Raw genomic sequence first — 144,179 nt, 5'->3', positions numbered from 1 at the left:
AAACTTCAATTTACATGAAAGTAAAACAGTTAAAGGTTGAACTAATATAAAAGACAAATATCAACATGTTTTATGTGAACCATATAATACAACATAATAATTAATAATAATAATTCTTTGCATTTATATAGTGCTTTTCTCACTACTCAAAGCGCTCAACATAAGCTTAAAGTATTGGTAACATGGGCATTGTAGCTTTGTTTCTCTCAGGCCAGATCTAAAAATGTTAGACTGAAAAAAGTGGCACAGGAGCTGATGCCATGCTGCTATTAAGAGTGAAGTTATACAGACTCTGAAATTAAAAAAATTACAAATACAGTACTACAATAGCGATGGGCCATGAAATTCGTGACACAAGAACAAAGGTATTGAATCTCTGTCTGGAATTGTTTTCCTGAACTTATTAAGTAACATTAAGCATTACTTACAACAAAAATCTAGTAAAAGTGAAAGCAATTTAAAGGACAAAATGTGCAATATTCATATATAAAGGAGTAGATCCTGAACCTGTTGTGTGAGGACAGAAAAATAAATAAATAAACATGGAAATGGCTTCACAATGGACCACAAATACAGCTAAGTAAAGAAACACAATAAATGGTAATTTAAAAACAACACTACAAGAGGAAAAACAAAAATCACTATTAGGTAAGGATGTTATAGGAAGTATATTATCGGAAATTAGAATATTGTTGATAATCAAAGGTTAATTTCAGATTTCAGTGTTCTACAAAATGTCAGAATAAGAAGAATTGAAACCAATACCCCTAACCTGCATGTTTTTGGACTTTGGAGGAAACCCACGTAGACACAGGGAGAACATACAAACTTCACGCAGGGAGGACCCGGGAAGCGAACCCAGGTCTCCTAACTGCGAGGCAGCAGCGCTACCCCACTGCGCCACCGTGCCACCCAATTCATTATAGTCTCTTATGTTTTTTTTGTTTTTTTTTGGATAGATCTTTGTCCCTTTGCTCCCAGCATGTTACACTTCAGTTTTTTTCAAAAAACACATATTTGCTGCTGTCTGGAATTCTTCAATATTTGTTATTGTAAAATTTTCCGGGATCTTTTATTGTGTCATCAAGAAATCTTGACTCAATCTTTTAAGGTCTAGCCAAATTATCACAAATTACCAAGACCTATGTATATGTATTTAATTGTAAATGTTTATTTGTGAAGTGAAAGTGACTGAATACAGTAATAGTGATCTAATACTTTTTTTGACTTTATATGTAATTATACATAAGGTATTTATTATAAAACTAAAAATATGCACCTCTACCAAAGTAATATTTTCATCTTACCAATTGTTTCTGTATTATAATATTGTGAATATTTTGTCAGGGCACCTTGATTTTTATTTAGATTTTTTTAATTATTCCCTCTTGAATGGGATCGCTGTTGTTTCTTCTTCAAAAGAGCCAGCTTTCCAGTAATCAGTGTTACCATGGCAGCCAGGCTACAAGGAATTAACGAATGTCAGGCTCACTGTTGCTAGGATTTAGTCTGCTGTTTTATGTTGCTTCTTTTGTTTTATTTCTTCTCAACAGGTGCTTTAGTTGAAATGCATGCAAAAGCAAATTTGAAAAGCAGAGCTCTGTACCTTTGCATGTTATCAGTTGCAGACAAGCCGGTACTGTAAGGCTGTACAGATAATAACTGAGTAATCTTTACAAAAAAACTCATCATGGTAATGCTAAGAAAGCAGCATTTAGGCAGGTATTACAGTTACTTTATAATACATTAATGTTGTGGAAATACTAGAATTTCTTTATAGGTTAATACAAAGAAAGCTATACAAATTTCCCTTATTTTCCATTATCTACTATGCTCTTTCTCAACTGATTTTTCAAAAGTGGTAAAAATGTTATGATGCATTATCTTGATAAGTATCCAATTATCTAATAATCTCGGGCAATTTTGAATTCAATTAGATGATCTTTAAGTCTACTGAATGAGATTTGGTTATCGGTTCCCTTTTTGCTGATAAAATCTTTTAAACCTAACAGGAGAAGTTGCTCCTGACCTTTTCAAAACTGGGAGTTAATCTGAGCAAGTGGGAGACTATTACATTTTTGCAGCTAATTGATCCATTTGCTTCTTACAGTATGTCCAGTCTAATCCGCCACATATTATTAATGTGGTGCAGGATATGTTGTCTGTGTTTCTAGTTGTTGTGCATCTTTGATATTGTGATATTGCCAGTAAAATTAATTGTTTTTGTGTACTTTGTCATTTCTGATTCCTTTTTCACATTATTCTTTGATTGTTCTAATGGTTTATTTATTTTATTAATATGGTGAAATCATCATGTTGTCGTGTTTGTTTCAGTTTATATTGCTAGAAACACCACTTGGCATGTAATTTTCCCTCTTGTGTATTATGATGACCTCTGCTACTACCACGTATTCGTTGGCATCATAACACGTGAGATCTTCTCCTGACTAGCAATAAAGATAGTACCACAGTAAGCTTGACATACTGTATATATAGAACAAGGAAAATAAGAATATGTTTTAAGGGCATTTTCATCAACTCCTAGTAATGCAATGCTAGTAGAAGCACAAGAAATGCAGTTATATTTTAATTTTTTTTATCTGAACTACTGGGGGGTGGCATGGTGGCACAGTGGTAGCACTGCTGCCTCACAGTTAGGAGATCTGGGTTCGCTTCCCTGGTCCTCCCTGCATTGAGTTTGCATGTTCTCCCCTAGGGTGTTTAATTTTCTAAGGCAAAAAATAAAATGTAAAATTTTTGCAGGCTTTGCTTACACCCTGAGTCTCAGTGATATAAAAGATATACCTGTATATGCCAAATTTCAAGAAGATCGGATAATATTTAGAGGTTGCACACTTTGATCAGTTTTGTAAAAGTAGGCAAAAAATATGATTTTTCAATGTTAATTACTTTTATTGGGAAATCTAGAAATCACAAACTTAAAATAACATTAAAACTAGACACTAAGATTAATAGGTAGTATGCAAAACATGTGTTATATTAATCAACTTTGAATGATGCAATCCCTTCTTTTGTTCGCATGGTGATGACTTTTCTGTGATGCTTGACTACCCTCAACAAGAATTGTTTTTGTTGTTCGTCCCTGACCGATTCATTAAACTTTTTTATCAGAGCAATTCCTCTTTCTGTATCATTGACCAACTTAAGAGCGTTCACATGGCTTCTTAGAGAACAAGTAAGCCCGCGATTCGCTAGCGAATCGGAAATCCAAGAATGGCAATCAGTTTCTGTTCCGTCCGATATCTGGATGGATGACATATCATGGAGGGTGGGTGCGTCTGGGGAAATGTAATTTAATTCAATACGCATATCTGTACTAATGTGGTTTCGTTTTGTGGAGACGTGATTCTGTTGCCTTTGCTGACACCGACTGCTGGCAGAGTGGAGCACAACAAGTTTAGTTTACAGGTTATGGTGTTCGTGTGTCAGCCACTGAGTCGGGGAAGCCGCTGGGTTTGAGTCTGTGACCGTGATGTGATCTATATTACTGACACAGTGGATTAGAGCAAGTGTAGTGAACAGGTTGTGTTGTTTGGGCGCCACCTACTGCCTCTGGGAAGCCGCTGCGTTTGACTCTGGGGCGTGCGTCACAGCGCAATATGCGCCTTGGTGGGAAACTGCCGTGTGATGAAAGATCATGGAGGGTATATGCAGTGGTGTGGGCGGTCCGGGCGGCTATACAACCTGGCGTGCACGCTTTACCTCAGGTGTAGTTCACAGGTCGTAGGCATGGTAAAGTTTCCATTTCATTCAATAACCCTATTTGAACTAAAGCGGTTTCTTTGTGTGGGCGCCTTTGTTCATTGTTTGTATCCATGACTATACAGGTTGTGTTGTTTGGGCGCTCACAGGTTGTGTTGTCTGGGCACCACCTACTGACTCTGGGAAGCCACCGCGTTTTGGGAAGCCGCTGCGTTTGACTCTGGGGCAGGCGCCACGGCGCAGCACGTTGTGTTATTTGGGCGCCACCTACTGACTCTGGGAAGCCGCTGCGTTTGACTCTGGGGCGGGTGCCGCCGTGTTTTGGGATGCCGCTGCGTTAGACTCTGGACTCTGGGGTGGGCGCCAAGGCCGCAGTGTGCATGTGCCTCGGTGCGTCCGCTGTGCATAAATTAACAGTGGTTTAGTAAGATAGATCACTGCAGTATTCTGTCATGTCTTGGATCCCAAACAATTCAAAGAACGTCTTTGTTTTATTAGTAACGAAATGGCTCAGGGCTTTTCCTTCAAAAACTAGGTTTTTACCCTCTAATCGTTTCATTTCCTTTTTCTTTGCAGGTTTGGTTTCTAAATTTTTAGTCATATTTTCCTTTTCAGCCTCAGTAATACGTTCGTCCAAAAAAGCCAACCCTACGTTTGTTTCTGACAGATACCAAAGGTGTCTCTTAGCAACTGTGAGAGCACTTTTTTTGACGTCTGCATCTGGGTAAGTGCTCAGAAGCTGTAGTATATCCAAATCATTCTTTGGAGCCCATCGACTTACAATTGCCTCGTGCCAAAAGCGAACATATATGAGGCTGACAAAATGTGCAACCCATTTCATTTCTTTCAATTCTCGTTGAGGAATATTCAACTGTTTAGTGAAGAGGACAATTTTAAGTGCATATATTGCCTTTGCCATCCACCTTGCTTGATGCAGAGCCCCTGGGATCCTGAAACTGAAGTCGTTTTTAGACCAACCTCCTAGGTACAGGAGTGAGAGTTGTAATAAAAGTGATCAATGTGTGCAACCCCTAAATATTATCCAATCTTCTTGAAATTTGGCATATATATTTTTTACATCACTGAGACTCTGGGCGTAAGCAAAGTCATATGAAAATCACATCTTTGGAAAAATGAAACACCCTATTCTCCCCGTGTCTGCGTGGGTTTCCTCCGGTACTCCAGTTTCCTCCCACAGTCCAAAGACATGCAGGTTAGGTATTGGCCATCCTAAATTGTCCCTAGTGTGTGCTTGGTGTGTGTGTGTGTCCTGCGGTGGGCTGGCGCCCTGCCCGGGATTTGTTCCCTGCCTTATGCCCTATGTTGGCTGGGATTGGCTCCAGCAGACCCCCGTGACCCTGTAGTTAGGATATAGCGGGTTGGATAATGGATGAACTACTGGGCCCATTTAAGCCAAGATGATCATCATTCATGTGAGAATTTTGAAAGAATCTCAATACAAGAAGATGAAACACGACTCTTATGGGAAAAAAAGTAGCAACTTGGTATCAGATTTAGAATTAAATGAATTTTCAGTAGCAACACAATTTCAGCATGGCCACCATGGCAGCTAGTTAGGTCGGACACTAATTTTAGTTTAAGTCAGGAAGTAAAAGAATTTAATAATGTATCAAAGGTATATGGTAATCAGATATCCAGATAGGAAATAGGCACCATGATGTCCCTACATTGATGGATTAAAGGCCAGAAGTCATCATCAACTTCTTCCATGTGAAGCCTGAAAACCACGAGGACTGATTGAGGTCATTTATGTTAGGTAGAACGCCTAGAGGGAGCTGGGTGGTCTCGTGGCCTCTGCAGATTTTTTTGTTTTCTCCAGCATTCTGGAGGGTTTTTTTTTGTTTTTTCTGTCCTCCCTGGCCAGAGTTACTGTATTTTCATTTGTATGAAAATGTGCTATAGAAAAAAATGTTGTTGCTGTTGTTGTTGTATATTCAAATATACACAAATGGATCAGAGGAGCCAGCTAACAATTGAGTGGCAGAAGCATTTTATATCAAACATTTTGAGAAGGAACTTTCCATCATGGTATTGTATTGTTAGTATTTTTCGCTGAAATGTTGTCAGTTTCTTTGGCTCTTGAATGATCTCAACTGAAACAAAGTTTCATTCTCTCTTTCTCATGGGTGGGAGCTGATTTGAATTTAGTTTTGTTAAGATTGACTTGATTGTATGGAATGTTATATGCTTTCAATAAACTCAATTAAAGATAAAAAGTAAATAAAGTTTTATAAAGTTCCTGTTGTAAAAAAGATTAGAAAATTAGCTAGTAGAGAAAAATAGATATTAGAAGTACAATGCAGACTAACAAGATTATACACAAGTAATGTGTTAGTGAAACGAATATGGACTCCAGGACATAAAGGTATACTGGGTAATGGGACTGCAGAACAATTGGTACAAAAGGCATTGTATAAAGAAGAAATTAATTTAAAAATCAAGTCAGGACACATTTCTTTACGCAAAGAGTGGTGGGACTCTGGAACAAACTACCGAGACATGGAATTGCAGCAGAAACCTCAACAACCTTTAAGAAAAATCTGGATGAGATATTGGGGACAGCTTAGCTATTAACTAAACCAATGGGCTTGATGGACTGAATGGTCTCCTCTCATTTGTCAAATTTCTTATGTTCTAAGTAGATTTTGAATTTTGAATGTGATTAAAATTGTATTATAAATGAGTGACAAATAGTTTTGCAATATGGCAGTAAGGGAAGACACCTAAAGTTAAAACCTACAGTCCAAGGTAAAGCTAAACTTTAGTCAGTCATGGAGATCAGAAGTGGTCATTGAAAGGTTAGGTCATTGTGAATTTAATTCATAATTATATTATATTGGTAAATGTTAAGATAGGCTCTGAATACAATGTAGAGAAAAAAATAAACATCACAGCACTTTTTATGAAGGACGTTCAAAACGTTTTCACACTTTTATATTTTCGTTGGAAACGGTAAAGGTGGGAGGAGTTGTAATTGGGTATTAAAAAGTTGGTACAATGTTGGGAAAATTGCATCGCAAACAAAGGTGCCAATGTAGAAAAGTGATGTCATTTGCTTTTGAAATTCATAATAAATAGAGTTAAAAAAAAGTGCAGAAACTTTTTCATTAATTTCAGTGATATTATCAAGGTGATTGTAGAGAGAACATTTTTATTAAGATAATTTAAAAGATATTTAAACAATACAGGGAAAAACAGTAGTTTTTGAGATCTACACCTTCACTTTTAAGTCAGCTGCTCACTCCTTACCTGATCAGATCAGAACAAACCACCATGTTCTGGGTGAGGACCTTGAAATTATATTTTTTCAATGTGACTGTCATTCTAACTGCATCACACTCAGCTCCATACCATTTTAGTAGTTACCAGAGATCACAGTTTCGTAAAACCCAGAGAATAACATCATCTGCAACCTGCAGAGGTGCAATCCCTTGATGCCAATTGCTACACTGAACAAACTCTGGAAGTGCGACTCTAGCTCTGCAAATACAGAAACAGAATGACATGCAGCAGTGGCTCCAGAACCCGATACTCTTGAAGCCCCTTCCTCAAGATACTAAGAGGTTTATGGTAGTAAGCCTTTCCTAAATCTTTAAAGCTCATGCAGATAACATCAAGCAATTTCCATGACCCCTCAAAACTTTGTGCACTAATAAAGAATTCCCCACTCTTCTTACAACCAGCAAGGAATGCACATTATTCTTCCCGAATATCTGGTTCAGCTATTGAACTGATTCTTCATTCCAGTACCCTAACACACTCCAGGCTTTCCCACAGAGACTGAGGTGTGCAATTTCTCAGTAACTGAAACACCCTCTCTTAGCTTTCTTTATAAAACTCCTTCCAATATTTAGTGTTAAAAGCATTTCCATTCAAAACTAATCCATCTCTCAAACTTACAGCAACAATGACAACTATAGGAAGAGATCTGACCCTAAGTAATACTTAAGTCACCACCTGCGCCAAGTAGGGCACATCCATAAGGTTTAGGAGTTCTGCCGCATTCTCCATTCACCTCTTGATAATATTCACAATTAATGTCAACATTTTCTCACTTTTGGGGAGAACAGCCTGAGTGACATCCCACCTACCCAAACTTTCTTTGAAATGCATCTGAAAATCATTCTTCATTAACCCACTGAATTCTACCCGCACACAGGATTTTACTTTAGCTACTACCATAGGTGCTATCTTTTATATCTTAGACAGGGTTCCTCCCCTGGCTGGAGTTGAAATCGATGTTTTATGTCATCTTTGTTCATTTTTGATTCTTTTATATGAATTCATTTTTCTTTTTTTATTTTGGTGCTCTTAGTTTATGGCACTATCTTGTTGGACTGCTGCTGTCTACTAGCCAAATTTTAAAGATAGATAGATAGATAGATAGATAGATAGATAGATAGATAGATAGATAGATAGATAGATAGATAGATAGATACTTTATTAATCCCAAGGGGAAATTCACATACTCCAGCAGCACCTTACTGATACAAAAAACAATATTAAATTAAAGATTTTAATAATGCAGGTAAAAACAGACAATAACTTTGTATAATGATAACGTTTACCCCCCCCGGGTGGAATTGAAGAGTCGCATAGTTTGGGGGAAGAACGATCTCCTCAATCTGTCAGTGGAGCAGGACAGTGACAGCAAGTCTGTCGCTGAAGCTGCTCCTCTGTCTAGAGATGACACTGTTTAGTGGATGCAATTGATTTTCCATAATTGATAGGAGCCTGCTGAGTGCCCGTCGCTCTACCACAGATGTCAAACTGTCCAGCTCCATGCCAACAATAGAACCTGCCTTCCTCACCAGTTTGTCCAGGCGTGAGGCGTCTTTCTTCTTAATGCTACCTCCCCAGCACACCACCACGTAGAAGAGGGCGCTCGCCAGAACTGTCTGATAGAACATCTGCAGCATCTTTTTGCAGATGTTGAAGGACGCCAGCCTTCTAAGGAAGTATAACTGGCTCTGTCCTTTCTTACACAGAGCATCAGTATTGGCAGTCCAGTCTAATTTATCATCCATTTGCACTCCCAGGTATTTATAGGTCTGCACCATCTGCACACAGTCACCTCTGATGATCATGGGGTCCAGGAGGGGTCTGGGCCTCCTAAAATCCACCACCAGCTCCTTGGTTTTGCTGGTGTTCAGGTGTAGGTGGTTTGAGTTGCACCATTTAACAAAGTCATTGATTAGGTCCCTATACTCCTCCTCCTGCCCACTCCTGATGCAGCCCACGATAGCAGTGTCATCAGCGAACTTTTGCATGTGGCAGGACTCCGAGTTGTGTTGGAAGTCCGATGTATATAGGCTGAACAGGACCGGAGAAAGTACAGTCCCTTGTGGCGCTCCTGTGTTGCTGAACACAATGTCAGACGTGCAGTTCACAAGACACACATACTGAGGTCTGTTTTTAAGATAGTCCACGATCCATGCCACCAGGTATGAATCTACTCCCATCTCTGTCAGCTTGTCCCTAAGGAGCAGAGGTTGGATTGTGTTGAAGGTGCTAGAGAAGTCTTGAAACATAATTCTTACAGCACCACTGCCTCTGTCCAAAGACTTACTTCATCCATTGCAAAGAAAGCTTGTTCAGCTTAACAACTTCCCTTACCACCAAAGTCAACAACCAGGCCTTAGGGTTTGCAAAACTGCCACCAACAACCTTCTGCCTACAGCTTCTTGAACACTGGGGTTTTTAACACAACCAATTCTATGTCTGTGATCTCTGCCAAAACACAGGAGATGCTCTTTGGAGGATAAGAATTGATATTATCCTGAACAAAGGCTTCTGCTAGTCATTCCCAGCGAACATCACTACCAATTTGTTTTTTCCAGATCTGTTCAGAGGGCACTGTAATATTTGAAGCCACCTCACTAGACAGCTTTCTGTCTCTTTTTAGCAGAGTGTCAAGAACGTACAGCTTAAGATTCAGACCAGCTATAAAGTTGATAATGGACTTTTTCCTCTCTGATAAACTTACTCTGGTGCAAGGTACAATTAAGCAAATCCTTGTGTTTGAACATAGTGTTCATAATGTACAATCCATATCTAGAACAGAAACTCAATAATAAGCATTGAATCTAAGGTCTCTACTGCAAACCATAGCTAAACATATCCTCTCAATAACTTGAAATGACATTAAAATGATCCTGATTGTGAGTATCTAGCACTCACCCGGGGTCTCTCGTGTGGTGTAGGTCCAAAGTGAGACAAAGAGAAGATGAATAGGATTATATATATATATATATATATATATATATATATAATATATATATTGTGACAGATGGCTGGGACCCATGCCTGGCTGGAACACCCCTGCAACATATGTACCAGGGGGGCAAGGATTGGAAACCCAGTATCTCCCCCTGGACACTAGAAGGCAGCCTCCCTGGGTTGCAGCGGTGCCTTGGACTCCCTCAGGGCTTCATGGGGGTTAGAGTTCTGTGCAGCTCTGTTGGGTTCCGCAGGTGCCACCAGGGGGTTCTGCAGCAGTAGCTGCTGGCCCATTTTGGGCACTGGTCTTGCCACACCCGGAAGTGCAGCCGGATGTTGGCAATCAGGCACCTGGAGCACTTCCGGGTACCCAATAAAAGGAGCCAACGACCACCACTCAGTGGCCAGAGTCAGGTGGAGAAGGACAAGGTTGCCTGGGAGGATTGGTGGTGAAAAGGAAGTGTTTTGGTGTGTTTGTTAGTGCTTAGGGACTGTGTTGTGTCTGTGGGGATTATGGGGAAGACGTGCCCCACAGGTGTGCTAGATGGCAGCCCCTCTGGATTGCAGCAGTGCCTGGGATACCAGTAGGGCTTCATGGTAGTTGGAGTTTGGTGCAGCCATGTTGGGATCTGTTGGTGCTGCCAGAGGGTGCTACATCTGTTCCTAGCTTGTATGGACAATTCTTTCATCATACCCAGAAGTGCTGCCGGCAATAGGTCATCAAACACCTGGAGCATTTCCAGGTAATGTATAAAAGGAGCCAGCAGACACTATTCGAGGAGCCAGAGTCAGGTGGAAGAGGACAAAACCTGCTGAGGAGGAGTGAAGGAATATAATAAGAATAAGAGAAAAATATTGTAAAGTATTTGTGCTTTGGGACTGTGTTTGACCTGTGAGAAATGGGGAAGGTGTTTCCCACGAGGAGAAGAAAACTAAAAACACCCGTGTTTTTATCAGTGTGCCTCCTATGTCTGTCTGTGTAGGGTTGGTGGCTGGTACGCCCCCTAGAGTTGTCACAATATATATGTGTATATATATATTTATATATACTGTATATATATATATATAATATAGAGAGAGAGAGATAAAGATATGTATATACGGTATATACTGTACATACGTATAAATAATATTTATTTATGTATATATATATGTGTACTTCACCCAAAAATTATGTTTTTACGTCTTACTTACCTTATGTAGTGATGGCCGAGAAAACTTTTAATCTCAAGTTTGTTATATAATAAAAGCCAAGAGTGACCAATTCTGTAAATGGAAAATAATGAAAACAAAATAAACAAAATAAAAATACTCTTATTACTTGTGCTGCATAATTTACCTCCCATTTATCCAGTCATATGCGCTAAATGTATAAAACACTTTTATTGCTAAATGTTGTTAAATATGCACCTTCTGAATATTCAGTAAACATCATTAATATGAAACTGAAACTCAGACTCATGGGATCGACTTTTTAGCTGGCATGATTTATGCTGAGGCTTTACAATGCACTAGTGAGCTCTCATCTGGAATACTGTGTACAGTTTTGGTCTCCAGGCTACAAAAAAGACACAAAAGCACTAGAAAAGGATCATAGAAGAGCAACTAGGCTGATTCCAGGGCTGCAGGGGATGGAGGAAAAGATTATAGGAGCTGAGTCGTTTCAGTTTAAGCAAAAGATGATTAAGATGAGACATGAATGAAGTGTTTAAAATTATGAAGGGAATTAGTCTGGTGGATTGAGACTGTGAGTTTAAAATGAGTTCAGCAAGGACACAGTTGGAACTTGTTAAGGGAAACTTTTGCGCAAACAGGATGTTTTTCTTCATACAGAGAACTACAGACATATGGAATAAGTGATCACGTAGTGCGGTAGACAGTAGGCTTTTAGGGACCTTTAAAGGTAGACTTGGCAATATTTTGGAAGAATTCAGTGGATAGGACTGGCAGGTCTTGTTGGTTTGAATGGGCTGTTCTTGTCAAAAAAATTTTAATGTTCTAATATAGAGTATGCAACACAAGTAACATGAGATTTTGTTTCTTTTTTCCATGGATGTTTTTTACATTGTTTGTCATTTTACAGCATTGGTAACCATCATACACTTTTTTCTGTCAGTTCTGCATAAAAACATGAGAGAATTTTCTCAGCCACCCCTACAAAGTACATGGGGTAAGTGACTTATAAAAAACATTTTTGGGTGAAGTATTCCTTTAAGATGGTCAAAAAACTCCTTGGTGACAGGGCCCCGGGGGTGGATGAGATACACCCAGAGTTCCTCAAGGCTCTGGATGTTGTAGGGCTGTCTTGGTTGACACGTCTCTGCAACATCGCATGGACATCAGGGACAGTGCCTCTGGATTGGCAGACCGGGGTGGTGGTCCCACTCTTTAAGAAGGGGGACCGGAGGGTGTGTTCCAACTACAGAGGAATCACACTCCTCAGCCTCCCTGGAAAAGTCTATTCGGGGGTTCTGGAGAGGAGGGTCCGTCGGATAGTCGAACCTCGGATTCAGGAGAAACAGTGTGGTTTTCGTCTGGTCGTGGAACAGTGGACCAGCTCTACACCCTTAGCAGGGTCCTGGAGGGTGCATGGGAGTTCGCCCAACCCAGTCTACATGTGTTTTGTGGACTTGGAAAAGGCGTTCGGACCGTGTCCCTCGGGGAATCCTGTGGGGGGTACTCCGAGAGTATGGGGTACCGGACCCTCTGATAAGAGCTGTTCGGTCCCTGTACGATCGGTATCAGAGCTTGGTCCGCATTGCCGGCAGTAAGTCGAACCCATTTTCCAGTGAGAGTTGGACTCCGCCAGGGCTGCCCTTTGTCACTGATTCTGTTCATAACTTTTATGGACAGAATTTCTAGGCGCAGCCAGGGTGTTGAGGGGGTCCGGGCTTGGTGGACTCAGGATTGGGTCACTGCTTTTTACAGATGATGTTGTCTGTTTGCTTCATCAGGCCGTGATCTTCAGCTCTCTCTGGATCGGTTCGCAGCTGAGTGTGAAGCGGCTGGGATGGGAATCAGCACCTCTAAATCCGAGACCATGGTCCTCAGCCGGAAAAGGGTGGAGTGCCCTCTCAGGGTTGGGAGCGAGAACCTGCCCCAAGTGGAGGAGTTCAAGTATCTCAGGGTCTTGTTCACGAGTGAGGGAAGAATGGAGCGTGAGATCGATAGGCGGATCGGTGCGGCGGTCCGCAGTGATGTGGGCTCTGCATCTGCCTGTCGTGGTGAAAAAGGAGCTGAGCCGTAAGGCAAAGCTCTCAATTTACCAGTCGATCTATGTTCCTACCCTCACCTATGGTCATAAGCTATGGGTAGTGACCGAAAGAACAAGATCGCGAATACAAGCGGCTGAAATGAGTTTCCTCCGCAGGATGTCTGGGCTTTCCCTTAAAGATAGGGTGAGAAGCTCAGTCATCCGAGAGGGGCTCAGAGTAGAGACGCTGCTCCTCCGCATGGAGAGATGTCAGATGAGGTGGCTCGGCATCTGATCAGGATGCCTCCTGGACGCCTCCCTGGTGAGGTGTTCCGGGCACATCCAACCGGAGGAGGCCCTGGGGAAGACCCAGGGCACGCTGGAGGGACTATATCTCCCAGCTGGCCTGGGAATGGCCTCGGGATTCTCCCGGAAGAGCTAGAAGTGTTCGGGGAGAGGGAAGTCTGGGCATCTCTGCTCAAGCTGCTGCCCCCACGACCCGACCTCGGATAAGCGAAAGAGGATGGATGGATGGTATTCCTTTAAGATTGTTTCTTTAGAAATAAGATATAAAATAATACCAACACCTCTGAATAATCCAACTGGTTGATTGCCGGACGCTATACCTATGAGCTTAAAAAAGTACAGAAAATGTTCTTAATAAACGAACCATTCATGGCACATGGATGGCCACAAAATGATACGAGGATTGCATTAGAGCCACTCAAGCCTTCCTCAAACATACACTGTATTACAAAAATGCAGTATTTCTCAGCAAGAAACCTTTTATATTACCACCTGTAAAGATATTAATAGGCAGAGGCTTCACTTTCCATTATGGTAATGATCTGTAATATGTACTATCAGCAGTAAGGAGTTATTTATCTAACAAAGAAGCAGGGGTCCTGAAATTAATCAACTGTGTTGAATTTCACTGAGAATGAATTCATAGGCGTCACAAAGAATCACTGTAAATGCTCATTAGACTGTGATTTAAAATATTATCGCACAATATGTCTTTTAAGAACACTAAAATAATATTAATGAACATGTTATTGAATGACACTTAAAACACTGTTGATCGTGTGTACTTTGTAGAAGTAAAGTTTGATGTTATCTAGTATATTTGTAAGAGATTTTGATGAGTCAATTTACTTATTTTCCTCATTTCTTTTCATTGAAGGAAATGATAAGATAACATTATTGGAGTAAAAATGCTATGGATTTATTTCAAAATACAGGTTTAGTGTCCCTAATCAGAAGTACCTGGGACCAGAAGTGTTTTAGATTTTGGATATTGTTGATCTGGTTATGGATGTATTGAGTCATGGGATGAACAATCAGTCCCCATGGAGCAGGCATTTCGCTGATGACATTTTATTGTGTAGCAACAGAAATGAGGAAGTGGAGAGGAAGCTGGAAGAATGGAGAAGGGCTTTGGAAAATAGAGGGTTGAAGATAAATAGGAAGAAGACAGATGTGAGGTCTAATGAAGATCAGAATTCAGAAGTTAGCCTGCAGAGTGAGCTATTGAACAAACTGGACAGATTTAAATATCTACAGTAGGATCAGTGGTAGCCCAAGATGGAGAATTAGATGCAGAAATAACCCCTAGAGTGCAGTGGAGATGAACAATTGGAAGAAAAGTACCAGGGGTACTGTATCATCAATGAATAAGCCAAAGGTTAAAAAGATTAGGTTTTTGAAACCGTGGTAAGAGCAGCAATGATATATGGAGCTGAGACATGGGGAAGTAAAGGGAGGGCAGGAGAAGAAGTTAGATCTTGCAGAATGAGAATGTTTGAGATGTATATGTGGAGTTACAAAAAAAAAAAGGATAGAATAAGAAATGAGATAACTAGAGGTACAACAAAAGATGAAGAGATATCTAAGAAAGTACAGGAAAGTATGTTGAAATGGTATGGACATTGTGATAAGGCAAGACAATGAATAGATGGGCAAAAGAGTGATAAGAATGGATGTAAAGGGGGGGACAAAGTAGGGGTGGGTTTATAAAGGAAAAGAAGATCTCAAGAAAAAGGGCTTGACTGGCGAGGGTGGTCTAGGACTGAGCTGTTTGGAAAAGTTGATCAAGCATGTCGACCCCAGAGAGAAGTTAGAAAAGATGAAGAGGATATTTTTAATTTTGAAATATTTGCATATATACAGTATATAATACAGTATCTTGGGACACCCTTGAGCAAGTAGAGAAAATGCAGTCAAACTAGCTAAATGATTAATCATGTATATAATAATTCATGTTATCAAGTCGTTATTATAATGTGTATTGACGTGACAAACATAATTACAGCTCAAAAGTGAGTGAATGTGATTCACAGGACTCTTAATTCCTTTAAGAGAGCTTTTGATCCAGAAGAGAAGTGGCTGCTCTACTTTGTACGTTATACTCTTATAAAGTGCATAGTGCACTTATAAAAAAACAAAGCAAACAGTGTCCATAGTGTGGGTGCAGTTCCAATCTCCAATAAATAATTCATAAAATAATTCTGTGAAGATAAAACCAATAAATAAATTTTACTAGTTAAAACCAGTAATAAAATCAAAGCAAGGATGTCTCCTCCCTTTCATTCCCCTCAGTCCTCTCCCTCTCTCGTCTCCTCTGCTAACCCTCTGGTTCACACGGTAGGGCGGAGGACACCAGTGAACACTGTCAACTTCTGGCTCTCCCATCCCGGCCATCTTCTGTCAGTACCCGATGGGATTTTAACTGCTGCATACTTCCATATCTACAGGTCTCTCGAATAAATTTGAAAACCATCAAATTATACCAAATCAGCTACAGGTATATAAAGATACAAATTAAGGAACAGCCAGGGTCATTTATCAAAATCTTCTTCTAGGTCTCTTGAACCCATAATCACTCCTGGCTCCTGAGCTTAGCGTACATAGGCAATCTGCCCCTGGAGTGTAGTTCCCATTGCTCTGCCTCTTTTACACAGTTACCAGCTTGACCACCCAGTCCACTCTCTCATTCTCTCTTTGTTCCTAGCTTTATCTACAATCTCTTTTTCTTTGTCCTCCCTTTCGAACTACTCGACTCTCTATGTAACCACTACAAGTGTAGGTTCTATACTCTGTTTACCACAAGACTATCATTGAGGGTGGCTGTTCATATGGAAACTGAATATAGCACCTTGTCAGTCATTTATTGGTTCCAGCACAGTGGACATGATGGAGCTGATGCTTGGCTAAGATATTCCTGACATGTTGGTCAGTTCCTTCTGGTAGGCTTCTACTGCCACAAAGCCAATTGTAGTTGAAACCTGCATATGAACAGCTACCTCCCGATTTCAGGGCATTTTGTTTTTCTAATTCTGTGGCCTACTCAGAACATAGTTCCAAGAGAGTGGCTTTTGAAAGTCTAAGTAGACTCATAAGCCAGTCATCATCATGGGCAGAAAAAATCTGACCGGTCCCTCAAAGTTCTCCCTTTCCTATATGACTGTTTGTATAGTCTTTAAGAAGTGCCAAACAAGCCATGTTGTGTCAAACCTTCAAGCTATAAATAGGCCGTAGGGCATGAGATTTACAGATTTCCGTAAACAGGGAGTGAGGATTTACTGAGGATTGGTTTCTGTTCCTTAGATGTGAGAACAGGTAGCTTAAACAGACAAAAAAACACAAAACATTTCTTCAGTGCAAATACGCAGCATTGGCTCCCTATATATGGAACTAAAATTGTGGCTATATGTTGTATTAATTACTTTTGAGGTTTAATATGTGTATCACTTCAACACACATTATAATAGTAGCTTAGTGACATGAATTATTGCATGTAGGAGTCGTCATTTAACCAGTTTGGCTGACTTTTCATTTGTTATCAAGAGGTCATCATTTCCCAGTTTCCCTAAAATGTTGCGTATGCATGGGTCAGAGATGCCATAAATATATGCAGGCTTTCTTGTCAAGTTTTCTTTTATAAATCCTGACGTTTTTCATGGAAAGCTATGTATGCACATTTCAGGCCTCCTTTTGGTTCTTGTTTCTGTAAGTTTTAGAAATCCCCAATTCTAGATAATAAAAGTATTTATCTGCTTAACAAAGGTACCATTTCTTTACATTTCCTGAATATATCTGAGAGGCACGTGTGTGTGTGTGAATACATTTAACCAAACCCTTTCATGACAATTCCATCCATATCTACTGGTAAAATTGTCATTACCATGCACTGCAAATGTTTGGGACTTCAGAAAAAAAAAGTGTGTTATGCCTGTGTGTGTTGAAGTTTTGACCAATTCACCTTAGTATAACACAACACATCGTACTTTGATGCTGTCTTTTTTCATTTCCTCCAGTCTTCTTTACATTTGTCATATTCTGCTCTATCATTAATCCCTTCATAATCCTGAGGATTGCTAATCTGTTTTATGCAGAAAGTATTCAGATCCCTTCATTTATTTCACAGTTTTTAATGTTGCTGTCTTATGATAAAATAATTTAAATTCAATGTTTTTACCCCATCACACATAGGATCACCTTGACATGTCAGAGGGAGACACTTTTACATTTTTTTGTGCACTGGATGGTTCCATTAGGCACCCACTGTTGGGACTGGGGGGTGAGAAGTTAAAAGGCTGTCTGTACTTATTAATGGTATTTGCTGTCTTGCAAGGGAGTCACTGCTTTGAAGTTTGGCCTTAGAAGAATGTTTGTATTTACCTGGCCTGGAAATATTGGTTTCTAATCAGCATATCTGTACTTATTAATGTTTGGTAACCATACATTTTGTTAACTTGTGTTTTTATTAATTGTTAAACCCAGGCAATTTAGATGTGCCATTGATTAAACTGTTTGTCCAGGACTGACAACAGAGTGGCTGAAGTAAATATAAACTGCTGGCCAGCAGAAGGCAGGAGGGAGAGTCCACAGGAAACGCCACCAAGACACTCGGACAGGGCACAGGGGCTCGCAGGCAGACAAGGGTACCTGGCTGGCACAACGTGAGGCACAAGGACAGCAACATTTACTTCCAGGGAGGAAGAGACAGCTCCACAAGGAGACGCCAGTTGTGGGTCCAGCGAAAGAGGGAAGCCGCATGAGAGGACCAAGCGAAGCTGACAGACGAGAAATGAGGCGTGCCTAGGTCCCCCACACAAGGAGCCCAGAGTGGAAGAAAAAGGAACAACGAAGAGACGCTGACAGGGAGTCAATAATTTGACACAACTTCTGCCGGGGAACAGAGTGCAATTAAGTGTTGGGGTAACACAGTGCCCAAACTGGACTCTGCACCACTAAATGTTGTATCCTCCTATTCTTGTTTTTACGGACGTTTAGAGTGTGGACTGTGTATTTTCCTTTTAAAAAAAGGAAATTAATTCCTGATATGTTTAGGTTCTGTTATGTTCGTTTATCTTTTTAATGTACCTTATATTGTCTTGTGTAATAGAACTTACTGTTGTTTTTTTCTAAAATTACTGTTGTGTTTTTCATTGTGTGTTTACTCACTGCCCAATTTAAAGAAACCTGGATGCTATTATTGATAAATTTCAGGAGTTCCCAATCTCTTAATAAAACTGGGTGGCGTAGTCGGATATTTTAATGGTGTCTAAGTTAGATTACCTATAAGTGTGACCAGACACCTGTGACATAATTTTGGCGTAGTCGGCAGGATTGGGCTTGTGAGTAACACACTTGGAAGTACTAGGCATTTTTTTTTTCCATTTTTTATTTAGTTATTGACTTTGTGGGGTAGTTTTATTGTGTTTTTTTTATTTTCATCATGATGATGCCTATTTTTGCCGGTGCACCTTGGATTGCCAAGTTTAGTGGGGAAAAAGGTGATTTGAAATATGTTGAGTGGAAAGAACAGATGCAGGGGTTATTAGAAGCAGCTGAATATGGGGAATCTCAAAAGGTCAGTATTGTGATGGGAGCATTGACTGGGGATGCCAAACGGGAAGTCAGTGTGTTGATGTGGAAGAAAGAGATAGGGTTACAAAGATTTTTTCTTGTTCTAGATGGATTATATGGTGACCAAGTCCCGTTAGCTACTCTGATGTCCCAATTTTACAGTTGTGCACAAAGGACTAATGAACCTTTCAGGGCTTTTGTCCTTAAATTGAGAGAACTTCATTGCAGGTTACAACAGCGTAGCCCAGCCAAGCCCCCTCCGATATACAGCTGCGAGATCAGCTCTTGTTGGGCCTCCATGACAGTGGACTGCGACAAGCACTACGGACATTTGTGCACCACAATCCAGATAAAACTTTTGGGGAAGTGCATCAAGAGGCTGTGCTGCTGGAAGGGGAATGTAATTATACGGGACACAGGGAAGCAACTTGCGGAGCTATTGGTGAGTTGTCCGCAACTAACTCTCATTCACAGGCAGACTGGAGACTAGCATTCAAGGTCGAGATTCTGGGGACCTGAAAACACAGATGAAGGAATGGACTCAGGAGCTGCTGAAGGAACTGAGGCCAGCAGTTCCACAGGTTGATGCTGCCAGCCATTAGTACACTCTCAGCCAGATAGGAGGCCTCGCACTAACAGCCGTTATGCCTGGGATTCACAAGGTAGGCCATTTATAATCAGTGAGACAAGCAGGTCATTTGGCATGGAACTGTCCATCATCTAGTGGGCGCCCTACTTTTGAACTTGTGAACCCTGCAGCTGTGGGCCAGATAGCAGGGTTGGACAGTGAAACCCGAAAGGCTATATCCCCTCTTATTGGTGAGTGTCCCGTGGTACAGGTCACCATTGAAGGCAAAACATTAAATGGACTGTTAGACACTGGATCCCAGGTGACACTCATGCAAGAGAGCTTTTAAAAGCAGCATTTTGCAGATAACATAGAAGTTGGGCAGGCCCCGTTTCTTCTAACCCTAAAAGCTGCCAATGGGTTGGATATCCCCTATACAGGGTAACGCCACAATGGATTTTGAGGTGGCTACAGTAAAGTTACCTGCAAGAGGGTTGTGATTGTGCGAGATTAGGTCCAGACAAGCCCATTGCTGATTGGAAGAATGTAATCTCTGCTTGTTGGCATGCTGTTTTTCAGGCTCCAGAGTCACCAGTTGAACTGTCTCGAGCAGCCCCAGTACGCAGGAAGCGGGTCTAACAGCTCAGCTGTGTGTCGACATGCCAAGGCACACCGGAAAAAATGATGGATTCAGCAGATACAAACAACCAGCCTTCTGCCATAGTGTGAGGGTTCCTGCCAGAGGGGGCACGAGGGAAGAATGGGTGAAGGGACGTCTGCAGAATCTCCCCAATACAAGTCAAACTGCTAAGGGGAGGATGGATAAGGCAGTACAACATAATACAGCTTGGCATAAGAAAGCTCAGGCTATTACATTGCTTCCTGGAGAAAGGGTATAGCTGAGAAATAGAGGTAGACAAGGAGAAGGGAAGCTGACAGGTTGGGGGAACAAGAACCCTATGTGGTGCTGGGCCAGGTAGGGGATTCTGGGGTGGTGTATAAGGTGAGACCAGAAGGGGGAGGTAGAATAGAAAAATGTGCACCGTAATGCTTTAAAGCCTTGTTGTTTGTCTCCACTAAGTGCTTCAGCGACCCCAACAGCCAAAACCATCTCCACCTGGACTTCCCATATATGGGTTTTGGACAATGGGAAACCCAGCCTCGAGAGAAAATAGTGATGTCCCAGAGAGGGGAGCTGTGGAGTTGCGCCGATCGAGGAGGGAAAATTTGGGGAGACCCCCAGCCCGTTATAGAGAATAAGAAGATTAAACTGATTGTCCGGGACTGACAATGGTTAAGTCTGGGGGGATGTCAGAGGGGGACACTTTTACATTTTTTTGTGCACTGGGTGGTTCCATTAGGCACCCACTGTTGGGACTGGGGGGTGAGAAGTTAAAAGGCTGTCTGTACTTATTAATGGTATTTGCTGTCTTGCAATGGAGTCACTGCTTTGAAGTTTGGCCTTAGAAGAATGTTTGTATTTACCTGGCCTGGAAATATTGGTTCCTAATCAGCATATCTGTACTATATTAATGTTTGGTAACCATACATTTGTTAACTTGAGTTTTTATTAATTGTTAAACCCAGGCAATTTAGATGTGCCATTGATTAAACTGTTTGTCCAGGACTGACAACAGAGGGGCTGAAGTAAATATAAACTGCTGGCCAGCAAAGCAGGAGGGAGAGTCCACAGGAAAACGCTGCCAAGACACTCGGACAGGGCACAGGGGCTCGCAGGCAGACAAGGGTACCTGGCTGGCACGACGTGAGGCACAAGGACAGCAACATTTACTTCCAGGGAGGAAGAGACAGCTCCACAAGGAGACGCCAGTTGTGGGTCCAGCAAAAGAGGGAAGCCGCATGAGAGGACCAAGCGAAGCTGACAGACGAGAAATGAGACGTGCCTAGGTCCCAGCCACACAAGGAGCCCAGAGTGGAAGAAAAAGGAACAACGAAGAGACGCTGACAGGGAGTCAACAATTTGACACAACTTCTGCCGGGGAACAGAGTGCATCCATGAACAATTTAGTGTTGGGGTAACACAGTGCCGAAAATGGACTCTGCACCACTAAAGGGTGTATCCTCCAATTCTTGTTTTTACGGACTTTTAGTGTGTGGACTGTGTATTTTCCTTTTACAGAAAAGGAAATTAATTCCTGATATGTTTAGGTTCTGTTATGTTCGTTTATCTTTTTAATGTACCTTATATTGTCTTGTACAATAGAACTTACTGTTGCCTTTTTCTGAAATTACTGTTGTGTCTTTCATTGTGTGTTTACTCACCGCCCAATTTAAAGAAACCTGGGTGCTATTATTGATAAATTTCAGGAGTTCCCAGTCTCTTAATAAAACTGGGTGGCGTAGTCGGATATTTTAATGGTGTCTAAGTTAGATTACCTATAAGTGTGACCAGACGCCTGTGACAGACACACCCCCATGCATAACAAATTGTGATGCACTGTGTGTTCTGACACCTTTCTCTCATGGCTAGCATTAGGGTTTTAGCAATTTGTGCTACGGTAGCTCTTCTGTGGGATGAGACCAGCTGAATTAGCATTCACTCCCCATGTAAATCAATGAGCCTTAGGCACCCATCACCCTGTTGCCAGTTCACCAGTTGTCTTTCCATGCACTAGTTTTGGTAGGCACTAACCACTGCACAATGGGAACACTCCACAAGACCTGCCATTTTGGAGATACCCTGGTCCAGTCATTTAGCCATCATGATTTGGCCCTTATCGAAATCTCTCAGATACTGACGCATGTCTATTTTCCTGCTTCCACACATCACCTTCAAGAACTGACTGTTCACTTGCTGCTTAATATATCCCACTCTATGACAGGTGCCATTGTAACGAGGTAATCAATGATATTATTGAGCTACCTGTCAGTAGTTTTAAGGTTGTGGCTGATAGGTGTTTATATTTCTGTATACTTGTTATTATTTTTCCTGAGTAGAGATGAAGAGTTTTTATTTCCAAAAAAATGAGTCCAAGTTCCAAAGAAAAGGGCTAATGTCATGATTACCAGCTTCATAAGAAGACAAAATAGCCTTTATTTCCATGTTAGTCCTCAAAGTTCCACAAAGACATACCATCATATGAAGCTTTACCCCAAAATCTAGAAGCAGGCTTTTTGACTGCATGGGCCCAGCAGAAAGAGGTAAACGTCTTTTGATTCAAGTAATCTAGAAAGGAAGAGAGGAACCATCCAAAACCTCCGTACCACAATAATAAAAACAATGTTCCTTTATATTTTAGAGATCTATTGAACAAATAAATGTTAAAAATATAAATATCCCAAGCAACAGTGAAGAATAATACTACATTTCCAAAAAGAAGAGGAAGGAAAAGCAAAATGTCAAAATGATGTATTCTAAAATAGGAAAAACAAGAGAATACAACCAAAATATTTTATGCAAAAATGAAAAACTAGAAATTAAGCAAAAATCATCCGTAAAACAAGAAATCTAAATGAACAGTCAAATGATCAACGAAACTGTAGGCCTTGCTGTAGCGGATTATCAAAGTCAGTCAATGGTACATTGCCGCTTATGATCTCATGTGTTATAGAAATTTAAAAAATACGTTAGGTAGATAGATAGATAGATAGATAGATAGATAGATAGATAGATAGATAGATAGATAGATAGATAGATAGATAGATAGATAGATACTTTTAAACAAAACAGTCCTGATGAACATATTATGGTTTATTACAACAAAATGTATATGAAAATGAAGCAAAATAGTTTCCCCTCACAGAATCCTCTCAAATAGATTATTTAAAATGTAGCTGCATTCGTCTAATTTCCAAAACTTTTGTAGCTTCTACTTTCCAATGGAGTTCAGGAAATGAGTGTGACTTGTCGATGTGTATACAAATAATTCCACAGTTCATGTGTCTTCATTATAAAAGTTTTAGGAAAAATTCTTTACACAAAAATAAAGAGAAAAATTGATATTACAAAAGAAAAGTTCTTAAATAAGATGTTTCTGTTCAAGTCTTATATATCTTATGTTTCTTATGAGTTTCACTTAAAAATTCTCTATATAACACACAATAGTAGGTTCATACTTCCAACTTGCAGATGTAATGAATGGTCAGAAAACAATGTTGTCCTTACTCCATTGAAGACAAGGCACATCAAACAGTTCTGTTTCTAGCTAACTACAGACTGACTAAAATTCTATTACTGGAGTTAAGATAAAGCTGAGCAATAAGGAAGTTCCATTCAAGTTAGCTTTAGGGGTCAAATAGAATCGTTTATTATCTATGTAGCTATGAGAAACTCACATTCTAAACCAATAAAGCAATCATTCTGAGACCGGCTCTTACAATAAGATTTAACACTTTGCAAAAGTCTTGGGCCACCCAAGAAAATGATTTTTAAACCCACTTGTCTGGGCAGTAACCATTTATCTGCTTCTGAAAACACAGCTTGACGTTAGAACAAACACAAATAATCATTAATATTTCAACAATGTAACAAGATGTTATGATTTTGTGTCTTTGTAAGTTTTTCTCTGAACATTACACATTTTTCCCTGGGATATCTTTATTCTTTTCCTAGGTTTAGAAAAGTATAGAGCTCTGTTTTACTTTCATTATCTTCTTTGGGATTACTTATTTGACTTTTTTATTATGTTTTGTAAGTGAATAAACACTTACTGTCCAGATAACTTTGAAAAGTATATTTTTAAGTATGATTAAGTGTGTGTTTAATGCAAATTAGCATATAAATATTTAAAACTATATAAAGGAGACTAATGGAAATAGAAATGAAAAAGTCATATAGTCTGAACAAGTCTTGAATGTTTTAAGTACTTGATTTTCTCAACTGGATTGGAGCAAAATACGCCATTTACTTCTGCCATTTGTTGATCCCATGAATCATTGAATATAACACCGCTGCTTTTTACACTTATTGTTATATTCATTCATCTGAATCAAAAAAGTATTCATGTAGAAAATTTGTACTGTGTGAAGGCTCTGCTCTAGCAGGCTTATGTTATTATAACTTTAGATGCATCATGTAACAATTGACTGAAAGATGACATTCTGCGCTCAACATAAAGATGCAATGAGGCGTTATTGCAATGAAACTAATAATCCTCATAACATCTTGCTTGATGGTGGTGCTTGATCTGTTGTGGAGTGGCTGCATTGTCACAAATGATGGACTTATTTTCAGACGCCTTCAATACAAATGAAACTGTCATAGTTGAAATTATCCTTTCTTGAATGTGGCTGACCTAGAATGGTTGAAGTTAACCCCCCATACCCTTATATTTTTTTTACATATGCTTATGCACCTCATGGAAATTGTCAGCTCTTTCAGCATATTTGTACAAGTACTTTAAATCTTTGTGCAAACAGTGCCTAGAGGTAAATGTGATATACTGGAATCAAAACACAATGAAAATGCATTCAGCACAAATATCAATAGATATAATTATCTACTGAGGATAAAGTAAGTTCACCCTTGGCTTCAGAAGCTAGTATTGCCACCTTTAGCAGAAATAAATTCTTACAGACGTTTTGCATAATTTGCCCACTAGTCTCCGACATCAACTCAGTGAAATTTTTGACCACTCCGCCTAGCAAAATTAATTCACTTGTAAGTTTTTGGGAGTTTTCCTGCATGTACTTTCATATCACCCTCCATTTGTTCTTTTTGGGACATTTCTTGATGGATATGCTATTGTGCTTTGGATCATTATCGTGTTGAAAGGTCCTTTTACAGTTTAACACTAGAATCCCTGAAGCCTACGAAAAAAGTTGTAATGCCGGTCAACCTTAAAGCAGGCTGCTTGCTGCTTGTGCTGATCGACACATTTGCAAAACAAAGACGCTGATGAGGAGGTGCAAAGGAATTTAAGGTTGGCTGGCATTATGACTTTTTTTGTAGGCTTCAGGGATTCTAGTGTTAACATCAACTTTCAAACAGATGGCCTAGCAATCTCCTCAAGCATGATTTAATATAATGTACAATTTATTCTTGACTCAATAACAGCAAGCTGCCAAGCCTTGAGACAGCAAGGCAAACCCATACCAGAACATTTCTATCACCATGCTTCACAGTTGGTATGTGGTTTGTCACACATGCGCATCAGAGGGTCACCTTTTGGGCTCTTCCCAAGTGTGTAATACCACTGGTGGCCAAGAGGGGGTGCTGCAGCTAACTGCATTCACTTCCTTCACCTTCATAGTGCAGAGAAACTGCCGAGTGAGGGCAATTGACTCTACTCCTTCCAGTCCCAGGACCATACAAATCCTAGAAGGAGGTGTCACTCATTGATAGGCAGCAGTTTATTTGTTATTATGCCAAAGGGCAACACTTTTAGATATTATTCACGCCATTGAGTGATTTTTAACAGGGAAACCCAGGTTGGCAGACTAATATTTATTGTGGTTTTTCAACCTATCATTTTCTCCGACGAATACAGGTTCTTATCCTGAAATGCTGTCTTTGGTTTGCACAAACCACGTCTACTGTTGCTGTGGCCAGACAACTCTATCTTTGATTCATCTGTCCAGAGCAAATTGCTCCACAAAGCTGAAAGTTTGCAGACAACACCACAGTAATAGGCCTGATCTCCAATAATGATGAAGCAGCCTATAGAGAAGTGGTTGAGAATCTTGAGAGTCCACACTACAACAAAAACCTTGCACTCAGCTCCAAAAAAAGCAATTGAACTGATTCTGGACTTTAGGAGACTGACCTACAGTGGTCACCATGCCATAAGCATTAATGGAGAGAGGGTGGAGACAGTCCAGAGTTTCAGAATCTTGGGAGTCCACATCAGCCAGGACCTGTCATGGACAACAAACACGACAGCAATGGCCAGGAAAGGTCATTCCTTAGGTCAAAGAGCTAAGCCTTTCAAGTTTAAACAAAAGAAGATTAAGGGAAGACATGATTGAAGTGTTTAAAATTGTGAAGGGAATTAGAGCTGTGGATTGTGACTGTTAGTTTAAAATGTGTTCATCAAGAATACAGACACCGTTGAAAACTTTTTAAGGGTAAATTTCGCTTGAAGATCGGGAAGTTTTTCTTAAGACAGAGAGCCACAGATTCATGGAATAAGTTACCATGTAATGCGGTACATAGCAGAAATTTAGGGACTTTCAAAACTCGACTTGGCATTTTTTTAGAAGAATTTAGTGAATAGGACTGGAGAGCATTGTTGGGTTGAATGGCCTGTTCTCGTCCAGATTGTTTTAATGTTCTAAAAGAAGTGGTGAGGCAGCTTTTTTCTGTTATGCACCAGAAATCTGGAATACTTTACCAACAGAGATATGTCAAGCTAAGGCTGTGGAACAGTTTCAAAAATTGCTAAAAATCCACTTCTTTAATTTAGCTTTTTCGTAACTCCATTTTAGTTGTACTCTTAATAGACTATAAAGGTATAGAATTACCATATTGTTCAGAGATTAACTAATCTTTACCTTTCTCTACTTTCGTTTCCAGTTCTTCTGTGGTGGTGTTTTGCACCACCATCACTTGACTGAGGCACACTGCAGCCACTGCTGATGCTGGAATTGAGGTGGGTGCCCCACTTGTTCATGACACCCACTACAGTGAATCCTCTCAGGTGAAGCTTGGAAACAATGAGGAATGATTTAAGCACATTTATGTCAGGTAGAATACACAGTGGGAGCTCTTTAGTCTTTTGGTTTATGAACCCCTGCAGATTTTGTTATTTTCTCCAGCTTAACTGAAGTTTTTTTGCATTTTTTTCTGTCGTCCTAGCCATCTGATTTTATCTCCTGACTTCTCTTTAGAAATTTACAAAATTATACTGTAGATAAGAAACTTACTCTACTATATACGTATCTACAGTTTTGTAAAATTGGACAGAACAAAGAAAAAGATTTGGGGAGACCATGCAACACTGTAAAGGCAAAACACAATGAAGCTTTTCAGTCAAAAAAATAAAAAAGGACACAAGTCTCAGTTTGGACTATTAAAGATGGCAACACTTCAGGTTAAATGCAGGCCAGGTGAATGAACACCGGAACTGACGTCAGAAGTGGTGAGGTTGTCAGTCATGCAGGCTGCAGAGGGAGGAGAAGAAGAGGGATTAGAATAAAGCGCCACCCTGTGGATTACCACAGAATTACCAAAGCCTTTAAACTGTCCTCAAGGCGCATGTCTTTTATAAGAGCGTATGAATTTATTTATTTTTTTATTTGTTACATATTCATTAGTATTTTTTCCTTATTTGTTTTTTCTTTTCTTGAAACCTTCTCTTGTAAAGCACTTTGAAGTGCATTCCTTTTATGAAAATGCACTATAGAAATAAATGTTGTGTTTGCTCTTTTAATATCAAGCAGTCATGTCTTGGAATGAATTTGTTGGGCCAGCTAGTCCTTGTCAAATTAGCAGTTGTTTGAAATCTACAGCACTTGTAAATGATATTCCTTACAGTCGAATGATTGATTCCAAATATTCTGGCCATCTTTCTAAATCCCTTGCCAGGCTCATAGACACCCAAAACCTTCTTTATGGGGGGCCTTAGGGAGCTTTTTTAGGTCTTGGTACAATGACACCATACACAAAAGCAAAGAGAACACCAGACCCTCAGTTTTGGCACGTTAAATAAGACAAGGTCTAGCTGCATACTCAGTATAGAGGTTTTAATCATTGGCACCTAAACTAGAACACCTGCTTCTAATTTGATAGATCTGAAGTGGTGATAACTGTAGAGGTGGATTTAATTTTTCCATGTGACAAATCTGTATTTTCGTTAATTTAGGTTATGAGAATGAATACACGCTGTTAATTTTATGTGTTATTTGTTCAGGTATATCACCTTTATCTGTAGGCACTGTTTGCATGAAGATCACCCTGCTCAAACAAGTAGAAAACGTCAACAGTTTCCATGGGGTGTACTTACTCTTTCACATGACTGTAAAAGCACTTTTAAAATACCTGTCGATTAGTGATGGGTGAATAGAAAACATAATAAAAGGTTAATTTCAAGGGAATTTTAATTTGAATAACTTTTAGAGATGTGGACACAAGCAGTCCCATGAGTTATTTCCATGGGTGTCATCATGTTTTTGTCATTAATTACACTTGTTGTTGATCAGATAAGCTGACAGCAATGTGATGCACAATATTATGTCTCAATTGTATAACATGGAATTAAAAACAAAATATTGTTGGAGTTTGGTTGGTTTTTCACTTTGGAAAGAAGTGTTTCACTACATACTTTGATTAAAGTATTTTCTTCCATTGTTAAAAGGAAAATTCAGCCAAAAATCCGAGTGGGTTTGCTTGTTACGTAAATTTTGGTGAACTGCTTTCAATAAATTAGAGATACAGTATAATTGTTAGTGTGATTTTTGATTTTGTCTTTTCTGCGATGTGAATGTCACACTGAGATGCTGAGATGTATTAAAGCACAGTACGATTTTAATGCGTAGTGATGTGCAATGTCAAGACTGTAGTCTATCAATTTGCAGAGGCAAGCAATTTCTCAGTGACTAACACACATCACATTAAGAAATGCAGTCATTTATCAAAAAAATAACATTTAAACATTGTAAAACAAAATATTATCTTTCAAAGGAAACCATGGCATGTTGGAGGACTTGTTTTTATTGACATTATCTCTGTTTTAGGACTCTTTTTAGGAGACATTGAGGAGGATGTCATCGAATCCTGCCTGCTTCGAGGAAGCATTCTATGCTTTGGAGTGCCAGTTTGAACTGCTTCTCTGATGCAGTATTATTTCTGTTTTCCTGAACATCAAAGTTTCTTCTGGCTTCTTGTTCCTCTTGAGTGGTTGAAGTGGGCTGGTACTTACCGGTATGAAGTGTCGGCATTTGCCAGTACAGAGTCCCGGAACTTCTCGATTTTGATGATGAGAGTACCGGGAGTTTTTCATGTATCCCAGTAGTTTTTGTAGTCAGCCGGTGGCCACAATATGCAGTAATGACCCTCCAAAACCCCTGATCTGCAAGGATAATGCAGTTGATTCAGAAAGTCCTCGGATCCCATCACTTTTTGCACACTTTATCATGTTGCAGAGTTAATTCTAAATAGATACATTCGCCATTTTTGCCCATCAATTTGTACTTAAATCTATCTACTATATAATAAAACATTTTCTATGTGTTTGTGGGTATGTGTTTATGTGTGCAGTCCATTCAAGCAATCTGATTTGTTAATTTGGCTTTGTTCTAATTGGTCGGTTTCGTTTTGGTTGCTCAGTCATACATGAGTGACGCAGGCAAGAGAGGATGAGACAAAGGAAGAAACCAAGGAAAGGTAGTAGAAACACTGAGAGCTGCCTTCAAAGATGGGAATTATTTACAAGAATCCAATCAATGTTTTAACCTAGTGTGATAGGGCCCATCTACCTTTGGTGGTAGTGAAAAAGTGGAGAGTAGGTGAGTAAGACTTCTCAGAACAACAAGAAGAAGGCTTTACAGAAATTCAATCGACAGAGGAAGCTCCTGGCAAAACAGGTTGAGGCACATGAAAATACCAAAAGAAGGCGATGGAGGAACCCTTGAGGGTACACATAAAGGAAGAGACATCAGACCTCATATATCTTAAAATGTGTTTCGTTGCTGTTTTCAATAGGTAACACAGCTAGTAGCCCATAATCACAAAGTGAAGATGTGTTTTTGGAAAAGTCAAAAACTGAAATCTCTCATTCGTAAAAGTATTCAGACTCTTTGCTGTTGAGCTGCAATTTGTGGCCAGGTGTGTTCTGTTTGCTTTAATTCTCATTTAGATGTGTCTAGAAATTGAATTGAGTCTACTTGTGGCAAACTGAATTGATTGAACATTGTTGGGAAAGGAACATCTGTCTATAAAGGTGCATGTCAGGACAAAAACCAAGCCATGAAGTTCTAAGAATTTTCTGTAAACCTTTGTGATCAAATTGTGGTAAGGCACAGATGAGGGCAAGGGGATAAAACCATTTCTAAAGCTTTGAGTGTTCCCAGGAACACAATGTCGTCAATAATTGTGAAATAGACGATATTTGGAAGAAGCGTCTTTACAGGGTTCTTCCTAGAGGCAAGGCAAGATTGGCTTTGGAGGTGACCAAGCAACCAATGATCACTTCAGAAATCCTCTGCTGAGCTGGGAAAACCTGTTGGAAGGATGGCCATCTCATCAAACAGCACTTAACAGACTCTGAGAACATGAAGGAAAAAGATTCTCTGGTCTGATGAAACAAAAACTGGACTCTCCGGGCAGAACTCCAAGCGTAAAGTTAGGGGAAGACCAAGCACTGCTCACCACCTGCCTAGTATTATTCCTGTGATTTAACCATTGTGGTGGCAGCATCATGCTATGGGGGTGCTTTTCAGTGGCAGGGACTGGTCAGAATTGAGGATGAATGCAGCCAAATACAGAGAGGCCCTTGAAGAGAACATGGTCCAGAGTGCACACGAACTCAGACTGGGACAACAATTCACATTTCAGCATGACAGTGACATGGGGCAGGGGGCTAAGATAACACTAAAGCGGCTTCAGAAAAAGACTCTGACAGTCCTTGAGTGTCCCTTCCAAAGCACAAATTCAAACCCTATAGAGCATTCATGGAGAGACCTGAAAATGGCAGATTACAGATGTTTCCCATCCTATCTAATGGAGGTTAAGAGGGTCCGCCAGGAAGAATGGGATAACTACTGAAATGCTGGTGTGCAAAGCCTGTAGAACTTATGATTGCTGCCAAAGGGACTTCTACAATATGCTGAAGTAATGGTCTGGATACTTATATGAATGAGAGGTTTTAGTTTTTGATTTTGAATAAATTTGCTAATCTTCCTGAAAGCAAGTTTTGACATTGTCATTATATTTTATTGGATGTGGATTGATTGTCAAAAATAGCCAATTTATCCATTGAAAATGAAATCTAGAACACAATCTAGTGTACAGAAAGTGTACATACACAGGCTTGGTCTGCAATAGAAGTAAAATCCTGTAGTACTTCTTTATATTCCCTGCTCTGCTCTCCAATAAATGAAAGTTATCGCAAATATACTAATAACCCAATTGTGCTTTACTCACTCAGAATATGGAACCAAATTAGGAAGCATTTTAAGATGGAAAACCTTTTATCAGTGGCACCTCTGCAAGGGAACCACCTCTTTCAACCTTCGCAAGTATATCCAGTTTTTAATACCTGGAAAAGTTTTGGGATTAAAATGCTCAGAGATCTTTATATAGACAACATATTTACATCTTTTGAACAATTACGTTCAAAATTTAACCTCCCAGCTACACATTTCTTTTACTATCTTCAAATTAGAAATTTTGTTAAACAGAAATTGCCTGATTTCCCCCACCTTGCACCCTCCACAATGCTGGAAAAAATACTGCTCAATTTCCGAGGAAACAAACACTATTTCCGCAATATATAAAATCTTATTAGAGTCCCTACCTTTCAAAGATCCAAGAGGACATTGGGAAGAAGATCTCTTAATCAATATATCAGAAAAGGAGTGGAAGGTAGCAAAGCAGAGAATTCACTCGAGTTCTATATGCGCAAAGCATAGAATTATTCAACTAAAAATTATATATCGAGCTCATCTGTCTCGCTTAAAACTGTCCAAAATGTTTCCAGGCCAGGATCCAACCTGCGAGCGCTGCAACCAAGCTCCTGCCTCACTGGGTCACATGTTCTGGGCCTGCACCAAACTAACATCATTTTGGACAAAAATTTTTAAGTGCCTCTCAGACAGCCTTAGTATCACAATCCCTCTTAACCCACTAACAGCTGTGTTTGGTGTCCTTCCAGATGGACTTGAATTGGAGAAGGACAAACAAACGGTGATTGCATTCACTACACTCTTGGCACGCAGACTTATTTTGTTAAATTGGAAGAATCCTAATTCTCCTCTTATAAGTCAGTGGGAAACTGATGTTTTATATTATTTGAAATTGGAAAAAATCAAATTTTCAGTTAGAGGATCTGTACAAAATTTTTTCAAAACTTGGCAGGATTTAATCAATATTATTTTAGAATAAGAGAATTAACTATTATTGCATTTAACTCCCTTCTCCATCTCTTATTTATATAGATATTTACTTCTCCCCTTCTTTTGTCTAATGTTGCCTTATTAAAAAGCTTAAAGCAATTTTCCTTTAGCTAAGCTCTCCTTCTCAGGGGTGGGGTTTGATTTGTCTTCAAATTTGTTGGGTTATAAATTGATCTGTTTGTATGGAATGATTACAATGAAAATTAATAAAATAAAAATTAAAAAAAAAAAAAAAAAAAAGAAAGTGTAGGGGACTGAATACTTTCTATATCCTCTGTGTGTGTTTTGATGATCAGGTGGGCCATAATATACACTTGAGAAAGTAATAATGATCCAGGACCCTGAGATAGTGTGGGATGAAGGGAACCTAAAGGGGACAGTTTGCCCTGAGGCAACAGTTAAAGAAGACTGAATTGGCAGGAGAAGGGAGATGCTTTCTTGGGACATTAGAAGGCAGGCAACTCAGCAGAGAGGGAGGGAAAGAAGGAAATGAAGCCATGAAGAAGATGCTGGAATTGAACTCCCAGTTAGAAATCAGTTGAAAGAGAAATGACAAGCAGCCACACTCATTCATTCGAGAGCTTCTGAATTATCAGTTATACCATTTTTAGGAGCCATGGTGCTTCTGTAGCTCAATACCCCAATTCAGACAAAACTATCACACTAATAGTACCGGTTTGGAAGGACTAATCACCATCTTCAATGGAATATAATTTGCACAGGGAGCAGGAAAATTGCTTATTGATGTCAGGGCTGCTTCTTGACAGCTGGATTTCTATTATACATTTTATTTCATTGGCGCTCAGCAAGCTAAATTTACAAATCCTTCCTGGAGTCATTGCCTCTCATAAATACAGAGAAATCTGTTCACTTAACTTTATTTCTAAATCAACAGAGTGAAGACAGAGGCAGACTATCAAATGAAATTTGGCCTTTAATTAGTCTTCAGGTTTAATTATATGTAATAATTAGGCTTTGATTATGAAATTTGTTGGCATAGGAAATGCAAACTTAATTAATATCTCAGATATAAGAAGTGGAATTTGGTTATTTATAACGTACATTCTTCTTCATTCTGTGTAAAATATGGTGTAATTCATCTGACAACTGTGTATCATACACCTCTTTCAAAATTAAAACAAACTAAAATCAATCAGGCACAGATTCCTAACTGTGAATGGCCTCTTCATACACCAACTTCAGTAGGCTATATGCTCTAATCTACAATTATTTTTGGGGAAAATATTTGCTTGTTTTTTAGATAGCATTGGATTTACAATTACTCTTAATCCCCTAATAACATTTTTTGGATTAAAACCAGATGTGGTAAGATTATGTAACAACAAATCGTCTTTGACCTCCTATACTACATTGCACACACATTTACTAATCTGTTTTAACTGGAAGAATCCTAACCCACCGTCCAAAACTCAGTGGGAAAGCAAAGTCTTATATTATTTCAAGTTAGAAAGAAATCAGTACATGTGGTGATACTACTGCCATTATACCTGTCAGTACATGTGACAAAACTACTGCTGTTAGGTGTGTCTTATTACATTGTATGTTGTTGCACACTTGCACTTGGGAGAAAATCTGAGGGCTCATTGACCAGTAATTCCACCCTGAGTTTGGATTGGCATTGTTGTCTAAAACTCCTTTTGTTCTGCATCAGGACATTGCTTCTGGGTGCCAGTCCCCAGAGCTCGGTCCATTCGTCTTTGCTTCCTCTTAAGGGATTCAGCCACCATCTTGAGTCAATCTGATTTGGGACTCACATCTAGAAAGACATCTTGAACAAGAATTAAATTCATTTTTTTTTATTTTCATCAGATACACACGGTTTGCTTTCTGCATCCCAACTGTTTATCATCACTTCTTATACTTATTTCTTATAATTTACACTTTAACTCTGTTCTTAAGTCCTTACACTGACTTCCAGTTAAGTTTAGAGCAAATTTCAAAATCCTCCTTTTAACCTATAAAGCTTTAAATGGCCAAGGCCTGCTTATCATTACTTACAAATTCAATTAAGATCTCAAGATTCCAGCCTGCTTATTATTCAAAGAATTAATAAAATATAAGTGGGAAATTACAGGGCCCAGCAGCCTTGGAATGGTCTGCCTACTACTGGAAGATGTGCCCCTTTAGTCTCAGTTTTTAAATCCTGGCTGAAGACTCGTTACTTCATTTTAGCATACCCTGACTAGAGCTGCTGATGAACTATGTATACTGCATTTCTGTTGTTAGTCATTAGTACTAAAATATAAATAATACGATATTTATAAACTGTTACTAACCCTCCCTTATTTTGTTTCTCTTCTTGGTATCCTCATGTGACACTTGGTGCCTACGGCTCTACTACCAAGTTGTTTATCTGCCTATGGAAAGGTTACCTCAGGTAAAGGAGCACTAGAATCATGGGGTAGCAGGGTGCTTTCATCAGATTGTCCAGCCAGGAGTGGGGGATGGCAGCCGAGGTCCCCAGAACTCTTACTGTGTCTGGCTTGTCTGATTACTTTTCTACAATCTAACCATAGTTTTTCAGTTAGCTGACTGACAGATATTGTTGTTTTTCATCTATATTAATTGGTTTCTACCTTGTTTTTGATATATTTTAGTAAATCTGTAACCTTATAAGTGACACTTCTGTATTTAGTGAGTGGTATAAAGAAGGAAAGATTTGCCGAAATGCATCAGTCAACCTGCTTGGCAGACTAGTTCTAATGGGCATCATTCTATTGTCTGGACATCACACTCCGACCGTGAAATTCTGCTGTAAGACTTGAGGCACATGGCCTTTGAATTGGCTGTTTAAGTCTGGAGAATGTTTTAATGGTATTAATTCATATCTTTATATACTCTCTCACTGGTGGTTATACTAATACAAGAAGCAGTCTTACCACAGTTTGGTTGAAATATAGTATATAACCCATGTGAAACAATGACCTGCTTTGTTAATCACTGCATATAAATAAGCTACTAGGAGCCAAACTGAGAGCAGGGGAGCAGCACAGAGTTCAGACAGCCAAGAACAGCCAGAACTGAATCAGATGCTAAAGTATCTTCTGCTAGATGGAAATGGGATAAGAGTCTGTGGGAGGGGTGGGAGCAATGAATTTTGGGAAATTTGATGGTGAGATCAGAATATAGCTCACAAGCTGACTGATATTTTTAACAAACAGAGACTCTTCCAATCATATAACAGCCCAATCGTAAGATGCAATCGGGCATCATGACCCATCTCATATTCCACGTAAAACGATGGTCGATGAAGCTAAAATTCAGGCCTACTCAGAAAATCATTTGACGACTGCAATTTGAGACCTCTCTAAGGAGGATTTGACTACCAGGAGAAGCTGGCATAAAAGCAGCTCTATGATCTCTGTTTTGTGACATGCAGCACTTAGAGTGCATTGTAGCAGCCAGGAGACATGTCACGTGGCCAGCTGCCAGGGAGTGTGTTCGCCAGAGACTCTCACAGAGCTGAGGGACAGTGGACATATGAGTGCTCATTAAGTGCTGTGTCTGCGAGCACCAATCTCCAAACTGATTTGGTTGACAGTGTCTCCGGTAGTCAATACCTAAAGTGACTCACTTCATCAGCCTGTTCGACTGTAATTGTATAAAGTTTGTATTTTTAAACCTCTTTAATACTCCTTGACATGTAAAGTACAGTGTAAACTTGGAACCATCTTTAATGGAGTGCTAGTCAACTTCATTTTAAACAAATGTGCAGCACTGCATTCACTTATACTGTATAAGTCAGGAATTCTATAATCTTTGGCCATTTGGTTATAGGTCATTTTCACGTTGTTTATGCTTAGAGGTTTACCTTCTCCAGTACAGTTGTTAATTAACTTGTTACTTTCTAACCCTTCGCTGTCAATTGGCGAGATCTTCTGCAGTCTTGATTATCATATTTTTAGCCAAATATTATTCAGTTCTCTTGTATTATTCATTTAATTAGATACTGTATGCATGCTTATGACTGGAAATGTAGCATAGTTATGTACTTCAACGTTTTTTTTCTGTGCATGCAGATCCTTGTATTTGCTAGTTTTAAGACAAGTGAAGAATATTGGAGTAGAGTACCCTGGGAGCCTTGGTCTAGAAAGCTCCCAGGTGGAGCTTTCTTTGGTGGAGAGAATGTAATATTTGTCTTGAATATCCACTTTCAGTTTGGCAGGATACAAGAGGCTGTATCTGATTTCAGCTTTCTGTAACCGCTGTTTAATGTTGTAAAAAGCTGCATGTTTAGCATCTGTTGAGGGTGAGAAATCAGGGAAAATACGAATGTGGTTATTTTCGAGTATAATCTCTTGTTTCTGTCTGAGAAGTACCATTACATTAAGCTTAAATTGTAATCTCTCGAAGTGGACAATTAGAGTCCTAGGTTTAGAGGTATTTGATCCACGTATGCGATAAGCGGACGCTATCTCGGTATCTGATTTAAAGTCCTCTAATTATTTTTGAAAATAGTTCGGCTACGAGTTTCACTGGGTTTGGACTTTCATGATTCTCAGGTAGACCTTCGATTCTAATATTATTCCTTCTGCATCCATTTTCCAGTGCCACAAGTCTGTCTCCGAGTTTTTTGCATTCGGAATTCGTAGCTGTAGCTTTTCCATCAGCGGTAGATGCAAAATGTTCCGCTGTTTCAATTCGAGTCGTGGATGTCTGCTAACGCCTTCCAGCTGATCAGCAAGTTCTCCCAGTTTAGATGCATTTTCCTGAATGTGTTCCTTTATTTTTCCCTGCATACTTTTAAAGGTTGCATCAAAACGATTATATATACAGTATGTTTTTCCAAGTCTTTATTATCCTGCCGCATCTCTTGCATCTCCAGCCGCAGTTTCTCATTCATCTTGAGCAAGCCATTTATTTCTTTCTTCATATTTTTCAGAATATCTTTCTTGAGCTCACTTATGGCCGTGGCCAATGCTGCAATCATTTCCTTCATTCTGGACAAATTGTTTCGGCTTTCGTGCTCCACAGGTGAGGTGGCAACCCCAGTTACAGCTGATGACTCTGGCTCGTGAGGAGTAGATGAAAGCCTGGACTGCAAGGCCATTACTAGTTTCAAGTGATCTTCTGGAATCGGCGAGCTATCGTGACATGCATCACTTCGCTCCCATTTTTGCTCTCGACTGGAGATGATGCCGTGGAGCGGTGTCCTGGGAAGTCTGCGCTTTCGCCTGCCTGTTCCAGGTCAGTCTCTGAAAGGCCATACCTTGCACTTTGGCTTGATACCTGTCTAGACTTGGGTGTAGCTTTAAGTTTCTTTTCCATTTCTTTCTGACCCCCTTTCTTGTTACTCATGTTTAAATACTGTAGTAGAAACTCCTTGGGTTGGGTAAATACAGGATACTTCGGGATAATAAGAAATAAGAGAAAAGATAAAGCTGCTGCAATGGAGCTCCGCTTCAGACATCCGTTTCCTGTAACGGACAAAACCAAACGACAGAATTCTATAATCTTGTGAAAACCATGAGGACTGATTGAGATAATTTATGTTAGGCAGAATGCCCATTAGGGACTGGGTGGTCTCGTGGCCTCGGAACCCCTGCAGATTTTTTGTTTTATTTTCTCCAGCCCTCTGGAGTATTTTTTTGTTTTTTCTGCCCTCCTGGCCGGACATTGCTTTATTCTTCGTTACTTAGCATTGCCTAATCTTATTTTTATATTTTTAGCACTTTGAGCTACATCATTTGTGTCAAAACGTCCTATATAAATAAATGTTGTTGTGATTTGTAAGTTGCTTTGGATGAAGATATCAGCTAAAAATATACAAAGGGTATTTCTGTCTGTTTTCTTTTTATCTTACCAAAAAGATTTAATACTTTAAGCACTAGCATTTGCCATTTCAGTTCATTCTTTTAATATTTATAAGCAATACTTTTACTGCTCAGGTATACATTTTTTATTCCACACAACATTTTCAGTTATGCAGAACACATTTCCATATCAATGGGTTGAAATCTGTTTGTTATGCTACCAAGCAAAATGTACATTGTGCTTAACACATTTGTAATGGTTGAGAAAACTATGTTTGAGCTGATATGAATTTTTTTTGAGAATGCATAATTTTGAAAGGTAATGTGACCTCTGCTGAAGTGAAAAAGATGCCATTCTAGTGGAGGGGCACACAGTTTAAGTGCTTTATCTATAAAGTAATACACTTCAGTGGCTAGGCTGGAAAAGTACATTAAATGAGTGCCAGAGGTTCAGTGAAGGGTCCCAGGAAAGCAATAAATAACAATGAGTTGCCATCTAATATATAACTAACAACACCCATTTACATGGCAGAATAAATGAACGAGCCTGAAACAGATAACGTTTATACAAAGGGTAAGTGTCACAAGAAAGTTTCTACTCAGCATCCTACAAATGATAGTAAGTGTGTTAAAGTCAGGAATCATTAAATATACCATAAATTAATCATGCTGCTGACAAGTGCTGAAATGGTATCAACAAAGAAGTGTCTTTTAAACAAAGAAAGGATTGAGACTTTTGAATCATTGAAGAGAAACCAGCTCAAGGGCATATAATTTACTGAGCTGAACAAATGTTTACTAAGGAACAGCGACTTTAGATTTGGAGTGACAATGAGGATTTTATTGCATATCGCATCAGTCCATCACCTCAGCCATTTTCTACACAGGAAGACTGAGGTGCCGGTCAAGTCAGTCGGCTTCACCTCTGGTTGTAAGAGTAAAAGTACTGATTTGCTTTTTGCACTGTTTTGATTAAGTTCAAATAAATTTTTTTTAAAAGATTCTTAGTGGAATCAAGCCAAAGGTTTCAAGGTTTTCCTTTCTCTTAGCAGGTACCTTGGTATATATTTTGGGGCATTTAAAATATTTTGAACATTGAAAAGTCTGTTCCTCATGTTTGGTGACTGGACAGGCCAAAGCCTGCCTGTTGAATTTGGAGTGAGGCCCATTTTTGGGTTCTGGACCAGAGGAGCATTGGTTTGGTTTTGGGTACTATGAGTCTTGCACACCTTTTTGGAATTTTGTGTGCAGTACCTAGATAAAGTTAACGGGGGGGTCATTCTTTTTATGAGTGGCCACCAAACCATGGTCGTCTATAACTTTACAGGGATGTGGGCTTGTGATGGTGCATGTTGGCTCCACACACTCCCAGTTGCTCTAGGAAGCCTCTTGGACCCGCTACAGATGATAAAGTACCCGAGGGATGAACCACCAGATGAGGACACAACACACAAAGCAAAGGGGTAAGTGAAACAGCACCAGTGCTTTTACTGTTAACAGTCAAAACAAACAGTGTTCACAACAAAGTGCAGTACAAAAATTCAATAAATAAATAATCCATAAAGAGAATGAGGTTAAAAATCCCAATAAATAAATCTGTTAAAAACGAGGTTAAAAACACAGGCAGGAAACTATCCTTTACTATTCTGAGCACTGGTGCCTTCCTTTTAAAACTGCTGTCCATCCAACAGGCGCAGACAACCTTTTATTCAGGCCTGTGCCCCTACCGCCAATCTCACAACGTTCCACGGGGAGCATCCGAGCACCGCTGCCAATACCTGGCTCTTCCCGGTGAGGTCTTGCTGTCCTCCCACCACAGCTAATCGCTGGCTGCTACTGGCGAGAGTACACTCTGAGCACAATGGTGGCTCCTCCTTCATGTTCACTCCACAGAAGCGATCCCACAGCCACCTCCTAAGCGTCGCGATAAGCTCCTTCTTGAGGCTCCATTCCTGTCCACCTGCTTCCTCCTGTCTTGCACCGGCTTTCGCCCACTCCTGCCTCTTTCCCTCTGTTCCTCTCTTTAACCTCCCTTTTTCCTCATTTATTTCATTTCATTTCCCCCCTTCTGTCTCTTGCCAAGAGCCATACCCTCTGTGGCATCACTTAGGTGGCTGACAGATCCATCCGGCTCCACATGTGTATGTGGTTCCGTCAGCCAGTTCCCCAAACAACCGTGGAGCAAAATGCACTCACGCACACCTACAACCAATTGGAGGCTGCACACTTGACACAATTATTTTTTAAAAAGTGGCCACCATTTTCTGAGCAACGGACCCACCATACCATTGGGCTATAACGTTTGTGTTAAATTTTATAGGACTAGTAAAGGTAAGATATTTAAAAATTGTAATTGACTTTACTGCTTTAATTGAATTATTATGAACTTGTCAAAGTACCTGCCTTTATTGTTTTAAATAAATGGGGAAAACATTCTTTTGGAATTTTAATATGGCTAAACACAACCCATGATGAAACGAAAATACGTACGCTTATATAAAAGCTGTAATCCAGCGAAACAATGAAACAGTTATCTAGATTGATTAAGCAGAAAATACTGTACTTATGTACATGTGTTCTTTTAAACCGTGCTTTGGCAATTAGCCATAGTGCACTTCTGCTGCCTGATGGGATTTGTAGTCCATGTGTCGGCTCTGTTTTTTTTGTTGCTTCTACCCTGTTATAACCCCACTCCCTGATATGACAAATAGTTTATATTTTAAGTCGGACCAATGGCAGAAATTTTGTGAAAAGTGGTTTTAAGCCATTTTTGTGTGATTAGTGAACAAAGAGACATCCAAACAGCTTATGATTTTGTTTATATAGATTTCCCACATGTTGAGCAAGTAAGTATTCTGATTTTCGGAGTTCTCAAGCAACAAAAAAGGCCTTAATTTCCAAAACTAGGCACGACCATTCCAATGAGGCCTAGGAATAAAATACACCTGTCCTAAACTGGAGAAGCATGCTTTGCGGCCTCCACAATCCAAAACAAGCTAAAAGTTTAACTCTTAATAGAAAGGGAAAAGGAAACTGTTAAATTAAAACCCATGACCAAAATATCAAAAATAAAGTTCCTTTATTTTGAAATATTCTGTTAATAAAATATTAAAAAAGGAACTTAGATGGTTATCAAAAGAGGTAAACCAAAAGACACAAAACCAAAAAATAAGTCTGCAAGCCAAAGACAGAATCCAATGTCCAAAGCAGCGTTCATAAACAAGACTGTCAAAAAATACTCACTATTACAAAGGAGAGGTCAAAATCAAAATTATATTTGTTTTCTTCAAAGTCAGATTCAATGTGTCATCTCCTGTTCCTGCTGGTCAAGGTATGATGAAGAAGACACGTTATATAGGCATGAGCTTTGCTTCCAGAGCTCAGTTAACCTGGCCTCCAAGCTCTCTGTCCACACAATGAGTTTTTTCTCTGTCATGCTTATTGTTATTATTGTTGCTACATACACGGACTCACTGCAGTCGCTGCACAATTAATTTTTTGAAATTTGATGGCAACACCAGAAAATTGTCTTGTGACACTGCAAACTCGACAAGGCAGCCAAATGAAATTTTTTCCTTCCAATCGCAGTGCAGCCCAGTTGTAAAAAATATAACAGTACATGCAACCCCTCTCATACTGCACGTGAAATGACAGCATATGAAGCTGATTTTTTTTTAAAATTTTGATTTGATTTAATATACTTTATTAATCCCTGAGGGGAAATAATCTTTTCGCATGACCTTTGAGGGTCAGAGCACAGGGCCAGCCATTGTACAGCGCCCCAGGATCAATTGTCAGGTTAAGTGCCTTGCTCAATGGCCCAACAAAGTAGGATCCCTTCTGGCAGTAACAAGATTTGAACCAGCAGCCACACAGATACCAGTGCAGATCTACAGATCCATTGAGCCAAATAAAAAAACAAAAGCTGGCAATTGCACACTTACCGTATATACTCGCTTGATTTTATAGTATAATTTCCCATATTTTATAATGTCTATCATATAAGTCAAATGCAGAAAACTCACACTATTGGTTCAAGAGATTGTGCTATGCTATGAGAGTAACCACAGAGCACACTGCCCTTTTTTTTCTATGCATTGTGCCTATGTGACCACACGGTAAAACCCCATATTTCCAAAGAAACATTTCCACTGTTTAGTGATTTTTGTATCTCACACCCTCATACACCTTTTAGTAAGAGCATCCCTTATCTACGATGGAGTGTTCGATCAAAAGAACATGTGAAGCTGGTTTTAAATTAAAAGTCGTTGAAGTGGTGAAAGAAATTGGTAACTGCGCTGCTACAACAAAATTTGATGTGTCAGAGAAACTGATACGAGATTGGAGGAAGCAAAAAGATATAAAAAAAAATTAAGTGTCGCATTTTTGAATGGGCGTATAAGTCAGGGTCTGATTTTATGATCGATTTTTTTGGGTTTTAAGACCAGACTTATACACGAGTATATATGGTATATGAATGAGAGATTTTGATTTTGAAATCTTTCTTTAAACATTTTTTCCCTTTGTCATTATGGTGTTATTAAGTGTAGATTGATGGGCAATAATGGAAAATTTATATATTTAAAATAAAATCTGCTACACAATAAAGGGTTGCAGAAAATTAATCAACCATATATAGTGTGTCGCACACATGTGTGTGCATGGGAGACGGTTAAAGAGCTTTGGTGACAGTAATTACCCACCAAACCAGAGGTTGGCACTATGTTCTAATGCCTTCTCTTCTCCTCCCTCTGCAGATCTGTAGATTGATAGCCACTCAATGATGACATCAATTGTCTGGACACTCCCCTTCCTGTCACATGACTATACAAACCGGAGACCAGCCATCTTGTTTCCAGTTCTGTTCTGAACTCACTTCTGAGAAGATGTCTCCACAATTATTGTGTGATTTTTTTTTGTTTGTTTTTCAAATCCTTCAACTACATGAGGTCAGAAAGAGGTTGCCCCAACTCTTCATCCTTCTCTGTCTCCTCTTTAAAAGTGAAATGTGTTGGTAGTACTCTGCTATTAAGCTATAAAGTTAGATATGGTGTCCCTCAAGGGTCAGTATTTGGAACATTACAGACTTTACTTTATATGCTACCAATGGGAAGTTTTGTTACAAATCCTAATACTAATAAATTATAAATTATACTTATTAATAATAATAAAATGTGAATTTCCCCTTGGGATTAATAAATTATCTATCTATCTATCTATCTATCTATCTATCTATCTATCTATCTATCTATCTATCTATCTATCTATCTATCTATCTATAAAATATAGAAAATCTATTCTTATAATTTGTAATTTATACATATTAATAAAGTATTAAAAAACAAATGAGAAAAGTAGACAATATATTTTGTTACGTATTAAGATGTAAGACTTAGGAGTTAAAAAGCTCATGCCTATATGTTTTTATTACCCTGTATAAGCCACAGACCCCCATTATCTCTCAAGGTAAAGTCTGGATGTGCAGGAGAGTTCAGAAGAGATTGGCCCCCTGATGAGAAGGGGAATGTAAATTCTTGGGTTATAAATAAATGGTGAGTGCTGGGAAAGAAGGGAGTGCAGGTAGGGGTTGTCAGACAGATGTGATGGACAGCGAAGAGTTTGACACCCACCCAGCCGAGAGATAATGGTAGATCTATCTATCTATCTATCTATCTATCTATCTATCTATCTATCTATCTATCTATCTATCTATCTATCTATCTATCTATCTATCTATCTATCTATCTATCTATCTAATACCTTATTTAATTTCCATTGTATGCTGGTGACACTCTGCTTTATTTTTCCATCAGTTCAAATAAGAATTTTCCCATCATGTTTTTAACTCTGTCCACAAGAAAACATCCCAGTGTCTTACTGGCCCTGCTGGTCCCTGTTTCTTGACACTGGTGTTGTCCGCTGAGCAGTAAGGGCTCCTCAGTTCATCTTCTGCCCACATGTCGTCCCATGTTCTCATTACCTACCATTCCATAACTAAGGTTCCTCTTCAGATATTTTGGAGCACACTAATTGATGGTGGAGTTCTGGTCTTGGGAAATGCACCTCTATATATGTCACTGAAATCTTTCACTTCAGACCAGAAACATCACTAGGGTATGAATCCCCTCTCTCTACAAGGTTAAAATCAAACCACAAGAGTGACTAGAACAGATTTATGTTTTTGACATATTACTTAATGGAAATTCTGAACATCAAAATAAAAATAAAGCAAGATTTTATCTACAGGTGCAAAAAAATCATTTCTTTAAATACCATAGTCTTTTTTTTTCAAATCCTTTAGCTTTTCTGTTTTGAATTATAGGAGCATGTTCCTCTATGATTAATTTTTATAAGACCTTATAGGATAGTGATTGACTTGAATTTTAAAATCAGACAAGAAGCAGACCTCAAGGACATTTTCAATTCTACACCTCAAACTCGTTTATTTTCAAGAAATGCAATAGAATACCAATGAAATCTTAGATAATATCCTTTTGACAGGCAGGAAGAAAAAACATTTTCATGAACAATTGGACGCTGCTGTAAAATCACACACTTATACAAGCATCTCTTTTTATTTGTCATATTTATATGCTATCATTTACACGTTATGAAGCTCCTTTATGCACAACACAATTGACTTTCGCTGCACAGAAGAGCTTCTCTGTCTGGTTACTGTTCAGGGAGTGGATGTAGAGGTGGTACACATCTGGTGTCAGAACACAGAGGAACTGTATACGAATGGAGAGAGCAGACTGCTCTTCATTAGGTGACTGCATTTAGTTAATATGGGAAGTGACATCCTTCACATCTTCTACAACTCTGTGATGGCCAGTGTGAATTTCTAGGCTATGGTGTGCTGGACTGATAACATCACTTCAATAAAGGCCCACCGAATCAACAAGCTAATTAAAAGCGCAGAATTAGTTATGGGATGCACTCTGGACCCCCTGGATGTAGTAGCAAAGGAAGGAATTAAAACAAAACCATGTGCCATCATGAACAATGCTGTACATCCTTTCCATGACACACCAACACTGATCATTCAGTAAAAGTGTGTCAAGAAACACAACTGGGCCTCCTTTATACCAACAGTAATGTGCCTGCATAACGCCTCAGTGGGGACTGAGACTTCCAAGGGACAGCTTTTCTTCCTTTTAAAATTTTCAGACAATTTTGTGTCTATCTATCTATCTATCTATCTATCTATCTATCTATCTATCTATCTATCTATCTATCTATCTATCTATCTATCTATCTATCTATCTATCTATCTATTATTATATATTTATTTATCTATCTCTCTATTATAAAAAAAAAATCTTGGGGAGGGAGATTAGGGAGACAAGACGTGATCTTCACGGAAGACAATTTGAACACCCGCTAGAGACACTTTAACTTGCTCCCAGCTTTTAAAACAACGACAAGCGACAAGCAAAACACACAGCTCGCCAGCAGGAGAAAGCCAGCAGATGATCCGACCGCTTCTCCTTGCATCCGTTCAGCCACCCTAAAAAAACGCGAGCGGCAGAGACACAAAGTGGCAAAAGGACAGCTGCTGTACAAGGTTTGGAAATGATCGACAGGTAGCGCGACAGCGGCAGCAGAAAAACAGCAGATGATATAACGGCATCTCCTTAACATGTGTTCAGCTGTCCCCCCTTCACAATGTGAGCAGTGTTATACGTCCTGCGAGAAACAGGTTTAACCACGCCCTGGGCCGGAAGTAAAGGACAAGTATTGTTTTTACAATTTCACGCGAGAGAAGGCAGTTAGACATCATTTAAAACAAGTCCACGGATATCTAACCTAGCAGTTGTTGGATTGCTTTTGGAAGGTACGCTTCATGTGCTCCGAGCTCTTAAAACAACGACAAGCAACAAGCAAAACACGCAGCAATGAAAGCCAGCAGATGATCCGAGCACTTCTCCTTAGCATGCGTTCAGCCACCCTAACCAACCCCCCACCCCTTCACAACACGAGCAGCAGAGATGCGAAGTGACAAAAGGACAGCTGCTGTACAGGCTTTGAAATGATCAGGCAGCGAGACAAGCAGAACAGGCAGTTCACCAGCAGCAGAAAGACAGCAGATGATCCGACGGCATCTCCTTAGCGTCCGTTCAGCCGCACCCCCTTCACAACGCGAGCAGCGTTATACGTCCAGTGAGAAAGAGATGTAACCACGCCCAGTGAAAGTGAAAGTAATGCATATGTAACAATTCCCATGAAAATAACAATCTCTAAATTGTATATCCAGTAAACTAAACCCGGGGGTGGAGCCCCTTAGTCTATTTATATATTTATTTTTTTAAAGAGCTAATGTAAAACATTAATTTCCTCTGGGAACAAAATAAAATTCTATCTATCTATTATATAGCACCCTTCTCATCTATCTTCTATCTATCTATAAAATATAGAAAAATCTATTCTTATAATTTGTAATTTATACATATTAATAAAGTATTAAAAAACAAATGAGAAAAGTAGACAATATATTTTGTTACGTATTAAGATGTAAGACTTAGGAGTTAAAAAGCTCATGCCTATATGTTTTTATTACCCTGTATAAGCCACAGACCACCATTATCTCTCAAGGTAAAGTCTGGACGTGCAGGAGAGTTCAGAAGAGATTGGCCCCCTGATGAGAAGGGGAATGTAAATTCTTGGGTTATAAATAAATGGTGAGTGCTGGGAAAGAAGGGAGTGCAGGTAGGGGTTGTCAGACAGATGTGATGGACAGCGAAGAGTTTGACACCCACCCAGCCGAGAGATAATGGTAGATTAATTAGGGGCAGGACTAGAGCAATGGAATGCTAAACGTCAGATGAGGAAGAATAATGGCTGAAATGATAAGAATTGTAATAAAAGTAAAAGGTGTCCGTTGCTGGGGGCTCATTGTTACATCTTAAGTGAGTCTGTATGCATGCCATACAGTAAAGCCTGATTCTGCTGTTTGTTCTGAGTCTCTGAGTGCCTTCATTGTCAGCCAACTTCAACACTATCTATCTATCTATCTATCTATCTATCTATCTATCTATCTATCTATCTATCTATCTATCTATCTATCTATCTATCTATCTATCTAAATGAAATTCACTTTGTAAGTACTTGTACTTGGGAAATCCCAAAATGTTTCTGTGTCTGTAGCATTTGATTGATTTCGTCCTACTTTGATTAAATTAATTGAAAATAGTGTTGATAAATACAACAAATGCAAATTGAACATTTGAAATGACCTAGCTGTCACGATCCAAAACAATTGCATAGGTTTAATTTGTCTCTGTCTTTTAAAACAAATTACTCTTTGTTCAAGTGATTCATTACTGGAAGGCAAATGAAGCTAAATGTTGGGCAACCAACAGTATGCATTGATCTCATCAGATGGTAATGGAAAGTTTATAGCAGCAAATGCAATTTCAGCGTCTCCAAATCTGAAAAAACACAGCTAACATCTTGCAACAGAGTAATCTCACATGCTACTGTAATTGTGAAATTTTTATAGATATTTCAAGATGGATGTATTATACAGTAGCTTCAGAAAATGCTCAGACCACTTTCATTTCTGCACACTTTATTGTGTTGTAGATTTGATTTCAAATGGATAAATTTTCATTTTTGCCCATCAGTGTACCCTCTATAATAAAAAATGACAAAGTGAAAGCCTGTTTTCAGAAAGGCTGGCAAATTCATTCAAAAGCAAAAATCGAAATCTCTCATTCACAAAAGTATTCAGACTCCTTACTTCAGTACTTTGTAGAAGCCCCTTTGGCAATAATTAGTATCTTTGAGTCTTCTTGGGTAACTACTAGCTTTGCACACCTTGATTTGGTCAGTTTATTCGATTCTTTCTGGCAGATCTTCTCAAGATTGGATGGGACGTGGCCATAAACTGACATCTTCTGGTCTCCGCACACATTATCTCTTGGGTTTAAGTCTGGGCCTTTCAAGGGCAATCAGAGACATGTCCTGAAGCCGTGTTGTCTTAGCTGTATCTTTCTGGTCTTTGTCATGTCTGAGGCTGTGTGTACCGTAAAGCAGGTTTTCTTCAAGGATCCCTCTGCATTTGACTGAATTCCACCTTCCTTCAATTCTGATCAGTCTTCCTGTCCCTGACACTAAAAAGCATCCCCTTAGCATAACACTACCAACACCATGCTTCAGCGTAGAGATGGTATCAGACAGATGATGAGCAGAGCCTGGTCTTTGCCTGGACAGACATAATCTTTGTAATTCTGCCAAGCTCTTTTCCTCAAGATCTCAGGGCCTTTTAAATGCTGTTTGCCATATGCTCTTTTCTCATCTAGCCACTCAGTCATAAACGCCTGATTGATGGAGTGCTGCTGAGATGGCAGTCCTTGTAACAGGTTCTCCTAAAACATCACTGTGATTTCCAAGGATATTACAAAACGCCTTAATGGGTGCCATTTTGTTGATAGGGTTTGCTGTAAAATTGTGATGTCCTCCATTCTCAAACTCCTGTTCCTCTCTGCTGTAGGATGCTTAATCACTACTTCTCATGTCCTACTCTGAGGTAGGACAAATTCTTATTCTATTGTGACTTTTACTGCAGTGCCTAGGTGTCATTCTTATTCACTTGATAAATAAAGGCACAGAACTGAGACCCAGGCCTGTGGAACTGTAAGACTGTAAGCAGCACTAGCCTTTGTCCTAATGTATCACTTTCTTTCTTAACATAATGCGGCTAACGTAGTTTAATGATCCCACCCTATTCAGACTTTATGTCTCTATATGCTTTGTCTAGGTAAGATTATGTGAAATGCTACTTCCTACGCAAAAATGCAGTTATCAACATTAAAAAAGTGTTCTAAAGAATGGCATGAAAAAATTAATTGCATACAATTCCCTCCATTAAATCACAAAATTTCCATTTGAAGTTATGTCATTATTTTCAAGAATCTGAATATCTCTGGGACTTCTTTACAGTTATTCTGCTATTTTAAACGATGATACCATACACAATCAACCAATAAAAGTCCTGATTTCCAGAGATCCCAGGATGTATCAGTTTTATGTGATCCTGCTTTGCGTAAGAGATCCTCATTGTTAATGTTCTTAATGTAAATTAATCATTTGTGGCCTGCAGGGGGCATACCAGCTCCCCAAACCCAACACATACAGTTCAGCAGAACATATTTTTTATTTTTTGTGGGAAACACTTTCACTCGTTTCCCACCTACTCAGCACAGTTACAGCACTATAAACGGCAAACACTTTGCCTTTTCTTCTTTTTTTTTTCCTCCTCCCTCTCTCTCTCTCTCTCTCTCTCTCTCTCTCTCTCTTTCTCAATCCACCTCCACCTCCACCCCTCCCTGCAAGCTTAGAATTCCTCCTCCCGATTCTGGCTCCCTGAATGGAGTGAGGCAGCTTCTTTTATAGAGCAACTCTTCCAGCTGTCCCATAGTCATCTTCTGGCAGCACTTCTGGATCTAGAGTAATGGGCTCTGCAGTTCCTACAGCACCCCCTGGCAGCAACCACGGGGCTGTACAAAACTCCAACTCCCATGAAGCCCTGTGGGAGTCCATGTTGCCATAGCAACCCAGGGGGGCTGCCTTCTAGCGTTCTGGGGGATATAATGCCCTGAGCACATGGTCTCCCCCTGTCCTTTCATTGCAGAAGCGTCCCAGCTTATCTGTCTGACTCTCTTTGTCTCTTATACCTTTTCTCAATCTCCTGAGATCATCCGACCAGTTGCTACTTGCCTTACCACGATCAAGCTGACAGAAATGAGGTCATCGTGCTTTTGTCGTGACAGCTCCTCAGTTCTGGAACAGCCTACCCCTTCAGATAAGAGCAGCTCCAACCCTGTCAATTTTTAAATCTTTGATGAAAACACATTTTTTTTCACCCCTGGCCTGTAGTCACTCATGATGAGTTTTTATGTGCTACTAATTGTTATGTGACAACTGTTTATTGTTTTTATTTTTTTATTTATCAATCTTTGATTTTGTTTATTTAATTTCATGTAGAGCACTTTAGAAATCACTCCTGTGGCCTTAACTGTGGTCTATAAATAAATTTTGACTTGACTTGACTAATCTGAAGTCTCTTGTGGTGAAAGTCATTTCATGTCAAATTTTCCATGCACTTTTATCATCTCAAATGCTCTGGGTATGAGGATTTCTTTCTTTTAAGTGCAGAAGCTTTGTTCCTATTCAATTTAAATCAAAGGTTCTTAATCAGACCTTTTCTAAAAACATGGTACCAGTTGTTAAATTCATGTATAAGATAATGTACTGTAACTCTAACTTTTTCATATATACTTACATCCTGAACTTGTTTAATCCATTAGAGGATCATATGGGAGAAACATATCCACAATCACTCATATAAGGGGACTGTTTACATGAAGGAAACTTGTCATTGTTCAGACAAAATCCAAAAGGATATGAGACGAACATTCGTACTCCATAGAGACAGGGACTAATGGGGAAAATGAATCTCTGGAGCTGTTCGGAAGAAATAAACTCCATTGCTATCTTGGCAAATGAATCAGAAGGCAAGTGAATAAATCATGTTAACATGAAAAGTAGAATTACAAGATATTAGAGCTACATAGTGATGGACACATATCTATCTATCTATCTATCTATCTATCTATCTATCTATCTATCTATCTATCTATCTATCTATCTATCTATCTATCTATCTATTATATAGTGCTTCATTTATCTATCTATTATATAGTGCTTCATTTATGTATCTATTATATAGTGCATTATCTATCTATCTATCTATCTATCTATCTATCTATCTATCTATCTATCTATCTATCTATCTATCTATCTATCTATCTATCTATCTATCTATCTATCAGGGTAAGGCCAGCATCATTTGTTATACCAAACCAACCATACAATTTGATTACTTTTTGAATCGATTACCAATTAACACACTTTCTAATGACCTTAAAACTATAATTGACAGTCTCTTTTTGTTTTCTCCCAGTTACCCCATATAACTGAAGTCAAATAATCACAAAAAAAAAAACATGCAATAATTGTGGAGATGTCTTTCCAGATGCGAGTTCTTCAAGATAGATAGTTTTAACTCCTTCCAGGTGGACAGACACCAGAAGTGACATCAGTGGTGTTATAGCCTTCAATATTCTGGTCTGCAGAGGAAGGAAGAGAAAAGGCATTACGACACAGTGCCAACCCCTGGAGCGGAGGGGAATTACAATCACCAGAGCCCTTAAGTTGTTTCCTTATGCACACACATGTGACACTGTTAGAATTTTGAAGAAGGTTAAGAAAAGTAAAACCTAAGAATGAATCATTCTTATTTAAGGTCTCATCAGGACAAAAGAGACAGTTATGCTAGAATGCTCTTCATAGACTTCAGTTCATTCATCGCCATCATAACTTAGAAGCTCATAGGGGAGTCGAGTCTGCTAAGCTATAACACTTCACTATGCAACTGGATCGTGTACTTCCAAACAGAAAGACCCCAGACAGTCCACATCAGAATCACCATCTCCTGCACCATAATGCTGAACACTAGCACCACCACCAGAGTTGCATACTCAGCTGACTTCCGTTCACTCTGCTGACTACTGACTATATGTCGGCAGAGTATTCTAGCACCATTATTAAGTTTGCTGATGACACAATGGCAGTTGGTCTCATCAGCATTCAGATTAATCATCTTACAAAACGGAGATACAATGATTGGTGGGCAGGTGAAAGTGCAATAGTCTGTATCTTAATATGGTTAAGATGAAACAGGTGATTGTTAAAATCAAGAAGGCCCATGCTGTCCACAGCCCACTGCATATTGAGGGCTCTGTGGAGGAGTTGGTCAAGGACACCATATTCCTTGGTCCGTACCTGGCATTTGACTTTACTGGTCAGAAATGAGGAAAAGATAAATACAGAGGTCCTTGAAGAAAACCTGCTCTAGAGTGTACTCAGCCATGACAACTCCACAGTGTGTTCAGGACAAGTCCTTAACTCTCTTTGAGTGGCCCAGACTTAAACCCCACTGAACATTTTTGAAGATACCTGAAGATGGCAGATTACAGGGGCTAAACCTCCATTCTAATGGAGCTTGGAAGAATCTGCCAGGAAGGATGGGATGAACTTCTCAAATTCAGTTGTGAAGAACCTTTAGAGACTTACCTGAGAAGACTCAAAGCTGTAATTTCTGGTGAAGGAACTTCTACAAAATGCTGAATTAAAGTTTTGAATACTGAGAGATTTCAGTTTTTGAGTTAAAAAAAAATGACCAATCTTTCTGAAAACATTTTTACTTAGACATTATGGATTATTGAGTGTAGATGGATAGGTGAAAATGGCAAATTTATATATTTAAAATGAAGTGTAGGTTGTAATGGAGTCGGAATACTTTCTGAATCCACTGTATGTGAAAAACAGAAAATAACAGAAAACTGGAATACCGAGGGAAATACTATACAGACATAGTGACTGGGCCAAGATTTGAACCCAGGAGCTGTGATGCTTCAAACACAAACCACACACAAGCTAAAGAGGACATTGAAATATCAAAACACTCCATGCAATATTTAGCAAGGTTAAGGAAAAGCTCTTTCATTTTTCTTACACACAAACACAGATCCTTTGTTTCTCAGGGACTTCCACTCTGTGGCTCCCTTCATGGTCTCATTGATGTAGATTGCATTACGAGTAGGCATTTTGTAAATAGTCATAATAAGCTCATTACTTGATTTTTTTATTATAGTATTTTTCACTGTTTTAATTTACTCTGCTGGACTTTATATTACATGTTCAATTCTCAGAGGCAGTTATTTTACAACATTAAAAAAATCAAATTGGATGGCATTCAGCACTGGGAAATACATTTTTTCACCTTTCATTTTTTCCACTTTTGTAAAGCATTTCTTTATTAGATTTAACTTGGATCTTTGCTTTACTTATAGAATAAAACGTAAGTTACATGTATTTTTCTTTATTATTATAGATCTTCAATAATTTGATCTTTGCTTAAAAATACAAGTAGTGACATTTCCAGAGATTTTTTATTTCATTTTCTTTTATTTATCTATTTATTTATTTTTAAGCATGAATCCTAAAAGCTAAATGGGCAACTCAAGGACAGGAGCTACAGTGCATTTTACTGAAAAATTGTAGGGAGCAGTGAAGCAGCAGGTCAATGTGTGTTGTCCTAAGTATACGCACCTGATGGGGGCAGACTTTAAAGGCATACTCCACCCAAAAATGACACTTTTTTAAAAATTAGTTCCAAACCTTGGTTTGTTTGTAGTGATGGACACGAAAAAAACTATTATCACGTTTTTTCACTAAATGTTATGCACTAGCGTGTTTAGACGTTTTATATTTTTGCTGTCTTTTTATTGTTATTTTTCTTATTTTTATATGGGGTGGCAGTGGTAGCGCTACTGCCTCACAATAAGCAGAATGGGGTTCACATCCCAGGTCCTCCCTGCATGGAATTTGCAAGTTCTCCCCCGGGTGCTCTGGTTTCCTCCAACTGTACAAGGACATGCAGGTTAGGTGGGTTGGTTACACTAAATTGGCCCTGGTGTGTGTGTGTGTGTGTGTGTGTGTGTGTTCGCACTGTGATGGATTGTCGCACTGACCAGGGTTTCTTTCTACCTTGTGCCCCATGTTAGCTGGACAGGCTTCAGCATCTCTCATAATCCTGATCTGGATCAAGTGGGTAAGAAAATACTTTAATTTTATTTCTGTTGATTTTGTTTATAATTGGGTACTTTTGTACTATGTCTTTAAATTTACTTATGTTTTATGTTCTTTGTGGGTGTAGCCCTAAGAAGTCTCACAGAAGCCTGATGTATAATATATATATCTGGAGACAACCATGAGTGAATTTTGCTTAAAAGTGGGTGGGAACAATTAGATACCTTACTGAGTGTCACATTTGTAAGCCAATCCAATGCCTCAAGAAGGCAGCACTCAAAATAAGGGTGGCGATTTTGCTGCAAATATCAGAGGTGCTCTCATTAGCCTGGTCTGACAAGCAGTAAGCTCCTGCATACAATGAATCATCTACAGTCAAAAAGCCTCCTAAAAAAACTTTATTGGACATATAAATGGAGAGCACAGAGAGCACAATGTACATTTTAAATATAAACATAACCTGATGCAAGGAAAAAAGCCTTTCTGTAGCATCAGATTAAGCATTGACATTCTGCGGCATCAATGGACGAGTGATAATCATGAACGACATGTTGTCACAGGTGCTGTGTGTGCTCTCTGTTGTTCAGAGGTATGACAATGGCGTAGGAGTCGATGTAAACTTGAAAGGATTGGCAGCTATAGTCATGAAAACATGAATAAGAAATATGCATTTGAACCAAACGGTGTGTCACACTTTGTCTAAAGGACTGCCATTAATAGAGTTGATAACAAAGAGGCACAGGAGATGCAGATTTCAGAACTCAAAACACCAGAATAACAAATCTGCCTAACGACACCAGTAAATGCACAGATGAAGCTGCACATCATCCACCTTCTGACTGTATGTCTAAAAAGTAACTAAAGAAAGTTAACATTATTGTCTAATTGGAAATGCACCAACACCTTGACAAAATAGCCACTGCATTTTAACATGTTGTACATCCATAGACCACAACGCTTATCTAAACTGTATTTCCTGTTGTTATGTTATATAGTGATGCAATAGTCAGAATGACAGAAAGATATTGTAGCAGACAGATGCCCTTCGCAAACATGTGGAGCCCAGTAGCTGCAGTGGTCTACATGTGTCTGCCTGTCTGTCTCATTACAACGTGCAAATTAATTACTAAACTTCAGTCACTTTCTGCTGCTGAGCTCCTGAATGGATAACAACAAATTTAGCTTTTTATTTTCGCTCAGGGTCAAGTCTTTTGTCCAGTATCTTTGTCTCTCTCTCCTGAAACCCTGACGGAGGTTTAAAATGCACGGACAGGACAGATTTGGACAGGATGTTTTAGGAAAACGCCCTGTGGGTGTGGCCTGTGCAGCGCAGGATTTCACCATTATTAAATACATTCTTTTTAAAGGGTTGTCCACAGATGTGTATTCACTTTTCAGAATCATGTTTGGCCCCACAAGACTATGACCATCCTAAAGAGACCACTTCTGATCCCTCTCTTAGGCTATTTAAACTGACTGAAAAGGCTCAAAAGAGGAAACCATTCATCATTTATTGGAGTTCTGCGAGTATCACTTTTTCTGTGTGGATTTATTGTTTTTTTGAGTATTTCGTGCAATGTTTTGCAGAATTCTGATTACTGGACTGTGAATTTAGACTTTCTATTGGATCACCCATTTAGGCAACTCCTATGTGTCCTATGTGTCTGTTTTTGAATTTGAAGCCTCTCCTTGTATTTTTTAGATACTTTAGATACATTAGCTTTAGATTAGTCAAAAATTTCGATCTCCGGTTTTCAACGAATCTCGACATTTTAGGGTCCCCTAATACCAAAAACATTGATATCTCAATGATGGGTGTTTGCATGTGTTTGTCTGTGTGTCACAGTTTCTTGAGGATGATCTAGAACTAACACGACTGGATGGAAAAATACCAAACTCAAAACTTAAGCCTGTACTGAGAAGACGATATGCTGATTAGTTTATGAGGCAAATTGTACAAGAGAAAGAGTCACTCTAGAGGAACCTTCAAATATTGTAATTCTGCAATTAATTATAAATTATTTTCATCAATTGTTAGCATAATGACATATTTTATGATCAGAAAGATCAGCTTCAGAGTGATAAATAATTACTGAAATGTTATAGAATAGTTCAGGTAACTTGGTTCTTAAGGTGCAAAGCCTACTGATGTTCACGTCCAAATATTTTTTCTTAAATGTCCTTTTTACTAAGATCCTTTGTTTACACTGTTCTTACAAGCCTAAGGTTAACATTCATCCTTCCTCTTATACGGCTTTTGGAGATATTTATAGTTTTTTTGCCAGCTCTCCATGTTTGAGGCCTGCTGAAACTCCAGCTAAAGCCAGCAGATTCCTTTGAGGAGCTTGGCTGAAATCAGGTGAGCCTCCCCTGGGCAGACTTGTTAAGATTTTGACCTGTCCCCAGATTGTTTTGGATGTTTCACCCATTTTGACTTGGCAGAAACTCCTTTTTCATGACAATGAAGCACATAGATCACAAAGGTTCCTGATTCAATGGACTTCAATGAAAGGGGAAGTTGAAACACAGGAAACAATATCAAAAGATCCATGAAAAAGTCTCAAGTGTCTCCTATTGCATAACCCACATGTCAGGTATCTAGTCACATGCACACACCATCAGTACAACATTGTTAAATATTCATCCCACCTGATGTGCGTGTTAAGTGTATTTTTAATGAAAGGGCCAGGTAAGGAGACGGACACTAAGCCGTGCTAAAGTTCATTAACTGGAAATCAAAATCAATCTTCTGTCAAAAAGTCAGAAAAACTTGATTCTTGTAACCAGAACCACACTAAAGAAAGACCTGCTAATAAAACACCTGTTTTTATCCAGGCTTGGATACTTGTGCTGACCTTTACAGGATATGATTGCGTTGAAGCTGTCATGCACTTCACCATCCCTCCATCCCACAGAATTATGGGAAACACTGCAATGACAACCACCAAGCACTAATGCCTGAAAACGGCAACATCCATGTGGACAACAAAATAGCATTATGGAACAATGCTAAATAATTTTAACTCATTAAGGTAGCCATAAATCAAAAAATAAACGTTATTGAATACCTTGGGTCAAGAAACCCTGTAATATGCTCCTTATTCACACAGATGGCTGTGCCCGTCCTTTTTCCACACTGCATTGGGTGTCTGTCTGCTTGAATAAGATGAAATCAATTTAGCATTAAAACAGTGTCAGATATATCAGTTTTAACATTCTCGAGTGTCCCAACCGGAGCCAAGACTCGAACCCAATCAAACATCTCTGGAGACACTAGAAAATATCTGCCCACTGATGGTCTCCATCCAACCTGACAGAGCTGGAGAGGATCTTCACAGAAGAATGGCAGAAAATCCCTTAATGGAGGTGCGTGGAGCTCGTCGTGTCATACCCAGGAAGACTCCAGGCTGTAATCGTTGATAAAGGGGCTTTAACAAAGTACTGAGGAAAGGGTCTGAATACTTACATCAATGTGATACTTCAGGGTTTTATTTAGGAAATTTTTTATATTTCTAAACTCCTGTGTGTAATAAGTATATACAGTAAGTCTAATATGTCACTGTGCTCTGTGCAAAAATATTTTATAAATCCACTCACATGTACAGCTAACACAAGGCCAGATTTGGCACACAGGGGCTCATCATTTAGAACTGCTAGGCAAGCATTAGAAAACAAGAAAGGTACAACTGCGAAATGGGCATTATACTTTTTCTGTGTGTCAGAGTCAGCATGACTTTTCCTTGTTTGGAAAGGCATGATTTACCTAAGTGGGGGCCTGCACATGGAGAAAGAGTATAAGCATTGCCCAGCACACCTTGGAAGAAGACAGATGGATGGATGATACCGTCATCCAATCCGGGAAATCCTTCCAACACATCAACGAAAATGGCAGACTCTACACAAGGTCTTGTCATGGCTTCCTGTCTGTTATTCCGCGTAAACCGTCATTAAAGAAAACTAAATTATTTCTCCTATGTGATTTCTTACCGCCGTATCACTAAGGGAAGGGTATTGCCTTTTTATATTATATCTATATAGTTTCGGGTTAGTTAACATGCTGCAATTACAAAAGAACTTATTCCAACCAGGGAACTAGCGCCCCCTGCTGGATTCACTTTTCTCTTTGTCTTTTTTGGCGTTATTGAGTGTTGCTTGATTTGGGGAAAAATTAATTTAAATGATTTTAGTACAAGTCTGCAATATAACAAAATGTGGAAAACAGGGATCTCAAACTCCGGTCCTGGAGGGCCTCAGTGGCTGCAGGTTTTCATTCTCACCCTTTTCTTAATTAGTGACCTGTTTTTGCTGCTAATTAACTTCTTTTGAATTAATTTTAATTCACTTGCTCTTGAAGACTCAGACCCCTTAATCGTTTCTTTTTCCTTGATTAGCAGCCAAATAATAATGAGATGCAAAATGAGCCAAAGCATGACCAGCAAAACTGTGTCCATCATACAATATCTGCAAAATAAAGAAAGATGAAGGTCTCAGGAATGTTGATCTACTCAGGTCCTCAAAACATTTGATCAGTGCTCTTAGAAAAGAGAAAATCAACAATTTTGGAAATTGTTTGCTATTGCACAATGAAAGCAGCAGCAAGCCATGGAATTAAAGAACGGGTTTAATTAACAACAAAACTTGGCACCTAATGAAGCGACTGGTTGGAGTGAAATTGGTTGGAGTTTGAGGCCCTGACTTAGGTGGTCTTCTGTTGGCTCACTCACTTCACGTTTCATTTCTGTTTGGGTGCAATTTAAGGAAAGACATGAAGCAATTTAGAGGAACAATGAAGAAATTCTGAGAACAAATCTTAAAAAACAAGTCAATTAAAATTAATTCAAAAGAAGTTAATTAGCAGCAAAAATAGGTCACTAATTAAGAAAAGGGTTAGAATGAAAACCTGCCGCCACTGTGGCCCTCCAGGACCAGAATTGGGGACCCCTGGTGTAAAAAGTGAAGGCGTCCAAATACTTTCTGAAGGTAGCATACTGTATCTAGAGTAGTCTTCATCAGTACCTCTGTCCCAGGATCTATATTTAAATAATAATTATATTTTCCATGATCATTGTTACTTGTCACTGATCAAATTTTCTCTACAGTCCAATGCTACAATATTACACATGACAAAACAACATTTATTTATGGTATTCAAGGTGTAGGATCAAAGAAATCTATCTTTTTACACAAATAAGATGAAACTTTAACAAGGGAGTATGCCACCATAGTAATATCACTTAACAATGGTGCATTAGTCATATTAAAGCACTACACGGCTAATGATCCTGCAATATGTACACATACAAAAGGAGCAGAGGATCAAAAATAAAACTAATCATATTACTGAATGGCATTTGTTAGATGATGTGACAATAAATTGATGCCTTAATAGGTTTTCATAGACTCTTTCATCACAAGGGAAGATACGACATATTGCCCACCTTCTTATATGATTAACCAGTGGAGCAATCTGTGCCAGATATTCAATCAAGCCAAGGGCAGATTTTTCTAAGTAAAAGAAATCTTTTAGGCGATCAAATCACATGACACAGCTGGGCTGTTGTAGTAAATCATCTAAATTACTGTGTGCAGATGGTATGTATCATATCTGTAATTTAGTTATTACCCAAGCTTATCACAAATTCATCCGAATGGTCCTCACACAAACATGACATTTACTATGCACCCTCTGATCCATTAATTTTTTTCTGAAAGAGGTGGCATCCTTTGATGGATCTTGCTGAAATGTGAGAAAAAGAAGAGTAGAAATGTCACTGGGAGCAAAAAGGGCATCATCTGGCTGACCAATCAGAGTGAGAAAAAAAATAATTTAATTATTGTATTCATGTTCATAAATAATATCAGCAAATTCAGACCAAAATCTTTAACTGCATCAGTTACTGGAGTTTTTAGTAGAAGCCATTAGGGAGTTCAATTGTAATTAAAAGAAGTGGATTTCTACAGTAACTAGTAATATTAAACTGTGGTCTTCAAGTTATGTTACTTAGAGGATTTAGCAAGAATTCAGACCCCTTCATTCTCTACGCAATTTATTGTGCTGTTGGTTTAATTTGAAACGTATAAATTTGCAATTTTTTGCCAATCAATCTACACTCGATAACTCATAATGACAAAGTGAAAACATGTTTGCAAATTTTTTAAAAATCAAAAAGTGAAATCTCTCGTTTTTATAAGTCTTCTGACCCTAGGTTCAGTACTTTATAGAAATTACTTTGGTAACAATTCCAGCTTTGAGTCTTTGCCAGTAAGTCTCTACATTAGAATGATGTAGACGAGAACAGGCCGTTCAGGCCCAACAAAGCTCACCAATCCTATCCACTTAATTCTCCTCAAATAACATCAAGTCAAGTTAATAATAATAATAATAATAATAATAATAATAATACATTTTATTTAATAGGCGCCTTTCTTAACACTCAAGGTCACCTTACAATGAAATTAAACAACATTAATAAAATAGAAAGAAAGAGAACGATAAAATCAAATAGCAATAAGGTACAGAGGTAGTAGCAAATATATAAAGATAACAGGCAGTAACCATATTAAATTCATAATTGGTATATCAGTTTGAAGAGATAAGTTTTAAGGGCAGTTTTAAAATGTGTTATTAGTCTAGGATTAATAAAGTATCTATCTATCTATCTATCTATCTATCTATCTATCTATCTATCTATCTATCTATCTATCTATCTATCTATCTATCTATCTATCTATCTATCTATCTATCTATCTATCTAGTTGAGGGATAAGAGAGGGAAGAGAATTCCCAAGTTGAGGGGTACAATGACAGAATGCTTGAGCTCCCGTAGAACAGAGTTAGACGTTTGGTACAGAAAGTCGAGGATCTGAGGGAGTGAGAGGGGAGTGTAAGTCTGTAGGAGATCAGTAAGATAGGGTGGAGTGAGACTGTGGAGAGCTTTAAATGTTAAGAGCAGTATTTTTTATTGTATTCGTTAATAAACAGGGAACCAGTGATGTTGGGAGAGAATCAGTGTAATATGCTCAGTGGATTTAGAACAGGTTATTATCCAAGCAGCAGAATTATGAATAAGTTGTAAGTGATGGATAAGTTTTTGTGGGATGCCAGATAGAATAGCATTACAGTAATCTATATGTGAGGTGACTAGGGCATTAAGTTCTGAATGTCCCCACAATCCTACTGTCTACCATGCTACTTGGTCACTTATTCCAAGGATCTCTATGTAAAGAAAAACATCCTGTTTTTCCCTTAACAAGTTTCCAACTGTGTCCCTGTGTTCTTAATAAACTCATTTTAAAGTCACAGTCTAGACTAAATGGACTAACTCCTGCCATAATTTTAAACACTTCAATTGTGTCTCCTCTTAATCTTCTTTTGCTTAAATGGAAAAGGCTCAGCCCTTTAAAGTTTCTTCATAATTCACCTTCTGTAGCCCTGGAGTCACGCTAGATGCTCTTCTCCAAACTTTCTCCAGCACTGCTATGTCCTTTTTTTAACGTGGAGATCAAAACTGTAAGCAGTACTTCAGTTGAGACTTCACCATTGTGTTATAGAGCTTGAGGATAACCTCCTTGGACTTGTACTCCACACATCAGGGCGATATATAACCTGACATTCTGTTAGACATCTTAATGGATTCTGAACACTGTCTGACAGTTGATAGTGTCAAGTCCACTATGACTCCTAAATCCTTCTCATAAGGTGTACTTTTGATTTCAGACCTTCCATTGTGTATTCAAACCTAATATTTTTACGTCCTACATGTAACACTTTATATTTACTTTCATCTGCCACAAATTTGCCCAAGCCTGTATGCATTCTAGATTATCTGCCAATCCACCTTACTTGGTATCATCTACCGTCTTAACCAGCTTGTTACTTATATTACTATCCAAATTATTTACACATATTAAAAACAGCAGCAGCCCTAGCACTGAACCCTGTGTAACACCACTCTTAACTCCATCCAATTCTGATAGAGTTTCTCATACCATCACCCTCTGCTTCCTGTGGCTGAACAAATTGTGCAGCCATCTACACACAACACTTTGAACTCCTACTTCTTTTTATTTAATGCCCAACCTGTCCTGTGGCACCTTATCAAATGATTTCTCAAAGTCAAAGATTTGCACACCTGGATCTGAGCAGTTTATCCCATCCTTCCTGGCAGATTCTCTCAAGCTCCATTAGATTGGATGGGAAGCATCTGTAACTGCCATCTTAAGACTGGTCCACTCAAGGTCAATCAGAGACTTGTCTTCAAGCCACCCGGGTGTTACCCTGGCCCAGTCTGAGGTTACATGCACCCTGAAGCAGATTTTTCTCAAGGACCTCTCTGTGTTTGGCTGCTTTCATCCTTCCTTCAATTCTGACCAGTCCCCTTGTCCTTGTTGTTGAGTAGCACTATGCATCACAATAGAGATTGGCATTAGGCAGGTTATGAGCACTGCCTGGTCTTCACTAGACATAGTGCTTGGAGTTCAATTTTGTTATCCTCATCTGATTGGAGAATCTTTGTCCTCCTGCTCTCAGAGGCCTTTAAATGCTGTTTAGAAAACTCCAAGCAGGCTGTCAAATACATCTTATTGATGGAGTGCTACTGAGATGGTCAAAAGATTTTCCCATTATAGCAGAGGACTTCTGAAGCTCTTCTAAGTGTGACCATTGACTTCTTGGTCCCCTCCTTGATCAAGGCTTAAATTGCCTAGTTACTTAGTTTTCCTGACAGCCAACTCTGTGAAGAATCCTGGTAGTTCAGACATCTTGCATTCCACAAATATTGGGGCTGCTGTGCTCCTGGGAACACTCATAAACTTTAGAAACTCTTGCCTTGATCTATACCTCACCACAGTTTGGCCACAGAGATCAACAGGAAGTTCCTTGGACTTCATGGCTTGGTTTTGTTCTGACATTGTTCTGAATTGTAGTACATTATATACACAAGTACACATGTGCATTTTTAAATGATGTCTAATCAATTCAGCTTGCCACAGGTGGACTCCAAACAAGTCCTAGAAACATCTCAAGGAGAATTAAAGCAAACAGGGTGCACCTGGTAGAATTTGGAGGACCACAAAAAAGGGTCTGAATACTTATATGAATGAGAGATTTCAGTTTTTAATAAATTTGCAGACCTTTCTGAAAATATGTTTTCAATTTGATATTATAGGTTATTGAGTGTAAATTGATAGGCATAAATTGCAAATGAATCCATTTAAAACTAAATCTGCAACACAATAAAGTGTGCAGAAAGTGAAGGAGTCCAAACACTTTCTGAATCCACTATGCTGAAGAAAAAAGATTCTTCCTTTTCAAAAGCCGCAGTTAGCTTGGCCCATCTCTACATAATTCAACACTACACACAATTCAATTGACCGCTTTGTTTACGACTGTTTTCTATTCAATGAAGATGTTGGAGCCCATGAGTCGGAACCACATAAACTACAAAACAGCTCTGTTATTGCTTCAGGAAGGAATTTTACAGAAAAATAACGGTATGTCTTAAAGATGTGTCAGTGCTCCGAGCGAGCAATTTACAAAAACCCTTATCTAAACGTGCAGTAAAGAACGTAAACAGATGCTTGAGGAAAATATATAGTATTCCTTTAGCCTAGAAGAATAATTGCTTGCTTTTGTGTGTCCTGCAGTAGGAAGTACAAACTGAGTGGTACCTGCTGTGAGGGAATAGAGAATGAAATAAAGCAACCAGCAGGGAGTCAGCCACAGCAGAATTTATTTTAAGCTGACCTCCACCATACAGTAAACAAACGAGGAAGAGCTGAAACGTTTTTTATGTTATAGAGAAGCCCAGAATGCCCTAAATTGGTGTGTTGCCTCTGTCATCATAACTGAAAGAAGCAGATGGGAAGTTCTGGTCCACGCAACTCTTTTGGTTATCCAAAGTATATCTGGGCCAAGACCTTAATTGTGAATTGTGAGCAGTGTCGCATTTTAATTTACCGAGCTCCACACTCGTAGAATATTTCCTGCTCAGACAAAACTAGGCGAAAATATGAGGTTATTTCTCAAAAGTCTTAGTTAATTCCTAATCTCTTAAAACCCCTATTTAGATTATCACCTGATGAGCTGTTGCTGCTTAAAAGTGTTGATCAGTGACATTCACCTTTTTGCAGCTAATATGCTGTGTTCGCTGGATATTTTCATGGAAATTGTCATGCAGCTGGCTTTGTCCAAGTGCCCCATAATACTTTGCAAGACCAACGTGACATCACAGAGCTGTAGCAGCCGCACACAGAACTTTCACGCATGCCTAATTGTAAGATAGTTTCTGACTGGGCCATGACTGTGTTGCAAGTACACAAAGAAAAAAAATGCTGTTTCAGCTACTGAGATGCGCTGAATCCACTCCCACTCATCCTGTCCACCAAAGAGTGCTGCCCGATACATTTCCCCGTCTCTAATCACACTTGTTTCTTCCACTCATGGCCATTAAAACCCCCTGGTCTCTTTGATTGCCATATGTGGGCTGTCAGTGAACTTAAAAAGGTCAAAATGTACCCTGAAGCCACAAAGGTTGTTAAACTGCCAGATTTCCATTCTGCATGTATTAAAAAAATTTAAAACACAAACCTTGCAGTATCACTTGCAGTATCACAGTATCACAGCCAACTGATATATAATACTGACCACTGTCTGCTGGCAATGCAGTACCGCGTGTGCATAACACTTTGGGATCAAACGAAAACCCTGAAAAACATGAATCATAAATCTCTGCAGCACCTCCTGGCAACACTCATGGGACCCAGTAGGGCTGACTTACAGTGCATCCGGAAAGTATTCACAGCGCATCACGTTTTCCACATTTTGTTATGTTACAGCCTTATTCCAAAATGGATTAAATTCATTTTTTTTCCTCAGAATTCTACACACAACACCCCATAATGACAACGTGAAAAAAGTTTACTTGAGGTTTTTGCAAATTTATTAAAAATAAAAAAACTGAGAAAGCACATGTACATAAGTACTCACAGCCTTTGCAATGAAGCTCAATATTGAGCTCAGGTGCATCCTGTTTCCCCTGATCATCCTTGAGATATTTCTGCAGCTTAATTGGAGTCCACCTGTGGTAAATTCAGTTGATTGGACATGATTTGGAAAGGCACACACCTGTCTATATAAGGTCCCACAGTTGACAGTTCATGTCAGAGCACAAACCAAGCATGAAGTCAAAGGAATTGTCTGTAGACCTCCGAGACAGGATTGTCTCGAGGCACAAATCTGGGGAAGGTTACAGAAAAATTTCTGCTGCTTTGAAGGTCCCAATGAGCACAGTGGCCTCCATCATCCGTAAGTGGAAGAAGTTCAAAACCACCAGGACTCTTCCTAGAGCTGGCCAGCCATCTAAACTGAGCGATCGGGGGAGAAGGGCCTTAGTCAGGGAGGTGACCAAGAACCCGATGGTCACTCTGTCAGAGCTCCAGAGGTCCTCTGTGGAGAGAGGAGAACCTTCCAGAAGGACAACCATCTCTGCAGCAATCCACCAATCAGGCCTGTATGGTAGAGTGGCCAGACGGAAGCCACTCCTTAGTAAAAGGCACATGGCAGCCCACCTGGAGTTTGCCAAAAGGCACCTGAAGGACTCTCAGACCATGAGAAAGAAAATTCTCTGGTCTGATGAGACAAAGATTGAACTCTTTGGTGTGAATGTCAGGCGTCACGTTTGGAGGAAACCAGGCACCTCTCATCACCAGGCCAATACCATCCCTACAGTGAAGCATGGTGGTGGCAGCATCATGCTGTGGGGATGTTTTTCAGCGGCAGGGACTGGGAAATAAAGGGATAAAGTCAGGATAAAGGGAAAGATGACTGCAGCAATGTACAGAGACATCCTGGATGAAAACCTGCTCCAGAGCGCTCTTGACCTCAGACTGGGGTGACGGTTCATCTATCAGCAGGACAACAACCCTAAGCACACAGCCAAGATATCAAAGGATTGGCTTCAGGACATCTCTATGAATGTCCTTGAGTGGCCCAGCCAGAGCCCAGACTTGAATCCGATTGAACATCTCTGGAGAGATCTTAAAATGGCTGTGCACCAACGTTTCCCATCCAACCTAATGGAGCTTGAGAGGTGCTGCAAAGAAGAATGGGTGAAACTGGCCAAGGATAGGTGTGCCAAGCTTGTGGCATCATATTCAACAAAACTTGAGGCTGTAATGGCTGTCAAAGGTGCATCGACAAAGTATTGAGCAAAGGCTGTGAATACTTATGTACATGAGATATCTCAGTTTTTTTTATTTTTATTAAATTTGCAAAAACCTCAAGTAAACTTTTTTCACGTTGTCATTATGGGGTGTTGTGTGTAGAATTCTGAGGAAAAAAATAAATTTAATCCATTTTGGAATAAGGCTGTAACATAACAAAAGGTGGAAAAAGTGATGCGCTGTGAATACTTTGCGGATGCACTGTATGGCACTGCAACTCCCATCATGCCCTGCTTGTGTCCACACGGTTACTGGAATGCAGCTATGTTGCTGATGGGGAATAAGCATATTCTTAGATAGGAGCCTTCCCCCGGTGCTCCTTTGTTTTGTCTTCCTTTCTGGGTAAGGGTCCCATACCCATCCTGGATGTGATGCCAGCCCATCGCTGTCTTTCCATTCTGGCATCACTTCTCAGAAAGGATATCTTTTTTTGCCCAGGTGCTAGATAATTCTGATGGCACTTCCAATTTTAATACAGCATATGTTCAGTTTTTGAGTTGATTGCCACTGTGAATGATAATCCCTTCCTCATCAGCTTGTAGCGGGGCTACATAATAATAGTATGTTCTATGTTTGTGCTGAGTGCGTTTTGTTTTCATCGTCCCGTTTACTGTCCATTGTATGTGCATCAGTAATTGTTGTTCCCGTAAGTGCAGAGGGGAAGGATGATGGAGAGAGACCGCAGCCCCAAGACGGAAATCACCTGTTGGATCTACTAGTTACAACTGGGACATTTTGCATCTAAAAAGAGGAGAGAAGGCGAGGAGAGAGAGAGAGAGGAGACAAATCGAGAGGAGAAAGGAGACAATTTACCTGATCATTTTCAAACTCATCACTGTCGTTTATTGCATCATTCCACTGCTTGCTTTTTCCACCACTGATTCAACATTACGACAGCCAGAGCCGAGAAACCTCGGGGTTTACCAGCCATTGCCAGGACTTTTCACGGTGAGGTTTGTTTTCAGAAAGGAGCACAATACACTGCAGCCAGTATCAGTACCGCTGGACTTTATTTTGGACTCATTTTTCATCACATTTCAATTGCTGTGTTTACCTAATCTGTGTTTGTATTTGTGTTACGTGTTTTTGTTTATTGTTTAGGGGCAAGGGAGGGTTAATGTAAATATTTGTATATTTGTGTTCTTATATAGTAATTAGTCACTGGTATTTTTGGGTTTAGTGGTGTTTTGTGCGCACATATATAATAATAATATCGTTTCAATTTACAATATATCCATGTTTGATTTTACATGTCTGTTTACTATTTCTGATTATTCCGTCGTGTCATGAAAAATAAGACAACTTGTAAGGAGTACGGCTTGTTATTAGAGCAAGAAACCTCAGGCGATCCAAGGAATAATTCTTGGTAGTGTAGTGGCCTGTCTGGGTAAGGGGTCGGCCGTTACAAACTGATAGCAGATGAGCAGATCACGTGCTTGCATGATGTTGCACTGACAGTAGCAGGCAATTCTTTGCAAATTAACACCATGATTTTTTTTTTCACATAACACTGCCTACATGCTTATCAAAACCTATGTGTAATCCTGAAATTTTTGAGGATGCTTCCTGCATCACAGAGAGAGTACAGAACTGTCAGAATTAGCACTAAAGTTATAGAAGACATTCTAGAGATGCAGCAATCACCTCACTACACAACAACAATTCCCAGCCTAAAAAATGGAAATAATGTCAGTTTCATGTTTCCAGCAAAACACTTCTTTGAAAGTGCTGGAAAATGCTCACAAAACGCTCGAAAACATCTGAAATGCATCTGAAAAACAACCTACAAAAAACTTGAAAAATGCATGTAAGAAAAAACATGAAAAACAGCTAAATAAACGCTGGAAAATTACAACGCTCAGCTGTGAATGGGAAGATATTAATCCTTATTAAACATTATTCAAAGTTATTGTTTGTTTTTACCTACATTTTTATCACTCTTTAATTTAATATTGTTTTTTTGTATCAGTATGCTGCTGCTGAAGTATGTGAATTTCCCCTTGGGATTAATAAAGTATCTATCTATCTATCTATCTATCTATCTATCTATCTATCTATCTATCTATCTATCTATCTATCTATCTATCTATCTATCTATCTATCTATCTATCTATCTATCTATCTATCTATCTATATTAATATATATGAATGGGAATGGGAAGATATTAATACATATGAAATCTCTACCTTTTACAACTTTTAGGATGAGCTGGAGAGGGAGTATCAGATTCAGTTTGAATAAGAGAGCACTTTAAGTCTCACTGATTTGTAATTTATTCACTGTAAAGAAATCCCTGAAATCAATAGACAGCCATTAAAAGTTAATCCCCGCTCACTGTACTTCTTTTGTGCAAAAAGAGAGTGGAGCAGCCAGGTTTACTCCTGGAAAACAACAAGACAAACTGGCTGATCGAGGTTGAAACTTTAGCACTGTGACCACAGACACACCCTGCTTCCACATGTGCGTGGACAAAGCGAACCCAAACAAAATGATCACAAAAGTGTGGATAATGACTGACTTACGCTTGTACTCAGACTTGCAACAGTAACAATGAAAACAACACAAGTTATGTAAAGGACACAGATCATTTTGGTCTATTTGTTGCCAGAGAGTTGTCAAGAAGGATAAACGCTACTGGAAAAAAACTTTCTGGCATCATATAGGTCTAAATTTGGTGGAGCAGTACCAGTTATCAGAATGGAGTTATTGAAACAACTTATTGCCTGGATATGTGAGATCCACTCACTTCCTAGCCCTGATATAATTTAGCTCCAAAACTGAGAGCTACTGCAGACCAGTCTGTCTTTCTGTTGTTCGAACCATACGTTGTAGTTTGGTCTTTGAGGGGATGGAGGCTGAGCTGAACCATACAGCTGGTAACTGTGTCAGATCCAATAGGGATGTTTCAGTAGCTTTCTGAAAAGGAACAAGTTAGGTCAAATTTTATTTGTCAGATACAAATGATACATACAGTAGAATATGTGGTGAAATGCTAAACTCCAAAGCCTGTGCATTTAAGAGGAATATAAAGGACAATACCACTAATATTTGGATTTGTAGATATCAATAAAAATTGTTATGATAAAAGAGTACAATAGTATGACTTATAACAGAATTATAAAATATATGATAAGTAGTAAATAATAACTTAATTGTGTAAATAATAGAGTTAACAATAGGGCATGATATAGTTCTAGACACTTTCCTCATTCAAGATGTGGACAAGACTATGGAACAAAACTCCTCTTCAATGTCTCTGGAAGGGTCTTCAGGTTCTTCTCTGCTGAGATCTTTTGATAACAGAGGTTGTGTTTGTCTCCTATTTAAGACCTTTTGAGAGAAATCAAGTGAAAGTGTGTGGGCTGCAGTTAGATATGGATCATTCATGCCAAGTGCCCACCTAGTTTGAATTGTTTCATTTTATCCGCTGATATTGTGCTCCTCTATACAGCTTGTTTCATCCTTTAGTTATTTCGTGGTGTTATCATAGTTATGAAATGGTCCTTTACACTACCAGTAGATTAAAATGTATTAAAGCACTTAAACAAAGTTCTCTACTACTACTACAACTACTACCACCACTGCCCATTATGTCTCTTTGGCATGTAGGGCAGCAACAAGGCCTATCCACTACTGTCAGTCTTTGGATGGTTCTTTATGGTCAGAAAATGTGTAAGATTTTGTGTGGAATATGACTAGCTTAGACATATCACCCTCTGTCATCTTCCAGAATTCAGATCCATATACAAGGGTTGATAAGACATAGCTCTGGTACAGCCTTAGTTAAGTGTGAGAATTGCACTGCATGGATTTCCATACATTTTTGAGGGTCCAGAAGGCATTTCTTGCTTTGCACAGTCAGCTCTGGATACCATTGCCTGCACAACTATCATATCTTACTATGCTGCCCAGATAAGTGAAAGTGTCAGCCATTGGTTGGTTTTCTCCATCAACCTTAACTGGTGTTAGGATCTCCACATTAAGTGTTATTGGTCTTAGTCTGGCTGATCTGCAGCCCCATCTTCTATGCAGATGTGTTGAGACAGTTTGTTTTTTTCTTGCATTTGAAGATGCATATACAAAAGCAATGCAAGGCCATCAGCAAAATTAAGAGAAATTAAGAGTCTTCAAGAGTTAAAAAAATGTGTCACATTACTTAGTCAGTGACTAGAAATGAAGACCAAATAAAGATGTCTAGTGAAGTAAAACCATGAGTAACATACATTTCCTCAACTAGACTAAGACAGTTAACCAGAAGTGTACACATCCTCAACTAGGATAAGCCAGTTGACCAGAAGTGTTCATTTCCTCAACCAGGATAAGCTAGTTGACCAGAAGTATACACATCTGCAACTAGGATAAGGCAGTTGACCAGAGGTGTACATTTCACCAACTAGGTTAAGGCAGTTGACCAGAGGTGTACATTTCATCAACTAGGATAAGGCAGTTGACCAGAGGTGCACATTTCATCAACTAGGTTAAGGCAGTTGACCAGAGGTGTACACATCCACAACTAAGATAAGCTAGTTGGCCATAATTGTACATTATCTCAATTAGGCTATGGCAGTTGACCAGAAGTGTACATTTCATCAACTAGGATAAGGCAGTTGACCAGAGGTGTACATTTCATCAACTAGGATAAGCTAGTTGACCATAATTGTACATTTTCTCCGTTAGGCTAAGGCAGTTGACCAGAAGTGTACATTTCATCAACTAGGATAAGGCAGTTGACCAGAAGTGTACACATCCACAACTAATTTATGGCAGTTGACCAGAAGTGTACATTTCCTAATCTAGGATAAGGCAGTTGACCAGAAGTGTACACATCCACAACTAATTTATGGCAGTTGACCAGAAGTGTACATTTCCTCATCTAGGATAAGGCAGTTGACCAGAGGTGTACATTTCACCAACTAGGTTAAGGCAGTTGACCAGAGGTGTACATTTCATCAACTAGGTTAAGGCAGTTGACTAGAGGTGTACACATCCACAAATAAGATAAGCTAGTTGGCCATAATTGTACATTATCTCAATTAGGCTATGGCAGTTGACCAGAAGTGTACATTTCATCAACTAGGATAAGGCAGTTGACCAGAGGTGTACATTTCATCAACTAGGATAAGCTAGTTGACCATAATTGTACATTTTCTCAGTTAGGCTAAGGCAGTTGACCAGAAGTGTACATTTCATCAACTAGGGTAAGGTAGTTGACCAGAAGTGTACACATCCACAACTAATTTACTGTATGGCAGTTGACCAGAAGTGTACATTTCCTAATCTAGGATAAGGCAGTTGACCAGAAGTGTACACATCCACAACTAATTTATGGCAGTTGACCAGAAGTGTACATTTCCTCATCTAGGATAAGGCAGTTGACCAGAGGTGTACATTTCACCAACTAGGTTAAGGCAGTTGACCAGAGGTGTACATTTCATCAACTAGGATAAGGCAGTTGACCAGAGGTGTACATATCCACAAATAAGATAAGCTAGTTGGCCATAATTGTACATTATCTCAATTAGGCTATGGCAGTTGACCAGAAGTGTACATTTCATCAACTAGGATAAGCTAGTTGACCATAATTGTACATTTTCTCAGTTAGGCTAAGGCAGTTGACCAGAAGTGTACATTTCATCAACTAGGATAAGGCAGTTGACCAGAAGTGTACACATCCACAACTAATTTATGGCAGTTGACCAGAAGTGTACATTTCCTCATCTAGGATAAGGCAGTTGACCAGAAGTGTACACATCCACAACTAATTTATGGCAGTTGACCAGAAGTGTACATTTCCTAATCTAGGATAAGGCAGTTGACCAGAAGTGTACACATCCACAACTAATTTATGGCAGTTGACCAGAAGTGTACATTTCCTCATCTAGGATAAGGCAGTTGACCAGAGGTGTACATTTCACCAACTAGGTTAAGGCAGTTGACCAGAGGTGTACATTTCATCAACTAGGATAAGGCAGTTGACCAGAGGTGTACATTTCATCAACTAGGTTAAGGCAGTTGACCAGAGGTGTACACATCCACAAATAAGATAAGCTAGTTGGCCATAATTGTACATTATCTCAATTAGGCTATGGCAGTTGACCAGAAGTGTACATTTCATCAACTAGGATAAGGCAGTTGACCAGAGGTGTACATTTCATCAACTAGGATAAGCTAGTTGACCATAATTGTACATTTTCTCAGTTAGGCTAAGGCAGTTGACCAGAAGTGTACATTTCATCAACTAGGATAAGGCAGTTGACCAGAAGTGTACACATCCACAACTAATTTATGGCAGTTGACCAGAAGTGTACATTTCCTAATCTAGGATAAGGCAGTTGACCAGAAGTGTACACATCCACAACTAAGATAAGCTAGTTGACCATAATTGTACATTTCCTGAACAAGGATAAGGCAGTTGCTAGGTAATAATGGAGATGGGGATTTGGCAATGACAGCTTTCTGTGTAAGTGGGATTTCCTGTGGAGAAAACACAGTAATATGCACAATGATGTATTTTAGTGTATCTCAGTGTGAATAATATGAGGCATGTCATATTTTTAAAAAATGTATTACACTCCTGTGTGGTGATGTAAATGAGAGGTATAAACAGAATTGATTTTACAGGTATTTTATGGAATACATACATTAAGCAGCTCCAGAACAGAACTTAAACACAGGAGTGTGAATGAGGCCTCAGCTGGTTAAGTTTAAAGCCCTGGCAAAAGTAGAGTGATGGATGAGCAGACGTTTAGTGGAGAGAGCGACTGGGTGGTAAGGCTGGTGGCTTTGCTGGCATTGCAAGCTTGATTAGCTAGTAGCTTTCTTTCTTTCTTTCTTTCTTTCTTTCTTTCTTTCTTCTTCTTTCTTTCTTTCTTTCTTTCTTTCTTTCTTTCTTTCTTTCTTTGTCTGTTTAAGCCAAATTTTATGATTTTTCTTCTTTTGTTTTTCTCCCAGTTATCACATTCTGAGTATTGATTGAGTGCAACAGGGGAATATTTTTTGTGCGTCTTCCCCATTGAATATTACGTTGGGTTTTTTGTTTTTTTTTTCTTTTATGAACATTTTCTTCAATTTTTTTACGAAGGTAATGCACCTGCTGCCATATATGCTGTATGAGCAAATTAATTAAGTGACTTTTATTGTACTATCTTTTACCAGTGCCTTCCTTGGATCCTGTGACCCGCTTGGTAGTGTTACTAAGGAAGCTAAAGAGTGTTTTGCTCATTTATCTCCTGACACCGCATGTCGCCATCGTAAAATCGCCTGTTTCTACCCTGGCTTTTCAAATTTCTCTGATGCAGCACAGCCTCCTGCCTCTCCTTCAGAGCTACTGCTTTAATCAAAGGTCTAAAGAGCAAACCACACAGAGAGTACAGAGCTGCTTGCGTAGTGCACATTCTTTAAGAAGCTGTTTTCATTTTCCCTTTCCTGGGATGAACAGGCTCGATGGCACATCCAGGAACCCTCCTAGCCTTGGCTGGTCTGATGCCATTCCAGCATCTTCTTCTTCTTCATGGGAAAACAGAAAAGACTTGGAGACATCTTGAGTTGTCATATCCCCGGCTGGGGGACCAGATTGGTTTGCACATTTCAAATTATCATGAATTTAATGACTGAGCAGGAAAATGAATTGAGCATAGTTCCAGCTGGATGTCTTTATTCAGATACATGATAGAAAAACAATTTTATGAAAGAATATTAAAAATACTTCAGCTGAATCAATGAGTCATACTACAATAACCTAACTGAACTGGTATAATGTAAAAAGGAAATTATACTTCTCATTCCATAAATATCCTTTAGTAATCAAACTCAGTCTCTGACCTCCCTCACCTGCTAATATGTAGGCAAAACATTTTAAGATGAAAATGCATTAAAAAAAAAAAAAAACAAGTGAAATTTCAATTGCGTATAAAAAATAAAAACGGAAAGGTTGTGAGAAGGGCTTGTGTGCACAATCTGACCAAGCATTTTTAGTCTGCATGGACTGAGCAGACAATATTAATGACCTTAGTGTAATGTTAAAGAAACATACAAAGTTGCCGAATCAGCACGTTCCAGCGCACAGTTCTGTTTTATGAGCTGTGTACGTCAAGGTGTCCTTTCTAATGTTGTAAGAGTATATTGATAAATTAACACAAATTCTCAAATGTAAATGAAGACAAAAATGTTTAAATCAGCTGCAAGGGGCAAGCATTCAAGGCATTACAGTATCTTCTCCCATTTAACTTTTATATTGCGATAATCCAGTTAGGTGAAAAAATGAACAGGATCAGGTGTTTCATTTAAATGGCTGACTTTAACTACCTACAGTAAGCTGTGTGAAAAAACAGACAGGAGTCAGAAGCGGTAAATCATCGACATCCTTAACATCAAAATGGGATCCTCGTCCTGTCCTTGGTTATTTTCCAATTATTATAAAAGTGTACACATAAATTTTATTTTGCATTTAGAAGAAACCTCATCTATTAATAATTTTATGAGCAATGTGTTGACATACAGTGGATTCAAAAAGTATCCAGACTCCATCACTTTCTGCACGTTTTATTGTGTTATTGATTTAATGTTAAATGGATACACTTGCCATGTTCGCCCATCAGTCCACATTCAGTAACCGATAAGGACTAACTGAAAATGTGTTTTCAGAAAGGTTTGCAAATTTATTAAAAATCCAAAACTGAAATCTCTCATTCATAGACGTATTCAGATTTTTACTTCAGTGCGTTGTAGAAGCCCCTTTGGCAGCAATTTCTTGGTAAGTCTACACAAGCTTTTCAGGCCTCGATCTGGGTAGTTAATCCCATCCTTCCTAGTAGATCCTCTCAAACTCCGTTAGATTGGAATGGAATATGTTTGTAAACTGCCATCTTAAAGTCTCTACACAAATATTCATTGAGAGAGTTCCTAACCTGGGGTGAAAATGGCATTTCATGGGGTGTGACAAAGAGGAGGGCTGTGTCACTATTCACCAATATTGAGTGGAGTGCATTGTTCGACTTGGTGCAACTGGTGTGTTACAGTGTGCTGTTATTTGTAAGTCAATTAATATTGCTCCTGTTCTATGACATGATAGCAATCAAGCATTATGCTCACAGTCGTCACCTGTGAATGAGCCATTTTCATGGGTTCCTTGCTACAGGTGGAGTGTTCATAAAGGCAAATAACTTTTCTTACGAGAATGGAATTTGGACCTTGTAATGATCTGTAGAGAAGGGCGAGGTCTAGTAATAATTTCTGGTTTAATTAACATTTCTCCCAGGGGAGCAAGTGGGACTGAATTGGATGCAACACCTGCTGCTTACACTCAACCCATCTCTCGTGCTGGCAGTCTTGGCAGTAGCACAGCAATTTTAACTGTGCAGGTGTTATCAGGGGACACCGCTCGTTGAGTGTGTTTTATTAAAGAGCGGCATGTGGGCACACATTGGTTCACAAGGCTCTCTGGTTCAAAATTATTTAATCGACTTTCTCATCTTCAAATATGATATTACCTCTGTAGGGAGTGCAAACATAAATCAAATATTTTCCAGGGGTGCAGATGGTGCAGACCATAGAACAGTTTGGGAACCCCTTGCTCTATGGGTTTTGGCTGGGCCATGGAGCCACTCCAGTGTTAATCTTGATTGACATGATGAAAAGGTGAAGAATTCTTTCAATCAGAGCACTTTGGCCAGGTTTTCCTTAAGGGCCTCTCTGTATTTGGCCGTATTCTTCCTTCTCTCAGTTCTGACCAGCTTCCCTGTCCCTGCTGCTGATTAGCATCTCCATAGCACGATGCAAACTTGGCGTGAAAATTGGATTAACGTTATGGAAAGTTTCAACCGTTTGTAAATCCTATGCAGACTTTTTTGGTGTTAGCATTTTAGCGACACCAGGTGGCAGAACAATGAAGTGAACAGAATGTCACATTCTGATATTCTTGAATTAGTCGTATCAGTTAAGCGACATGTCCTCTCAATACAGCCCCCTTCATCGTTAGTAATAATGCTTAATTGCAGTTGCCTTAGTGTGTACCTTACCTTCCTATAGCTTCTGGCTGCAGTGAAAGATGGGATGTCGTGTGGAAGCACTGAACTGCCTAAATCTCATCAGGCAGAAAAGATTCCCTGAGGTGCTTCTTATTGAGCGGTGGAGGAATGAGCCTATTGTTGAAAGTACTCCAAGAAAGCGCCTCCTAGAGGGATTGGGCAGAATTGTTCATGAAGGCATCTAATTTTGCCTCCATCCTTTCATCCACAGCAGCCTCTGGAGTATCCAGGGTCAGGCCTGTGATGGTGCATGCTTTTCTGATAGGATTGTTCAGACATTTTTACATCAACTGAACCCAAATTGCTTCCCCAGGAGACCACAGTGTAAAACAATATACTGGCTACAATGGACTGGTAAAAAATTTTCAGCAGCTTGTTGCACATATTAAAAGACACGAGTCTCCTCAGAAAGTGCAGTCTGCTCTGGCCCTTTTTAAACAATGTCATTGTGTTGTCAGACCAGTTTCAGTCTGCTGTTCACATTAACCCAGTGCACCTAACCCTGAATAGTGGCTGGTCTCAGAGGATCTTTGGCATGCCAGAAGTCCACCACTAACTTTTGTCTTGTTGATGTTGAGCTGCAGGTGGTTCTCCCTCCACCACAAGACAGTGCCCTCATCCAGCCTCATGTACTCCAAACCGTCTCCATTATTTATGCAACCTATGATGGCAGAGTCATCTAAGAACTTCTGTCGATGGCAAGAGCTAGCATTACACTGTAAGTCTGTTGTGTTGCGGGGTCGCAAATTACCAAATTTAAGTTAAAGAAGCCTTAAACTTAAAGCAGCATTATTTATAAGGTTAAAAGTATGGCAGCATAAAGGAAGTGCACTTACCATTTTTTTGTGTTGAAGGTGCTGCCGCAGGAATGCAGGTGAGTGCTGCGAGGCGCGGTGAGCCTGGGCACACGTGGAGCCAGTATAATGGCCAGTACGGGCTCCACCGCATGTGTTCATTTTAACATGCCGGTATCCTCACAGCCTGCCTAGCAGCATTTGCTTTTGTAACCAGGGCTAAGTCAGAGATGGGGATCCCATATTGTAAATAAATTCATTTACTTACTGGTGAGTCAACAACTGGTGTGCTTGACCTCAGCATAGCTGTTGGCCATCCAGGGGGGATTACACACGTGCACAACTGACAGGGGTTCAATTTTAAATAGAAAGTTACCCAGGGCGGGTCACGGTGTGTGGCGTGAACGTGCCAGCATCTACCTGGATAGGAGTGTGGGGTAGACGGGGTGGCAGACTGGCTGGATAATCTTGCTGGTTATATTTAAGGAGTTGTTGGCCAACAGGGGTTGTCAGTTGACATAAAGGGATTAAGCACTGCTGAGTAATTGGAGGGGCAGTTGTGATTTTGACGGCTTTGTACATATTCTTTTTGTACATATATTTATATATCTCTGAGTGATAATTTTGGTGGAGTTATATATGCTTATTTAGGGATAGTTTTGATTTTGGGATTGGTGTAATTGTTTTTTTTTTCTTTTTGTATATACACACACTTGAATTTTTTTCTTGTGCATTTTTTTTTACTGTATTTTTTATTTCCCATTGGATGAGCTTCATGAGCCTGATATAAAGGAGGATAACCTTCATTGTTGTAGTGTGTGTGTAGTTTTTGTAGGAGTGCACTGTTTTTGTAAATACACCATATTTTTCCTTTTTTTGATTTAATTAATTTTTGAAGTGCTGAAGGACTGTGAATCAAAGCCCACCTGATACTAGTGCATTGTTGTTATACAGCTCTCTTGTAAATAATTACTAATTGTAATTGTAATTGAAAAAAATTACTAATGACCTCCTTATGACAGTTGATTCCGGTTTAATTACTATTCTCATCCTTCTTGATCTGAGTGCAGCCTTTGACACTATTTGTCACACTACTCTTCTCAATAGATTATCTTCGATTGACACTACCCACACTCCACTAGATTGGTTCAGATCCTACCTCTCAGGCTGCACTCAGTTTGTTCAGCTTAAAACTTTCACATCCCAACCCACCGTTGTTACTTCAGGTGTGCCCCAGGGCTCGTTCCTGGGACCCCTCCTTTTCATTATTTACCTCCTTCCCCTTGGAAATATCTTTTGTAAATATAACAGTAGTTTCCACTGTCATGATGATGACGCCCATCTCTATCTCACTAGCAAACCTACTGTTTCCTTTCCATCCTCCTCACTTATGCAATCAATAACAGAAATCAAATCCCGGTCTTCTTCAAATTTTCTTAAATTAAATAGTGATAAAACTGAGGTTCTCCTCATTGGTACAAAATCAACATTATCCTAAACTGATCACTTTTCATTTGTTATTGATAATTCCTCCATCTCCCTTTCCCCACAGGTTAAGAGTCTGGGTGTCATCCTTGACAGCACTTTATCCTTTCAGTCCCACATTAATAACATCTCCCGGTTTGCTTATTTCCACTTGCGTAACATTAATCGTATTCACACCTCCCTCACTCCCCACACCACTGCTCTCCTTGTTCATAGCCTTGTCACCTCTCGTCTGGATTATTGAAATTCCCTTTTCTTTGGTCTTTCTCGCAAATCTCTTTATTAGCTTCAACTGGTCCAGAATTCAGCTGCCCGCATCATTACTAGAATCCCCTCTGTTCACCATATCACTCTGTCTTGCAGCAGCTTCATTGGCTTCCAGTTCAGTTCCGAAGTCAATTCAAAATTCTCGTACTAACTTTTAAGGCTCTCCACAGCCTTGACGCTCCATATCTGTCTGACCTTGTGGTGTTATGGGCCCACAGCTCTCCCAGCAAAGGCCAGTTCGTTTTTAAATGAATAATCACCGCGCTCGCGGCTTATCGAGGGGACGTGGTGGCTGTAGCGTCTCAGGGTGATCTGTGGTGTGGGCGTTTCTCACCTAAGTGCACAGGTGGGAGACTGCCCACATCCGTGATTGTTCCTAGGGCTAATGTGCTGCAGCTGCCATGTCCTCTCTGCATATATAGAGAAGCCCGAGATGGTTAGGGAGAGGATTATTAAGAAGAGAACGAGAAAGAAAGAAAGACGCAGGTTGCAGAAGGAAGCAGGAAGTGAGTGAGCAAGTGAGAGACAGCGGGTGCAGGAAGCGAGCGAGCGAGCGTGAACAGGCTCGCAGCAGCTGAGCAGGCAGCCTGGGTGTTAGGCCAACACCCAGGGTGTAGTAGTTGTTGTCGCTCCTGCAGAGTTTGTTTCAGGAAGGACGGGAGTGACCGGGAGACGGGTGACTCTCCGCATGAGGCCGCGGATGGCAGCGGGAGTCGGGACTTGAGATGTTGTGTCCTCCATGTGAGAGATTTGGCCGTTGGAGGAATTCCCAGGTCACTGTCAGGGGGAGCTGACCGGAGCCAAGGATCTGAAAGGCGACTGACAGTAACAGTAGAAGTAGGCAGAAGGTCAGCTGCATTAAGAGCGTCTCACCTGTTGCAGGGCCCGCATGGGAGAAGCAGGTGAGACGGTAACGCTAACAGAAAAGGAGCATCAGGCTTGTCATTTGTTTTTTTTAAGACTGCTTCTTGAAGTGCGTTTTAACCTCATTTTAAAGGATTGTTGTTTTGTATTTTAACCTCCACATATTTCTTTTAATGGATTATTTATTTAATGAAGACTTTTGAATGCACTGCTGCACTTTGATTTGGACACTGTTTTGACTGTTTGAATAAAAGCACTTTGCACATTTGTTACATCATCCCCTTGTTCATTGTTATTGCCTCACTGTCTAGCTCATCGGTGACATTACCGACGGTGTTGGGTTCAAGGGCTCCCTAACAGCCGATGAGAGCACGGAGCTGAACCAACATCGTCACAGACCTCCTCCATGTTACCGTTCCCTCCCACACCCTTAGATCCTCTTCCTCCATCCACTTGACTGTCCCCTTCGTCCATCTTACCACTATGGGGAGCAGAGCATTCAGTTACTCTGCTCCCCAGCTTTGAAACTCACTACCACCTGAGCTTAGAAATATTGAATCATTTTCACTTTTCAAATCTAAACTTAAAACTTATTTGTTTAAGACTGCTTTTTCTCTTTGATTACAATTGCTCTGTCTGAATTTAATTTTTGTATTTTAGTTTTGTTTATAATCTGTGTTTTACCTATTGTTCGGTGTCCTTGAATGTTTAGAAAGGCATCTACAAATAAATAAAATGTGTTAGTATTATAAACTTGCACCTTTCACCCTTTCAGTTTATGACTGTGTCTCATCTCTCCTCTGATCCTGTTCGGTTCATGAACTATCAGATGTCCAGAGTGTAGGCTGGGGCCACTTTCCCACTACATTTGGTGTACCTCTGTAGGTTCCTTTGGCTCTGAGCAACCAGTGGGAAATCTGGTTCCTCCCTTCCATGACAGACAAAAATGGGATGTATTCAGCCTCCTTTTAAATTAATTGCTGTCATTGATTGACCTGGTCCATTTCAAGGCTGCAGTAAATACAACTACCATGGCAAGTACTTATCAAAAAAGATTTCCATAGTTATGGAAAAGAAGGAATAGTTGTTGTTTTTAACAGTTTGTTATTTGCACTTGCTACCCTTGCTTTCAATCAGACTGGATACAAGCAGACATAAATATTCCTTACTTTGTCAGTTTGCACATAGCATAACATTTTTCAGACCCTTTCCAATATCTAAATTAAATCGAGAAAAGGGGAAAAAACAGCTCAACTGGACACTCAAATGTAAGATTTCCAATAAGCGCGAAGGCTAAGAGTCAGGATTTTATGAGAGGAGAGGGGGATAAAAGAACCAATTTTATAAAGCGATCAAAGATGAATGTATGAATAAAATGTCAACGCTGGTTACAAAGATGAGATCAATTGAATATATTGATATTCCTGACTTCCATGCTGCAACAAGATCAGAGAGGTCACAGTTTCTGTTGCAGGAGGGAACACAACAGTTCACCTAGCTGAGGAACAATTGACTTGTGTTTAAATGACAATAAGATGTGAGAATGTAATGTTCAATTTCACTTAAATAATTAAATATACACCAAACACCAAAACAGAATAATAAAGTATTGTTAGCTTCAGAGTCTGTGTTGCAGATCAGCAGGTCATCCAGTTACAATATCAATAAGTGGGAATCTGCTGCTCAGGTGCCTGGATACTGGTTGGCTGGGTCCTTTTAATCTTTGGCCCTTTGTTTTTATTTAGGGGTGCGTCTACTTCCATTCCTCAAAAGTATCCTGGTTCCATTGTTATTATTCTTTTTCTGTTTCCCGTGTCACATATGCACATCTGAGGTTTGCCTTCTGGGTTCATCAGAGGTAAGCACTACCACTCTGGGAAACATGAGGGGTGCTGTCACTGACAGTATCAACTCTTCTTTCTCCCACTGCCCAAAGAATGCAACTGACACCACCCCTTCTGGTCTGTCCAATATAAAGCCGAAACACTCCAGTTAAAGATTATTAAGTCTTATTCAGGAGTGAGCAGACCTCAGAACAGAACACCCGCACGAATACTTGATTGCTCTACAGAACACTGCACCACTAATTTTGCCCTGCTTTAGTGTTCTGTTGCCATTCTATGTGCCATTGAGCTTCTGTTTGTTTCTGGACTCTGTAAATATTAAAATGGGCCATTCAGTTGGTGCCCCAACATATCTTTTGTGGGCAGGTGTGTCCCCTCAGTTGACAACAATTTTTAATATTCAATTTTTCTCACAAGGCTGGGGTAGCAGGACAGGCTAATGTTTATGAAAGGAAAGAGAGAAAAACAACATGAAGTTTTGGGGTCCATTCCTGGATGATATAAACTGTCACTTACGTGCACATGGGAGACATTTTTAGGGCTTTGGTGATGGTAGTTCTCTGCCGATCCAGGGACTGGTGCTATATGATAATGGCCTCTCTTTTCCTCCATCTTCACAAAACAAGATTGACAGCTCTCCTTCCCTGATGTCACTTCCAGACTCCACCCATCTGAACCCGCCTCTTCCAGCCTGTATATGCCATAACCAGAGGAACTGCGATCTTTGTCAGTCACCTAAGAGGACTCCAGTCTAAGGAAGACTCGCTCTACATTTAACATGCTTTTTTTTTTAAGTTATTATTCATTTAATCATATGGGGATTGTAGCACGGTATCACAACACCCTGTCTTTGTCTTGTCTTCTTCTTAAAAAAACTAAAGAAAGAACATCAGAAACCAATTTTAGGACATCTTTCCCACAATGGACCTCTTCTCTGAGAGGGAGAAAGGGAGAGAGATTACCAACTGTGTTTCCTCCCTCCCTCCCTAATGATATTTTACCTTCCTGATCAGAGTTTTGCAGGTGCTGACGTAATGCGTGTGTGCAACATCTTTTCTTCAAAGTCAAAGTCAAAAGTCAAAGTGAACTTTATTGTCATCTCAGCCATATACAAGTATACAGACAGACGAAATTGCGAAGGTCAGTGTTCACAGTGTAACAACATGACGTGCAAATAATAAATTAAAAATATAATTAAAATTTAAATTTAAAATTAAAACACAAACAAGACAAGACCTTGTGCAAAGATAAGACAAAGAAGTAGCAGCAATATTGAAGTGTAAGTTATGTAATATAATAAATTAAATAACAAATAATAGATATAGATCATACAGAAATTATCAGTGTATGATAATAGTTGTTTAAGACATGTGTAAATAATGACAGGTCAGAATGTTTCACAGCAGAAGAATAACAAGAGTGTCAAAATACTTAAAGGTCAGTATGAGATTTTCAGTTCTTCTCTACCTGCACACTCATCTTTACAGGACAGTGGCTCGCATGTATAAAATTTCTGTTTTTAGAGTTGGTTGAGGCCATGTGGAAGGTCCCAGGGGGCAGCCTGGTGTTAAGGAGTCTAACAGCTTGGGGGTAAAAACTCTCCTGCAGCCTGGCAGATCTGGCTTTGATGCTGCAGTATCTTCTCTTGGATGGCAGAAGTGTGAAAAGTCCATGTAAGGGGTGTAAGGGGTCCTGCAGAATGCTGCAGGCCTTGCGGACACTGCATTTGTAAAATATGTCCTGTAGTGAAGGGAGAGGCACCCCAATAATGTTCTCTGCTGTCTTCACTATCCTTTGCAGGCGCTTGAAGTCAGATATGTTGCAGTTGCCATACCAGGCCGTGATGCAGCTGGTCAGAACACTCTCAATGGTGCCTCTTTAGAACACGGTGAGGATGGAAGGGGGAAGACTTGCTCGCTTCAGTCGCCTCAGGAAGTGTAGTCTCTGCTGGGCTTTCTTGATTAGTGATGAGGTGTTATGTGTCCACGTACAGTAAGTTCCTCAGTTATGTGCACACCCGAGGAACTTGGTACTCCTAACAGTCTCCACATCTAAACTGTAGATGCTGAGTGGGATGTGGGCAGGACGTGATTTTTTGAAGTCCATGATTATCTCTTTTGTCTTGTCAACATTGAGAGATAGATTGTTGTCTTCACACCATGCAGACAGCTGTTCCACCTCATCTCTGTATGTTGTTTCACCATCCCTTCTTATCAGTGGATAAGCAGATGGACATCAGTGGAAATTAAGCGGAAGTGCATTTAAAACTGAAGCCAGGAAGCACTTCTTTAGGCAAAGAGTTGTGGGACTCTGGAACAAACTACCGAGAAATGTAGTTAAAGAAGAAACCTTGACAACCTTCAAGAAAAATCAGGATGAGATATTGGGACAGCTTAGCTATTAGCTAAACAAACAGGCTTGATGGACTGAATGGCCTCCTATCATTTATCAGATTTCTTATATTCACATTATAATCATTTTCCTAACCATAACCCTAACCTTTTCTACAACATTTTCCCTATTTTACAAAGTTGATCCATTCCTGAAAACCCCTTCAAAAGATTAATTTAATGACATTTATATCTATCATAAATTTAAAAGGAAAAAAATTTGAATCGATCAGATAACACCAAAATCCATTAGTTTAACAATAATTTTAAACAAACCCTAATAAGATATTGATCGTCATGAAATATTGTTTAATAAAGCTGTTTGTCTATGCTGTATCACTTGAACATTTATAGTAAAAGGCTTTTGATCTTTTTTCAGCTTTTCTAACTATTTCACACTCTTTTTTGGAGCCATGATACTCCAGATAATTTAAGAAGACATGCGAGTAACACACATAAGAAGTTAACTGATCCCTTGCCCCTTACTGCACAAATATACTCCTTGCCGCAGCCTGCAGTTCCAGCTTCACACCCTTCAGGATGCTACTGTGAGGAGAGTACCCAAATGTAGTAACAGCTATAAGAATCACGGAGACCGTGATAACCCATCATGAACATCCACCCCAATCGTAGACATCCAGCCACACTCCATTCTTCAAGCGACAGTATTTTCTACATGGAACGACTATAGAGATTACAGTATGTGACTGCTCTCTGGGTACATTTGAAAACGATCACAGACTCTGTCTTTACAACCACTAGCATAGCACAAAATTGATTGCACCTCCAATAGCAAAAGTGAGGGCCCATCTATGAAAAAAAGCATTCGCAATGGAAACCAGATTTAACATTCCCATATTTTTTGTTATCACACATTTAACATTATTTGGATTATCTGCTGCTGAAAATAAAACAGCCACTGTCTGCAGAAGCATGAATCTTTAACTGCAGCCAAAAGTGTCTGTATTCTGATTTTTGTCTCATATCTTATATTTTTTTTCTTTCTGACTGCACAGCTAAATTTTGTCTCTGATCCAAATTTGATATGATGAACGTGCACCACATGCACAAAATTAATAGAATAATTTTGTCAAACGGTTGTAGCCATCACTAGGATGCTAAGATTCACACTGTCTGAAGAAGGTGACTTGTTTATTTTACTATGGGGACCAGGAACACACTAGGCCTTCAATGAAAAAAAAACAATTATTAAGCAAACAACACATATGAAAAATCCTTCCCCGATTCATCAATGTTGATAATTATTTACAATTATTTATAAACACTACATACATGAAACCAAACATAACACCAGGCGCTACTCTGTAAATAATTAACAGTTACGATAAAGTCCAAACATAGTCCTGTACAGCAGGTGCACATGACAGTGGTGTGTGGAGTGAAAACTGCCTCTGAAAGTCCTCTGAATGAAAAGTAAAGTTTTGTCCTACCAGGTTCTAGTCATAGCATGTGTAGTGAACTCGGGAGTCCAGCTACCAAAACACTTTCAGAAATTGCCCACTGTCAGAACCCCAACTAGATTACAAAAAGGACATTGAAGCATCATTATAAAATAAAAAGAATTATTTTAACATAAGGCTGTGCAAGCCCCAAAGCTCTGAAGAGCACAAAGGAATTATCTGAAAGGCAAGGTAATTAACCAAACAAAGTCCCAAAACAGAATCCATAAATCATTGTCGAAAACACAGCAGAAGTTCAAACAATTAATAAACACAGTCCCAATAAGAAAACCCAAAGGCGTGGTCAAAAACAGAGCAGAAGTTCAAAAATCCAGAAAAGTAAACACAATAACAAGGCACAAATAATGATAATACACTCCACTCCCTAGCATGTTCAAAATGAACTGCCAGGAACTATGGAAGGCCATCCCATAAATACGGCAGAGGGCCATTCCTGGTGGTGATTGGCAGGTGGCCCCACCCCTTGGTGAACCACCACAAGACACATGGGACATACCCTAGGCCATTACCATTCCTCTAAGCATAAAGAAATAATTACATAATACATAAAATAAATATTAATACAAATTAAAGGCATAAAATTAAAGAATTCAAACAAGAAACACAACTGTGAACCCCAGCCAGGGGAGAAACATAACAGTGTATAGATTTGGTGTGACAAACCAAGATGAAATCATACAGACAAGCAGACACAGGACAGCGCAAACATCCAGATAGAAACTGTAATCCACAGTAGTTGTAGTTGTAATCCAATAGTGCGTAATGTGTAGGACAAATATAAAGACAGATGAGCACAATCCACTTAGCGTCTTTTTTTGCTCTTTTTTAAAGAGAGTACCTAATTCCCAGCAACCCCAGTCACACTGAAGTTGCCCAAAAGTGAAATACTAACAAGGCTAATGGGAGTTGTAGGAAATTTAAAAAGTGCTGCTACATGCTGGTCACTGTTCTGCTTTGTGTTGGTTCAGTACAGAATGTCTCCAAATACAGAAGCTATTGATGACAGAAAATAAAAGATCAGAGCTGTTGGTTTGTACGCATTTATTACTGCTGGTGGTCTGTACACATAAACAAGTTGCCTAAAGTACTGGTTAGAGCTTAATGGGACAGGTTTGGATGCAAAATAGTTGTTACGAGAGCAGTGCAAATGCTTTCTAAAAGGTTTCAATGCCATATCTTTTTTTGGTAATCACACTTCTCTAGAAACATCAGATTTGTGTCACATATAAGCGAAAAAATGAGAAAAGAACTGCAGTGTAAATAATAGCCATTATTTGGTTTCAAAAATCAAACGTGAAGTTGTGTGTGGTGGTTTAACACCGGTATAGATGCTATCAAAAACTTGGTAGAGTTCTTTAAGAGGAATAACAACCTGAAATTGCAAAAAAACTATAATAATTTAACAAATTAAAGAGATCAAATCAGGACACTTCAGACTTCATCATAACTGCTATTCATAAAAAAAACTGCAGTGAAAATATAAAAAGAGCCTAAACACAGCAAACCCCAACCTGTACTAATGGCATTCTGAGAAATAATGCATTTAATACTTTTGTATGTCATTGGACCCTAGAAAAACACTTCAAGTCAGTAACTTTTCATACAAACATGTTCTCAGATATCCAATTAAATATTTGTTGTCCCTGGCCAGTTTATCATAATTTGGGGGACAACTCCTATGAAACATTTTGAGAACCTAATGTTATAATTTTCTTATTTCTGTTTAAATGCTACATATTGGGTTTGGAGGCCATCAGGTTTCTCTTCACATCTTTATTAATAGGATCATGGTCATCTGCAATGGGAACAGGTGGGTGAGGAGGACAAAGAGGTGCAATGCTCGAATCACCCGACGCACAGCAATCTCCATTTCATCAATTCCGTTTTCCACTGATGGTTTTAGTATAGATGTTAGCCGTTATTAAACTACAGTTATGTTAGCCGTAGTTTGCCAGTGACTAGATGTGTCAATGGCTTGCTTTGAGCAGCATTTAGTTAATGTGTTTTTCTTATGATGGTGAAATTCTTTGTTGCTTGTTCACTAAATATTTAAATATTTTTGTAAATATTACTGCACCAACAGCGCCAACCTGTCTGTTGCCTGTAACATAACGTCAATAACACAACACAGCAGCTTCTCTGTGTTTTATTTAACCTAAAATGCACATTTTTTTTTTGTTTTCAAAAATTAAATATATATTTTTATGGCTCACTTTGTGAAGCTCTGAATAGAACGTCCCTTTGGGTGTGGAGGTCGCCCGGTCTTTCGGGGACAATGGGAGCATACACTACACCAATATCCGTAACTGAAAATTCAGCTTTATTGTGATTCATAAAATGAAAAGAGTATTGAAAGAGCTTCTTCATATGCTAACTTTTTCTTAAAGTGGTTGCTCTTAATAATGAGGATGCCTATATTTTGTTGAACTCAATAAAATTGTAGCTCTGGAAAACAAGTAAAAGAATATCAGAAGGAAAAGAGCTTGACAGGCGAGGAGGTGCAGGACCGAGCTGGTCAAGCACATCAACCCCATATAGAAGTGGGATAAGATGAAGAGGAAGTATATAATATAATATAATATAATATAATATAATATAATATAATATAATATAATAGATAGATAGATAGATAGATAGATAGATAGATAGATAGATAGATAGATAGATAGATAGATAGATAGATAGATAGATAGATAGATACTTTATTAATCCCAATGGGAAATTCACATTCTTCAGCAGCAGCATACTGATACAATAAATAATATTAAATTAAAGAATGATAATAATACAGGTGAAAAAAAACAGACAATAACTATGTATAATGTTAAATATTAACGTTTACCCCCCTGGTGGAATTAAAGAGTCGCATAGTTTGGGGGAGGAACGATCTCCTCAATCTGTCTGTGGAGCAGGACAGTGACAGCAGTCTGTCGCTGAAGCTGCTCTTCTGTCTGGAGATGACATTATTTAGTGGATGCAGTGGATTCTCCATAATTGATAGGAGCCTGCTGAGCGTCCTTCGCTCTGCCACAGATGTTAAACTGTCAGCTCCATGCCAACAATAGAGCCTGCCTTCCTCACCAGTTTGTCCAGGCGTGAGGCGTCTTTCCTCTTAATGCTGCCTCCCCAGCACACCACTGCGTAGAAGAGGGCGCTCGCCACAACTGTTTGATAGAACATCTGCAGCATCTTATTGCAGATGTTGAAAGAAGCCAGCCTTCTAAGGAAGTATAACCGGCTTTGTCCTTTCTTGCACAGCGCATCAGTATTGGCAGTCCAGTCTAATTTATCATCCAGCTGCACTCCCAGATATTTATAGGTCTGCACCATCTGCACACAGTCACCTTTGATGATCACTGGGTCTATGAGGGGTCTGGGGCCTCCTAAAATCCACCACCAGCTCCTTGGTTTTGCTGGTGTTCAGGTGTAGGTGGTTTGAGTCGGACCATTTAACAAAGTCATTGATTAGGTCCCTATACTCCTCCTCCAGCCCATTCCTGATACAGCCCACGATAGCAGTGTCATCAGCGAACTTTTGCACATGGCAGGACTCCGAGTTGTATTGGAAGTCCGATGTATATTGGCTGAACAGGACCGGAGAAAGTACAGTCCCCTTGTGGCGCTCCTGTGTTGCTGACCACAATGTCAGACGTGCAGTTCTCAAGACGCACATACTGAGGTCTGTCTTTAAGATAGTCCACGATCCATGCCACTAGGTATGAATCTAATCCCATCTCTGTCAGCTTGTCCCTAAGGAGCAGAGGTTGGATTGTGTTGAAGGCGCTAGAGAAGTCTAGAAACATAATTCTTACAGCACCACTGCCTCTGTCCAAGTGAGAGAGGAATCGGTGTAGCATATAGATGATGGCAATCTTCCGCTCCCACCTTCTCCTGATATGAAAACTGCAGAGGGTCAAGGGGCGTGTTGAACCTGTGGCCTAAGGTGGTGAAGCAGCAGCCTCTCCATGGTCTTCATCACATGTGATGTCAGAGCAACAGGCCGAAAGTCATTCAGCTCACTAGGACGTGATACCTTTGGGACTGGGGTGATACAAGATGTTTTCCAAAGCCTCGGGACTCTCCCCTGTTCCAGGCTCAGGTTGAAGATGCGCTGTAGAGGACCCCCCAGCTCTGATGCACAGACCTTCAGCAGTCGTGGCGATACTCCATCTGGACCCGCTGCTTTGCTGGCACGAAGTCGCCTCAGCTCTCTGCTCACTTGCGCTGTTGTTATTATGGGTGGGGGATGTTTTTCCTATGCTGGTATCAGCAGAAGGATGTGTGGAGGGTGCAGTACTCCGAGGTGAGAGTGAGAGTGGGTTAGGGTGGTCAAACCTGTTAAAAAAGTTGTTCATTTGGTTTGCTCTCTTCACGTCTCTCTCAATGGTGGTACCCCGCTTCGAGCTGCAGCCAGTGATGATCTTCATCCCATCCCACACTTCCTTCATGCTGTTATTCTGCAACTTCTGCTCCAGCTTTCTCCTGTACTGCTCCTTCGCCGCCCTGAGTTGGACTCGGAGTTCCTTCTGCACGCGCTTGAGCTCATGCTGATCACCGTCTTTAAAAGCCCTTTTCTTCTGATTCAAAAGGCCCTTGATGGCACTTGTAATCCATGGCTTGTTGTTAGCATAGCAGCGTTACAGTTCTTACTGGAACTACAGTGTCCATACAGAAGTTGATGTAGTCAGTAGTGCAGTCAACAACTTCCTCAATGTTCTCATTATGAGATCCCTGCAGGATATCCCAGTCTGTAGTTCCAAAAAGTTCTCTCAGAGTATTCTCAGCCTCCGGGGTCCACTTCCTGAATGATCGTGTGGTTACAGGTAGGACTCTAACTTTTGGTTTATAGTGAGGCTGAAGCTGAACCAGGTTATGATCTCCTTTCCCAAGCGCAGGCAGCGGGGTGGCGCTGTATGCGTCTTTAACGTTTGCATACAGTAAATCAATAGTCTTATTTCCCCGGGTGTTACAGTCCACATACTGGGAGAATGCAGGCAATGTTTTGTCCAGCGTCACATGGTTAAAGTCTCCAGCGATTAGTACAAGTGCCTCAGGGTGCTGCGTTTGTAACTTAGCAACAGCGGAATGGATGATGTCACTCGCTGACTCCACGCCGAGGAGGAATGTATACAATAACAACAATGACATGTCCAAACTCTCTGGGCAAATAGTAGGGACGTAAACTTACGGCCAACAGTTCGATATCCCTGCAGCAAGTGGAGATTTTGACATTAACATTTCCAGAGTGACACCACCGTGTATTAACATAGATAATATAATATAATATAATATAATATAATATAATATAATATAATATAATATAATATAATATATAAATTTCTTCGTGTGGAACTGATGGGTGGAGTTGGGGTAAGTGCTCCACCTCCAAGGATACACAAGAGAGGCCTGCACGTTGGCAAAATGAAACCTCCGAAGAATGAGTCACTCACTTAGCGGCTAATACAGAAGCGAAGCGAGCACATCGGCAAAACGGTATCCTTGTTACTTTTTCTCCTGTCGCTAACACACAAGCGAAATGAGCATGTCGGCAAAAAGAAACCTCAGAAGAAAGATAGCTGCTTAGCCGCTAATGCACAAGCGATGCGAGTGCGTCGGCAAAACAAAACCTCCTAGAAGAGAGATCCCCTGAGTAGTTCCTTTCAATTATCTGACATCTCTACATTTCAATTATTTTTCTGACAATTTCAATAGTTTTAGGACCATGAGCTTTTTACAGCACGGGCTTACACAGCTAATATAATATAATATAATATAATATAATATAATATAATATAATATAATATAATATAATATAATATAATATAATATGCACAGTGCATGAATTTATTTGCTACATAATGCACTAATCAAAATATGTAATGCAAGAAATGTCATGCTCAAAACATAATTTAAAAATGGCCTAATGTGTTAATTTTGAAGGATTATAATATTTGTATTCTGAATCTCTTTTGTAAAAATGAAGAACAGATACTATGTGTGTGTGTGTGTGTGTTGGAGGACAAGGAGATGAGATACAGTACATCTCTTAAAACTAGGACATTTGCTGGTAACACATTCATAGCAAAGTTTAGCATTATGTTAAATATGTTTAGTCCAGTATAAATGAATAATAAAAAGCACACTTTATTAGTCAATTTTCTTTTGCACAACACAATTTACCTTTGCTTGTAAGTGAAGGATCAATGAGAAGTCCCTACAATTATAGCATAGGGGTATATGGTACGTCTGTAAGTGAGAAAAAAAGAGATTTGAATAAAATAAACATAAAGCAATAAGCACCTGCATTCCTATACAGTTCAGCATGTGCTTCACTCCTGTGCAGACTGCTTGATAAAGAAAACTGACTTTAAGGAAGAACATATTTTTTTGGCAGCAATTAATGTCCACAGAGAAGACAAATAACAAAGCAGACAATTCAAGTCACCCTGCAGTCTCCAGGAAATTGTCGTTTAGCACATACCTTTCTTCAGGACACACTCCACGTTGAAGGTTATGGATCTCGATAGGTCTATTTTCTTTTTTATCTACCTCTTCATCTCTGTCTCTTTTCTGGGTGAGTCCCGGCTCTGGCATTTCTTTTAAATGTATTCTTCCCATTTTTGTCACAACCCAATTATAGGCTGACAGTTCTCGCTTGTGGGATCTGTCACATTTAAAATTGCAAGGCCAGAGATTACTGCAAACATGGCTCCCCATAGTTACAAGATGTATCACTGTGAACATATAAAGCGTATGTTTGTCTATACATATAGAATAATATACAGTCATTATATAAATATATATATAATATATTATATATATATATATATATATATATATATATATATATATTTATATATATATATATATACATTGCATATATTTATATAAATATATATATATATATATATATATATAATATATATATATATACTATATATATATTTGCATATATTTTGTGAACCAAAACCCCAGACACAGCTTCATCCACACAAGTACCAGTTAAAATAAATATTTTTGCTGAACCAAAAGAGCTTCTTACGGGCTTCTTCTTTAACAACACACAATCCTCTTTATTTCTTTTCCCTTCTCCTCTACTCTTCCTCTGGTGGTGACGAGGATGGGATTTGCATTGTGGATGAGTGGAGTGTAGTGGTGAGGTGGCTCAAGAAAAGACTGGGGGGGCTGACACAAAGAGAGAACAGTTGATGTCACCAGCAAGCGCACCCCAGCCCTAACAGTGTTCAGAGAGATTGGCTGCACATGGCTGACCAAAGGAGCTCCCCATTTGGCGCATGCTGCAAAGTACTCAAAGCTGATGCTACAGTTGCTACAGATTTGAGGCTCACCATCAGCAGTTCACTACAGTCCAGATGTTTGAACTGAGAAGGCTCGTGGTGTGAATCCATGACAATTCAATTGGTGAAGAGGATGGGTGGAGTGTAGCGGTGAGGCCATGCAGGAAAAGGCTTTGCTGTACATCCTGGTGATCTCACTTTGTGTCAGCCTACATATTCAACTTTTTCAAATAGTTCAAATATTTCAGGGTTTGTTTCCTGCCTTGCACCCTGTGTTGGCTGGGATTGGCTCCAGCAGACACCTGTGACCCTAGATAGGATATAGTGGGTTGGATAATGGATGGATGGATGGATGATTTGTAGTGTGAGTCCATGGCAATTCACCAGCAAGCATAAGGTGCAAGGAAGGAACAATCCCTGGACAGGGAACCAGTCCATTGCTGGGTGAACAAACACTAATTTACCAGTGGCAGCTCTCCTAACCTGCATGAATTTGGATTGTGGGAGGAAACCAGATCACCAGAAGGGAACCCACGCAGACATGGGGTAAACATTTGAAACTCCACAGAGAGAACACCTCTATATAAACCCCAGTCTCCTTGTTGTAAGGCAACAGCATTACCACTGTGCCATCAAATACTGTATAATATAAAAACCAACTTAACCAAACATAAATCACAACAGTAAATAAGTTAGCCCCAAACCCACGTATCTTACAGAACTTATCAAGGAGTATACAAAAGAATGTTTATTGCTCTGGATAAATGAAATTAGTGAAGAAAGGTGGAGTTAAGCAGATAATCACTCAGTGTCATTTGTGTGTTACACACATTGTCATAAGCCACAATGTTAAATTATAGGCGTATGTGAATTTTTCCAGAGATGTAATACTTAAACATGATAAGGGAGATTATTATAAAAAAAGCAAACCTTTCCTTTTTTGGGAACCTTGCCTTAGGAAAAAATAACCCCTCATAATCAAGCTATTATTTCTATAATTTGTAAAATTCAATTTCTAAGTAGTTATTTTTCAATGATTCTACAAATATAAACAACACTAAATCACTTTTTAGTGTACTGTACTCCTCACTCGCTTCTTGCCTTTACCTTTTCCAAAAAAAGAAAACTACTGATTTGTAATGGGTCACTGAGTCCTACTAACTTTTTCATAACCTTCACAAACCGGACATTCAGCTGAGTCAGCAGCTTCCTTCCTCCTGCAGACTGAATTGATATTTCTAATGTTCACTTGTGACTTCAACTCATTTCATTGATTTTATCTTCTCTTCTTGTGCTCAGGGTAAGTCCGGCTGACAAACAGTACAGTAGCCACTTAAAGCTCTCCCACTTCCTTAAGATGAAAGGCAGTACTTAAAAATAAACATTTATTTTCAGTGTCAATCGAAAGACTTTTTAAAGGAGCATAAAGTGTCTGCTTAATGGTCCTCATTAATGCCGCCTAATCAATGCACTATAAACTGTCCTCAGTTTATTGACATATTCGGTGATTTATGACTGATCCTTAAGGCCGAGTGTTAGCCGCCACTCTAGCAAAATGTGATAACTACAGTAAATGTTTACAAAAGAAATGAAATAAGTGCTGGTTTGTTTGCCACTTTTCTATAGGAATATAAAAAGATGAAACCAATAAATCCATTTTCTTACTTTATGCATAAGTTTTGTTTAAAATATTTTACTGCTGTATAATCGTTATGCTGTACTGGACAAAGACTGGAGGGACGGCATCTTTGTCTTTATGCAGGCTACTATACTGAGTGATGGGTGTTTGGAATTTTTAGTTTAGTCAATTCAGAATAAAAACTAACAGGTTAGACAATATATGTGTGGTGGAGCATTCAGGTGCATTCAGAGACTAGCTGCTTTGACTTTTTATTTACTTCATCCAAGAGTCAGGTATTACATTTTTATTTATTAAACTAGGGGTCTTCGCCCCCTGCTCGCTTCGCTCGCCAACCCCCCTTGTTTGGTTTTCCGGATACACACTTTTAAGATTTTTTTTCTTTGAATTGTTGCTATTTCATTAGTTTCACTTTTATTTCAGAACTTATGTAAAAACAATATTTGGAATTTTTCGTGTCCCAATATGATGAATCTTTTAAATTAGGTCCCTGAGACATGTGTTTAATGACTTTGTACCATAATTCAGGATAGGTTTCTCTGTTTGGAATTTCAGCACAGACAAAACGATCGACATCATCAGCAGTTAATAATTTTTTTTGCAAAGTAACCAATAAATGCATGTCAGGTAAAACACGTTTTTGAAATTCTCTGACTTAAACTTCAAAGCCTTTTACATATCACTTATGTCCATATATTCGATCTCTATTTGCCTTTTCGTTATTTCTCCGTGTAATAATTTCTCTTTTTTTTGTGCTAATGCGATATTTACTTTCTTTTTTTTGACAGTTTCATTTTTTCTGCTTTTATATTCTATATCTTGCTCAGCATGTGTATCGCGCCTACATTTTTTTTTGAGTCTTTTGAATTCCGCTGTTTTCATTATCTCTTACCTCTCTGCATGTGTTTGGCCCCCTTGTTTTTTAACCTCTTTGTGACGTTTTAATTTGTTTTCTACTCTTTGTCTTTTATTTCTGACCTCGGTTTGTCCTGGTTTTTTTTTCAATGACACCTGGTCCGTGGTGATTATTTTTCCATTTTTCGAGTAATAATTTTACTCTTTGTCTTTTAATTCTGAGCCCAATTGGACGTGCTTTTTTTTCAGTTCCACTTGTTCTGGGCTGATTATTACTTTCCTTATTTTTTGAATTTGAATAATCACCTTGATTATTCTTTGTCTTTTTTGCATTTGTTTGACTAAATTTGCATCACTGTGAGATTTTTGAGCCACTTAGGACTGTTTTCCTACTCTGAAACGCTTGATAAATACGGGCATTGGTGTGTGTTTTTTTTTTGTCATTTGATGTTGCAGTCATCGTCGTCATTGTTGTTATACTACTGTGGGAGGCATGCAAGGAAGAATTTCATGGTATCATTAAAACAAAACCATAAACTTTAACTTAACTCATAGGGTGAAGCACTGGACAAATAAGATTACAATATAGTGTCAAATATATAGGCATCACTCCATCAATCTTGACTTTATATAAACAGCAGAAAGCATCATAAACTGCTTTGCAAAGCAAACTAAATTACAAACAATATCAAATTTACCTGTACAAATCAATCTGTTTGTCTTTAATAGTGTCAATAATGGTAAACACTATCACAAGGCACTTTGTAGATCAAACTAAATTATATTAATTAATATTAAATGCAACAGCACTACCACAATTTCCAAATTTTAGCAAATACCTTCACAGGTTATTCACAAGCACAATTGCTCCTTCTTCCTCTCCTTTTACTCCTCCAGGCAACTGTTGACCAGCTCCTCTCCCTACTCCGACTTGCCTGGATGAGGCCAAGCAGCTTATGTTGGACCCGGGATTACTTCCAGTGCTTGGATATAGTGAGATGGAAGCACTTCTTGGTCGAACCAAAGTCCTACAAAGTAGAGATGATGGGTCCCTGCAGCACCCCCTGGTGGCACCCACAGATCCCAACAAAGTTGTCCTAAGGGGCTACAGTTCCCAGCGTGCCTTGCAGATACAGGTAGCTTCGTCCAGGGAGGCTGCCACCTAGCGCATTGGAGGAGCATGTAGTTCTGACAGGTTGTCTCCCCCGTGGTTGAATCAGACTGGCCACGTGGCCAGGATGCCCGCCATCACAAGAAGAAACACATTCACTGAGCACTCCTCCCACTCCAGTAACAGATTATTCCATGAGCTGAAATCGGACAAAAGGTCGTGCAATCTTATGGCCAAAACCGAGAGGCTCAGGAAGCCATAAAGCTTCTCACTCTGGACATGACCCCTCAACATCTTTTAAGCATTACCTACACACTGGCTCCATTTGATCACACTCCTGTCTCATACTAGTCATTTTTAATCAATTGATGTATATACAGTAATCCCTCACTTATCGCGGGAGATAGGTTCCAAGGCCGACCGCGATAACTGAATTTCCGCGAAGTAGGGACACTATATTTATTTAATTATTTAACGTGTATTTGGACGTTTTTAAACCCTCCCTGTATTGTTTACAACCCACCATTTACTCTATTAAAAACAGGGACAACTGCTAAGCAATATGAAATCGGTAGATAAGTTTACACTTACTGTATAGCGAGGTACACGTAGCAGCTTGTAGGCGGTCATGACGTCGTCGACCTTGTTGCAAAGATTCCTAAAGCAGATTCCATCCAGACTACTGCCTTATCACGTCCACTTGCAACTCGTTTTGCACCCTGGTTAAAGGACACTGCGGCCGTAGATCTTATATGCTTTTCCTCCTTTTTAAATAAAAAGAATCGGTGTCCTGCAGCGGTGTAGCTGTTCCCTTCCTTCAACATATCCAAAACTTTTACCTTTTCTGCAATCATTTGCATCTTCTGTTGGTGCTTGGACACGGCCCCTGAAGCATTAGCACGTTAATGATGAATGAGTTAGATGAGACTTCCTGGTTAATGCAAAACTCCGTCACTGAGCCAATCAGCAGCACACAGGAACATAACTACGTGCTCTGATTGGGTAGCTTCTCAGCCATCCGCCAATAGCATCTCTTGTATGAAATCAACTGGGCAAACCAACTGAGGAAGCAAGTAAAAAGACCCATTGTCTGCAGAATCCCGCGAAGCAGCGAAAAATCCGCGTTATGTATTTAGATATGCTTACATATAAAATCCGCGAAGTCGTGAATCCGTGAAAAGTGAACCGCGAAGTAGCGAGGGATTACTGTATCTTTAAATGTATTATTCAATTAATGCCATTGCCTTGCACAATAGTTGCATGGAAATTATCCATCCATTATCCAACCCGCTGAATCCGAACACAGGGTCACGGAGGTCTGCTGGAGCCAATCCCAGCCAACACAAGGCAGGAACCAATCCCAGGCAGGGTGCCAACCCACCACAGGACACACACAAACACACCCACGCACCAAGCACACACTAGGGCCAATTTAGAACCACCAATCCACCTAACCTGCATGTCTTTGGACTGTGGGAGGAAACCGGAGCGCCCGGAGGAAACCCACGCAGACACGGGGAGAACATGCAAACTCCACGCAGGGAGGACCTGGGAAGCAAACCCAGGTCCTCAGGTCTCCCAACTGCAAGGCAGCAGCACTACCCACTGCGCCACCGTGCCGCCCTGCATGGAAATTATATTATAGTAAAAGAAATGATATAACATTATATCATTTTTCCACTGTATGTCAAATGTTGTAGGGATGGCCTCCCATCCAGGTAAGGAACCTCGCCCCATTTCGTTTGGGATGCCCGCCCATCACAACACATAAATATGGCTCCAATTGTTTAATTAACTTTTCTCTCATATATTGTTATTAACAATGTACACCATCAAAAGAACTGGACAGAGAAGACAAAAATATAAAAAACTGGGTCAAACTTTCTTGTAGTGGTCAATGACTCTTGATTTTATGTAGTGCCACAGATACCTCATACACAGTGAGTAAGACACTATAAAGTATAAAATATACAAATGTGCAACAAATTAAAAAATGCATCTCTGGCAGATAACAGGAGGAGTTCACAAATCAACCTGACAATGCACAGTATATATTTCAACACAGTGTCTTATCTTAAATCTCCTATATATTCTCCATCTTTACTGCCTTGCATGTTAAGAACATAATGAAAGGGAATTTAAGGAAATGACCAGCTGGCTGCCTGACTAGTTGCACGATTCTTAAACCTGAGAAAAAAGAATTGGTGGAATAAGATAGAGACGGCTAAAAATGTCCGGCTGCAGGGCAAAATCAGTTGAGGTGGAATGCGTTGTGCTGCAGCAGTTTGTCTTGTGGTGAATTGCTGGCTGCTGCCTGACAGAAGATCGAGGCTCTTTGCATCAGCAGAATCCGGGAGGAGAGGAGAGAAGGAAAAAAACTCATTTCTTTGTGAATGTGACGCATTGAATGGTGGCATGTTGCCTAACCAAAGAGCTGTGTTTGTTAATAAATTACTGTACATTTCATTCTATATATCCTCCCAACCAGTCTTTGAAGTTATATTATGTAATTCTGAAATATTCAGCTGTATAATTTGAATTGTTTTGTGCTCTTTTCTGCAGGCAAATATCCCACTATTTCCCAATCCTATAATGCTTGTGTCTCAACATGTATGTGGTCTTATTAACACCCCTGCTCACTCGCCCCATTTCTGCACTCTCCAGACCCAGGCTGGATTAAGACCCCAATGGGCCTCTGGGTGTTGAAGCTCAAAAGACCCCTCTTACCTCACTGCCCTACTAGGAACACACTCCACACACACTCACACATGGTGAATAATCCTACAGTGGATTCACTGAGTATTCTGAACCCCTTCACTTTTCTCATGTTTTGCTTTGTTGAAGCTTTGTGCTAAATTCATTTCAATTAATTTTTTCTCTCATCAAACTACACACACTGTTCCAGAATGACAAAGCAAAAACTTTAAAAATGTTGCAAATTTCTTAAAAATAAAAAATTGAAATATCACATTGGCGGCACTGTTGCACAGTCACTTCCCGGGCCCTCCCTGCGTGGAGTCTGCATGTTCTCCCCGTGTCTACGTGAGTTTCCTCCCACAGTCCAAAGACATGCAGGTTAGGTGGATTGGCGATTCTAAATTGGCCCTAGTGTGTGCTTGGAGTGTGGGTGTGTGTGTGTCTTGTGGTGAGTTGGCGCCCTGCCCAGGATTGTTTCCTTCCTTACGCCCTATGGTGGCTGGGATTGGCTCCAGCAGACCCCCGTGACCCTGTGTTTGGATTCAGCGGGTTGGACATTGACACATCTAACATTTGGAATTTGGCTCAGGTGCATCCCAACCTATTGATGTTTCTACACTTTATTTACAGTCCACCTGTGGTTTATTCAATTAATTGCACATACAGTAATTAGGAAAGGCAGACACCTTTCTAAAAAAGATCCTACAGATGACAGTGTGTATCAGAGCCAAAACCAACCCATGATTTTAAAGGAATTACAGGATTGTGTCTAGGCACAGATCTGGGGAAAGCTACAGAAAAACAAATGTCTGCAGATTTGAAGGTTCATCATCACCTTTTCACCTAATGACTAAAGACCAGTGGTACTTACTTCTCACATCATAAAGACCTTTGAGAGCCTGGTCCTGAACTGTATGAGTCCTCTTGTCGTAGACCACCAGGAATAACTGCAGTTTGTCTAACGGATGAAGATTAGAGCGGAGAATGCAATGATCTGTCTGCTCCACAAGGCTTGCTCTCAACTGGACAAAGCTAGCAGCACTGCCTCCATCTCTCTTCAATCTTTACACCTCAGACTAGAAATATATAACAGCAGGTCATGTTACTTGCAGAAATTCTCAGATGATTTTGCACCTGTGTGGTGTATCAATATGGGAGATGAGACCAAGTATAGGAGTCAGGAGGAGAACTTTGTTTATTTCTGCAAACAGATTTGTCTGCATCTTAACATCAGCAAAGCCATGGAACTGCTTATTGACTTGCACCACACCAACGTGCCTCTGTGCCCAGTCATTATTCAGGGAGTGGATGTATAGGTGGTCCATTCCTACAAGGATCCAAAGTAATGATAGATTGGACTTGTCCCATAACACAGAGACATTATAAAAGAAAGGACAGAACAGACTCTTCTTCCTTAGGAGACTGCATTCCTTTAATGTGGGATGTGACATCCTTCACATCTTCTACTCTGTGATGGCCAGTGCAATTTTCTACACTGTAGTGGGTTGGGTTGGGAAACTCACTTCAAGAGATGCCTACCAAATCAACAAGCTAACTAAAAGAGCAAGCTTAGTTATAGGACCAACTCTGGACCCCCTCTGGAGGTTGTAGCAAAGGAGAGATTAAAGACAAAACTGAGTGCCATTATGAATGATGCTGTACATCCTCTCTCTGACACACTAACACACCTGCAAAGGGTCAGGTACAGGTGAACAGACACCAGAAGTGACATCAGTGATGTTGTATCCATCAATATTCTGGTCTGCAGAGGGAGGAAGAGAAAAGGCATTAGGGCACAGCGCCAACTCCTGGAGCGGAGGGGAATTACAGTCACCAGAGCCATCAAGTTGTTTCCTTATCCATGCACGCGTGACACTGTATTAAGAATTTTAAAGAAGGGTAAGAAAAGTAAAACTTAAAAATGAATAGACCTTTAGTATCATTCTTATATAAGGTCCCATCTGGACAAAATAGACACTTATGCTAGAATGCTCTCCACAGACTTCAGCTCAGCATTCATCTCCATCATCCCTCATAAGCTCATAAGGACGTCTGCTAGGCTATAACATTTCACTATGCAACTGGATCATGTACTTCTTAACAGAAAGACCCCAGACAGTCCACATCAGAAGCACCATCTCCAGCACCATCATGCTGAACACTAGCACCCCACCACCACCAGGGCTGCATATTCAGCCGACGTCTGTTCACTCTGCTGACTAATGACTGTATGTCTGCATACAGTTCTAGCACTATCTATCTATCTATCTATCTATCTATCTATCTATCTATCTATCTATCTATCTATCTATCTATCTATCTATCTATCTATCTATCTATCTATCTATCTATCTATCTATCTATCTATCTATCTATCTATCCAGACCCTTTGGCATTTGAAATTTGGCTAAGGTGCATCCAATTCTATTGATCATCATTGAGATGTTTCTGAACCTTATTTAGAGTCCACCTCTGGTCAATTCAATTGATTGCACCTGATTAGGAAAGCCACACCCATTTCTAAAGAAGGTCCTTAAGATGACAATGTGTATCAGAACAAACACCAAGTCATGAAGTTGAAAGAACTGAGAACAGAGGAATTGCCTTCAGATTTTAGGAATAGGATTGTACTGAGGTAATGGATCTGGAAAAGGCTAAAAAAACGCCTGAAGGTTTCTTAGAACATAATAATCCCCAAAATACTTAAATGAGATAAGTTAGTAATAACCATGACACTTCCTAGATTTGGCTGCCAAGCCCGAATGAGCAATTGGACAGAAGCGCCATGGCAAGAGAGGTGACCAAGAAACTGATGGTCACTATGGCTGGGCTCCAGAAAACCTGTATGGAGACTGGAGAAACTGAAGGACACCCACCACTGCAGCACTCCACTGCACTCCACTAATCTGGGCTTTACGGCAGAGTGGCAAAATGACACCTGAAAGACTGCCTGAAGTTTGCCAAAAAGGCACGTAAAGGATCTAGCACTCTGAGAAAGGAGTTTCTCTGGAATGAAGAAACCGAGAATGAACTGCTTGGCTTCAATTCTAAATGTCAAATGTGGAAGAAACCAGGCGATGTACAATACCATTGCAACACTGAAGCATAGTGGTGACCTCATCATAAGAACAAAACAAAGATAACATGAGAATGGCTTAGGGACAACTCTGGGAATGTCCTTGAGTGGCCCAGCCATAGCCTGGGCTTGAACATAATAATAATAATTAATTCTTTGCATTTATATAGCGCTTTTCTCACTACTCAAAGTGCTCAGCAATTGCAGGTTAAGGGCCTTGCTCAAGGGCCCAACAGAGCAGAGTCTCTTTTGGCATTTATGGGATTCAAACCGGCAACCTTCCGATTGCCAGTGCAGATCCCTAGCCTCAGAGCCACCACTCCACCCCTCAAATATCTCTGGAGAGACCTAAAAATAGCTGTCCACCAGCGATCTCCATCCAACCTGACAGAGCTTGAAAGTCCCCAAGTCCAGGTGTGCAAAGTTTGTCACACACTGCAAAAAATGCATATGCAAAAACTTTAAATGGGAGTTGTTTTGCTTTTATTTAAGATTTCTTAAAGTAGGCTAAATAATCATAAATACAATTTTTTTCATAAGTCAATATTTACAAAAATTTTTCCTCTTGCTTAGATTTCAGTTTTTGCAGTGCATCATACTCAAGAAAATTCCAAGCTGGATTTATAGCCAAAGGGGCTTCAACCAAAAACTGAGTAAAGGTTATAAATACTTGTGCCAATGTGATATTTCAGTTTTTTATTTTTAATAAATTTGCTAAAATTTCTAAAATTTTGCTTTCACTTTGTCATTCTGGATTGTTTCGTGTTGATGGAAAAAATCAATTTAAATGATTTTAGCATAAGGCAGCAACATAGCAAAATATGAAAAAAGTGAAGGAGTCCAAATAATTTTCAAAAGGTCAATAATAAATGAGGTACAAGGAGATTAAAGTAGAAACAAATTCCAAACATTACAGCAGGTGAACTTGACCGTCTGTTTTTTGTTCATTTGTGTATTTCGATGAATGTAACAAATGAATTGATGAGTGCAACGTCACATTTATGGGAAAACGTTAGGGTTCTTCTTAGAGTGCAGGTAATGAAAATCTAATATTTTTAAAGGGCCTAGGCCATCTTGGGGCAAAAGCATGTTACAGTATGTAATTGAGTGTTTTCGCTTTGCATATTTACAGAAAATAAAACTCAAGCCTGATCATCTGAGTTTGATGTTGTTTTAGTGCTTATTTCCTAGAGTGGCCTTGTTGTCTCCCACATTTTGGCTCACATCTCTGTTGGTGTTATGGACCACCACAGAAACGGACTGCACATTGCTGCTGAAATTGTTGATATCAGCCATTTGCTCAGCTAGTGGCTACCTGTAAGGTCTTCTTCATTAGTCACCACTGCAGTATGCTTGTTCAGATCAGCAGTTTGGTTTATTTTATGAAAATGCCAGGTAGAGTTTCTTTCTATTTCTTTTTTTTTCTTTTCACTACAGCAATGAATTTCCCTGTGAATTTCCCCTTGGGATTAATAAAGTATCTATCTATCTATCTATCTATCTATCTATCTATCTATCTATCTATCTATCTATCTATCTATCTATCTATCTATCTATCTATCTATCTATCTATCTATCTATCTATGGACCCTCATTTTGATTGACCATCCATGTGGTCTTTTCCTTTTTTACAGCATGGTGACATGTTTAATGTACAATCTCTGATTGTGCTGCAACCAGGATTCATGTTTTTCTTGTAAAAGCTTTTTATTTAGGTGTAACTGGATAGATGTTTAATTGTGAACATTTAAGTGGAGTTGAGTTATGTGTTGGATAACCGTGGACTTTATCTAGTGGACTTTATTTAGGTCCCTTTGCAAGCAGGGCCCAGGGTGTGCAGCTTAGTCACTCTGATGTTAGATTCAGTCATGCTGTGGACTCTCTCAGGTCTGGTTTACTGATTTTATAATGCTTAAAAACTAAATAAATGCATCACATGCATAGTTGAGGGTGCTTTACTCTTCTTTTTTCTGATAAGAAATTATAACATCAAAAAAAGTGTAGACAAAGTTATTTTTCAGTCCATCTAAGGAAATGGTTTCTATAGCATGCTCCTCATTTGCAAGCTCACAATAATGCACACATTAACAAAAAAAGTTTAAACACGAGACATCACAATTTAAAATGTGAACATTCTATGAGACGGACTATGCATTTTGAATAATGAAAATATCCACAGAGGGAAGGATTTTCTTCTTCTTTTCTTTTGTACTTTAGCACCACCAAGTGCACACAGATTTAAATTACAGAAAACACTCATTTCAACACTGCAGATAAAAGAATACTGGTACTGAACTGACTGAAGAATTCCAGCACATGTGGCTCAATTTTCAGCGCTGAATAAAACCGACAGTTTGGCCGACTCAGGTTCCACACAATGAAATTATGGGTCTTACATACATAGTCTCTCAAAAAATACAAAACTTTAATTAAATAATCTGGAGTGGTCTCCCCTAGACTTTCTCGTATATTCAGATAGGGGGATGGATATTTGAGGAGTAAACCGCAAGACAATGATTATATTTTTATATTATGTATACAGTATATAAAAGTAAAAGTGATTAAATCGGTCTCTACACCTGCATAAATTAAAAAGTGCCATTTCCAGTTAGTGGAAATAACTCAAAAGTTGATAGAAATCTACGTTTTCTACCTAATATTCGTACGCAAAACTTGGTTGACCTAACTGAAAGCATACTCAAGTTATCGTGTTTACACACACACACTCTCACAGATGCACAGACTTAATTTCAAAAATGGTATTTTTGGACTCAGGGAGGCCTAAAATGTCAAGATTCATTAAAATCATGAAATTGAATTTTTGGACGATTACAATACTTTCCCTATGAGAAAGTAAATCAGACTCAGGGAGGTCTAAAACGTCAAGATTCACCAAAATCTTGAGGTCAAATTTTTAGACGATTACAATACTTTCCCTATACTTTGTATAAGAGAAAGTAAAAATAAGAGTGGCAGAATTTTCCAACAACTTCCATAGCAGAAACTGCAGCAGCGGCTCATCTTGATTTGAAACCAGAACTGGACAAACCAATCTGCAAGAACAGAAGAGTGAAGAGTAAAGAGTGAAGAAAACCCAACACACTAAATGAACCCTGGCCTACACCATTATCAGTGGTCAGGTTCCTACTTCACAGGGCACTTCAAGGAAACTTCAAGCCGAGTCTCACTCCAGTCCTCTCCAGGGCCTTCCTCCATGGTGTAGCGTACAGACTCCTAGCTTCTTACTGTATGTCACTCCTACACCAGGGTCCTCCTCCTGTACTTCACTGTGCCAGCCAGAGTCCCTTTCTCAATTACCATAAATTACACTGAATTTATAACTCCAAGATTATGCAGCTTTCATATTAAAACAAAATATAAAGTCTTAATGATTTAAAACATTATCATTAGAAAACTACAGACAAACGTTACAAAAGGTCTTCAAAAAGCCAGCAGCACTTCCCTTTCACAGTTGTCCAGTGTTGTTTCTGTTCTCTGCCTTTAATTGCCCTCCTGCTCAGCTGCTGTTTACTCCACTAACATCAAATGGGAGAAATCATGAAGTATCAACCCATTATTGATTAAGAAATGGAAAGGGGAACAAAAGAATTAACCATTCAAATACATCACAGTTACAAAAGTTAAACATTTAAAATATATTTTTAAAAAATATAATGCTACCAATATGAATATATGTTAAAATATGATACAATTTACTTCAAGGATAAATATCTCTATTATAAAAAAAAATCTTGGTCAGGAGATGAGGGAGACAAGACATGATCTTCTCGGAACAAACTTGGTCGTCCCACGAGAGACATTTTAATGTCCCGCGAGACAAGGCAGTGAGACAAAAGGACAGCTGCTCTACAGGCTTTTAAATGATCGACGCATAGTGCGACAAGCAGAACACGCACCTCAGCAGCAGCAACACAAAGCCAGTAGCTGATCCGTCCGCTTCTCCTTAGTGTGCGTTCAGCTCCCCCCCCCCTTCACAATGCGAGCGGCAGAGACGCAAAGTGGCAGGAGCGTAGCGCGGGCAGAAAGGGGGGACTGGATGGGCAAACAAAACGAACGAGACGTGATCATCTCGGAGAGACACTTTGATGTTATGCAAGACTAGACATTACAACCTTATGAAGCAAGAACCGCGAGACGGTGACGTCACGCCCTACTTACAAACAATTTAAAATAAGTTCATGGACATCTAACCTATCAGTTGTTGGAATTCTTTTGGCAGACACACTTCATGTGCTCCCAGCTCTTAAAACAAGCGGCAAGCAGAATACACAGCTCGCCAGCAGATGATCCGACTGCATCTCCTTAGTGTGCGTTCAGCCTCCCCGTCTTCACAACACGAGTGGCAGAAACGCAAAGTGGAAAAAGGACAGCTGCTGTAGAAACTTTTAAATGATCGACGCAAAGCGCAACAAGCAGCAGCAGCAAGATAGCAGCTGGTCCGACCGCAACTCCTTAGCGTGGGTTCAGCCCCCCCTTCACAACGCGAGTAGCGTTATACGTCCCGTGAGAGAGAGATTTAACCACACCCGGGTCCAGAAATAAAGGACAAATATTGTTTTTACAAAAGTTTTAATAATCTCTTTCAGGGCTGATGTCAACTTTTGTCAAAAGGAGGAATTGACGATGGTAATCAACTGTAAATTGTAACAAAACCAACCGTTACATTTTAGTTGGACTCTCGTTGCTAGAAAGAAAGTTAGATTCATTGGTTTCACCGAGATTCACTGCGCTCTCGTGAGTAGCAAGGTGCACACAACAGCAAAAATGGCACTGACATCTGGTAAGAGATCATAGCGAATGCATACAGCAAAATACTCTATGGACGACATTTTGCCTATTATTTCTGAACTGGTCTATGACTTGTCAGACTCAGTTTTTGATACAAGTGATCGAAAACGAATGTGAGGTTCCAGCTTCAGCTGATCGGTCCCCAGCTAGTCGTGGTGCTTACAACGTTTACTAGGGAGGACTGCCATTTAACAATGATGAGAGGTAGAAATCAGATTGTAATGCACTGTGACCGTGACCACTGCTGCTGTCCCAGCCATGCGAAGACAGCCTGGCAGCAAGCCCACTGCACATTCTTGGCAAACTGGCAACCACAGTATGCAACAACAGACGTTTTATGTTGATTTCTGACTGAAACTATTGTTTTTTGGAAAAAATATTCAGCCCTCAAAGAGTTTTAAAGTAAAAGTGAAAATAGAAGCTGCCCTGGGAGGAGTGGAGGAAGAGAAGAGTGTGATTTGGGGTATGATTTACTTTTGTGTGTTTTTGGGACTGTGTTAGGGCCAGTGGGACACGGGGAAGATGTGTCCCATGGCTGAAGAAAAAATAAAACTTTTTGTTTATTTTGCCCGTGCCTCTGGTGTCAGTTTGTGTTGGGTCGGCGCTAATATAGCGCCTTATCACAACCTCTAAAGGATAATTTGGCTTGCCATATCTGTCTCTCTGAAAACTCAAGGATCAGGATCAATTTTGTTGAAACGTAGAACACTTATTCTTCAAAGAAATTTGTTCAAACAGTTCAATTTTTGCTCTTCTTTCTCAAACAGATCATACTTTATGAAGTCTTAAAATTTCAAAATTTCCTAATTGAAAATGATTGTTGTATTTGCAGACTCATCCATCTTAAAACAGAGAAATGACTTCAACTAGGAATGAGCTTACCGTTTCAATTTTACTTTGAGAGCAGTTGCTTGAACTTGGGTATTGTGTGTATTGTCCTCTTTTAAGAACAGCAACATTTTTATTTCTAAAGCACATTTTCATACAAGGAATGCACAGTAGCTCAAAGTGCTCTACACAATATAAAAGAAGAGTTACAAGAGAAAAAACAGCACGTTAGAAATAGTTACATATAGCTATCCATCCATCCATCCATTTTCCAACCCACTATATCCTAACGACAGGGTCACGGGGGCCTGCTGGAGCCAATCCCAGCCAACACAGGGTGCAAGGCAGGAAACAAACCCTGGGCAGGGTGCCAGCCCACCACAGGGCACGCACACACACACACCAAGCACACACTAGGGACAATTTAGAATTGCCAATGCACCTAACCTGCATGTCTTTGGAGTGTGGGAGGAAACCAGAGTACCCGGAGGAAACCCACACAGACATGGGGAGAACATGCAAACTCCACGCAGGGAGGACCCGGGAAGCGACCCAGGTCTCCTAACTGAGGCAGCAGCGCTACCCACTGCGCCACCCTATATATAACTAAATAAATATAAATATATAATTTATAAAAAATCAATATGTGCTTACATAACAAGTAGTAGAATCCTAATTTGAAGAAAAGTTTTTTTTAAGTCTATTAGGATAAGTCCAATCTTAAGGTCAGATGACCAGGGAGGAAAAAAAAACAAAATCTGCAGGGGTTCCAGGCCAAAAGACTGCACTGGGAATTCTACCTAACATAAAGGTGCTAACGTCAGTCTTAATTATTTTTGAATCTTCATTTTAGACAATTCAAAACAGTGAGTCTCGTAGACAGATAGTGTATCAACTCTCATTACATTATAATTATTACAAGTGGGGCTGCATAGTATTGTGAACAGCAAAACAGTAATAGAAAAGAGAGAAAATTAGGAATTAATAGTGATAGAACATCCATGAACTATGGATATATTGCAATGCATATGTTATCTATTAGAAGTAGAAAGAAATTAATAAGAAAAGGCGATATTGAAAAAGTGGGTTTTTAATAGTTTTTTTTTTAAATCAGCCTGGTGTATCTGTATCGATAAAGTATTCCAAATTTTTGGTGCATAACAGGAAAGGGTTGCTTCACAACTTCTTCTGTGCTTAGCTATATAAGCAAATAAGCAAACCAGTGTTGGACAATCTGAGGTCACAACTGGGAATGGAAGGAGATAGGCACTCCAAAATATACAACAGAGAAAGATTATTCAGAGCTTTATATGTCATGAGCAGTATTTTACAATCTGTTCTAAAAGACACAGGTAACCAAAGCAGCGATGCTAAGACTGGTGAGATGAGCTCAGATTTTCTTTTGCTAATTAAGAATCTCGCTACTGCTGCGTCTTAAAACAAAAATACGAATTAATTTTGCAATGTTATAAGTGGTCTAACTTTAGCGATATTTCTTAAGTGAAATTATGCAGTCGTAATACAGTTAATGTTTGATTTAAAAATTTGATCAGATTCCATAATCACACCTATGTTCTTAACTTCCGCCTTGACTTTGAGTGCCAAGGAGTCAAAGATCTTCACTTTTCCCAACACCTAAAATTTCTGTTTTTTCCTTATTACCGTAAGCTTGAGAAAATTACTATTCATCCGTGGAGTAATAAAAGACAGACATTGGATCAGAGACCACAGAGTGTCAGGCTCATAAGTTGCTATGTATAAGTAAATCTGTATGTTGTCTGCATAACTGTGGTAGTTCACCTTGTGTTTTGAGATACTTATCTGATAGTCAGTCACTCGGATGCTCAATGCAAGTGAGTCAAATGTGGGGAAGACTGCGCATGCACACACGCAAAGAACTCACACGACAGCACCCTTCTCAATTTCTTAACCAACAGAGTACAAAAAAAGTCACTTCTCTGGAAATACATGGAAGAGGAAAGCAATTATGTAAACATGATAGATTGAATTGAGTGAACAATATTATTTGCAGATTATTATTGTAATGAAACTGACATTATCAAACGGCAGTTAAACAGTGTTTGAACTACCGTAATTAATAAGATGGGAAAGACACAGCTGTCCTAAGTGATATAAAGAGAGGATGGGTTTAAAAATGGACAGTGGTGTCAGGAGGTGGGAGGCTTCAGTGGCTTAAGACCCCGATCTCTGGCACCAAGCCCCTGATCTTTCAGTCCCAAATAAACTTAAACAATTGTGGCAAGCCCCTGATCTTCTTGCACATTGTATTCCTGTTATATAACAAATCAGCTCCTTTCCAAGTTCTTACTTATATAATTTTAATGAATTACTCTGTTTTAACTACAGGTAAAATTCCGTTACAACGAACTGCCAGGCACCTAAAAAATAATTTTGTTGTAATGAAAATTTCGTAGTAATGAGATTCTGTATTTGTAATTTTAAACTTGTAGCAGTGTATCGGCAGCAAAAAATATAGGAATACATTTTATTAGGGTTTCAAAAAAATGTTAGGGGGGGCGCGATTAAAACTGTTATGAAAACTCGGGTCACAAATACTTAAAGGTTGAGAAACGCTGTACTAACACATGGAATTGCATTTTATTATTGCTATTACTTTTGAATATAAGTCATTGTTACAGAAGTATTTAATAAACAAAATTGTAATAACTGACTCAAAGTAGATTAGATAATTTAATTTTTTAAGATTATTTATTTAGAAAAGGACAGTTAAAACAACAGAAGTTTTGCTGACAATGCTGTACAAAGAAGCATTAAAATAACTACAATACAAACAATCATACAGAAGCATGGTGTTCTTCTTCCGTCATGCAAAGCGCTTTTTATTTTGATCAAATAACTCAATTTTTGTCTCATCAGTCCAAAGCACTTTGTTCCAAAATGAATCTGGCTTGTTTAAATGAGCATTTGCATACAACAAGCAACTCTGTTTATGGCGTGAGTGCAGAAAGGGCTTCTTTCTCATCACCCTGCCATATAGATGTTCTTTGTGCAAATTGCGCTGAATTGTAGAGCGATGTACAGATACACCATCTGCAGCAAGATGTTCTTGCAGGTTTTTGGAGGTGATCTGTGGGTTGTCTGTAACCATTCTCACAATCCTGCTCATATGCTGCTCCTGTATTTGTCTTGGCCTGCCAGACCTGCTGGGTTTAACAGCAACTGTGCCTGTGGCCTTCTATTTCCTGATTCCATTCCTTACAGTTGAAACTGACAGTTTAAACCTCTGAGATAGCTTTTTGTAGCATTCCCTTAAACCATGAGACTGAACAATCTTTGTTTTCAGATCTTTTGAGAGTTGCTTTGAAGATCTCATGCTGTCACTCTTCAGAGGAGAGTCAAAGGGAAGGAAGCACAGCTTGCAATTGACCACCTTAAATACCTTTTCTCATGATTGGACACACCTGTCTATGAAGTCCAAGGCTTAACAAGCTCATCCAACCAATTTGGTGTTGCAAGTAATCAGCATTGAGCAGTGACATGCATTCAAATCAGCAAAATTACAAGGGGACCCACATTTTTGCACAGCCAGTTTTTCACATTTGATTTAACATTTGACAGAGAGTGAATCAAAAAGTCAAGGCAATTTAAAAATTACGCAGTTACTGCAATGGATAGATGCTGATGTAATACAATACATTCACGATGGCTTATGGGTAGTTTGAACACAAACAGTGCATCACTCTGCCATTAGTCTAATTGAACCCAAAGTCATATAAGCATGGACGACGGGTGGGATTGTATCTTGTTGAACAACGCACCGTGGTGAGATTTTGTTAGGCAGTCTACATGATCTACAAGAATATATGATTCATCAGATCAGACAACCTTCTTCCATTCCTCCATGCTCCAGTTCTGAGTCTCATGTGCACACTGTTGGTGCACTCTGTGGTGGATAGTGGTCAGCATGGGCACTCTGACTGATCCACGGCTACATAGCTCCATACGTAGAAAGCTGCAATTCACTACATGTTCTGACAACTTTCTCTCATGGCCAGCGTTACATTTTTCAGCAAATTTATGCTATACAGCAGTAGCTTTTCTGTCAGATCAGACCCAAACAGGCTAGCCTTTGTTCCCAATGCACATCAATAAGCCTTGGGGGCCCATAACCCTGTCCTGTCACCTTGGATCACTTATGGCAGGTAGTAACCACTACATACTGAGAAAACCCCACAAGATTTGCTGTTTTGGAGATGCTCTGACCCAGCTGTCTAGCTATCACAATTTGGCCCTTGTCAAAGTCGCTCATATTCTTAGATTTGCCCATTTTCATGCTTCCAAAGCATCACCTTCATAACCTGGCTGTTCACTTGCTGCCTTGATGGGTGCCATTGTAAAGAGATAATCAATGTTCTTCACCTGTAAGTGTTTTTAATGTTTCAGCCATTAGCGGACCAACATTGTTGGGGTGCTGAAGCTTGAACTGTTATGGGGGCCCCTTCGCAATCAGCAATTAGGTCTGGGTAACCACTTATCTTCTTCAATGGGGTTGTTACACTTCAGATCACAATTTGTTTTTTTAACATTACCCACTAAATCTCAGATTTTTCATTAAAAATTCCTGTACTGGACTATCTCACATGTCAATTTCACTGGTGTGAGTAAAAATTTCCCTTCCTAATACTTTTCAAGTTATGGAGATATATAAATTAAAGTCACTTCTAGAACCCCTCCAGGATTAGGGGCCCTGATGCTTACGCTTTATTAGTTTCATAGTAGATCTGCTTCTGGGTGTGGCTGATCGGTGTATGTCTACTGCTACCCATACCGAAAATATGATGGTGGCTCTTTTAGTATTATTTAGTTACTAGCCATGTGCGTACAACTAAGTTGCGCGTATTAAAGTTGTCTGTGAAGGGCTCCCTGTTTAAACGCGGCTGCCAGTCATGAACTGGGCCCTTTGTCGCACAGCATTATGATTTTTTATAAGGGAAACAAAATTACAAAACAAAACCCTTGGACATTGATTCTATAGGAACGGCCTACTCGGAATCACTGTCCGAACAGTAATTATGTGGTGGTGGAGGAGCATTTCTGCTTCTCTCCGTTCACAGTCCGTCTCGTTTTCACGACGCTGTCATTTCCTCTCACGATCTCTTCTCAACCTTTCTCCAGTCTTGCAGGTTGCTTTGTGGCAATCCAAAGAGTAAGGAAGAACCAATGCTTCTTTCTTGAACTCCAAACGCCGACTGATGGAAAATCACAGAAGTGTGCCCGACTTATATACTCTGACTGCCGACTCCAAGAAGCGGGTGAACATTCGATTTGGACAAAGTGCTGCCAACGACGGTCGATAGAAACAGAAAAAACCACAGTCTCGACAACGAAGCAGGTGTCGACGCCAGATCTAAACACGAAGCACGGTGTCGACGCCAGATCTAAACACAAAGAGTGGTATTGACAGTGTTTGTAAAGAAAAGTAACAACCAAGGCAGTGTCAGGGGAACATGAATTCGTGGACAAACAAAGATCAAGATCCAAATGAAGATTATATATAAAGATTAGTTAATTTAAAGCACAACAATTTGTTTAGTTTGAACGTCTGTGTTTTGAGGTGTGACTGCAGTACTACAGTCTTCAGTACTATAAGCCTGGAGGAGATTCTTAATGCAATGCCTATGTTTTAGCTGTCTCTCTACTGCCATCTAGTGCTTCTCCTTCTAATTCATTCGCGGACGAACAAAAATCAAGATCCAAATGAAGATTATATATAGAGATTTCATTTTTCTTAAGGCTGAATAAAGTTTTCAGTAGGTCTAGATCAGTGGTTCCCAAACTCGGTCCTGGGGACCCACTGTGGCTGCAGGTTTTTGTTCCAACCAACTTCTGTTTTTCATTAGATCTTTAGCTTAATTAAGTGACTCGTTATTTCCCTGTTTCTTTGTTTTGGAGTCAATGTAGAAATTACAAACTAAGTTTAGTAGATTTTTATTAAAATGTAATAAGCAGTTATATGGGGAATATGTAGTTTTTTTTGAAACATTAACAGTATTTTCAACCTATTTTTTATTCTGCTTTTCCAGGTGTTCTGGTTATTTACTTGACTATTTACTGTACTAATTAGCAAGTCTGACACTGAAGTCTCTGGTGTTTTCATCATCCCGGGTGTCTGCTGTGCTGGTTGTTAATTGTCACTGTTAGGGTTAAATGAAGGGAGCAAAGTACACTGGAAAAGGGGAAAATAATTGGAAAACAACAAAATAGAATTGAACATGTATAGCTTTAGAAAAAAACGGAAATATTTTTAAATATCTTATAAATATAAAAACCATACTTTTGTGTTTTTCTGAATGCAGAATAAGAGAAGAGTAAAAAAGACCAGCTAATTAAATGAGATCAGCTGTTATCGATTATTATCACTCGTTGGAACAAAAACTGCTTCCACAGTGGGTCCCCAGGATCGAGTTTGGGAACCATTGGTCTAGATGGTCATAATTATAAAAAACACATGAAATAAGATGAATGAGAGGACAACATTCAGTCCTAGCACTGAAGTACTCCCAGGTCCAAGATAAAAGAAGCCCCATCCTGGCAAGATGTGATTGGGTAGAAGAAGGACAAAACTTTTTTGGAGGCGTGGAAGGAGAGAAGAGTTGTGTTGTTTGTGATTTTCAAAGCCTTTTGTGTAAGGTATTTGCACAAATGAACCTTTTATTGTTCCGGGACTTATGTCATGGTAGTTGTGTCTGGGGTTTGGGGTGCTGTGCAATGCCTCCTAGTAGTTCATACTCTGACCTCACATTGCTTCGTGAAGATGACCTGCAAGGAGGGGAGAGCAGATCTTATGGTGTGACCTGCTGGTCGCACCATTCCTTATGGGGCTTTTCAGTAAGGGGTAGAGCAGTAGGCAAACCAAGATGTGATGTTCAGAGTTAAGGTGCTGCACCTGTTTAGAACATTTTTTAGGATCGCTAGGGAGACCCAACATTTCCCCAGTTGCTTCAGATGGTACAGACACTGCCTTACTTTTTTGACCTGAGCTTGGATATGCTGCGTCCATGTCAGGTCCTCAGAGATACACACTCCAAGGTCCTTGAATCTGCTCACCTTTTCCACTGTAGTGGAATGGGATTAACCTCCAAATCTTTTATATATACAAAACCTAAACTTTGCATTTATTTAAACAATCTTAAAACACGAAGAAGGATGCATAACCCTGAAAAATCCTAACTGAAGAGTACATCTGCTTCTTGGGAATGGAGATACACAATAAATTTAAAATACTTTAGGTAGCAGTTGCATGGAGGTCCCGTGAAACACACGCTTTTAATGCATTGCTTTAATGTATTCATTTTTTTTTCCAATGACTTTCACCTACTAACCATACAGGCCAAGCAGGAGTCATTTTGAAGCTGCACACTGCTGTTTAGTTGCTGACAAAGACCTGCCATAAAAAGTCAGTAGTTGTGTGCAGCCATCCGAACAGAAACAAAAAAAAAAGCTTTAACAGCTTCTTTTTACAACAAAGTCACATGAAGGTGTCTGCCATGAGCTAGAAATGTAATCTGGATCAGTTGCAATGGTTGGCTAAAGGCATAAATTATGTCAGCATAAAAGACACTCAGAGTTCCATTGGGACTGAGGAGAGAATGTTTTTGTATTGTTTAAGATAATGTACTGCAATACTGACTCCCATTCCAGTGTGGAATTTTCATGTAAGGTGGGAAGTCAGAATTTTCCAGTTCCTAATTGGAATTTACAACTGGAATGCCCCCTTAAGTCATATTTTCAACTCGTAAACTCAAGACTTGTGTGTTAAGTCTGAGTTTGTCCAACTTTAGATCATTGAGACATACACCACCAACTTTAGCGAAAGCTGCAGTATTACACTATTTATTAGCACTTCTGTAAATTTGTGTCTCATTATAAATCAGATGTACACACAGTACCATCCAACTTCTATCTGTGGACATGTTGCTTCGGTGTTTGGATACACAAAATACCAAGTAATACATTGCTATCTTTTTTCTTCTTCTTCTTCTTCTTTCGGCTGCTCCCATTAGGGGTCGCCATAGCAGATCATCTTCTTCCATATCTTTCTGTCCTCTGTATCTTGTTCTGTCACACCCATCACCTGCATGTCCTCTCTCACCACATCCATAAACCTTCGCTTAGGCCTTTCTCTTTTCCTCTTCCCTGGCAGCTCTATCTTTAGCATCCTTCTCCCAATATCACCAGCATCTCTCCTCTGCACATGTCCAAACCAACGCAATCTCACCTCTTTGACTTTGTCTCCCAACCGTCCAACCTGAGCCGACCCTCTAATGTACTCATTTCTAGTCCTGTCCATCTTCGTCACACCCAACCCAAGTAATACATTGTTATCAATTGTTATTTATTCCAATGGAGCAAGCACAACAAAGACGCATCAGTATTATTTTTCTGAATGTTTTACTGGAACACGTTCAACTAGCGTGTGAGGTCATTCCCAGCTCCGACATTCAACTCCCAAGGTAGATGGAACACAGCATAAGAATGAGCTAGTAGACCTTTTTGGGTTGAATATGGACTGAAAGTCAACTCCCAAACCTACTGCCAGTTTCTGGAAGGTACTTTCTTCAGGCAGTGGTACACAAAGAAATCAGTAACATTCAAAAAGGCTATGATCTTTATGCATGCCAATACTCCATCACTTGTATCCAAGTACTCCACTGCTTGCCTAGCCAGCAATGGCCTCAAAGATGACTGAGTAGTGACCTATCCCCCATCATCACCTGACTTAAATACTTTTGGGCTCACTCAAAGCATGAGGGAATACAATACACCTCTTTGAAAATCATTTAGGAGGCTGCAGTTGTTAATCGTGAATAGGGCAAGAAACTAATGGACTGACAGCGGAAGGGGAGACTCGTGGCATTGAAAACAAGGGTAGCAATATTAGTCACTGAATATTTTTGAAAGACCAAAAATTTTACTTGTTAATTGTTATATTTCACTTTAGGTTAATTATTTGTTGCAGTTACTGCAAACAAGTAAGCAAGCAAGAAAAAAAATATATTTTTAATTTAGTTGCCAAATAATTGCATAGACTAATAGTTGCCTAATATTTGCGCATACTTACTCAAAACTCACTTTTCCTTTGTTAAACATTCAGGTTTGATGTAAAGTAAAAGTTTGGATTGACTAAGAACATCGTATTTGTTCAACAATAATCTTGAGGAATATCATTTGTCTAATAATTGACTATGCAGTGTATGTTTTTCCATAATCTGTCAGTCAGTCAGTCATTGTCCAACCTGCCATATCCTAACACAGGGTCATGGGGGTCTGCTGGAGCCAATCCCAGCCAGCACAGGGCGCAAGGCAGGAACAAATTCTGGGCAGGGCGCCAGCACACCCCAGTCCATAATCTGTGTCAAGGTAAAAATTGCATCTGTTGTACCTTTTCCTGGCATAAATACAAACTATTTTCCCGCTATTATTGTCTCTCTTTTCAGCCTTTTAAACATTACCTTTTCCTATATTTTTATTATACGTTACATCGCCTTTATATGCCTTGACACAAATGTGTGAACAGGGGACCAATTCAGGGCTTCTTAACTAGTCAATCCACCCCAAGTAGAGATATGGCACTGTCTTCTAATGCCTTTCCTTTCCTTTCACCTTCAGACCAGCAGTTCTACGGCACAAAGAGCCCTGATGTCACCTCCAGTCCTGCCTACTTAGACCCTTCCACCCCACTTCCACCAGAAACTTAAGGTCAAGAAAACACCGTCTGAAGAATACGTCACTTTTCAACTCTGGCTGTTGATTTTCTGTGCCTTTTTCATCAATTATCTGGGGTTCACCATTGGTGGCCCAGCAGTTTATTGTTGCTCTGTCTTTTATCTTAAACCCTATCATTTCCACAGTCCTGGCCTTCTCCCGTCTTATATTTAAGCATAGCCATTCTATGTCTCCACTGATTTGGCAAATAACATATACACAAAACTAAAATTACAGAAAACAGAAAGGCTCTGCAGTAGAACATAACAGATCTTAAAAAAATCTTCACTTCGATCTCATAGTCCTCAATCCTTTACAGCTTTGCCTTGTTACAGTTTACACAACAGGCAGTTCTGTTAAGTTCATTGCCTAGCTTAAGTATATGTCCCTAGATTTTTTATTGGTTTTGAATTGTTATTTGTCATGTAGCTTTGGCCACTTCCTTTTTGAAAATATTTTTGTGTTTATTTATGGTTTAGTATTTATGTATTGTATAATTATGTTGTTTGTCTCTATTCCTTGTTTTCTGTAGGTAGAACCTCAAAAGGTGGTGCTACCATTATGTCATTGCTGAGTGACTCCATTTTTTGACAGCCATTGCACCTCCAGCCTACCTGGGGCCTCATGCATAATGCCATGTACAGAATTCACACTATAACGTGGTGTACGGACAAAAGCGGAAATGTTCGTACGCACAAAAAAATTCAGATGCATAAATCTGTGCGTTCGTCAACTTCCATGTTCTTCTGCATGAAAAGTAATGCACTTGCACGCACCTGCTGCCACTCGCCAAACTCCTCCCAGAATTACGCCTCTTTGAATATGCAAATCGATATAAATAGCCCTTAAGCTCAGTGTTCTGTGAAAAGGCAATAGCAAAAGCACGGGGGGAAACAGAAGAATTTCAGCGAATACCAAGTGGAGGCAAAGAAAAACGTACTATTTGTTGGTTTAAACAGTGGTATAAACAACAAAAGGAAGTTGATCGAGTGACAGAGTGTCAGAGAAACTCGAAAGCTCAAGTTCACAAAGTCGCACAGTGCCCGAAATAAAAAAGAAGTTGTCAGATATCAAAGTCTCCATGAAAAGGCAAGTCCTAGCCCACCGTCTGAGTGTCATATGAAAGCACAGTGGGAAAAAAGCTCAAAATGTCAACTTTAATCTCGAAATTTCCACTTTAATCACGTAATTTATTTTGTCATTAAAGTAAAACATCATAAACTTCATCTTAAATTTACTAGTTTCTCAAATACCATCGTAACTAAAGTAGCACGTTAAATGCTTTGTATTGTGTTTGTTCTTCAATGTGCTCTATGTGTGTGAATCATTACTTGCTTCTTAAACAGACTTTCTCTTCCTATGACAGGACACAGAATCCATTACATTTGTGATATTACAGCTCTTTGAATAATTTAAATACTGAGATGTATGCTTAATATAATTTTCATGATGATAGGAATTAAAGTATGTATTAAACATGGGAACACGGTGGCCCAGTGATAGCGACGAGTTGACGCCTCGTCCAGAGATTGTTCATGTCTCACGCAATATGCTTGTTGTGACATCCGCGACCTTTGATGAAATAATTTATTGCAGCAGTACTGTCTCTTTCAAATGTACTAACCCTGTCCTTCCTTTTCTTTCTCCAAATACCCAATCGCCACACAATCATGTCTGTAATAGACGTTAAGCCATCTGTAAGATTACAATGCCGGTTCTTCAAAACTTTTAAGGAACATTGAAATATCTTCGTAGTACATGTTTATTTATTCTATCCATCTATCCTTCCAGTGTCGCGCCAGCCCCTGCAAGAATACAGCGCAAGGCAGGAAAAATCCCTGAACGAGGCACCAGTTCCTTGCTAGTGCTGCGACACTGTGTCCTCACATGTTTGATTTAACAATATAGATTTTTAAATGAAGTTAAAGTTTTATCTGTATAATATAATAAACATATTTTGCTGCATTACGTCTTAAAAATGACATTGTCATCATATGTAAATACGCGCTTTATAAAGTGGCTCAGGTTGTGCAATATTATACTGTAACTGTATCGCAAGTTTACAGTGAGGTAATCGTACTTATAAGTACAAACAGTTCTACAAGGAGCACTTGATGGACTGATTAAGTGCACTTATAGTTCTTTGGATTAAACTGTTTCTGAACCGTGAGGTCCCTACAGGAAAGTCTCTGAAGCGTTTGTCGTGTGAGAGCAGTTCAAATAGGCAGCATGGCTGAGGCAGCATGTGCTACATACTGTATACTGATAATTCTCTTTCCGGTCAGTTGCTTTAGAGCTGTGATTCCACACTCAGATACAGTGAGTGGTGCAGTGAGAGTAATATGGAAAAAGATGATCCGCTGTGGCAACCCCTAATGGGAGCAGCTGAAAGAAGAAGAAGAAGGTGCAGTGAGAGTAACAACGCTAAAGCAGCTATGGTATTTGGAATAGTTTGGCCATTCCGTGGACCATTACATTGTTATCGGTCAATTACAATCAGATGCCTTAAACTAATAAACAATATGCGGTTAATTTAAGTGTATATGATAGAGCCGTGTCAGGGATGTAGATCTAAAAAAGAAAGGGAAACCACACTGGAACAAAAGCACTGCTTTGTCGCTGGATGCCAGAACTTGCGTACGCCAGGGTTTGAGCTAGCGTGAAAATGTACGTGGCTTTACGCCAAGTTTAGGTATGCAACATTTTTGTGCATACGCACCATTTATACATGAGGCCCCTGGTCTGAAATGCCTTTCCCAAGACTTCCTTCAATTTTTTTCCCCTACTTGCTTGTTTTCTTAGGGAGTCGAGGCTGGGAGGCTGTCATAAAAACATGGCCTGTTATTCTTTGTGTGATTTTTGGGCTATACAACAAATGAATTGCTGTTGTTATTGTTGTTGACTGCCCTCACCTTTATATTTCAGGCTAGGGAGTGGTCTCTTTGAGATTCATTTGGTTGTTATGGAGTTCTTTTGTTATAAATTCTTCTTGGATTTTCTGGTTTTTGATGATTTGTGCTTTACCTTTGGAATTATCTGAGTGTGATCTGGACTTGCTTGCCTTGAGCTGACTTTTAAAGCTTACTCTTTTTAAGTTATTTTTTACATTCTTTTGCTCTTTCCTTGTGTTTTCCTTCATTTTTGATAATCTTCATCAATTCTTCATATTAAAAGAATATTGTTTTGCTTTGTATTTTAAAGCCAGAGTTTATACAGTTCATCCTCTCCCTATTTATTAAAATATTTCTTGAACATTTAAAAGCTAGAGCTTCATTTTGGGCTTTTGTAGAGCTTGAAGAATGTCACTTAACTATGGGGTTTGGCTACCTAGGGTGAGGCCTGTATCTAGACAGCTCAGCTAAAACCTGGCCTGGTATTTTTTGTGATATTTTGAGGCCTTTATACCTTTTTCGCCAGCTTGTGTCACTTCGATTACATTTTGTCTGATGTTTAACATATTGACTGCAAAATATGAGTTAACTCATAGTAAACAGATGCCACCTATGAGTTGTCTTGTAAACTATCTTTGCTGCTATAGTGCCAAATATAACCATATTCATAGGTAATACATGTAAATCAATAATAATGGGCATTTCCAATAAGAAATAAAAAAATCAGCACGGCATCTAGTGGTGCAGCTAGTACCAGGGGGACCCGAGGAAAAAAATACAGAGTGGGCCTGTCATATAATATTAAGGAAAAGAAATAGTATAAAGACTTCAAGGAAAAAAAAAACTTGAATAAAATGGAGATATATTAAATTAAATATAGAGTCTCTTTGAAATAAGTTTTTGTATGTCAAATTTTAAGGGGATGACACGGTAAATACATTATTTTAGAGACATGGATAGGCCACTGTGACAATAAAGAGTCCAAGACATCATAAAGATTTGGGGCAGCCACCCGTATATTGTTCTTCACGGCTGCAAAAATCGAAATAAGTAGCACAATGTGCTTAGAACAGAGTCCAAAACAGAACTGATCACAAGAGACAAAGATGGAGGCTTTAAAGGCCCGAATAGGAAGTAACATCATCAAAAGGGCTGGAATCAAAAATGATGTCGTCTGGACTGGAAGTGACATCAGCAAAGGGGCCGGTGCTGCAAGTGATGTCAGCTAAGGGACCCGCACCGGAAGTGATGTCTTCTGAGGCGCCAGAACCTTGCAGGATTTCCCGGGAAAGGTCTGTAGGTAACTGAGAAAGACAGTCAGTGCATTCTGCCGTCCCCTGGTCGGATGTTTCATTACAATTACTCAGGCCCTTTAGCTGCCTCCTACTCGCACGTGTGTGACACCACTTAAAATTAAAATAATAGGTGAAAGATTTGTAGGTTATTTATTTATTAAATTGAATTGACATTTAATACAAAGTATATTACTACTACTGCTCTATGGATTTTTTTATTCAGTAGGCATCTTAAGAGAAGTGGACACTTCATTTTTTTATAGATAGATAGATAGATAGATAGATAGATAGATAGATAGATAGATAGATAGATAGATAGATAGATAGATAGATACTTTATTAATCCCAATGGGAAATTCACATTATATTATATGTTATATAATATATTATATATATTATATGCTGCTACCCAAAGTACCCAGAGCTCCCCAAGTACATTTATAGAATAGGTTAAGGAAAGAAAGCAAAGGTTTATGTGTTTTTTAAATGGTGACCCTCTTGTTATTGCTAGCTGTTTCATCTGTCAATCTGCTATTGGCAGCCAAGAATTGGTTCTTGTTGGGCCCATTGGACCCCAGAATTGTGGTAAGTCCTTGCTGCGTTGTTGAACAGTTTCACGTCTGACTCTTTCACTTATTTCAAGATGGACAGCTTGTAGACAGATGTTTCACTTGCTGTGAGCCAACAAGAGGCACTAGTGTGCAAACTGTAGCACACAAGGAACAAAAACACACTGAAAACCCCAAGGTCAGAATATTGGTTCTCAAAATAGTCGGCCTTATCCTTATTCTTCTAGAAGGCAACTATGCAAAATTTGGTCCAGATCAATCAAAGGGTGCAGGATTGTACTGGGAACATACAGATAGACACATTCTATTCTGTATATAGAAATGTTCAATAATGTGTATGGTAATGTGCTTAGGACAGCTTTCATTATTCCAGAACCCTGAAATTGAATTGCTGCTTCAGCAAATGGTAGAATACAAAAGAGCTCCTAGAATGTCTTCCATATGTCTCACATCCGCTGCCACCACGATGTCAACACATTTCTTCTTATTAACCTTCCTCTAAACAGCTCACTCTCTAATATTTAAGTATTCTTTGGGGTGACACAGTGGTAAGCACAAGGCTCAAAGGTTCAAATCCAGCCTCCAGCCACATGTTGTGTCTTTATGTCTGTTATGAGATTTTATTGGGGTGGAGATGGCAGTCACACACAAAAATAGATTAGCTGCCTCCCAACTTTAAGCACATGTGTTTAGTTTCCATATGGGCATAATTTGAGGAGTTTGTCTATCTTCTTCATGTCCATACTGGGTTTTCTCTGGGTAAACTTGCAGGTTAGGCTGACTTTGGACATATAGCACATGGAAATCTTATGTAGAAGTTTAATTGCAGTGACATACAGTACAATAAATTCATCCATCAGTTCATTTTCTAAACCCAATTTTCCCATTACAGCCTAAGCCATTGGAAGCAGGAGCCTGTCCTGACACAAAGTAGCCATCTTGCCAGCATGTAAGATAACCAGCAGTGCAAAATAAATAAAAATGGCCAGGAACATCTTTGACCTTGATGTGAATGATGCATGACAGAAAAAGTTAATAATACATGAGTCACTATCCATCATAAAAAATGGAATGATAACAAATAAGTAAACAGAGAGATACCGGACAAAAGTAATTTAATATGAATCACAAGAAGAGTGATGACTGGCTTTAAATATGAGTAAGATGTTGGAAAGAATTAAGGTGGTGACAGATGTTGAGATGATGCGTAGTAATACTGATGCAATGCCAGATTGCAGGAGTAGATAGATAGATAGATAGATAGATAGATAGATAGATAGATAGATAGATAGATAGATAGATAGATAGATAGATAGATAGATACGAAAGGTGCTATATAATACATTGATAGATAGGATTTAGAAAGTATTCAGAACCCTTCACTTTCTGCACACTTTATTGTGTTTTAAATCAATACCTTTGCCATTTTGACCATCCATTTACACTCCATAACCCATAATGACAAAATTAAAACATGTTTTCAGAAAGGTTTGCAAATATATTAAAAATCAAAAACTGAAATCTCTCGTTTAAGTAAGTATTCAGAAGCATTAGAGCTTCAGGTCTTCTTAGGTAAGTCTGCACAAGCTCTGCACTCCTGGATTTGGGCAGTTCATTCAGGATTCTTAATGGTAGATCCTGTCAAGCTCTGTTAGACTGGATGATAAGCATCTGTAAACTGACATCTTCAGGTTGCTCCAACCAATGTTCTATGGGGTTTAGGTCTAGGATTTGGCTGAGCCAGTCAGGACCACTCAGAGACTTATCCCAAAGCTACTCCACTGTTGTGTTGGAAGAATGTTTTGGGCCATTGTTATGTTGAAAGGTGAACCGTCACCCCAGTCTGAGGTTGTGTGAGCTCTGGAGCAGGTTTTCTTTAAGGACCTCTCTGTGTTTGGCTTCATTCATCATTCCCTCAATTTTGACCAGTCTTATGTCTTTGCTGCTGAGAAGCACTCCTGTAGCATGATACTGCCACCACCATGCTTGACACTAATAATGGTATTACGGAGGTGATAAGCAGTACCTAGTCTATACCCAAAGAATTAAATTTTTGTCTCATCAGACCAGTGAATTTTTTCTGCCTGCTCTCAGAGTCCTTAAAATACCACTACCAAACTCCAAATGGGTTGTTTTATGCCTTTTACGTCTGTATAGCTACTCTACCATAAACATCTGATTGATGAAGTTCTGCTAAGATGGTTGTCCTTCTGACAGCAGAGGACTTCTGAATCTCTGTTAGAGTGACCATTGGGTTCTTGACCACCTTCCTGACCAAGGCCCTTTTAGCCTGGTTACCCAGTTTAGACAGACGGCCAAATCTAGGAGTTCAGTGCCTATCCATCCTTTGATCACAGAGGTCTACAAAGAGTTCCTTGGATCTTATTTGTTTGGTGTTTGTGTTGCCATGCAGTGTGAATTGTGGGACCTTCCATACATAGGTCTGTGCCCTTGTAAATAATGTCCAATCCTTTCATTTTCCCACAGGTAGACTCCAATGAAGTTCTTGACACATTTCTAAGAGAACTAACGCAAACAGGATGCAAGAGACCGCAGTTTGGAGTGCCACAGCAAAAGGTCTCATTACCGATTTTATGTTTTGATTTTTAAAAAATCTGCAAGCTTTTCTGAAAACATGTTTTCACTTTGTAATTATGGGTTATAGAGTGTAGACTATACACACACATAAATGGCAAAAATGTATCTATTTAAAATTTATCTGTTTAAAATTAAATATATAACACATAGCTATAAAGTGTACAGAAAGTGAAAGGTTCTTATTTCTTTCTAAATCCACTGCAGATAGACAGATTCATAAATAAAACTGTAAGTTGCAGAGAAAATGGCAAAGTCTAATTAGTAACATGCATGCCTATCTGCATAAACAATACGAGAATGTGCAATAAAGTCTAATAATACAGGCTCTCCCAGCTCTGTGAAACTAATCTGTCCTTGAAAATCCCTTCATATGATGGATTTACATAAAGTGAGCACATAATTACTGTTAATTTAAATGGAAAATATTGTTAAGTGTGCACTGGCCCCTAACAATGACCCTAATTTTGGCTCTGAAAAACATGAAAATTGACAGAATTGGTGTAATAATACCATGAGCCACCATACCAAACCCCACCTAATAAGCCATTTCTTTTTCTTTAAATAGTGTTTAATTAGGCTATTAACCTGGTCTTAACACTTCAAGTTTCACTTTGAAAGGAATGGCCTTTTGATCTGTCTTGGGCTTCTTCAATTCATTCATATACAGTGGTGCCTTGGTTTGTGACAATAATTCGTTCTGGAAATGAATTATGTAAACTCGAATAATTTGTTTCACAACCCACAAATATTTATATAAAAATGATTAATACAAAATGTAAAGTAAAAATACATCAAACAAATTAACCTGCACTTTACCTTTGAAAAGAATCGTGGCTGGTATGAGGGAGACGAGAGAGAGCAGAAGAGGAGGAGGAGAGTTATTGTGTAGGACGACTTTCTCTCTAACTAACGGAATCCCTGCTATCTGTTGGCTCACTGGAATCTTTTTCTTTTTTTGCAACTTTAACAAGGAAACCTATCTAATGACAGTTGCTTTTGCCTGAAGAGTCACTACACTTGGACAAAAAATTAAAAAATGCTTTACGCACTGTAAGGTTTCTAAACTCTTTTGAGATTCCCCCAAATGGGATGACACGCAGAAGAGTGTCCCGAAGCAACCACAGGCTCCCAGCACTGTAGCAGTTCGCTGCAAAAGCGAATCCGAAATGATCACAGTCATGCTATAAGCGCCTACCATTGATGGGTGATGCAAGGAACATTATAAATGCAAGGGCACAGTATTACTTGGCCAATAACCTGGCCATGACCCTGCCTGACTACTGTGTCGGTGTATAAGAGAGTGGCAGATCCCGCTACAATAAATAACCGTGCTGTTCCTATTTCAAGCTGAATAAAAGCTGGTTTTGCTAAAGTACTGAGACTCAGCTTCGTGTTTTGGGGTGCAAGACAGGGACTCACACGTCACGGCACACACACGTGGTCACAATGCTATAGTAAACAGTATACGCTCATACGGATGTTGACTATATGAGTGAGGCATGCAGACTGAGACCAAGCATGGGAGACGATTACCCACAATCCCACAGAGAGAGAAGAACCATCGGCTCAGTTGTGATCACGTGACGCTCAGCAGACAAAGCATACTGTATATGCCCTACTTGTATTGCAAGACCTCACTCGTTTATCAAGTTAAAATTTATTACAAATTTGAGCTTGTCTTGCAAAACACTTGCAGACTAAGTTACTCGCAATCCAAGGTTTTACTGTATATACTGTATATATATGTATATATATATATATATATATATATATATATATATATATATATATATATATATATATAATCCAATATATGTATGTCTGTCTCTCTGTATGTAGGATTTAGATCGTTTTTTTTCTATAATTTGATTAAACATTCCGGATGATTTTGCAACTTCTCTCATCACGCTAAGCATCATAGTTCACTTGCAGTAGTGTTTTATTTGCACAAATCCAAGACAGAGGCTGGAGGCCGAGGGGCAGGAAGGTTGGGCCCTCCTCACACACTCACCAGCCTCTGAGTCACTCTACCTCTCGCTACATGTTAGAGCGTACCTCGCCTCCGCTTAGCTAGCGATACCTGTTTGTACAACAGACATTATAGAGAGAGATCAGAGCTACGTGGGTTTTAGAGTGTAGCTGCTGATTACCAGAGATATTACGGCCATGTGCTTTTCTCCCTACGCTGGGGATGCTCTCCTGTCAGACTTGAACATGATCAGATACTGTGCCAATGTCAATATATATACAGTTAGGTCCATACATATTTGGATAGAGACAACTTTTTTCTAATTTTGGTTCTGTACATTACCACAATGAATTTTAAATTAAATAACTCAGATGCAGTTGAAGTGCAGACTTTCAGCTTTAATTCAGTGGGGTGAACAAAACGATTGCATAAAAATGTGAGGCAACTAAAGCATTTTTTGAACACAATCCCTTCATTTCAGGGGCTCAAAAGTAATTGGACAATTGACTCAAAGGTTATTTCATGGGCAGGTGTGGGCAAGTCCGTGGTTATGTCATTATCAATTAAGCAGATAAAAGGCCTGGAGTTGATTTGAGGTGTGGTGCTTGCATGTGGAAGATTTTGCTGTGAACAGACAACATACGGTCAAAGGAGCTCTCCATGCAGGTGAAAGAAGCCATCCTTAAGCTGCGAAAACAGAAAAATACGCATCCGCGTCCAGTTTGGTACATCCTGAGGAAGAAAGCAAGCACTGGTGAACTCAGCAATGCAAAAAGACCTGGACATCCACGGAAGACAACAGTGGTGGATGATCGCAGAATCATTTCCATGGTGAAGAGAAACCCCTTCACAACAGCCAACCAAGTGAACAACACTCTCCAGGGGGTAGGCATATCGATATCCAAGTCTACCATAAAGAGAAGACTGCATGAAAGTAAATACAGAGGGTGCACTGCAAGGTGCAAGCCACTCATAAGCCTCAAGAATAGAAAGGCTAGATTGGACTTTGCTAATGAACATCTAAAAAAGTCAGCACAGTTCTGGAAAAAACATTCTTTGGACAGATGAAACCAAGATCAACCTCTACCAGAATGATGGCAAGAAAAATGTATGGAGAAGGCGTGGAACGGCTCATTATACAAAGCATACCACATCATCTGTAAAACATGGTGAAGGCAGTGTGATGGCTTGGGCGTGCATGGCTGCTAGTGGCACTGGGACACTAGTGTTTATTGATGATGTGACACAGGACAGAAGCAGCCGAATGAATTCTGAGGTGTTCAGAGACATACTGTCTGCTCAAATCCAGCTAAATGCAGTCAAATTGATTGGGCGGCGTTTCATGATACAGATGGACAATGACCCAAAACATACAGCCAAAGCAACCCAGGAGTTTATTAAAGCAAAGAAGTGGAAAATTCTTGAATGGCCAAGCCAGTCACCTGATCTTAACCCAATTGAGCAGGCATTTCACTTGTTGAAGACTAAACTTCAGACAGAAAGGCCCACAAACAAACAGCAACTGAAAGCCGCTGCAGTAAAGGCCTGGCAGAGCATTAAAAAGGAGGAAACCCAACATCTGGTGATGTCCAGGCTGTCATTGCCAGCAAAGGGTTTTCAACCAAGTATTAGAAATGAACATTTTATTTCCAGTTATTTAATTTGTCCAATTACTTTTGAGCCCCTGAAATGAAGGGATTGTGTTAAAAAAATGCTTTAGTTGCCTCACATTTTTATGTAATCGTTTTGTTTACCCCACTGAATTAAAGCTGAAAGTCTGCACTTCAACTGCATCTGAGTTGTTTCATTTAAAATTCATTATGGTAATGTACAGAACCAAAATTAGAAACAAGTTGTCTGTCCAAATATTTATGGACCTAACTGTACTTATATATATTTTGGATTTGTTATGCTCAAGATAATTTAACTGAAATGTGAACAACATATGTGATGCATAGACTGCACTTAGCTATGAGAGTTACCAAGCCTGTGATTGCATGTCAGCAACATCCAATCCAGCTTTATTCTGCAGGCTGCAGTGAAGTATTTTTGGAATGGCTGGTTATTAGAGTGAGTGGCATACATTTTCAAAATTGTCCAGGACTCAGTTTTCTTAATTATGCAAATTCAGTTTTATTGTGGTTAGCAAGATGAAAAAGGGTATTAAATGACTTTCTTTGTATACCTGAACTTTCATAAAGCTGTTGATCATAATTGAATATGCAATGGTACATCCTGAACTTGAAAGTACCTTAATGAGTAGGACCTGGGTGATGTAGTGAATTCATCACTATCTACATTCAGACAGTGGATAGAAGTGATCAAGAAAGCTAATAGCTACACATCACAATGTGGAGAGTACAAGTGAAGGGAGATTATGCTCAAGTTTTTTAACAAACAGGTAAGGCCTCACCTGGAGTACTGTGTGCAGTTTTAGTCTCCATATTACAAGACAAATCACTGCTAGGGAATGTACAGGAAAGGCTGACTCAAGCACTGAGAGGTACGAGTTAGACTGAAGAAGTTAAACCTTTTATCAGCAGCCATACCACATGTGCTTCAGAACAGGTCATTCACCTGAAGCTAAGCATGTTTGGGCCTTGACAGTAGTTGAATAGAAGACCATCTAGAAAAATCTAGGATTACTGCTGAAAGAGGAGTTGATGAGGTCAGCAGGGAGTGCTTACCCTGTGGTCCATGTGTGGATCTCAATGCCCCAGTGCAGTGATGGGGACACTATGCTGTAAATATGGCATCGTCCTTCAGATGCAGACGTAAAAACCGAGGATCTAATTTTCTATTGTCATTAAAGATCCTCAGTTATCTTTCGAAAAGAGTAGTGTTTATACTGATGTTCTGGTTAAATCGCCCGTCATGGCCATATCCACATGTAGCACTGAAGAAGCCAAACAGCTAAGACTTTGTGGTGTGGGTTGTCACACCTCGATTTGCTTTCTGACACATAAGGTTATATAGAATTGATATTCTTAACATTACAATATTAAATGTAATTAATTTCTTGCTTCTCTAGCATGTATTTCTGTTTATTGTGCCACTGGGGACTAAGTGCATTATTAGGTCAGCGGGTTTAGTAGATACTCCAACAGAGTGATAGAGTAGCAAAGCAGAGAATAGATTGTGAGCTGTATACAGTGGACACAGCGGCACATTATAAAATAAAGTATGAGCTGTTAAAGGACAAAGTAAAAGAGAAATAGACATATACTATTGGACCAAATGAAAAAGAATCTTTGCATTTTGGAAAACAGGCTTTATGTTTTCAGGACAGGTGTTTCCAAAAGCCATTCTATGATAAAATAATCTTCCATTTAATTTCTTATGTAAGCTTGTAGCTATATTACAGCAGACCCCCGGACTATGCATCAATAATATAAGGGTCATGTCCCACTCTTACAAATTAATGGCATGATGTGTGCGAGATACTTAAACCAAAACACTCGACGTGCTAAACAGGAGTGTAGTGTAATCTGGGAAAGATGAACGGAAAGGCAGAATTCCAAGTATTTTAGATAGTTAGAAAGTGAACTGTGACTTTCAAATAGCATTTGATAAGGTGCCACATGAAAGGCTGAGCATCAAACTCAAAGAAGTGGGAGTTCAGGATGTTGTGTGTAGATGGGTGCAGAATTGGCTCAGACACAGGAAACAGAGAGTGATGGTGCGAGGAACCTTTCAGAACTGGCTGATGTTAAGAGTGGTGTTTCACAAACTGGTGAGGAAGGCAGGCTCTATTGTAGGCATGGAGCTGGACAGTTTGACATCCGTGGCAGAGCGACGGGCACTGAGCAGGCTCCTGTCAATTATGGAGAATCCACTGCATCCACTAAACAGTGTCATCTCCAGACAGAGGAGCAGCTTCAGCGACAGACTGCTGTCACTGTCCTGCGCCACTGACAGACTGAGGAGATCGTTCCTCCTCCACACTATGCAACTCTTCAATTCCACCCGGGGGGGTAAACGTTAAAATTATACAAAGTTATTGTCTGTCTGTATACCTGCATTGTTATCGGCATTGTTATCACTCTTTAATTTAACATTTTCTTTATCAGTATGCTGCTGCTGGTGTATGTGAATTTCCCCTTGGGATTAAGAAAGTATCTATCTATCTATCTATCTATCTATCTATCTATCTATCTATCTATCTATCTATCTATCTATCTATCTATCTATCTATCTATCTATCTATCTATCTATCTATCTATCTATCTATCACACAGGTCAATGCTAGGACCACAGCTATTTTTAATAAATATAAATGATTTGGATAGAAATATAAATAACAAGCTGGTTAAGTTTGTAGATGATACCAAGCTAGATGGATTGGCAGATAATCTGGAATCCATTAAATTGTTAAAGAGGGACTTGGACAGCATACAGGCTTGGACAGATTTATGGTAGATAAAATTTAATGTAATTAACACGTAGCAACTAAATATGTTAGATTTGAATACACAATGGAAGGTATGAAAATCAAACATACACCATACACCAGCTGCCAGACAGTGTCCAGAGGTCATTAAGAAGTATAACAGAATGTTAGGTTACATAGCACCCTGATGTGTGGAGTACAAGTCCAAGGAGGTTATGTTAAATCTTTATGATGCACTGGTGAGGCCTCCTCTGGAGTACTGTGTGCAGATTTGGTCTCCAGGTTAAAAAACAGGATATAGCGGTGGTGGAAAAAGTTCAGAGAAGAGCGACTTGGCTGATTCCAGGACTGCAGGGGATGAGTTAATAGGAAAGAATTAAAGAGTCTAAGCCTTTCCAGATTAAGCAAAAGAAGATTAAGAGGAGACATGAGTGAGGTGTTTAAAATTATGAATGGAATTAGTCCAGTGGATTGAGACTGTTGATTTAAAATGAGCTCAGCAAGAACACGGGGACACAGTTGGAAACTTGTTAAGGGTAAATATTGCACAAACATTAGGAAGTTTTTCTTCACACGGAAAACCATAGGCACATGGAATGAGTTACCAAGTAGTGTGTAGGACTTTAGGGACTTTCAAAAGTGGATCGAGACTGTTACTTTAAAATGAGTTCATCAAGAACTTGGGGAAGCAGTTGGAAACTTGTTAAGGGTAAATTCGGCGCAAACATTAGGGATATTTTATTTAACAGAGAACCGTAGACACATGGAACAAGTGACCAAGTAGGTCTTTAGGGACTTTAAAGCTGGACTTAATGTATTTTAGAAGAATAAAGTTGATAGGACTGACAAGCTTTATTAGGCTGAATGGCCTGTTCACATTTAGATTGTTCTAATGTTAGAATGATTTGTAAATTTGTAAAGCACACTTCAATGTGCTTTTTCACTCCCATAGGAAAGTAACCTTGGGCTTGTATGATAATGATTTACTAAGATTTCTGTGTTTTGAAAAATGGTTTGTCCTGATAGCAGAAAGAAAACTGGGTGAATTAGCATATTTATTTATTTAAAGAGCCTGAAAAATGGCCTGCTGGGTTCAAAGAGCTAAAAAAAATTACCTAAAAGCTTAGTTGGTACCTTTCACGTTAGGTGCATGTCAGACATAATCTAACATATTAAAACAAGCAAAAACCTAATCCTAACCTTAAACCTCAGTTTAAAAAATTATTGAATGGATCACTCAAATATTTATTCATGTACTTAGGTTCATACTGTTATCTGTATTTTACACTGGTTGTTCTTCACAAAAATATTAATGAGTTATCCATAACAATTAATGCAAGCCAGTCTGCTGCCATCCCTAATGTAAGCTTTAAAAATAATTAATGGTAGAATCATCTGCGTTACCCTTTCACCAAGACCCCACTGCTGTGTTTCATGTATTTTTTATTTATTTCTTAATTCATCTAATGACCACTGTTCCAAGTAGTGTAGTAGATAGGAGGACTTTAGGAACCTTCAAAACTCGACTTGAGACTATTTTCAAAGGATTAAGTGGATCAGACTGGCAAGCGTTGTGGGCTGAATGGCCTGTTCTTGCCTACATTTTTCTAATGTTCTACTGTGAAACAGCAATCAGAATAAAGACCCCATAATATACATTTGTATCCTGTGTGGATCTGAGTGTCACAGAACAGGTTACATTATGCTGGAAGACCAGAAGATGTAGGGATGATATCTGGTTGATTCTCTACTGTTATAAATAACTGTTAGAACATAAGAAATCTGACAAACAAGAGGAGACCATTAAGTCTATCAATTCCATTTGTTTAGTTAATAGCTAAACTATCCCAATACAGTGCATCCGGAAAGTAATCACAGCGCATCACTTTTTCCACATTTTGTTATGTTACAGCCTTATTCCAAAATGGATTAAATTCATTTTTTTCCTCAGAATTCTACACACAACACCCCATAATGACAACGTGAAAAAAGTTTACTTGAGGTTTTTGCAAATTTATTAAAAATAAAAAAATTGAGAAATCCCATGTACATAAGTATTCACAGCCTTTGCTCAATACTTTGTCGATGCACCTTTGGCAGCAATTCCAGCCTCAAGTCTTGTTGAATATGATGCCACAAGCTTGGCACACCTATCCTTGGCCAGTTTCGCCCATTCCTCTTTGCAGCACCTCTCAAGCTCCATCAGGTTGGATGGGAAGCGTCGGTGCACAGCCATTTTAAGATCTCTCCAGAGATGGTCAATCGGATTCAAGTCTGGGCTCTGGCTGGGCCACTCAAGGACATTCACAGAGTTGTCCTGAAGCCACTCCTTTGATATCTTGGCTCTGTGCTTAGGGTCGTTGTCCTGCTGAAAGATGAACCGTCGCCACAGTCGGAGGTCAAGAGCATTCTGGAGCAGGTTTTCATCCAGGATGTCTCTGTACATTGCTGCAGTCATCTTTCCATTTATCCTGACTAGTCTCCCAGTTCCTGCCACTGAAAAACATCCCCACAGCATGATGCTGCCACCCTCATGCTTCACTGTAGGGATGGTATTGGCCTGGTGATGAGCGGTGCCTGGTTTCCTCCAAACATGACATCTGGCATTCACACCAAAGAGTTCAATCTTTGTCTCATCAGACCAGAGAATTTTCTTTCTCATGGTCTGAGAGTCCTTCAGGTGCCTTTTGGCAAACTCCAGGCGGGCTGCCATGTGCCTCTTTCTAAGGAGTGGCTTCTGTCGGGCAACTCTACCATATAGGCCTGATTGGTGGATTGCTGCAGAGAAGGTTGTCCTTCTGGAAGGTTCTCCTCTCTCCACAGAGGACCTCTGGAGCTCTGACAGAATGACCATCGGATTCTTGGCCACCTCCCTGACTAAGGCCCTTCTCCCCCAGTCGCTCAGTTTAGATGGCCGGCCAGCTCTAGGAAGAGTCCTGGTGGTTTCGAACTTCTTCCACTTACGGATGATGGAGGCCACTGTGCTCATTGGGACCTTCAAAGCAGCAGAAATTTTTCTGTAACCTTCCCCAGATTTGTGCCTCGAGACAATCCTGTTTCAGAGGTCTACAGACAATTCATTTGACTTCATGCTTGGTTTGTGCTCTGAAAAGAACTGTCAACTGTGGGACCTTATATAGACAGGTGTGTGCCTTTCCAAATCATGTCCAATCAACTGAATTTACCACAGGTGGACTCCAATTAAGCTGCAGAAACATCTCAAGGATGATCAGGGGACACAGGATGCACCTGAGCTCAATTTTGAGCTTCACGGCAAAGGCTGTGAATACTTATGTACATGTGCTTTCTCAATTTTTTTATTTTTAATAAATTTGCAAAAATCTCAAGTAAACTTTTTTCATGTTGTCATTATGGGGTGTTGTGTGTAGAATTCTGAGGAAAAAAAAGAATTGAATCCATTTTGGAATAAGGCTGTAACATAACACAATGTGGAAAAAGTGATGCGCTGTGAATACTTTCCGGATGCACTGTATTTCGTTTTTACTTTCTTTTGTAACTCTGATTAGCTATTAGTTATTATTATTATTATTGTTGAACACTTTGATCTACTCTCATGTATGAAAGTGCGCTATAGAAAGAAATATTATTGTTCTGAGTCACTGTCCTCTAGAGGTGGAATAGGAAAATTTTCAGTGCAACAAAATTTCTCCTTTGTGCCCCTTCAAAATCAGTCCAAGTAAGGGGCACACAATGCTCAAGTGTTTCACATGGTTTGCAGAAGAAGTTATTCAGGAATCAGATCTCACTCTGAAAGCTATATTGAATGTAAAGCCAATGTTAAGTATTAATAAATTGTACATTGTACATTAATGAATGTAAAGCCAATGTTAAGTATTAATAAATGAGATCCTCTTTTTATCGCTTTGTACTTATAACAACTCACCTATCTGTTGATTAATGCTTAACAAATAAAACCAAAAACATCATTCTGGCACAGAACATAAAATCTCAGTGTAAAACAAAACCTGAGCAAAATAAATTGTTTAAACTGGCAAGATGACATCCCTGCAGCAAGTGGGTGTACCGCCACACAAGTTTGCAGAGGAACGAGCACTTGCTTGTGGAATCTGGGTAATTACAGTGATTGCTTAATTATAGTGCGAGTCAATTAGCATTTATATGTGGAGAGCCTAGTGAAGACAGATGAGCAGATCAGTTCATTTTCTATCTACTGTGAAGCAATTAACACTTTGTCTTATACAGCAAACCTCACACCCCGCTCTTAGGTACCATGGAGTAAACGCCACCCAGGGCATATGCAGCGGCAAACCAGCGGCACATCAGAATGGATTATCAGGTTTTGTTTATATTGCAGAGCAAGAGCATGTTTGGTGAACTGATGAGTTTACAATTGTTTAGTATGAGGCAGCGTGGGTGTCATGTGCCAGATTGGCACCATGTCTGTCTACAGGTGGCTCCTACACAGTGTTTGGTACTGCAGGGAAAGACCACAGCCCACTATGACATTGTGAGGTTATGGAAATTAGATAATTACAGTATGTCACTTCACTAATATACCATGTTTACATTTTAATTTGTTCTCATTAGAATAACTAATAAAATATTATGTGTGGGTAGATGGTGCTGTCCTGTAATATCTACAGTTTACTAAATATGATATGATGTTTTTGATGTCTTTGCCACAACCCTGTTTGTTTAAGCTAACTATGACTGCACTAATAATCCTAACTGTCTTGAATGACTCTAGACCTATTTCTAACCTGCCTTTCTTAATTAAAAATTCTATAAAAAGTTTTTAAACAGTTAAATGAGTACTTGAATAAACATTCTATTCTTGATAAGTTTCAGCCAGGTTTTAAACCAAATCAGGAAACTGCACTGGATACAATGGTAAATGAATACTGGGCTAATGTGGACACAGGCCACATGTTTATTTTTATTGTCTTAGACCCAAGCACAGCATTTGACACCTGTCACAAGAATGATCAGAGGACATAAAAAGGTTTGGGGCAGCCACCCGCGTATTATGCCCTGGCTGCAAAAGGGTTAATTTTTGGTGGTGTGTCTGGTTCAATATCCAAAACAGAACTGATGACATGTGGCAAAGATAGGGATAGGGATAGGGAGTGATGTCTTCAGGGGCGCCGGGACCAGAAGTGACGTCATCAGGGGCACTTGCGCCGGAAGTGATGTCATCGGGGCAGGAAGTGACGTAATCACAGGTGCCGGAACCCTGTGGAATTTCCTGTGAATGGTGTGCAGAGGATTGAGAGAAAAAGTCAGTGCACCTCACCACCCCTTGGTCAGGCATGGAATTGTCACTATTTGGGCCCTTTAGCTGCGCCCTTTGAACATGTGTGTGACACACCATAGTCCATAACATTCTTACAAATTGCCTCAAACAATGGGTTGGTCTCTCTAGTAGTGTCTTAAATTGGTTTCAGTCTAATTTAACTGGTAGAAATTCTTTGTTGGATGTTATGATTGAATTTTACATTTTTATGAAATTATAAATGGGTTACCATAAGTATCTATTCTGGACCCACTGCATTTTTTCAAACTGCATGCTTCCATTAAGCCAGATTATCTCCAAACACAAAGGGAACAACCACAGCACTGCTGATAACATACAGCTTTACTTATCTATAGCACATGATGACCCTAATGCTCTGGGCTCTCTGAAGCAATGTCTGCCTTGTTTTTCTGAATGGATGAATAGTAATTTACTCAAGCTAAATAAAGAGAAAACAGAAATTGAAATTGTTAGCAAAAAATGGTGATAGCAAAGATCTTAGAAATAAGCATGATCCCTTAGCATTAAAGGTCATGGTGGAATTAATCATGGCCTCTCACTTAAACGTTAAATTACACATTAACCAGATTACTAGGACTGGATTTTTCAGGAACATTACAAAAGTCAGACCTCTTATAACATTACAGGATGCTTACAAAATTAATTTGAGCTTCTGTTTTTCAGTCAGCTAGATTACTGTAATGCACTACCTAAAAAAGATATCAATCGGTTGTAGTTAGTTCAGAATGCAGTAGCCAGAATCTTAATCACAAAAATAAAATTTGAGCACATCTCTACAGTTTTAACATTATTATATTGGTTACCTGTATCCTTTAGATTTAACTTTAAAATACTACTAATGGAATATAAAGTTTTCAATTACCTTGCTCTTTCCTCCATTTTGGAGTGCCTATTCCCTGCATTCCAAGTTGTAACCTTAGCTCTTCAAATAATGGTTTGCTTAATATTCCAAAAGCTAAATGTATATATATACAGTGGTACCTCGGTATACGTCCTTAATCCGTTCCAGATCCTTTGACTTATACCAAACAGGACGTATACCAAACAAATTTTTCCCATAAGAAATAAATGGAAAATGATTAATCGTTCCCATGAAAAAAAATCCTATTGTTATTGGCATATTATACATTGATGGGGTTGTATAAAATAATTTAAACACTGCTTAATACTAAAATACATAAATACAAAAGCAATTAGATGAAATAAATTAAAATTTAACCTCACTTTACCTTTGAATAACGTCTTTGTTTTTCACAATCGTAGATACCGTCGTTCTCGGCATACGGTATGCAGCAGCCATGTCCTGGATACGCATGCCACCTTCATACTTTTCAACAATCAATTCAAATTTATGCGAAAAAACACAAAATCACGTGAAAATTCACACAGAGTTATAGCGCAGGTTGTTCACTGAATGTTAGCAACTGGAGTACTGACACTCGTGGGCAGCGAAGGGTAGCGCACAGTGTGACGATGCAGGTCCGCTCCACACTCCCATACTGTACGTACTTAGAGGGAGTCCTGAACCCGACAGCGTCGGTAATGTCACCGAGATGAGCTGACAAATGAGGACAATTCTCAAATGAAGCCAGGGGATAGTGCAAGAATGCCAAATGCTTTTATTTAAAACAAAAATCAGTGTCCAAACAAAAAGTACAGTGCATCTGGTTTCAATAAATAATTATTTAATAAATATCCATAAAAACAAGTGTTCTGTGGGGATAAAAACAACAATAAATAAATCGATAAAATCCAAGGTTAAAAATGCAGTCTCACTCTTCCCGACCACAGCCTACCTGTGTAGGTGTGACTCGCTCCAATTACCTCATCGGAGAATGACAGGGCTATACGGGTTAAAACCTGGCCCTTCTTTTGAAGCTGCGGACCCGCTATACCACACGCGGTGTTCTAGCATGCGAGTTGTATTCCAAACACATATACAGTACTGTGCAAATGTTTTCCAAACACATATACAGTACTGTGCAAATGTTTTAGGCAGGTGTGAAAAAATGCTGTAAACAAAGAATGCTTTCAAAAATGGAAGTGTTAATCATTTATTTTCATCAATCAACAAAATGCAGTGAATGAACACAAGAAAAATCTAAATCAAATCAATATTTGGTGTCACCACCCTTTGCCTTCAAAACAGCATCAGTTCTTCTAGGTACACTTGCACACAGTTTTTGAAAGAACTCGGCTGGTAGGTTGTTCCAAACATCTTGAAGAACTAACCACAGATCTTCTGTGGATGTAGGCTTCCTCACATCCTTCTGTCTCTTCATGTAAACCCAGACACACTCGATGATGTTGAGATCAGGGCTCTGTGGGGGCCATACCATCACTTCCAGGACTTCTTGTTCTTCTTTACGCTGAAGATAGTTCTTAATGACTTTGGCTGTATGTTTGGGGTCATTGTCCTGCTGCAGAATAAATTTGGGGCCAATCATACGCCTCCCTGATGGTACTGCATGATGGATAAGTATCTGCCTGTATTTCTCAGCATTGAGAACACCATTAATCCTGACCAAATCTCCAACTCCATTTGCAGAAATGCAGCCCCAAACATTCAAGAAACCTCCACCATGCTTCACTGTTGCCTGTAGACACTCATTATTGTACCGCTCTCCAGCCCTTCGCCGAACAAACTGCCTTCTGCTACAGCCAAATATTTCAAATTTTGACTCATCAGTCCAGAGCACCTGATGCTATTTTTCTGCACCCCAGTTCCTATGTTTTCGTGCATACTTGAGTCGCTTGGCCTTATTTCCACGTCAGAGGTATGGCTTTTTGGCTGCAACTCTTCCATGAAGACCACTTCTGGCCAGACTTCTCCGGACAGTAGATGGGTGTACCTGGGTCCCACTGGTTTCTGCCAGTTCTGAGCTGATGGCACTGCTGGACATCTTCCGATTTCGAAGGGTAATAAGCTTGATGTGTCTTTCATCTGCTGCACTAAGTTTCCTTGGCCAACCACTGCGTCTACGATCCTCAACGTTGCCCGTTTCTTTGTGCTTCTTCAAAAGAGCTTGAACAGCACATCTTGAAACCCCAGTCTGCTTTGACATCTTTGTCTGGGAGAGACCTTGCTGATGCAGTAGAACTACCTTGTGTCTTGTTGCTGTGCTCAATCTTGCCATGACATGAAACTGTCTTCCACAACCTCACCTTGGTAGCAGAGTTTGGCTGTTCCTCAGCCAATTTTAAGCCTCCTGCACAGCTGTTTCTGTTTCAGTTAATGACTGTGTTTCAACCTACGTGTGACATTGATGATCATTAGCACCTGTTTGGTAGAATTGGTTGATCAGACACCTGACTAGAATCCTACAAAATCCCTGACTTTGTGCAAGTGTACCTATAAGAATTGATGCTGGTTTGAAGGCAAAAGGTAGTAACACCAAATATTGATTTGATTTAGATTTTTTCTTTTGTTCGCTCACTTTGCATTTTGTAAATTGATAACAATAGACAATCATTATTTATATTTCTGAAAGCATTCTTTGTTTACAGTATTTTTTCACACCTGCCTAAAACTTTTGCACAGTACTATATATATATATATAAATATTTATATATATATATATATATATATATATATATATATATATATATATATATATATACACACACACACACACACACACACAGAGTGAGCATCCTGTGAAGCCCCGACAGCCCTCCTCTATTGCCTCACAGCAAGTCCTCCAACCCTGAGGTACTCTGCAAGCCTTTTTTGTCTGCTTCCTCAATGTGCTTTTCCCAGAGTAGTGTGAGCTTCTTCATGATCAGTTCTTTGGTGGTGTGGTGGATGGATGTGGCCTTTACCTGGCCGGGATGCCCTGACAATGGAAGGACCAGGGGAGAGAACTTTTTCAGGACATTTCCTTCCCCAGACTGATAGAGGGCAGCTCCCTTGGCTTGCAGCGGCACCACAGGTTTAGCACATGTAAGTTCAACCTGATTGGAGCCTGTGGCCGTTGCCAGGGGGCGCCTGTAAGTTTGCTGGGTCCTATTTGGCAACACTTCCACCACTCCAGGAAGAGGGTAGTTGGACACTTTTGAGTCCTTCCAGGTGTCCTATTAAAGTGGGGCCAGTCGCCAGTATTCAACTGCCAGAGACAGGAGGAAGAAGGACGAAGCCTGTGTAGAAGACTAGAGGTGGATGGACTGTGCAATCATTATTGCTATTATTTGTATTCTGTTGAGAAGTGGGGGGCAATAAGAAAACACTTCCTATGGAAGAATAAAGGTGTGTGTTGTGTGGTGAACCTGTGTCCTGCCTGTTTGTGTTGGGGCGGCTGTACACACCTGGGCTTCACAGTAGCTTCTGACAAGATGATCATGTCCTGGCTTCACAACTGACATCCCAGATGAAACTCCTGGCTGTCTGCTGACAGGAGACCCTAAGTGAATAATTATGGTGGCCATCCTGACACAGCAGCGCAAGGCACGCAGCACAGCAGCGAGGTGCAGACCAGCAGCAGCACAGCGTTCACTATGAGGCCGTGATGGCTCACTGAAGCACTGCTCTCTCCCAATGGGTAAGAAGAATCTCAAGCAAGGGCTGAAAGCAGCAGGCACCCAGTCGCCCGTCATCACAAGCAGTACCTAGATCGGCATAGCTGAAGAAGAGGCTGACCAGAAGAAGCACACTCCAGAAGGCAGGATCTTTGAGGTAGGTGTCGGGCCCATGGACTGATTGCCTTGGGAAAGGTACTTGTCTGTCCCGTACACCTACCTCATAGATCGCGAGTGCTCTCATTCGCTCTTACTGCCAAAACACGCCAACCCATGAAGCGACAGCAGGACGATCTCAGAGGAAGCGGCTGAACAGGATCTGCGCCCGCTGCTCTCCAAAGGACGACTGCCAGAGGAGGAATGCCTGGACTCTCACGTCCCCATAGAGACCAATCCGAGGGAGGAACGGGTGGTGGAGGGCTGGACCACCCTCCATGAAGCAGCTATAAAAGGGGGCCAGTCACCAGTATTCAATGCCAGAGATGTGAGGAAGAAAGACAAAGCCTGTGTGAAGGACTGGAGGTGGATGGACTGTGCAATCATTGTTGCTTTTATTTGTACTCTGTTGAGAAATGCTTCCCCACGGAATAATAAAGGTGTGTGTTGTGTGGTGAACCTGTGTCCCGCCTATCTATGTCGGGTTGGTGCGGCTGTACGCACCTGGAATTCACAGAAGCTTCAGACAAGATGATCATGTCTGGATTTAAAGCTGTGTCTATTATGTGCTCTGGACGTCTTTTGCCCAGGTCCACTTTGAGCTGCCATTCAGAAGCTGTATGCAGAAGACTGGCCGTGAGTGTGGCTTTTCTCCAGCCTTAACAAAAGCAATGGTCTTCGTTTCAGGATATTGGTGTTTGCTGGTGTTAATGGCTGTGATTACTCTGAGCAACATGCCTTGAGCAGCTGGTCATGTCACCAGCGATAGCAGCCTTCCCCAATGGGCTTTCGGGCAGCTGCAGAGATGGCTTTCCAGAGATAACCATATCAACATTTATTTCTATAGCACATTTTCATACAAACAATGTAGCACAAAGTGCTTTACAAGATGTCAAATGTCAAAGAAATCGAGACAATACAAAGAAAACAAAAATTAGATAAGAAGGATAATGCAGCCATCCATCCATTATCCAACCCGCTATATCCTAACTCCAGGGTCACAGAGGTCTGCTGGAGCCAATCCCAGCCAACACAGGGCGCAAGGCAGGAAACAAACCCCGGGCAGGACGCCAGCCCACCGCAGGGCACGCAGACACACACCAAGCACACACTAGGAACAATTTAGAATCGCCAATCCACCTAACCTGCATGTCTTTGGACTGTGGGAGGAAACCGGAGCAGCCGGAGGAAACCCACGCAGACATGGGGAGAACATGCAAACTCCATGCAGGGAGGACCCAGCAAGCAAACCTGGGTCTCCTAACTGTGAGGCAGCAGCGATACCCACTGCGCCACCGTGCCACCCTAATGCATACATAGTATAGAAAAAATAAATAACACACACTTACATAAGGCAGATATATAATTAAGAGAAATGCAGTCCTTTGTTAAGTCTCTAAATGGACAAAAAAAAAACTCCAGTCAACCTGGCCAAAAGACCACCCAGCACCCAGTGGGCATTCTACTTAATATAAATGTTCTCAAGTCATTTTTTATTGTTTGTTTTTTTTCAGGCTTTATCTTAGAAGCTTCGATGCAGGGGGTCTTGTGGCAGGTTGGGTTATTCGCTTTCATTCAAACATTCAAACATCACAGTACTTTGATCAGATGAACGCCAACACAGAAGAACTGGACAAGAAAATAGAGAAATGTAAAGATTAATAAAGATTGCAGATTGTTTGAAGTGTATGGTAATTCTGTGCATATCTAGTTTATTAAGGGAAGATCTAAAATGTTGTTACAAAAAGGCCACATTAAATAAAGTGGGTTTTTATGAGTTTCTTAAAATGATCTACAGTGTTAGCCTGATGTAACTCTACTGGTAAAGTATTCCATAGTTTCGGTTCATAACAGCAAAATGCTACCTCATTAGAAGCATTTCTAAGTTGATTAGTTGTTAAGATGTTGCACTTTAAGCCACAACATGGACTTACCATGTGACGATGACTAATCATGCTAAAAATTATATACACACAATTTCAATTTGCTCACAGACTGTACCCTACTCCCTGCAGACAATATCTAATGGAGGAGGAGGAGAGGTCGGGAGCATGCGCTAATAGCTTGTTGCCGCACCCACCACACGACAAACCATCTGCATTGGGACCCGAGTGCAGCGGGCGACACCTCAGCACCACACTGGGACAGTGTGAGTATTTTATGCTGGCTGGAGTGCCAATCCTACCACCAACCCCTAAGTTTTCCCCTGTACGTTGGAGGACCTGATGGCAGGGCTGGATGCAGGTTAACATCATGTCTGGGACAAAGGGAATAGAATTAGATCCCCTGTGTTATCTTTGTCCTCTTAAAGGCCTTGGCGCTTTCCTCTATGTTGTGGTAAAGTCCTCCAGCTCCGACTTTCTAACACAATCCCTTTCTATGATTCACTCTTTCTCCGTTCCTTTGCTCCATTAAGTTCTTCTCCACCTAGACCTTTCTTCTTTTTCCTCACTTTGCCTTTCTCTATTAATCACTGCAACCATTGCAGCTAAGTTACTTCTAGCCTCTTGCTGGAAATCAACCTGCCGCAATTTGGAAGTCTTCAATTTATAATATTACCTTTCTTAAAATTTCTACATCCTGGACCAATAACTCTTCCAGGGCAATTATCCATAGCTTCAGTGAGTAAAGAACTGCTTGGTGGTTGTTCCATGAAGCTGTTTTCTCCTGCCCACCTTTCCTCATTTTTTTTTTCCTTACTTCACCTTGCGCTTCTGCATGGTGCATGTGTGTGTGCGTGTGTGTGTGCAGTTTACCCATTAGCTGTTTTTTTTTCTCCTTTTATTGTGTTTCTGTTTAACACTAGAATTTCTGAAGCCTACTAAAAAACTCATAATCCCGGCCCACCTTAAATTCCTTCACACCTGTACCATCAGCATCTTTTATTATATAAATGCGTTGATCAGCACAAGCAGCCTGCTGTCCTATCCCCTGCCTTGACACTGTCAGATCTTAACACTAGCGTGGTGAATTGCCCGCATACTGAAGTCACTTTAGCTGTAGGTGGAAGTCCCATTTTACTTTATGGTG

Source organism: Erpetoichthys calabaricus, chromosome 6, assembly GCF_900747795.2.
Source record: "Erpetoichthys calabaricus chromosome 6, fErpCal1.3, whole genome shotgun sequence".
In the NCBI taxonomy this organism is placed as follows: domain Eukaryota; kingdom Metazoa; phylum Chordata; class Cladistia; order Polypteriformes; family Polypteridae; genus Erpetoichthys; species Erpetoichthys calabaricus.
This window is presented reverse-complemented; position numbering follows the sequence as displayed.